General features: G+C 38.5%; 1 non-coding gene and 2 pseudogenes across 1 annotated transcript; 1 reads left to right on the plus strand and 2 right to left on the minus strand.

The window, feature by feature from the left end:
• Gm5846 (predicted gene 5846) lies at window positions 3,161-4,852 on the minus strand (annotated as a pseudogene).
• Window positions 22,826-89,443, minus strand: Gm9683 (predicted gene 9683; annotated as a pseudogene).
• On the plus strand, window positions 113,358-113,485 carry Gm22480. Its single transcript, XR_003954763.1, has one exon. It is a non-coding gene; the product is annotated as a small nucleolar RNA SNORA66 (small nucleolar RNA).
• Window positions 113,486-144,179: the final 30,694 nt, after the last annotated feature.

Here is a 144,179-nt window from a genome sequence, read left to right on the forward strand (position 1 = left end):
TCTTCCCTATCTCTTCCTGAGTTCCCATGCCATCCAAGGACATGAGTTACCCCTGAGCACAGCCTGACCCCCAAGGCTGTCAAGGAGGATCGATGTTCCAGAGATAAGATCCAGAGTGCCCACTGCCTGGCGCCTGACTTCGGCCCCCATGTCAGCAGATGCCCACTTCTTTGTTCTTTGTATAATTCTCCCTAAACCCCTCCCATATTCCCCGCGATGTATGCTTTAAAAAGAAGGCACCTCAGCCTAATAAACGAGACCTTGATAGGTTCAATCTACTTGGTCCTCCGACTCTTCTTTCTTTTTTTTTTTTTCTTTCCATTTTTTATTAGGAATTTAGTTCATTTACATTTCCAATGCTATACCAAAAGTCCCCCATACCCACCCACCCCCACTCCCCTACCCGCCCAATCCCCCTTTTTGGCCCTGGCATTCCCCTGTTCTGGGGCATATAAAGTTTGGGTGTCCAATGGGCCTCTCTTTCCAGTGATGGCCGACTAGGCCATCTTTTGATACATATGCAGCTAGAGTCAAGAGCTCCGGGGTACTGGTTAGTTCATAATGTTGATCCACCTATAGGGTTGCAGATCCCTTTAGTTCCTTGGCTACTTTCTCTAGCTCCTCCATTGGGAGCCCTGTGATCCATCCATTAGCTGACTGTGAGCATCCACTTCTGTGTTTGCTAGGCCCCGGCATAGTCTCACAAGAGACAGCTACATCTGGGTCCTTTCGATAAAATCTTGCTAGTGTATGCAATGGTGTCAGCGTTTGGATGCTGATTATGGGGTGGATCCCTGGATATGGCAGTCTCTACATGGTCCATCCTTTCATCTCAGCTCCAAACTTTGTCTCTGTAACTCCTTCCAAGGGTGTTTTGTTCCCACTTCTAAGGAGGGGCATAGTGTCCACACTTCAGTCTTCATTTTTCTTGAGTTTCATGTGTTTAGGAAATTGTATCTTATATCTTGTGTATCCTAGGTTTTGGGCTAATATCCACTTATCAGTGAGTACATATTGTGTGAGTTCCTTTGTGAATGTGTTACCTCACTCAGGATGATGCCCTCCAGGTCCATCCATTTGGCTAGGAATTTCATAAATTCATTCTTTTTAATAGCTGAGTAGTACTCCATTGTGTAGATGTACCACATTTTCTGTATCCATTCCTCTGTTGAGGGGCATCTGGGTTCTTTCCAGCTTCTGGCTATTATAAATAAGGCTGCTATGAACATAGTGGAGCATGTGTCCTTCTTACCAGTTGGGGCATCTTCTGGATATATGCCCAAGAGAGGTATTGCTGGATCCTCCGGTAGTACTATGTCCAATTTTCTGAGGAACCGCCAGACGGATTTCCAGAGTGGTTGTACAAGCCTGCAATCCCACCAACAATGGAGGAGTGTTCCTCTTTCTCCACATCCTCGCCAGCATCTGCTGTCACCTGAATTTTTGATCTTAGACATTCTGACTGGTGTGAGGTGGAATCTCAGGGTTGTTTTGATTTGCATTTCCCTGATGATTAAGGATGTTGAACATTTTTTCAGGTGCTTCTATGCCATTCGGTATTCCTCAGGTGAGAATTCTTTGTTCAGTTCTGAGCCCCATTTTTTAATGGGGTTATTTGATTTTCTGAAGTCCACCTTCTTGAGTTCTTTATATATGTTGGATATTAGTCCCCTATCTGATTTAGGATAGGTAAAGATCCTTTCCCAATCTGTTGGTGGTCTCTTTGTCTTATTGACAGTGTCTTTTGCCTTGCAGAAACTTTGGAGTTTCATTAGGTCCCATTTGTCAATTCTCGATCTTACAGCACAAGCCATTGCTGTTCTGTTCAGGAACTTTTCCCCTGTGCCCATATCTTCAAGGCTTTTCCCCACTTTCTCCTCTATAAGTTTCAGTGTCTCTGGTTTTATGTGAAGTTCTTTGATCCATTTAGATTTGACCTTAGTACAAAAAGATAAGTATGAATCGATTCGCATTCTTCTACATGATAACAACCAGTTGTGCCAGCACCAATTGTTGAAAATGCTGTCTTTCTTCCACTGGATGGTTTTAGCTCCCTTGTCCAAGATCAAGTGACCATAGGTGTGTGGGTTCATTTCTGGGTCTTCAATTCTATTCCATTGGTCTACTTGTCTGTCTCTATACCAGTACCATGCAGTTTTTACCACAATTGCTCTGTAGTAAAGCTTTAGGTCAGGCATGGTGATTCCACCAGAGGTTCTTTTATCCTTAAGAAGAGTTTTTGCTATCCTAGGTTTTTTGTTATTCCAGATGAATTTGCAAATTGCTCCTTCTAATTCGTTGAAGAATTGAGTTGGAATTTTGATGGGGATTGCATTGAATCTGTAGATTGCTTTTGGCAAGATAGCCATTTTTACAATGTTGATCCTGCCAATCCATGAGCATGGGAGATCTTTCCATCTTCTGAGATCTTCTTTAATTTCTTTCTTCAGAGACTTGAAGTTCTTATCATACAGATCTTTCACTTCCTTAGTTAGAGTCACGCCGAGATATTTTATATTATTTGTGACTATTGAGAAGGGTGTTGTTTCCCTAATTTCTTTCTCAGCCTGTTTATTCTTTGTGTACAGAAAGGCCATTGACTTGTTTGAGTTAATTTTATATCCAGCTACTTCACAGAAGCTGTTTATCAGGTTTAGGAGTTCTCTGGTTGAATTTTTAGGGTCACTTATATATACTATCATATCATCTGCAAAAAGTGATATTTTGACTTCCTCCTTTCCAATTTGTATCCCCTTGATCTCCTTTTGTTGTCGAATTGCTCTGGCTAATACTTCAAGTACTATGTTGAAAGGTAGGGAGAAAGTGGGCAGCCTTGTCTAGTCCCTGATTTTAATGGGATTGCTTCCAGCTTCTCTCCATTTACTTTGATGTTGGCTACTGGTTTGCTGTAGATTGCTTTTATCATGTTTAGGTATGGGCCTTGAATTCCTGATCTTTCCAGAACTTTTATCATGAATGGGTGTTGGATCTTGTCAAATGCTTTCTCAGCATCTAATGAGATGATCATGTGGTTTTTGTCTTTGAGTTTGTTTATATAATGGATTACATTGATGGACTCTTCTTTCTTTTACTCCCATTTCCTTCCAGGTTTGCGGTCCCCCTCGCACCCACGAATAACTGAATCCCGCGGGACGGGATATTCCTGCCCTAGCCCCCCACCCCCCACCCCCCTTAATTGCTGCCATTCCAGTTGCTGCCGGCTGTCATTCGGCTGTCACTCCTCTGCCTGTCTTCTTCAAGAGGGGGGGAAAGGAGGAGGGGACAGGTAGGGGGAAAGTCCCCAGCCAGCCCTGCCCCCACCCTCCCCCAGCCACCTCTACCAGAAGTCCCGACGGTGGTAAGAATCAGGGTCACAGTATTTTGTGACCACCACTCTGTTGGCGAACTTGCGACCGGTTAGACCCTGCAGGGCTTTCTGACAGTCAAACACAGAGGTGAACTCCACGAAGATCTTTCCACAGCCAGGCACCTCCACGCAGTCCACAGGGCGGGGAATTTCAATGGATTTGACCAACCCATACTTGCTGCACTCGTCTCGTACGTCCTCTACAATCTCCTCATACTCCTCATCGTCCAGCAGCTCCTCAGGCAGCACCATGTTCATGAGGCACAGGACCTCAGTTGGGTGACCGCCCATCTGCACCTGAGAGCTCATTAGGCCGGGCACTTGAAGGGTCACAGGTGTCTGATTGATGGTGCTCAGCGTGGCATTCTTGGCTCCCACACTCGCCCTCTGGACAAGCAGCTTCTTGTCCCCTAGCTGCATCCCATTCAGCCCCGCAATGGCCTGATCTGTGACGTTGATGTCCACATACTCACTGAAGGCATAGCCCTTGGAGAGCCCTGTGGCACTATCCTTAACCAAGTTGAAGGCCTTGAGAGGCCCAAAGGATGTCAGCAGCTCTTTTAACTGGTCATCATGTAGGTAATTGGGCAAACCCCCGATGAACAGCTTTTGGGCAGAATCTGGGACTACAGTGGATACAACTCCAGGCACATAAACAGAGGGGTTCTCTGACATGCCAGGCAATGGCTGATAGTCATGAGGCCTTCGATCTTCAATGACTGGCCCTGGAAGATGATGCCATCAAAGGCCATGGCCTGGGTCATCTCATCCACTGACCGGAACTCCAAAAAGGCAAAATTCTTGTCTTGATTTATCTGCACAGCCAAGACTGGGTTGCCAGGGGCCTGAGTCACCCCCCCCCCCAAGCACATCTGGGCGTTGAAGAAGTCCATCATAGCCTCCTCAGTAATGCCAAAAGGGATGTTGCCCACATAGAGACGTCTGGCCTGTCTTGTCATCTGGCTCCCAACCACAGGCACTGGCGTTGGGGGTCACAGCCAGACCATCAGGAGTCATGGTCGGGAGAAGGGCAGTGGCTGGAATCTGACCCGCAGCTTCCATGGCCTTGTACTGCATTGAGGTGATGTGCTCAAAGCCAGGCGGTGGTACTTCCCAGTATTTATGCACCTTCTTCTTCTTCTCATGGCGGGGAGAACGAATCAATCCACCGTGCTCCTCTTTAGCGCCTCTGGTCAAAGGTTTGCTTCATCTCTCCTATCCCTGAGAGGCACTGCGCTGTTCCAGGTTGCGCCGCTCTCGGCTCCTGCTCCTGCGCTTTAGATCTCGCTTCAAGAGCGACTGTGACTACGCTTCCTGTGCTGATTCTCCTTGTCCCGTTCTTGTTTATTCTCATTGAGCTGCCGCTTGAACTCGAAGTCCGACATGCTTAGGCTGCCGCGTAGGGCCCTGTGCAGCTCTCGCCTCGCCTTACCACACGCATGCTCTGGCTACTTCCACCGCTGGCTTTGGCTACTTCCGGCCGCCATAGTTCCTATTCTAGTCTATTATATAGTACACCTCCCCCCTAGGCCATTGTAAATTCCTGTGTATGGGTGTAACTCAGCTATCTATAGTTCGAAGTATCTACTCTGGCTCCCCCTTTGACCTCAACCTTCCTTCTTCCTAGATAATAGGAAATTCCTGCATATGGGTGTAACATGCCTTGAGATTTCTAACTCTATGTAGTAAATAGTAATGCCTGATTTCTTTCACTATCTCTCTTACAATACTAGAGTCAAATCTGAATGTCACTGATATGCAACATTCTTACTGAATTCAAAGTCCATTGTTGGCTCAAGGACTTCCTAGGACTGGTGAGGAATCTAACTTAGCTATATGTCAAAAATCAATCCTTAGAGGCACTTATAATAAAGCAATAGTAAGGGAAAGAACACAGATCTGTTTAGCAACTAAAGCAAGGTCATTGAAGCATTTATTATAGAGGATGCCACGGTTCCAGGAGACTAAGTTTCCATGAGCTTTTCGCCTCTGGACCATGCCCAGGCTTTTAGGACTGTCAGGCGGGTCACTTCTGGAGTGGATGTAGCAGGTATATCCTTTGTTTTAGGATGAAATATACTGTAGATATCTGTTAAATCCATTTTTTTCATAACTTCTGTTAGTTTCACTGTGTCTCTATTTAATTTCTGTTTCCATTATCTGTCCATTGATGAGAGTGGGGTGTTGAAGTCTCCCACTATTATTGTGTGAGGTGTAATGTGTGCTTTGAGTTTTAGCAAAGTTTCTTTAATGAACGTGGATACCCTTGAGTTTGGAGCATAGATGGTCAGAAGAGTGTTCATCTTGTTAAATTTTACCATTGATGAGTGAGAAATGACCCTCCTTATCTTTTTTGATAACTTTTGGATGAAAGTCAATTTTATTCAACATTAAAATGGCTAGTCTAGCTTGTTTACGAGGACCATTTGTTGGAAAATTGTTTTCCAGCCCTTTACTCTAAGGTAGTGTCTGTCTTTTTGTTGAGGTGTGTTTCTTGTATGCAGCAAAATGTTGGTTACTGTTTACATAATCAGTCTGTTAGTCTATGTCTTTTTATTTGGAAATTGAGTCCATTGATATTAAGAGATATTAAGGAAAAGTCCTTCTTGCTTCCAGTTATCTTTGTTGTTTGAGTAGGAATTCTGTTCATGTGGCTCATCTTCTTTAAGTTTGTTGAAAGATTACTGTCTTACTTTTTCTTTAGCTTAGTTTCCCTCAGTGTGTTGAAGTTTTCTTTTTATCATCCTTTGAAGAGCTGGATTTGTGGAAAGATATTGTGTGAATTTGGTTTTGACATGGAATATCTTAGCTTCTCCATCTTTAGTAATTGAGAGTTTCACTGGGTATAGTAGCCTGGGCTGACATTTGTGTTCTCTTAGGGTCTGTATGACATCTGCCCAGAATCTTCTGGCTTTCATAGTCTCTGGTGAGAAGTCAGGTATAATTCTGATAGGTCTATACCCAGAAAAATTATCAATTACCATAGATGGAGAAACCAAAGTATTCTATGACAAAACCAAATTCACACAATATCATTCCACGAATCCACCCCTTCAAAGGATAATAAAGGGAAAACTCCAACGCAAGGATGGAAATTATGCCTTAGAAAAGGCAAGAAAGTAATCCATCAACAAACATAAAAGAAGACAGCCACAAGAATAGAACTCCAACTCTAACAACAAATATAACAGGAAGCAATAAGCACTTTTCCTTAATATCTCTTAGCCAGACTAACACGAGGATACAGGGATAGTCTCCTAATTAACAAAATCAGAAATGAGAAAGGAGACATAACAACAGAACCTGAGGAAATCCAAAATATCATCAGATCCTACTACGAAAGGACATACTCAACAAAACTGGAAAACCTGGACGAAATGGACAAATTTCTGGACAGATACCAGGTACCAAAGTTGAATCAGGATCAAGTTGACCATCTAAACAGTCCCATATCCCCTAAAGAAATAGAAGCAGTTATTAATAGTCTCCCAGCCAATAAAAGCCCAGGACCAGACGGGTTTAGTGCAGAGTTCTATCAGACCTTCAAAGAAGATCTAATCCCAGTTCTTCACAAACTATTCCACAAAATAGAAACAGAAGGTACTCTACCCAATTCATTCTTTGAAGGCACAATTACTCTGATACCTAAACCACATAAAAACCCAACAAAGAAAGAGCACTTCAGACCAATTTCCAATATGAATACTGATGCAAAAATACTCAATAAATTCCTTGCAAACTGAATCTAAGAACACATCAAAAGGATCATCCATCATGATCAAGTAGGCTTCATACCAGGAATGCAGGGATGGTTTAATATACGGAAATACATCAACATAACCTACTACATAAACAAACACAAGGACAAAAACCACATAATCACCTCGTTAGATGCTGAGAAAGCATTTGACAAAATCCAACACCCATTCATGATAAAAGTCTTGGAAAGACCAGAAATTCAAGGCCCATACCTAAACATAATAAAAGCAATATACAGCAAACCAGTAGCCAACATCAAAGTAAATGGAGAGAAACTTGAAGCAACCCCACTAAAATCAGGGACTAGACAAGGCTGCCCACTTTCTCCAAAACCTATTCTATATAGTACTTGAAATCTTAGCCTGAGTAATTAGACAACAAAAGGAGATCAAAGGAATATAAATTGGTAAGGAAGAAGTCAAAATATCACTATTTGCAGATGATAAGATAGTATATATAAGTGACCCTAAAAATTCCCCCAGAAAACTCTTAAACCTAACAAACATTTTTAGTACAGTAGCTGGATATAAAATTAACTAAAAGAAATCAGTAGCCTTTCTCTACACAAAGGATAAACAGGCTGAGAAAGAAATAACACCCGGCAAAATAGTCATAAATAACATAAAATACCTTGGTGCGACTCTAAGTAAGTGAAATATCTGTATCACAAGAATTTCAAGTCACACACTAGCAAGATTTTGTTGAAAGGACCCTGATATAGCTGTCTCTTGTGAGGCTAGGCCGGGGCCTAGCAAACACTGAAGTAGATGCTCACAGTCATCTATAGAATGGAACACAGGGTCCCCAATGGAGGAACTAGAGAAAGTACCCAAGGAGCTAAAGGGGTCTGCAACCCTATAGGTGGAACAACGATATGAGCTAACCAGTACACCCTCTCCCCCCACCCCCGGAGCTAGTGTCTCTAGCTGCATATGTATCTGAAGATGGCCTAGTTGGCCATCAGTGTAAAGAAAGGCCCATTGGTCTTGCAAACTTTATATGCCTCAGTACAGCGGAACGCCAGGGCCAAGAAGTGGGAGTGGGTGGATAGGGCAGTGTGGGGTTTGGGGGGATGGTATGGGGGACTTTTGGGATAGCATTGGAATTGCAAATGAAGAAAATACCTAATTAAGAGAAAAGAAAAGAAATAAATGCCATTATTTTTATTGTTTAATTAATTAATAATTTTCCAATCCTTTTTGTTTAAAGCAGGCCTCAATATACATTTTCTTAAGGGACAAAATGAGAAATATTTTGGATTTTGTGAAGCTTTAAGCTGACTCTGGGAAGGAGCCAAGCCATCGTAGTAGGAAAATAAACTAGTGTGGCTGCCTTCAAGGAAACTTTATTTATAAGATGACATGCTGGCCCACAGAGACTTGCTGAAATATCTATGGCCAAAATGGTGTGATAATCAGGACTTGTTTCAACATCATGTTGGAAGTGGAGAAATGCACCGGGATAAAACTCAAACAGGAGCATCTTGGCAGTTCCGTAAGACTGGTTGTACCTAGGGCTCAAGCTCTGCTTGTGTTTCTGTACGTGCTTGAAACCTTCCATTAGAAATAGGCTTTTCTAGTGTCAGAAATATAATTCATTATCAACACAGCTCATAGTGCCATCCATAGAACTCGTCTCCCAACGTAGAGACCTCTGCTGAGTAGGAAAAGTGGAATTCCCACCAAAGCCTAAGCCACCAGTCCACCTGTTAGGTGCTCTACCTCAGTCACTCTTGAGAATGAAATGGCATAGGCTTCATGTGATTTCGTGGTGACTGCCAAGTTGTCAGCCTAGGGAAATACCACATAGATGCATTGAAATCTTTCCATTTTTACTGCCTTCCTACCCAATCCTTTCCCATTTCACTCTGTGGCCATTATATTTTATTTCTAAGTCATGTTCTGACTTTATATCACTTGGCTGGCCTTTTAGCCCAGGCTAGCCTTGAACTCATGGTAATCCTACTTCATCCTCCAAGAATGCTTACACTAGCATGCATGGTTCCATTTGAGTATATTTCAAATCTCTTAGTGTTCCATACAAGCCAAGCTAACTAACTAGATAATAGCTACGGTAAGTTCTATGGAAAGAGGACAGAGAGAGAACATAGTTCTAGAAATAACTAGCAACAATTCTCTTCTGAAGTCCTTTAAAGTATCACATGATGCAAGACTTTCTGCACTCGTCTTCCAGGAGAGGAGATAGGGAGGAGAAGCAATATGGCTGCATTCCCAGGGCTTATAAATCTGGTCTTAACATTGGGATCTCAGCCATCAGGTCCTATTTCTTTGCAAAGTATAAAAGGTAGAAATAGAATGACATGACTCAGAGTTCTCCTGGGAAGTTGCATGAACAAAAAGGAAAAAGGGGGAAAAGATACACTGAGATACAAGTTAGTAGAAACTATGGATAAAGAATTAGGGAACCTGAACAACTGGAGAGAGGACTATCCCAAAAGCTGTTGCCTGTGTGTGGGATATGTTTTTCTAGCTGGGCTCCCTTGTCTGGCCTCATTGGGAGAGTATGTGTGTCACAGAGGCTTGAAGTGCCAGGGTAGAGGAACAACCAGGGAGTCCCCACCTCCTCAGACAGGAAGGGCAGGAGGAGGGGGAAGAATTGTGGGAAGGGGTGACTGGGAGGGGGCGGGGCAGTAAATGGGATGTACAGTGTGCATAAGTAATAGTAACAACAACAAAGAATTAGGTAACCAAAAGCAGAGGAAAAAAAAAAGATGGAGAATCCAGCAGCTGCAGCTTTGATTTCTTCCTCAGCAAAACCAAATTTTTGTTCAGTTTCTCTTTTTGTGGGGTTTTTACCTCTGGGGAAATAAACATGCTGCTCATTTCCAAAAAGAAAGAAAGAAAGAAAGAAAGAAAGAAAGAAAGAAAGAAAGAAAGAAAGAAAGAAAGAAAGAAAGAAAGAAAGAAAGGAAGGAAGAAAGAAAGAAAGACAGAAAGAGAGAGAGAAAGAAAGAAAGAAAGAAAGAAAGAAAGAAAGAAAGAAAGAAAGAAAGAAAGAAAGAAAGAAAGAAAGAAAGAAAGAAGGAAAGAAAGAAAGAAAGAAAGAAAGAGAGAAAGATCTTCAAGTCTCTGAAGAAATAAATTGAAGATCTCAGAAGTTGGAAAGATCTCCCATGCTCATGGATTGGCAGGATCAATATAGTAAAATTGGTTATCTTGCAACAAGCAATCTACAGATTCCATGCAATCCCCATCAAAATTCCAGCTCAATTCTTCACAGAGAATTAGAAAGGGCAATTTGCAAATTCATCTGGAATAACAAAAACCTAGGATAGGAAAAACTGTTCTCAACAATAAAAGAACCTCTGGGGGAATGACCATGTCTGAACTCTAGCTGTACTCCAGAGCAATTGTGATAAAAACTGAATGGTAAAGGTACAGTGACAGACAGGTAGATCAATGGAATAGAATTGAAGACCTAGAAATGAACCCACACGCCTATGGTCACTTGATCTTTGACAAAGGAGCTAAAACCATCCAGTGGAAGAAAGACAGCATTTTCAACAATGGTGCTGGCACAACTGGAGTTTATCATGTAGAAAAATGCAAATTGATCCATTCTCATCTACTTGTACAAAGCTCACGTCTAAATGGATCAAAGAACTCCACATAAAACCAGAGACACTGAAACTTATAAAGGAGAAAGTGGTGGAAAGCCTCAAAGATATGTGCACAGGGGAAATATTTCTGAACAGAACATCAATGGCTTGTGCTGTAAGATAAAGACTTGACAAATGGAACCTCATAAAATTGCAAAGCTTCATAAAAAGGCAAAGGACACTGTCAAGAAGACCAAAAGGCAACCAACAGATTGGGAAAAGATCTTTACTAATCCTAAATCTGATAATGAGGTAATATCAAATATATATAAAGAACTCAAGAAGATGGACTCCAGAAAACTAAATAACTCTATTAAAAAAATTAAGTACAAAACTAAGAAAAGAATTCTCAACTGAGGAATACCCAATGGCTGAAAAGCACCTGAAAAAATGTTCAACATCCTTAATGTAGGGAAATGCAAATCAAAACAACCCTGAGATTCCATCTCACCCCAGTCAGAATGGCTAAGATCAAAAACTCAGGTGACAGCAGATGCTGGCAAGGATGTGGAGATAGAGGAAAACACCTCAATTGCTGGTGGGACTGCAAGCTGGTACAACCACTCTGGAAATTAGTTTGGCGGTTTCTTACAAAATTGGACATAGTTCTACCAGAAGATCCAGCAATACCACTCCTGGGCAAATACCCAGAAGATGCTCCAACGTGTAAGAAGGACACATGCTCTACTATGTTAATAGCAGCCTTATTTATAATAGCCAGGAGCTTGAAAGAACCCAGATGTCCCTCAACAGAGGAATTGATACAGAAAATGTGGTACATGTACACAATGGAGTACTACTCAGCTATTAAAAAGAATGAATTTATGAAATTCTTAGACAAGTGAATGGATCTGGAGGATATAATCTTGAGTGTGGTAACCCAATCACAAAAGAACACACATGATATTCACTCACTGAGAAGTGGATATTATTGCAGAAGCTCTGAATCCTTTTTTAGAAGAGGGAACAAAATATGCATGGAAGGAGTTACAGAGACAAAGTTCCAAGCAGAGCCTGAAGGAATAACCATCCAGAGAGTGCCCCACTTGGGGATCCATCCCATAAACAACTACCAAACCCGGACACTAACCCGATACCAACAAGGTCCTGCTGACAGAGCCTGATGTAGCTGTCTCCTGTGAGGTTTTGCCAGTGCCTGGCAAATACAGAAGTGGATGCTGAAAGCCATCCATTGGACAGAACACATGGTTCCCAATGAAAGAGCTAGAGAAAGTACCCAGGGAGCTATAGGGGTCTGAAGCCCCATAGGAGGAACATTAATATGAACTAACCAGTACCCCCAGAGCTTCTTGGAAGTATACCACCATTCAAAGGAAACACATGGTGGAACTTGTGACTTTAGCTGTATATGTAGCAGAGGATGGCGTAATAGGTCATCAATGGGAGGGGAGGCTCTTGGTCCTGTGAAGGCTCTATCCTCCAGTACAGGTGAATACAAGGACGATGAATGGGAGAGGGTGAGTTGGGGAGTAGGGAGAGAGAAAGGGAATAGGGGACTTTCAGAGGGGAAACTAGGAAATGGGATAACATTTAAAATGTAAATAAAGAAAATATCTAATAAAAATTTTAAAAAGAGATATTAAGGAAAAGTGATATTTGCTTCCTGTATTTTTGTTGTTACAAGTGGAATTATATTTACGTGGCTTTCTTTCTGCTTTGTTAAAAGAATACTTTCTTACTATTTCTAGGGTGTAGTTTCCCACCTTGTATTTGAGTTTTCCCTTTCTTATCCTTTGAAGGAATGGATCTGTGGAAAGATATTGTGTAAATTTGGTTTTGTCATGGAATATCTTGGTTTCTCCATCTATTGTAATTGATAGTTTTGCTGCATATAGTAGCCTGGCCTGACATTTGTGTTCTCTTATGGTCTGTATAACATCTGTCCAGTATCTTCTGGCTTTCATAGTCTCTGGCAAGAAGTCTGGTGTAATTCTGATAGGTCTGCCTTTACACTGACCTTTATCACTTACTGCTTTTAATATTCTTTCTTTGCTTTGTGCATTTGCTATTTTGATTATTATGTGACAGGGGGAATTTCTTTTCTTGTACAATTTATTTGGGGTTCTCTAGGCTTCTTGTATGTTCATGGGCATCTCTTTCTTTAGATTAGATAAGGTTTCTTCTATAACTTTGTTGAAGATATTTACTGGCCCTTTAAATTGGGAATCTTCACTCTCTTCTATACCTATTATCCTTAGGTTTGGTCTTTTCATTTTGTCCTGGATTTCCTGGACGTTTGGGGTTAGGAGCTTTTTGCATTTTGCATTTTCTTCTACTGTTTTGTTAATGTTTCTATGGTATCATCTGCACCTGAGATTCTTTCTACTATCTCTTGTATTCTGTTGTTGATGCTCACATCTACTACTTCTGACCTATTTCCTAGGCTTTCTATCTCCAAAGTTGTCTCCCTTTGTGATTTCTTTATTGTTTCTATATCCATTTTTAGATCCGGCATTTTTTTTTCAATTCCCTTACCTGTTTGGTTGTGTTTTCCTGTAATTCTTTAAGGGATTTTTCTGTTTCCAATTTAAGGGCTTCTACCTGCTTACCTATGTTCTCCTGTATTTCTTTAAGGGAGTTATTTATGTTCTTCTTAAGATCCTCTATCAGCATCATGAGATGAGATTTTAAATCCAAATCTTGCTTTTCCAGTGTGTTGGGGTTTACAGGACTTGCTATTGTAGGAGAGCTGGGTTCTGGTGATGCTATGTAGCCTTGGTTTCTGTTGATAAGTTTCTTGTGCTTGCCTTTCTCCATATGGTTATCTCTGGTGTTAACTGGTTTTGCTATCTCCGGCTGGAGCTTGTCCCTCCTGTGGGTCTGCAAATCTGTGTCAGCACTCCTGGGGACCAACTCTCCCCTGGCAGGACCCATGCACAGAGGGTTGCCGAACTGCCCCAACTCCTGGGTGCAGATGGAGGTGGGAAAGACCCTGACCCAGCTGCTCCTGTACCCTGTGGGCTCCTTACTGGTCCCACCTTAGATAGTCACCAGAAAGGAAATGGCCACCTCACCTCTGAGCCCAGGAGTTAGAACACTCCCTGCAAATCAGCTCTCCCTTGGCAGAACATGTGAGAGGAGAGAGAGAGGGAGAGCTTAACAATTTCCATCATATTTAGTATATATCATTTTAATTGCTTAATGATGACTATCTATATATACATAATTTTCATTTTTGCTTCTTTCCTTGCATTTGTTTTGTAATCCTCTAGAGTTGCCAAATGCCTATGTCTAAACCCAGAAATTTTAAAAATGAGACAGAAAATTAGAAATTGGAGGTACTCCTAAGTAACAAAGATGATATTCTATTTGAAAACAGCAAGCTGCCATGAAATTATTTGTTGCAATCTGTTAATCTGTATAGTTTAATATTTTGATTCTTTCTTATAGTGTCTTAGTCTTAGTTTTATTATTATTATTGTTGTTATCTAATTTTTTTATACTCCAGAATTTATCCCTCTCCCAGTCTACCCTCTGAGTGTTCCACATCCCATACCTCCTCCTTGTCCCCCATCGCCAAGTGGGAGATGATGCCACCTCTACTACAACAGGCATCTCCACTCCCGGAAGCCTCAAGTCTCTTGAGGGTTAGGAGCATCTTCTCTGACTGAGTCCAGACTTGGGAATCCTCTGCTGTATATGTGTTTGGGGCCTCATATCAGATAGTGTATACTGCCTGGTTGGTGGCTCAGTGTCTGAGAGATCTCTAGGGTCCAGACTTGAGACTACTGGTCTTCCTATAGAGTTGCCCTCTTCAGTTCCTTCCAGCTTTTCCCTAGTTCAACCACCAGGATTATCTGCTTCTTTCTATTGTTTGGGAGTAAATATCTGCATCTGACTCTTTCATGTTGGATCTTTCAAAGGACAGTTATGATAGGCCCATTTTTATGAGCACATCATAGCATGGGTAATAATATCAGGCCTTGTGGCCTCCCTTGGACTGGATCCCAATTTGACCCTGTCACTAGACATCCTTTTCCTCAGGCTTTTCTTCATTTTTGTCACTGCAGTTGTTTCAGACAGGAATTATTCTAGATCAAATTTTTTGACTGTGGGATGACATGCCTATCCCTCCACTTGATGCCCTGTCTTTCTACTGGAAGTGGGATCAACAAGTTCCCTTTCCCACACAGTAGAGCATTCTATCTAAGATCAAACTCTTTGTGTCCTGAAAGTGGATATTTAAAAAAGTATAGAATACCCAGGATACAATAAACAGAACTCAAGAAGGCTAACAAGCTGAAGGGCCCAAGTGAGGATCCCTCAATCCCACTTTGGAGAGAGAAGAAAGCAATCATAGGATGGGGTAGGGACCTGTTTGAGCAAGGGGACTGGGAGGGGAAGAGGTGAACATGATTAGGTATTGGGTGTGGGGAACTGGACTGAAGCTGTGAGGGCTAGCAAAAAGAATGGAAACAGGCCAACTTGAGAGTTGGAAGTTGGGGGAGACCTCCAGAATGTACCAGAAACCTGAGAGGTGAGAGACTCTCAGGACTCAAAGGGGGAGATCTTAGATTATTCTTAGTTTTTACTGACTATACTGAACACAATGAATTGACCCATTGTATATGATTTATCTGAAAACAATTTCTCCCAAATAGGAAAGAGATATCTGTTAAATTACTAAAAGCATATAGAACATCAAGTAGACACATACTAATTAAAGATTACATGTACAGAGAAATAAAAATACTAAAAGATATGAGTAAAAATGACAAAGTCACATATAAAGACTGACCCATTAGAACAACACCTGATTTTTAAATGGATATTCTTAAATACAGATGGGCCTGGACTGATGTTGTCTCTGTTGTCAAAGAACGCAGACACCAGAGTAGACTACAATAAGAAGCAAAAGTATCATTCATATCAACAAAAGAGGAGAAACATTACACAGTATAATCAACATTAAACCATTTCTTTTTACCAATCTAGGTCTACAAAAGGGAAACATCAGTCTGAAGACAAGGTACATTCTCAAGAGGATAGATATGATAAATAACCCTGTACTCATTCATCATAGGAGAGGGAAAAGTATATGGCAAAAACAAAATAACAGACCCATACATACTGCTCTTTATAACAGTAAGCATTAATAGTCTCACTTACACAAATAAAAATATACAGACTGACAGTTTAAATAAGAAAACGGGCTCCATTATTCTCCAGCATCCAAGAAACAAACTTGTTTTAGAGACACTTGCATTCAATTGTTTAGGATGCAGTTGCAATTGTTGCTTTGTGTAAGTTTCAGACCCAATTTAGTTTTTCATGTTGGTTGGTATTGTTTTGTTCACTCAGAGTTTTGGCAGTCAAGTTGGTGAGGCTTTATGGTTAAGGCTAAAGGAACATGGCAGAAGACTGGGAGGAATGGGGGTTACAAAAATATCACTTTTGTAATATTGTTTCTCCTAGCCATATCAAAAATGTTTGAAATTATATCAGGTTGAAAAATGAGAGAAACAAAATAGTATTTTAGGACAGTCTTTGTTTACTATCTTTATCTTACTTATTAATGGGCACATGAGAATCATTTTATTATCTAATATCTTCACCAATTTCTTTAAGATTTTTTTAATCATGTAAGTCTTTCACTTCTTGGTTAGAGATATGCTGAAGATATTGTATGATTTTTAAGGTCATTGTGAATGGTGGTATTTCCCTGATTTACTTCTCAGTAAATTTGTAATTTTTACACAATATGAATATTCATTATTTGTGTTAATTTTATATGCTACCACTTGTTGAGGTTACAAGCCATATGAGTTTTCTCATGGAAGTTTTAGGCTCACTTATGTGTACTAATCTTCAATAAAAGATACTTTGACTTCCTCATTTCCAATTTGTATCCCCTTGGTCTCCTTTGGTTGCAATATTGTGCCTGGTAGTTTACAAGTCCTGTATGAAACAATAGTCTCTTGAGTATGGTCAAAGATGAACACAGTCAACTGTTCTTTCCAAAATAGTTCACAGGATACTAGATGATGGGCAGCAGATACTGTAAGGAAATGCTGGGTGATTCAATGATAATTATCCTTGTAGAAACAGGACAGTAACTGGTTAACACATTCTTTACTTAACTCAGTGCAGTATGACATTTAACAGGTAAACACTTTTTTATTAATAGAAATTTCAACTCTTTACATTTCAGACTATAGTTGAACAATAGGAAGGATTCCTCTCAACAGAATTGAAATCATGGTTGGTGCATAAATCTAATCACATTTATAGACCTAGTGAGGCCATGGTTCTAAAAATTTATCACACTTCTGTCTTAGTTAGGGTTTTACTGCTGTGAATAGACACCATGACCAAGGCAAGTCTTAATAAAACAACATTTAATTGGAGCTGGCTTACAGATTCAGAGGTTCAGTCCATTATCATCAAGGTGAGTGCATGGCAGTATCCAGGCAGGCATGGCACAGGTAGAGCTGAGAGTTCTAGTCTTCATCCAAAGGCTGCTAGTAGAAGACTGACTTCCAGGCAAATAGGGTGAGGATCTTATGCCCACACCCACAGTGACACACCCATTCCAACCAGGTCACACCTATTCCAACAAGGTCACACCTCCAGATGGTGCCACTCCCTGATCCAAGGATATATAAACCATCACAACTTATTTTCTAGATCAGCTCAATTCTTTAGAGCAACATTCTAAATATTATTCTTATACCCACAAATAAGTGAAGCCTTCAACCCTCACCAAAGCAGCCTCTTTGTACAGGAAATGGAGACCATCATAGAACACCAAAACTGGACACAATGAAGAGATCAGTAGATTGTGGAAAACCCAGCACCAACAAATACATGTACATCATAGCAAGTGTCTATACCTCAGGGAACATTGCAGAAGTGGGGTTATAAAGACTAAGAGCCTGTCTACCTGAAAGGCTGTTTTGAAATCTCAGAAAAATGGATGCAAAACCATAATGATGGCAATATCAATGCAATGTTAATGCAGTGCTCATAATTAACATGCCAAAAATTATAGGCAACTAAAGATGACAGGCAGAACATTAGCCTTTTCTACAAGTAATACTCTAATGGATTGTCCAATACAAACTGTTCACCTTGAAAACCATAAACACAAAAAGGTGGGTTCTAGTTGTATTCATTTTTTTAAAGCTACAAACAAAGATATACACACACATATAAAAATCTTGAAACAATGAGTTTGAGAGTGGGATGCGTGCAATGAACCGAAGGGAGGAAAGGGAGCTCACACTGCTAGAATTCAATTTTCAATAACAATTTAATATATTAGTAAGAATAAAAACATTTAGAATCTATGTTAAAGGGAGTTTAGGCAGGTCATAGATATCAAATGGTAGTTATGAATTTCTTTACTGGGGGTTTTCTCTACAATTTCTGTATCACAAATTTGAATTGTAGACTCCCTTTTAGGAAGACAAAGTGTGAACAAAGAATGCTTGAAATTGAGATAAACTTCTCAGTTTATGAAGAGAGATACTACAACAAATATATGGTATAGCTATGTGGGTTTCTGAGTATACATGATGCATGTGCAAATGTGTATGATCTCTGTGTTGTTCACTACTGAACAACATGCCATGAATATCTGTTAATTCTGACCTGCAAATCCCATCTCCAGGTAAGAAGCTTCTAGTTTAGATAATAACCAGCTTTGTTTGATTACTAATTTAAGTTTAGATGACCCTAAGTCCTGTCAAAAAAACATGTATTTCAATGGCTTTAGACACCAATCGCTTTAGACACTGTCTTATCATTTCAGGACATTTAGTATTTATTTATTTATTTATTTATTTATTTATTTATTTATTTATTTATTTATTTATTTATTTATTTTTACACTCCAGATTTTACTCCCCTCCTGGTCCAGACTCCAACTGTTCCACTTCCCATACCTCCTCCCCAAACCCTGTCTCTACAAGGATGTCCCCACCGACCTCAACCCCCCATCCCATCAGACCTCTACACTTCCTGGGATCTCCAGTCACTTGAGGTTTAGGTTCATCTTCTCTGGTTGAACCCAGACCCAGCAGTCCTCTGCTGTATATGTGTGCAGGGCTGCGAGGCATCGGGCTATATACAGACAGTTTGGTCTCTAGTCGAGCTGAGATGTTGAACCCTGGGACCTGGTGTCAAAGCTGTGCTCCCCCTACAGGAACACCTGATTCATGCTTTTGAACCCAAAATTGTCTTGCTTCTTTATCTAAATGCTTATTTTTCTCTCTAGTATTCATGATATATGTCCAAATTTTTTTCAACTTGTTTAAGATTTACTTTAAGGTTCAAACTCATCCAATCCTTAATTAATAACCAGTTTCCTTTTACAGACAACTGTTATCTGCCTACCCCAGATACACAATTAACATATTTTCTTTCTCAGCCATCCAAAACAGACCATGATGTGCTCCTAAGCAAACCATTGCAAGCATAAATTTTGCTATCCACCCTATGGAAACATACACTGCTGGTGTTTTGCTCCTCTGTTACAATTGCTCTATAGGTTTATCTCCACATAGGACCTGCTGCTACAGATCCTCCTGAGACAGTACCATCTCCTTAGACCTACAGACATCAAAAGCTGCCTTCCTCCATTAACCTCATCTGACTGAAGAGTCCTGAGGCAAGCACTGAACCCCCACAGAAGACAGATTTGGGACCTTCCAGCTACAGATGAACTCTCTTGCCAAAGCCAAAAGGCTGCTGAACTTTGGGGAAAGTTGCATGATAGGAAAACACAATGTCCATCTAGATTAATTAATTGCTGTTCAAAACTGATGATATTACCCTCAAATTGTACTACCCATGAAACAATTAATTGATTGTACAATCTCTTACCTTCTCAACTCTTAACATTAACCCTCCTTACTACTCTGGCTTTGTTGTGCTACTTCTCAAGGCTATATGTTTTCTTCTGATACTTCCATTCCACACTAAATTTTCACCACAAATGACACAGTCACATCAGTGACTCCACCCCCCCCTTTTCTTATAGAAACAGAAGGTGAGTTGTGGGGCATTGGGCTATACATAGACAGTCTGGTCTCCAGTCGAGCTGAGATGTTGAACCCCGGGACCCTGTTGTGATAATTCACCTACATGGAATGGAAGGAGTTCTCTCATGTCCCCTAGACTCTGGCTTCTGTCGAAGTTACTGCCCCCTACAGCTTCCACGGGAGAAGCATGACTTTTAGTCACATAGCCAATGTACCGAGCTTCTGACCTTCAGGCTAAACTCCTCCCCAGTTACCTAGTAACAGTAAAGATAACAGCATACCATACAAGCGACTGCTTGGCCCCACCTCGCTCTCATACTCCTCTTACTCTCCTTATGCTTATTCTCCTATCTCTTCTCCTCTCTCTCTTCTCTCATTTTCTTACTCTCTCCTCTAGCTCTCCTCACTCTCTCTTGCTCTTACTCCCTCTTACTCTCTCTTTCTTACTCTCCATCCTTTCCTCTTTCTCTCTCTCTGCCCCTTCCCTCCTCTTGGCCATGGCCATCTCTCTCTCTCTCTCTCTCTCTCTCTCTCTCTCTCTCTCTCTCTCTCTCTCTCTCTCTCTCCCTCTCTCTCTTTCTCTCTCTCTCTTTCTACCGTCTCTCCTTTCTCTCTGACTTTCTATAATAAAGCTCTAAACCACAGATTGTGTCTGTTCACTAAGGCCTGCTGCGCTTATTCTCACCTGCATGGGAACCTCTCCCCATAACCCCAGGGCCCCAGCCTGGGGGGGGTGGCTGCCCCTTGTCCACCCCCTGTTGAGTTGCATCAGTGACTTAGATGCCCACCCAGGGTTGAGTGGAAAGCATCTGGCAGCCCTCCCACACATCAACCTACCCAGAGCATAGGAGGAAATCTGGCCAGGCATGGGTTATCCTCCCTCCCCCCTCTTTCCCCTACCACTTTTAATTCCCCCAGAAGGTCTCATATCAGCTAGTGTATGCTGCCTGGTTGGTGGTTCAGTGTTTGAGAGATCTCAGGGTACAGGTTAATTGAGACTGATGGTCCTCCTACAGGGTTACCCTTCTCCTCAGCTTCTTCCAGCTTTTCTCTGATTCAGCCACAGGATTCCTCAGCTTCTTTTCGTTGGATGGGTGAAAATATCTGTATCTGATTCTTTCAGCTACTTGTTGGGTATTCTGGAGTACAGTCATGATAGGTCCCATTTTGTGAACGATCCATAGCTTCATTGATAATGTCAGGCCTTGGGGACTCCCCTTGAGCTAGATTCCACTTTGAGCCTCTCTCTGGACCTTCTTTTCCTCAGGCTACTCTCCATTTTCGTCCCTGCAGTTGTTTCAGACAGGAACAATTATGGGTCAGCATTTTGACCATGGGATGGTAAACCCATGCCTCACCTGATGCAGTCTTTCTGCTGACAGTTTCCTCTCACCATGGTAGGAATTTTATCTGAGGTCCCTCCCTTTGAGTCATGAATGTTTGTCAACTTTCAGGTCTCTGGTACATTCTGGAGGGTCCCCCCAACCTCCTAATTCCAGAGGTTGCCTGTTTTCCCTCTTTCTTCTGGTCCTCAGGGCTTCATTCCTTTTCTGTTGCCCAATACCACATCACCTTTTGCCTCCAACACCCCACATGTCCACTTTCCCTCCCAGGTAACTCCTTCCCCCTTCTGATTGCTTTCTTTTCCCTCCCAAATTAGACTAAGCTGTCCTTACTTGGGCCCTTCAGATTGTTTATCTTCTTGAGTTCTGGGGACTGTATCTTGAGTTTTCTTTTCTTTTCTTTTTTTGGGTGCGCGCGCGTGTGTGTGTGTGTGTGTGTGTGTGTGTGTGTGTGTGTGTGTGTGTGTACTAATATCCACTTATTGAGTACATACTGTGCATGTCTTTTGGGTGTGAGTTACCTCACTCAGGATGATATTTTCTAGTTCTATCCGTTTGCCTCAAAACCTCACGATGTCCTCGTTCTTAATAGCTGTGTAGTGTTCCATTGTGCAAATGAAGCTTTTCTATATCTATTCTTCTGTCATGGGACATCTGGGTTGTTTCCAGTTTCTGGCTATCACAAACACAGCCACTATGAACATAGTGGGACATGCGCTCCTGTGGCATGGTGGGGCATAATTTGGCTTTATTCCTTAAAGTGATATTGCTGGGTCTTTAAGGATATTTATTTCCAAATTTCTGAGGAACTTCCAGAATAATTTCTAGAGTGATTGTACCAGTTTGCAATCCTACCAGCATTGGAGGAATGTTCCTCTTTTGTACATTCTCACCAATATTTGCTGTCACCTGAGGTTTTGATCTTAGTCATTCTGATGTGTGTAATGTATAATCTCAGGGTTGCTTTGATTTGTATTTCTCTGATTCATAAGGACTTTGAACATTCATATATTCTTAAAACTGTGATTCACCTCTAATTTTATCATTGTGATGACTAATGTTGATCACTAATGGGATATTATTTAGAACTATCTCTAACAAAGGATACTAGACACAACTCTGAGGGTATAATTAATGTTATTACTTTCTGTCTATGCTTAAGTAACTGACGTGTACTAATCCTTTCATGATTCTTGGAATGTATAAAAAGAAGCAGTTCACTGAATATGAACATTTGCCATCCTCTGCTTCTCACCTAAGTGAATGGTTTCAGTAGCTACAACCTCCTTCACATCAGAACTGCTGTATGATGATTTCCTGGGCTCTCAAAAAGTAAGCTGTTTTTTCCTAATGTAAATAATTTTCTAGAGCACCTTTTCACAAAAATAGGAATATCATTTTTTAAGTGTTGCTACAATGCATATGAGTGAGTCTCGTTTTATTGTACTACTAAATAGTTAACTCTTAGCCATGGGGACTATTTTATGGTGAGAACTTGGAAGAATTTGGACAATTAACCCCCTGCCCCCTAACTTTCATTTATTAAGCAGTACTTAGAATGCCATTTTAATTGAAGTTTGGAAGTAAAAAATAATAAATTGATTCTAGTGGTTCTGTTTCATGAATGCAGGTAGCTGAGTAACAGAAGTGGAGGAGAATATTGAAAATGCCACTTTCCAAAGACAATGGAGAATCATCAGTCAGACACATTGGAATCTAAGCAATAACATAATTTAATGCCATTTATTATGGTAGATAAAATGTTTAATACACAAAATAAAATAAATATAGTGAATGAAACTATTTGTAACAAATAGTATGGTTAAATATAAAACTGAAGTTGTTTCCTGTAATAATCTCTTCTGGTACGGTTAAGGGGGAGGTAGAAGGGAACACAGAAATTATATGGCCAGAACTGTTATCAGTCATGAAGAAATTTACTTGTGGAAAGTTATATGTTGAAGGTGTTCCATTGTCCTTAGCTAAATGAAATATTAAAGTGTCATTGTTACACAAATATTCTCAGATGATAGATTGACCCCACTTCAGATAAGGCTAGTTTTTCAGTATATTTTCTGAAATCTATACAAAGAATTACTTGAGTTAACAATATTTCTGATTTTTGAATAGTATTACCAGTTAAATCAGTTATATTTTATCCTCTTTATGATTCTTCACATATGTGTTCTAGTCGATCCTGTGCAACTTAATATTTCTACCAAATGATAAGCATTTGGCAAGATTATCTCTCAAATGAAATGAATCAAACATAAGTGTTTTTGTAAAAGGATAACAAAGATTGTTGGCACATGATTTAAACTTGAAATGTGTATAATGGATTTTTAAATCAAATAATTGTTTCTAAGTGATCTTTTTAAAAATAATTTCATATCCAAGATATCCTACATGATTTATGGACCATGAGAAGAAAGGTGAGAAATAAAACAAGTAATGTTCTGGAATACTTGTATACTTGTGTTGTTGTACTGGATTTCTCTCTTTTTTTAAAAATATTTTTTATTACGTATTTTCCTCTATTACATTTTCAATATTATCCCTAAAGTCCCCCATACCCTCCCCGCCCCCCACTTCCCTACCCACACATTCCCACTTTTTGGCTCTGGCATTCCCCTGTACTGGGGCATATAAAGTTTGTGCATCCAATGGGCCTCTCTTTAGAGTGATGGCCGACTAGGCCATCTTTTGATACATATGCAGCTAGAGTCAAGAGCTCTGGGGTACTGGTTAGTTCATATTGTGGTTCCACCTATAGGGTTGCAGATCCCTTTAGCTCCTTGGGTATTTTCTCTAGCTTCTCCATTGGGGGTCCTGTGATCCATCCAATAGCTGACTGTGAGCATCCACTTATGTGTTTGCTAGGCCCCAGCCTAGTCTCACAAGAGACAGCTATATCAGGGTCCTTTCAGCAAACACTTGTTAGTGTATGCAATGGTGTCATTGTTTGGAGGCTAATTATGGGATGGATCCCTGAATATGGCAGTCTCTAGATGGTCCATCCTTTTGTCTCAAACTTTGTCTCTGTAACTCCTTCCATGAGTGATTGTTTCCAATTCTAAGAAGGGGCAAAGTGTCCACAATTTTGTCTTCGTTCTTCTTCAGTTTCATGTGTTTTACAAATTGTCTTTTATATCTCAGGTATACTAAGTTTCTGGGCTAATATCCACTTTTCAGTGAGTTCAAATCATTTGAGTTCTTTTGTGATTGTGTTACCTCACTCAGGATCATGCCCTCCAGGTCTAACCATTTGCCTAGGAATTTCATAAATCCAGTCTTTTTAATAGCTGAGTAGTATTCCATTATGTAAACGTACCACATTTTTTGTATCCATTCCTCTGTTGAGGGGCATCTGGGTTCTTTCCAACTTCTGGCTATTATAAATAAGGCTGCTATGAACATAGTGGAGCATGTGTCCTACTTACCGGTTGGGACAACTTCTAGATATATGCCCAGGAGAGGTACTGCGGGATCCTCCAGTAGTACTATGTCCAATTTTCTGAGGAATTGCCAGACTGATTTCCAGAGTGGTTGTACAAGATTGCAATCCCCTCAAAAATGGAGGAGCGTTCCTCTTTCTCCACATCCTCACCAGCATCTGCTGTCACCTGAATTTTTGATCTTAGCCATTCTCACTGGTGTGAGGTGGAATCTCAGGGTTGTTTTGATTTACATTTCCCTGATGATTAAGGATGTTGAAAATTTTTTCAGGTGCTTCTCAGGCATTCGGTATTCCTCAGGTGAGAATTCTTTGTTTAGCTCTGAGCCCCAGTTTTTAATGGGGTTATTTGATTTTCTGGAGTCCACTCTCTTGAGTTCTTTATATATATTGGTTATTAGTCCCCTATCTGATTTAGGATAGGTAAAGATCCTTCCCCAATCTGTTAGTGGCCTTTTTGTCTTATTGACGGTGTCTTTTGCCTTGCAGAAGCTTTGCAGTTTCATGAGATCCCATTTGTCAATTCTCTACCTTACAGCACAAGCCATTGCTGTTCTATTCAGGAATTTTTCCCCTGTGTCCATATCTTCGAGGCTTTTCCCCACTTTCTCCTCTATAACTTTCAGTGTCTCTGGTTTTATGTGGAGTTCCTTGATCCAGTTAGATTTGACCTTAGTACAAGGAGATAGGAATGGATCGATTCACATTCTTCTACATGATAACCACCAGTTATGCCAGCTGTTCTGGATTTCTTACAGGGGCTAAATAAAGAGTGCCACTCTCATAGATACATGTATGTAAATATGTATATGTGTGTGTCTGCATATATATATATATATATATGTATATATATACATATATTCACATATAACTTAATTAAAGTGTTGTTTAAATTTTTCCCCATACTCTAATCAAGATATTTCCCCAATTTTTCTCTGATATTTACACGTTTATGAAATAAAAGAACAATATCATCCTTCCATCTGTTTGATGACTAAAACTTCTCTTACTTGTAGGACCATCCTCTTGAGGAACAGCAGATGAAATATTTAATTTTTCAATATTATCATTTGAGGTTTTCCCACTCTGGCCATCTATGGTTTTGTTCCTAGCAGGTGACTTACCAGCAGTATTTATTGAAGTCTTTATATCATCTGACCTCTTCTGATTACCATTACAAGTGGTGTGGTCATCCTCACCAAATATATCTAGACAATTGTCAGTCATGATTTGTATAATAGACATCTGCAATATCACAAGGCAAAAACAAGATCCTCTGTCATTTCACACAGTTTACAAAATTGAAGTCAATAAAAAATTGAAATCTAAAATGTTGAGGAAAATACCAGTTACTGTGATCTGATAAGAACCTGTGAAACGAAGCCTCTGTCTGAAATGGAGACTCTAAGTTCTTTGCAAATTACTTAATCTAGTTAAAGTTTCATATATATTGCAAAGAATGGAGGAACTATTAAAGCAAAGTAAGGTATCAGAGCTGATATGCTGCCAAAATAACCATGTGTGGATCAAATAAATGAATTCATAGTTTTCTTGAATTGGTGATTTTTTGTGGTGGTGTGGTGAAGAGGTAGAGTTTCATTGTGATAATTTTCATAGGATGCCTGTTTAATTCCAGGCATTGCAAAATATGTTACTGTCTTTGTGGCACCTTGTGGTGGTTTAAGTGGCTTGGTTACCTGGAGGATGTACGTCATTGGTTAGAATTTAAGATAACAGAATCCAGGTGTCATCTGCAGTATGCTCTCTGTGCTTCATGTTTGCTGTCTGAGAGCCACCAGAGCTCTGTTTCCTGTTTGGTTGTCCTTCCTTCCTGCAGCCATGCTCCTCTGTCACGCCTTTGAACGACTGTAATTCCCTACAGATCTAAGTCCCAAATAAACATTTACTTCTATATATTGCCTTAGTTCAGGAGTTTTATTTAAGCAATAGAAAAATGACAAAGAAAAGCAGTTGGTGAGTAGAGAGATCTTAGTTGAGAAAATGCCTCCACCAGATTGAACTATTGTGTAGGGAAGTCTATGGGATATTGTCTTGATTAACAATGGAATTTGTTGGGCCCAAATCTCCAAGACGGTGCGACTCTTGAGCTACTTGACAAAACAAACAAACAAACAAACAAACAAACAAACAAACAAACAAAAAACCACCAAAAAACATGAGGTGCAGGACAGGAGGCAGCACTCCTATTCAGCTTCTGCTTCAGTTCTTGCCTCCAGATTCCTGCCCTGCTTCAGTTTGGGCCCCGACATTTCTAAGTAGTTAACTGGTAACTAGAAGTGTATCATGAAGTGTGGAACCTGTCCTCCATAAGTTGCTCTTCATCAGTGTTTTATCATAGCAACAGTAGCAAATTAAGAGATGTTCCAGATTTAACAGGCTATTCCATGGGCTATCCTACTCCATTGTTGGTAACACCACTGTGAATTCCTTCCTGTGGACCTTACTTCTGAAAACTAATAGTTACATTAGACCCTTGCTTTCTTTTCATTTTTGATTTTGTCTTTTTGGTTGTCTATCTTTTTTTCCTTTTCAAAAAGTATGTTCTTCATTGATTCTCTGTGAATTTCTCATCATGCAAACCTGTAACATTCATATTCCTGTCCTTACATATCTTCCTCTTCCCTGGTAACTTCCCCCCAAAATTAAAAAAAAAATTAAAAATTAAATAAAGTTTTAAATTAAAATTAAACTAGAGAGGAGGGGTTATGAAGATGGGACTTAGAGGAGCATAGTGCAATCAGGATATGAAGTAAATAATTAAAGTATTAAAAATTATTAAGGCATACTGTTTTATAGTAAAACTAAGAGCTACAGAAAACAGAAGACTTAGGTACCTAAGACTGAAGTACCTGAAGTAATGCAAACATACACTACTCTCTCTCTCTCTCTCTCTCTCTCTCTCTCTATGTATATGTGTGTGTGTGTGTGTGTGTGTGTGTGTGTGTGTGTGTGCGTGTGTGTGTGTGTAGGAATAGCACTAAAAGAACAATTTATATTATATAACATATACTACATTTTTATTATTATTCATTATGTCACATATTTTGACATATGTGTGTGTATGTGTGTGTGTGTGTGTGTGTGTACATATAATTGTATGCAATGTGCTTTTATACGACCAGGAGTGCAGTTGGGGTGAAGACTTCATAATTATAGTAGTCACACCACTGTGAAACACAACCACCATGTGCTCCAAAGTATGGCTACAATAGGAAACAATCAAATAAAACACTAGGTAATTGGAATTTTTTTCAACTTCACTGTAGTCTTCTTGAACTACCACTGTACACACAGCATACTGTTTGCTAAAATATCAATATCTAAAATCAATATCTGAAAAGAAAGGGAAAAAAGGAATGAACGAAAGAAGAAAAAAGAAATGATTCACTTCATTCAAACTACATTAACAGTCTCCCTCCCAATCCCTCCTGACATAGATCCATGCATCTCCCACTCCAGAAGAATGCAATCCTAGGTTGTACATTAACACCAGTGACCATTCCTAGGTATTCCCAATTCCTTGATCACAATGAGTACTTTGTTCCCAAAGAGAAAACCAAATCCCCTTACCTTTTTTGAGAGGTCATTCCCAAAAACTGAGTTCCTGCAAGCTGGATTCCACAGCACAGGAGGGGCTATGGGGACAGATAACATGGAGGTGTCTAGGTGATTCTTGGTAGAAGTTTTAATTTTTGATAACACATGGATGAGTTGTTTTAGAAGGAGTTAGTTTGGTCGTGGCATCTTCAGTAGAATACTATACATAGAAAAAGAAGAATTTTGCTGTTGATTGTCTGACAAGTAATGTTACTTACAAAACTGTGAATAAAAAGAAAAATCGGGGTAAATGTTTTGTAGATCAACTGGTAGTATAATCAAAATTCAAAACAAATAAGAGTATACAGCTCAAGCATTGCTTAAAATGTTTTCTGCAAATCAATTCTCCCTACAAAATTATGAGAAACTTTTAAAAATTATGTATGAATTTCTGTGTAACAAACGTACAACTGCTACCCACAGAATCCAGAGAAATGTGTCAGGTTTCTTGGAAATAGAATGAATGAAGACTGTTGCAGGTCGTGTGTGTTCTGCATTATGAAAACATAGTGTTGTTAAACAGTGAACCATCTTTCCAGCCACCTTGGGAATACATTTAATATCTAACATAGTATGAATCCATGTAACACTCTTGTGACACTCTGGAACACAAAAAACAGAAAGCACACTAGTGACCCTATGCAATGCAGATATAAAAGCTTCTGCTATAGGTAAGGCAGAGATGCAGGAATCCTGGGTAGAAATGGGAGCTCAAAGTTCCTGTTACCCTAGAAATCATTCTATGGAGTATTGTACAGGAAAATGATTCAAAGAATACAAAGCTATCCCTGACCCAGCCTTCTCTAGGTAGTCATAGTTGAGAAAGGTGAACTCACTAAGAGCTTCATGTTCTAATCAATGACATATATTTAGCAGGTGCAATATTCACAATACCATAGAAATAATATTAGGATGCAAATAACCCATAGTTATTATGAATACATATTTCTTTTGTCTCACACAGAGACACAAACCAATACTCTAGCCTAACATGCATACAACTGTGTAGAATAGTCTACCTTCAAACTATGACAGTTATAATATAGAAGACCATAAGGTAGTTGAATTATAGACATGGTACAACACTTTTGCTTGAGAAATGCACCTGTTTATAAAGTGACTATACATGTCTGAGCAAAGGAAGCCTCTTGGCCTAGGACATAATTCCGGTTTATAATCCTGTAAATACAAGCCTATGTACCTTCAAAATGTCTTGCTTCTCTCTTTGTGCAATTCCCCAAGTATTTATTGTATCATTACCTTTGTATAGAAGAAATTTTTCTAAGCACAGATTTTTCATCAGGAACATTAATCCAATTTTCATATAAATCTGATGTAAGCAAGCTTCCTTTTATATTTGTAATAAAATCGTGTTTTTAATGAAGAAAAGAAAATTAATGGTCAATGTACATTGTAGAAAATATTATAAAATCATTTTTGTTTAGAAATAGCAGTTCAGACCAGTGATTCTCAACTTGTGTGCCACAAATCTTTTGCGGGTTCATATATCATATATCCTGCATATCTGATATTCTATACATTATGCACTATAATGCATATCAGTACCAAAATTTCAGTGATGGAATAAAAGCAAAATAATGTCTTGATTAGGGATGACCACAGCAAGATGAACTATATTAGTGTCGCAGGATTATGAAGTCTGAGAACCAGATTATGAATTCTGAGAACCTACTTCCTTAAGAGATTCCCAACCTGCCACCAACCAGAATCTTTGCTCAAATGGGGAACCTCCAGGCAGGATCTTATGCGTCCTTATCTAAGACTAGAATCTAAGAAGCAGATCTGGCTGCAGTATTAACTGAAATAACCCTACTCTCTGTTCTAATTGCCTTTCCTGGCTTCGGGTACACACTACTACCTGCAATCAGAAATCTGCCCTCCACTTCACAGCCTGAAGCACTCTCTGTCTCAAAGGAGGCCAGGTCCTCTTTGGGACATCCTATCATAACTGCTCTCTGAGAGGCTTTACCCAGCAGCTGACTAAAACAGATAAAGAGTCCCACAGCCAAACATTGGGTGGAGCTCAGGGACTCTTATGGAGGAGTCAGGGGAAAGATTCAGGGCCTTGAAGAAGAAAGGAATCCACAGGTAGACCAACAGTCAACTAACCTGGACCATTGGGAGCTATGCATGACTACCACCAACAAAAGCATACAGAAGCTGCATCATGAAAGATGGCACATATGTAGCAAATGTGCAGCACATTCTCCATGTGGGTCCCCCAACATGTGATGCAGGGAATATCAGTACACCTTTTGACTATCTGTAGAAACCCTTCAGCAACTGGCCTCAGAAGGAGAAGTTCTGCTAACCCTGAAGAGACTTAATAAGCCAAGGTTCGAGGATAACCCAAGGGGGGTCCTAACCTGCTCAGAGGAGAAGGGAAGAGACTCTGTGAAGGGTGAAGAAGTAGGGAGCAAATTTCAAGATGTAAAATGAATAAATAAATAAATGAATAAATAAATAAATAAATAAATAAATAAATAAATGGGTAATGATAACAGTAAAAAAAGAAAAAACAGTAACTACAATAAAACCAACAAAAACAAACAAACAACCCAAATGCTCTTCCTGAAAATAAGCAACCATCAAAAAAAAAAAAAATGTCAGGGCCACTGATTTGTTTGAATTAATTTTATATCCAGACACTTTACTGAAGTTGTTTATCAGGTTTAGGAGTTCTTTGGTGGAATTTTGGAGGCACTTAAGTATACTATCATATCACTCTACAGGGCATATACCCAGAAGATGCTCCAACATGTAATAAGGACACATGCTCCACTATGTTCATAGTAGTCTTATTTATAATAGCCAGGATCTGGAAAGAACCCAGATGTCCCTCAACAGAGAAATGGGTAAAGAAAATGTGGTACATTTACACAATGGAGTAATACTCAGCTATTAAAAACAATAAATTTATGGAATTTGTAGGCAAATGGATGGATCTGGAGTATATAATCCTGAGTGAGTTAACACACTCATAAAAGAACACAAATGATATGCACTCACTGATAAGTGGATATTAGCCCAGAAACTCAGAATACCCAAGATAAAATTCACAGACCACATGAAACTCAAGAAGAAGGAAGACCATAGTGTGGATACTTCTATCCATCTTGAAGGGGGGAACAAAACACCCATAAAAGGAGTTACAAAGTGTGGAGTAGAGACTGAAGAAATGACCTTCTAGAGACTGACTCACCTGGGGATCCATCCCATTTAAAATCATCAACCCCAGACATTATTGTGGATGCCAACAAGTGCTTGCTGACAGGAGCCTGATATAGCTCTCTCCTGAGAGGATCTGCCAGTGCCTCATAAATACAGAGGTGGATGCTCACAGCCATCCATTCTACTGAGAATAAGAACCCCAATGAAGGAGCTAGAGAAAGGACCCAAGGAGCTGAAGGGGTTTGCAACACCATAGGAAGAACAATATGAAGTAGCCAGTACCCCTAGAGCTCCCAGGGACTACACTATCAACTAAAGAGCACAAGCTGGGACTCATGACTCCAGCTGTGTATCCAGCAGAGGATGGCCTAGTCAGACATCAATGGGAGGAGAGGCCCTTTGTTCTATGAAGGCTGTATGTCCCAGTGTGGGGGAATGCCTGGGCCAGGAAGCAAGAGTGGGTGGGTTGGTGAGGAGGGGGAGGGGTGAAGGAATAAGGCAAGGGTGATTTTCGGAGGGGAAACCAGAAAAGGGGATGAAATATAAAATGCAAATAAAGAAAATATCCAATAAAAGATAATTTCACAGTCAAAAAAAATGGCAGGGCCAGAAAATACCTCATTCTGATTGTATAATTGAGTGAATCTGTACTTTCATTTCACAGAGAGTAATGTTGTAATATGCATGTACAACTCTGCATACAAGATTCCTGGAATCGTGTTGAACTTTCATACTTGAGCACCTTCTTTTACATGTGAGTAGGTCTCATGGTTTCTTACCCATTCCTTAAAATATGTAAATATTCGACTATTTAACTTAATTGTAAGCAGCAGCTTTTTAGAAGGACAGGAAAATGCCTTTGTTCATGAAGTACCACAATTAACTTTCATGTTGTACCAAGGATAAAAAAAGAATCAGGAAAATGGAAGATTCCCATGTGTTCCTGTACTGTGAATACACATGACCACCTTCAGTTACTGATCTTCACTCTCCTTCCCATGATGTGGTCCCAGGATTCTGGCAATGAGAGCCAGACACACTTGGCCAGCTGGAGGGCCAAGGATGGGTCATTCAGTCCCTTTGCCTACTGCTATTCAGTTTGCCTACTCTCAGACCATTATCTTTTCTCTTATGTCTGGGGCCATAACTCCACAGTCTACTGAGAGACAAACTCAGATCATGGCTCAAATAAAAAAAAAATGATGTGTGCTCCAGAGTTATTGCTTCTCACTGTTAGGTTAAGCAGAGTAGACTATTTAGAAGTAGGTTAGACTAATACTATCATTATTTGACATGGAGTTGGGATGGCAATATCTGGCAAAAATACAAGTGCTGCTCTATTTTTTGGTAGAGAAGGAAAGCAATTTCATGTATCTACTGGACAGAGAGCAACATACAAATCTCTCATAACTTCTTATACATCTGTGATGGACTAGCTCTTTTGTACTATTGTATTTATGAGGAATATTTTTGTTTGTTTTTTGGTATGATTTAAGACATGTATCTTGCAAAAACCACTTTTACCACTATTATTACTTATTCTGCTATTATTAATTCACATGATATAGTTATGGAGTTAAATTAATGGGAACATTTGTTGTGGGGAGCGGGTGTGGCAGCAGTCCCAAAGGCGCCAGGGACTGCAGCTAAGTCATATGACTTGCACCTGACTTCCTCATATAAGACACAAACATCTTGAGTGCTGCGCAGGTGTACCAGGATACAGGTGAATCCAATTTGGTGGAGATTTGCCCCTGCTGCCCTGATTAGCTGAAGCCTCGTGACTAGCGAGGGGGCGTGGCCTGCGGTGCGTGGATGAGAGAGAGTATAAAAGGAGTGAGAGGCCCAGGATACGGGGGAGATATAAACAAGAAGAATCAGGACTGAATAAACTGCTGTTAGAAGGACTGGTGGTCGCGTCGTTCTTGCTGGTCGAGAGCGGGCGCGACAATTTGTAATGCCAAAACAAAGGCCATCTTACATACTAGGAAGTTAACTTCCAACAGAAGGTGTTCACCTGTGTCTTTGTGATGAATCATTTAGCTTGTCAGACTTTCACCTACCATGCCTCTTATCCAGGGGTCATGTGTCCATAGTTCAAGAAACCTGTCACCATTAGGAAATCTCAAGGACAGAAAGCACATATGAATCTATAGAGGAATGCTGGAAATTGATGATGCCAAAACCTTCCTTACCATTAAAACAGAAGCTACTATTAGCACAGGTTCTTAATTCCAGGTAATCTGTTGTTCAGTGAAAATCTTATACTTCCGGGACCAGTGTGATTCTTCTGGTAAGAATCAGAACATTAGATCTGAATTTAGTCCCTTTTCGGCAATTATGGATAACATATCCTCGGTGGAATAAGGACAAGCTTCTATTATTACAGATCTAAACAGCTGAAGCACAAATATGTCTTTTAAGGTAAACCAACGCCATGGCAATTTTGGATTCATAGCTACAACGGAAAGGAATGAAGAAGACATTGAACTTTTTTTTCTTTTTTAGCTTCCAAAAAAATTTTCTTCACTACTTATTTTTTCCAAATTAGAAACGTCAAGGTTTCTTGGAATTAGATAATCCTCAAGATTGAATCATACTTCAGGTCACCAAATCATTACGGTAAATGGTGCTCTCTTACTTTTTTCTTTTCTTCATGAATATCTTCCTCAAGCATGCCATTCTAAATTATTATTAGGATACTCCAATTGCAGAGATCAAATCACTCTTTTACTTCCTGTCTGTCCTAGTTTCTATCGTGCATCCTGACATTTGTGAGTTTCTTTTTTTTAAATATATTTTTATTAGGTATTTTCCTCATTTACATTTCGAATGTTATCTCAAAAGTCCCGCATACCCTCCCCCCCACTCCCCTACCCACCCAAACCCACTTTTTGACCCAGGTGTTCCCCTGTACTGGGGCATATAAAGTTTGTGTGTCCAATGGGCCTCTCTTTCCAGTGATGGCCGACTAGGCCATCTTTTGATACATATGCAGCTAGAGTCAAGAGCTCTGGGGTACTGGTTAGTTCATATTGTGGTTCCACCTATAGGGTTGCAGATCCCTTTAGCTCCTTGGGTACTTTCTCTAGCTCCTCCATTGGGGGCCCTGTGATCCATCCAATAGTTGACTGTGAACATCCACTTCTGTGTTTGCTAGGCCCATTCATAGTCTCAAAAGACACAGCTCTATCTGGGTCATTTCAGCAAAAACTTCCTAGTGTGCAATGGTGTCATTGTTTGGAGGCTGATTATGGGATGGATCCCCTGATATGTCAGGCTCTAGATGGTCCATCCTGTTGTCACAGTTCCAAACTTTGTCTCTGTAACTCCTTCCATGGGTGTTTTGTTCCCAATTCTAGGAAGGGGCAAACTGTCCACACGTTGGTTTCATTTTTCTTGAGTTTCATGCGTTTAGCAAATTGTATCTTATATCTTGGGTATCCTAAGTTTCTGAGCTAGAATACACTTATCAATGAGTACATATTGTGTTAGTTCCTTTGTGATTGGGTTACCTCACTCAGGATGATGCCCTCCAGCTCCATCCATTTGCCTAGGAATTTGATAAATTCATTCTTTTTAATAACTGAGTAGTACTCCATTGTGTAAATGTACCACATTTTCTGTATCCATTCCTCAGTTGAGGGACATCTGGGTTCTTTCCAGCTTCTGACTATTATAAATAAGGCTGCTATGAACATAGTAGAGCATGTGTCCTTCTTACCAGTTGGGGCATCTTCTGGATATATGCCCAGGAGAGGTATTGCGGGATCCTCTGGTAGTACTATATCCAATTTTCAGAGGAACTGCCAGAATGATTTCCAGAGTGATTGTACAAGCTTGCAATCCCACCAACAATGGAGGAGTATTCCTCTTTCTCCACATCCTCGCCAGCATCTGCTGTCACCTGAATTTTTGATCTTAGCCATTATGACTGGTGTAAGGTGAAATCTCAGGGTTGTTTTGATTTGCATTTCCCTGATGATTAAGGATGTTGAACATTTTTTCAGGTGCTTCTCTGCCATTTGGTATTCCTCAGGTGAGAATTTTTTGTTGAGCTCTGAGCCCCATTTTTTTAATGGGGTTATTTGATTTTCTGGAGTCCACCTTCTTGAGTTCTTTATATATATATATATTGGATATTAGTCCCTTTCTGATTTAGGATAGGTAAAGATCCTTTCCCAATCTGTTGGTGGTCTTTTTGTCGTATTGATGGTGTCTTTTGCCCTAGAGAAGCTTTGCAACTTTATGAGGTCCCATTTATCAATTCTCGATCTTACAGCACAAGCCATTGATGTTCTATTCAGGAATTTTCCCCCTGTACCCATATCTTCAAGGATTTTCCTTACTTTCTCCTCTATAAGTTTCAGTGTCTCTGGTTTTATGTGGAGTTCCTTAATCCACTTAGATTTGACCTTAGTACAAGGAGATAGGAATGGATCAATTCACATTCTTCTACATGATAACTGCCAGTTGTGCCAGGACCATTTGTTGAAAATGCTGTCTTTTTTCCAATGGATGGTTTTACCTCCCTTGTCAAAGAGCAAGTGACCATAGGTGTGTAGGTTCATCTCTGGGTCTTCAATTCTATTCCATGCGTCTCCTTGTCTGTTGCTATACCAGTACCATGCAGTTTTGTTTTGTTTTTAATCAAAATTGCTCTGTAGTACAGCTTTAGATCAGGCATGGTGATTCCACCAGAGGTTCATTTATCCTTGAGAAGAGTTTTGGCTATCCTAGGTTTTTTGTTATTCCAGATGAATCTGCCAGTTGCCCTTTCTAATTCGTTAAAGAATTGAGTTGGAATTTTGATGGGGATTGCATTGAATCTGTAGATTGCTTTTTATTATATTGATCCTGCCAATCCATGAGCATGGGAGATCTTTCCATCTCCTGAGATCTTCTTTAATTTCTTTCTTCAGAGACTTGAAGTTCTTATCATACAGATCTTTCACCTCCTTAGTTAGAGTCACGCCAATGTATTTTATATTATTTGTGACTATTGAGAAGGGTGTTGTTTCCCTAATTTCTTTCTCAGCTTGTTTATTCTTTGTGTACAGAAAGGCCATTCACTTGTTTGAGTTAATTTTATATCCAGCTACTTCATTGAAGCTGTTTATCAGATTTAGGAGTTCTCTGGTAGACTTTTTAGGGTCACTTATATATACTATCATATCATCTGCAAAAAGTGATATTTTGACTTCTTCCTTTCCAATTTGTATCCCCTTGATCTCCTTTTGTTGTGGAATTGCTCTGGCTAGGACTTCAAGTATAATGTTGAATAGGTAGGGAGAGAGTGGACAGCCTTGTCTAGTCCCTGATTTTAGTGGGATTGCTTCCAGCTTCTCACCATTTACTTTAATGTTGGCTACTGGTTTGCTGTAGATTGCTTTTATCATGGTTAGGTATGGGCATTGAATTCTTGATCGTTCCAAGAATTTTATCATGAATGGGTGTTGGATTTTGTCGAATGCATTTTCCTCATCTAAAGAGATGATCTTGTGGTTTTTGTCTTTGAGTGTGTTTATATGCTGGATTACGTTGATGGATTTCCATATATTGAACCATCACTGCATCCCTGGGATGAAACCTACTTCGTCAGGATGGATGATTATTTTGATGTGTTCTTGGATTCGTTTAGCGAGAACTTTATTGAGGATTTTTGCATCTATATTTATAAGAGAAATTAGTCTGAAGTTCTCCATCTTTGTTGGGTCTTTTTGTGGTTTAGGTATCAGAGTAATTGTGGCTTCATAGAATGAGTTGTATAGAGTACCTTCTGTTTCTATTTTGTTGGAATAGTTTGTGAAGAAGTGGGATTAGATCTATTTTGAAAGTCTGATAGAACTCTGCAATAAACCCATCTGGTCCTGAGCTTTTTTTGGTTGGGAGGCTATTAATGACTGCTTCTATTTCTTTAGGGGATATAGGACTGTTTAGATCATTAATCTGATCTTGTTGTAACTTTGGTGCCTGGTATCTGTCTAGAAACTTGTTCATTTCATCCAGGTTCTCCAGTGTTGTTGAGTATAGCCTTTCATAGAAGGATCTTATGGTCTTATGGATTTCTTCAGGATCTCTTGTTATGTCTCCCTTCTCATTTCTGATTTTGTTAATTAGGATACTTTCCCTGTGCCTTCTAGTGAATCTGGCTAAGGGTTTATCTATCTTGTTGATTTTCTCAAAGAACCAGCTCCTCGTTTGGTTGATTCTTTGAATAGTTCTACTTCTTTCCACTTGGTTGATTTCACCCCTGAGTTTGATTATTTCCTGCCTTCTACCCCTCTTGGGTGAAGTTCCTTCCTTTTGTTCTAGAGCTTTTAGGTGTGTTGTCAAGCTGCTAATGTGTACTCTCTCTAGTTTGTTTTTGGAGACACTCAGAGCTATAAGTTTTCCTATTAGGAATGCTTTCATTGTGTCCCATAAGTTTGGGTAAGGTGTGGCTTCATTTTCATGAAACTCCAAAAACTCCTTAATTTCTTTCTTTATTCCTTCCTTGAACAAGGTATCACTGAGGAGATTGTTGTTCAGTTTCCACATGAATGTTGACTTTCTATTAGTTATTTTGTTATTGAAGATCAGCTTTAGTCCATGGTGATCTGATAGGATGCATGGGACAATTTCAATATTTTTGTATATGTTGAGGATTGTTTTGAGACCAATTATGTAGTCAGTTTTGGAGAAGGTACCATGAGGTGCTGAGAATAAGGTACATCCTTTTGTTTTAGGGTAAAATCTTCTGCAGATATCTGTTAGCTCCATTTGCTGCATAACTTCTGTTAGTTTCACTGTGTCCCTGTTTAGTTTCTGTTTCCATGATCTGTCCATTGGTAAAAGTGGTGTGTTGAAGTCTCCCACTATTATTGTGTGAGGTGAAATGTGTGCTTTGAGCTTTACTAAATTTCTTTAATGAATGTGGCTGCCCTTGTATCTAGAGCATAGATATTCAGAATTGAGAGTTCCTCTTGGAGGATTTTACCTTTTATGAGTATGAAGTGCCCTTCCTTGTCTTTTTTGTTCACTTTAGGTTGGAAGTTGATTTTATTAGATATTAGAATGACTACTCCAGCTTGTTTCTTCAGAAAATTGTTTTCCAGCCTTTCATTCCTAGGTAGTGTCTATCTTTTTCTCTGAGATGAGTTTCCTGTAAGCAGCAAAATGCTGGGTCCTGTTTGTGTAGCCAGTCTGTTAGTCTATGTCTTTTTATTGGGGAGTTGAGTCCATTGCTATTAAGATATATTAAGGAAAAGTAATTGTTGCTTCCTATTATTTTTGTTGTTAGAGTTGGCATTCTGTTCTTTTGGCTGTCTTCTTTTAGGTTTTTTGAGGGATTTCCTTCTTGCTTTTTCTAGGAAGTGGTTTCCATCCTTGTATTGTTTTTTTTCCTGCTATTATGCTACGAAGGGTTGTATTCATGGAAAGATAATATATGAGTTTGGTTTTGTCATGGAATACTTTGGTTTCTACATCTATGGTAATTGAGAGTTTGGCTGGGTATAGTAGCCTGGGCTGGCATTTGTGTTCTCTTAGTGTCTGTATAACATCTGTCCAGGCTTTTCTGGCTTTCATAGTTTGTGGTGAAAAATCTGGTATAATTCTGATAGGCTTGCCTTTATATGTTACTTGACCTTTTTCCCTTACTGCTTTTAATATTCTATCTTTATTTAGTGCACTTGTTGTTCTGATTATTATGTGTCGGGAGGAATTTATTTTCTGGTCCAGTCTATTTGGAGTTCTATAGGCTTCTTTATGTTAATGGGCACCTCTTTCTTTAGGTTTGGGAAGTTTTCTTCTATAATTTTGTTGAAGATATTTGCCGGTCCTTTGAGTTGAAAATCTTCATTCTCATCTACTCCTATTATCTGTAGGTTTTGTCTTCTCATTGTGTCCTGGATTTCCTGGATGTTTTGAGTTAGGATCTTTTTGCATTTTCCATTTTCTTTGATTTTTGTGCCCATGTTCTCTATGAAATTTTCTGCACCTGAGATTCTCTCTTCCATCTCTTGTATTCAGTTGCTGATGCTCGCATCTATGGTTCCAGATTTCTTTCCTAGGTTTTCCTATTTCCAGCGATGCCTCACTTTGGGTTTTCTTTATTGTGTCTACTTCCCTTTTTAGGTCTTGGATGCTTTTATTCAATTCCATCACCTGTTTGGTTGTGTTTTTCTACAATTCTTTAAGGGATTTTTGTGCTTCCTCTTTAATGTCTTCTACATGTTTAGCAGTGTTCTCCTGTATTTCTTTAAGTGAGTTATTAAGGTCCTTCTTGATGTCCTCTACCATCATCATGAGATATGTTTTAAATCCGGGTCTAGCTTTTCTTGTTTGTTGGTGTGCCTTGGACTGGGTGAAGTGGGAGTGCTGTGTTCTGATGATGGTGAGTGGTCTTGGTTTCTTTCAGTAATCTTCTTACGTTTACCTTTTGCCATCTGGTAATCTCTGGAGTTGTTATAGTTGTCTCTGTTTAGAGATTGCTCCTTGGGTGATTCTGTTAGCCTCTATCAGCAGACCTGGGAGACTTGCTCTCTCCTCTGAGTTTCAGGTGTCAGAGCACTTTCTGCAGGCAAGCTCTCCTCTTACTGGGAAGGTGCACAGATATCTGGCATTCGGACCTCCCTCCTGGCCGAAGATGAAGGCTCAAAACAGGACCTTTCACAGAAGCTGTGTTGCTTTGGCCTGTCACAGAAGCTGTTAGCTTCTGTAGTCCACACTCTCACCTATGCAGACTACTTTTGGTGGAATTTCGGAACCAAGATATCTTCCATTGATGCTGAGGCAAAGCCCTCCAGGGCCGGGCAGACCCCTATTTTCTGGCCAGGAAGGTGGCTGGATGTCTGGAGCCCAAAAAGGGGGCTGCCTCAGAAACACTGTGGCTCCTGCCTCTCCCAGAAGCTGTCAGCTTCTGTAGTGTACATTCTCACCTATGCAGACTACTTTCAGCAGAGTCCCGGATCTAAGAAGGCTCCTGCCAATGCTGAGGCAAAGCCCTCCGGGCTGACACCTAACTTACATTTGTGTTTTTAAGGAAGCTTTTTGGACAATTGTGTTAAAAACTGCATGGGACTAGTACAGTGACAGACAGGTAGAAAAATGGAATAGAATTGAAGACCCAGAAATGAATCCATATACCTATGGTCACTTGATCTTTGATAAGGGGGCTAAAACCATCCAGTGGAAAAATGACAGCATTTTCAACAAATGGTGCTGGCACAAGAGGCAGTTATCATGTAGAAGAGTGCAAATTGATCCATACTTATCTCCTTGTGCAAACCTCAAGTCTAAGTGGATCAAAGATCTCCACATAAGACCAGAGACACTAAAATTAATAGAGGAGAAAGTAGAGAAAAGCCTCGAAGATATGGGCACAGGGGAAATTTTCCTAAACAAAAGAGCAATGGCTTGTGCTGTAAGATCAAGGATTCACAAACGGGACCTCATAAAATTGCAAAGTTTCTGTAAGGCAAAAGACACTGTCAATAAGACAAAAAGGCCACCAACAGATTAGGAAAGTATTTTTACCAATCCTAAATCTGATAGGGGACTAATGTCCAATACATACAAAGAGCTCAAGAAGCTGGAGTCCAGAAAATCAAATAACCCCTTTAAAAAATGGGTTTCAGAGTTAAACAAAGAATTCTCAACTGAGGAATACCGAATGGCTGAGAAGCACCTGAAAAAAAATATTCAACATCCTTAATCATCAGGGAAATGCAAATCAAAACAACCTTGAGATTCCATCTCACACCAGTCAGAATGACTAAGATCAAAAATTCAGGTGACAGCAGATTCTGGCAAGGATGTGAAGAAAGAGAAACACTCCTCCATTGTTGGTGGGATTGCAAGCTTGTACAACCACTCTGGAAATCAGTTTGGAGGTTCCTCAGAAAATTGGATATAATACTACCAGAAGATCCAGCAATACCTCTCCTGGGCATATAGCCAGAAGAATTTCCAACTGGTAATAAGAACACATGATTCACTATGCTCATAGCAGCCTTATTTATAATAGCCAGAAGCTGTAAAGAACCCAGATGTCCCTCAATAGAAGATCGGTTACAGAAAATGTGGTACTTTTATACAATGGAGTACTACTCAGCTATTAAAAACAAATTGTTGGACAAATGGATGTATCTGGAGGATATCATCCTTAGTGAGGTAACCTAATCACAAAAGAAGTCATTAAATATGCACTCACTGATAAGTGCATATTAGCCCAGAGACATAGAACTCCCAAGGTACAATTTGTAAAACACAAGAAAATCAAGAAGAGGGAAGACCAATGGGTGGATACTTCATTCCTTCTTAAAATAGGGAACAAAATACCCATGAAAGGAGTTACAGAGACAAAGTGTAGAGCTAAGATGAAAGGATGGACTAACCAGAAACTACCCTACCCGGGGATCCATCTCATAATCAGCCACCAAACCCAGACACTATTGCATATGCCAGAAAGATTTTGCTGAAGGGACCCTGTTATAGCTGTCTCATATGAGGCTATGCCAGTGCCTGGAAAATACAGAAGTGGATGCTCACAGTCAGCTATTTTATGGATCACAGGGCCCCCAATGGAGAAGTTAGAGAAAGCACCCAAGGAGCTGAAGGGGTCTGCAACCATATAGGAGGAACAACAATATGAACTAACCAGTACTCCCAGAACTCATATCTCTAGCTGCATATGTAGCAGAAGATGGCCCAGTCGGCCATCACAGGGAAGAAAGGCACCTTGGTATTGAAAACTTTATATGCCCCAATACAGGGGAATGCCAGGGCCAAGAAGTGGGAGTGGGTGGGTATGGGAGCAGGGTGGAGGGAGGGTATAGGGAACTTTTAGGATAGCATTTGAAATGTATATAAAGAAAATATCTAATAAAAATAAATAAATAAATTAATTAAATTAAATTAAAAAAAGAGAAAGCTTTCTTTTTTCAATATAATTCTGAGACTTTTATTTCCTTCATCTGTGACTTCTTATTTTCCACTATCTACATCTAAAGATGCTGTCACATTCAAGAACCCAAGCAAATTTCAATTGTTCTTCCAGGTTTTCACTCTGTAAAAATGACAACCATACACAGATTTACTCCATATTTTCTCCTTTCAGTTGGTTACATGATTACAGTCATTGATGACAAAAATTCTGCTCTAAAATACCTAATGAATGGGCAGTAATGCTCATGTGTCTAACATGATAAACTTGTTCACATGCAGCATAAATGCACAAGCATAGTGCTAAAATAGATACTGGATATTAAATGCACATTTCCAACACAAATCTAGTAACATATTTAAAATAGACTAAGCCATATTAGGTGGCAATTTCATGTAGTTCAGTAGTATAAAACGTCAATATATAGCAAAGAACAATGTGCATATCTAATACACTGATAATATCAAATAAAGGTGTGTAGATATTTTCATTATAAGATTGAGTAATCTCAGAGGCAATGATATTAAGGTGGACTCTAGAGTACTATGGAGTCATAACACAGGTCAAAGTATTGATAGCTGGAGAATCAGCAGAACACTTCAAAATATCCATTTCGTCAAACAAGCTTGTGAGTTTGGGTCTTTGCTGAAATCAGTGAAAAACATGGGAATACTATTTCTTTTCTCTGTCTCTCTCTTTTTCATTTTTCTTTAAACTAGAAGACTCAAACTTCAGTGGGATTTTTTTTTTCTATTTTAAAAGGATCTTACCCTCATGAATAGATTATTTATACATTCACCAGGTTGATGAAATAATTTACTTAGAACAAAGGTTCCCAGAAATTACGTGAAATAGGACAGCTGTAGAAAACCAAAATGCAACTCACAAGCATCGGAAAAGGCAGCATTCTGCCCAAGCAAACAATGTGTGGACATTTATGAAATAATTGTTTGTTCATTGGTGCTGGAGGAGATGGTGAATGTGCTTGTTGGTTTGTATACACACTGCTTTCTTGTTTCTCTGAGTCCAATAAAAAGGGAAAAATCATTATTTGGGTTTTGTTTTGTTTTGTTTTATACATCTGAATTTCTTTTTCTTTTTTTCATTTTTCTTTTTTTAATTAGATATTTTATTCATTTATATTTCAAATGCTATCCCCAAACTCCCCTATACCCTCCCCTCCCTTGCATGTCCTTCACATCTTATAACCTGCATGCCTTATGTATCACCACAAATACACTGAAAAATAACTAATGAGTATTATAACATTTATATTAATGGCAGTGCTTCATAAGGTATTGGATATCTAGCTGTATATGGCCCATAATGCTGGTATACAAACTAAATTCTGTGTTTTCCTTGTAAGCTACACATATAGATATTAGAGGCAAGTAATAAAACAATACCAATCTTTTAGTCCACCTGTGTGAATTTCTGACTGAACAGTCACGGGCAAATATAAATTAACAACAGTATCTGCCCTTCACAACACGACTTGCCTGGCTGCACTTCTATTACAGCCCTTTGCTTCCCACCACCTGAACTAGTGCTCAAATCTGAGATCATAGTGTCTATGTCTCCCATGTGGGTATATTTTGCTATATTTTAAGGCGTGCATAAGTGAAAAGCATGGTGGCACATGCCTTTATTCCCACATCTCAGAAGCAGAGCCGGGAGGATCTCTGTCTGAGGTTAGCCTCATCTACAAAGGATAGCAGAGCTTTTATGTAGGGAAAACCCATTTTGGTATTGAATTGCTATTCTATGTATTATACAAATCTAAATTAATGCTCAATATATCAAAGTGAGTGACAAATCTTAATTAATTCCTTAATTTCATTTCTTGGATTTACTTCTTAAATAAATTCAGGACCAGTGGAAAGAGATACCAAAATTTGAAAGCAATTTCTTACAATAGGAAATTATAACACAGAGGTGAAGTTTCCCTTCACATGGTTTAGTAAATTCTTCACTGCTGTTTGTTATAATTCATAGTTTTACTGCTAAATGATTCAACTTCTAAGTTATGGTAGTAGGATATCTATACACACCTATAATGCCCTCATAGAGGAGAGGAGCAGCTAGACTTTTCAGCAGTGCATGATGGCCAGCGATGGATGTCCTCCCTCCGAGGAAGCTGCTGAGTTCCTGTTCTGTTTCCTTTATGCCCCCAGCGTTAGATGGAGGATTCTGGGAACATAAGGTTTTTGTTCCTTGTGGATAAAAAAGTGACATTTTGTAACAAACTAAAATCAAGTCTTCTCTGAAAGGTTTTGGAGACTTTTTGGTCATAAATATTACCAGAAAAATCTGTGACAAAACAGAGCAAACTCAGAGGGTCTCTGTCATTTTGCATGGTTGCAAATCACATTGTACTTATGAGTATTGGAATCTAAAAATATGTAGTTCAAAACTCTGAAAAGAATTCAGGGGTTATAAACTTAGAGGGCGATTTTCTTGTTAGATGGTTGTGAGATCTGATTTTCTTTTCTTTTTTTTTCATAACACTCTTAATGTATTTAAATTACTATTTTGTCACCCTTCTTTCTACAAGCCAGGAAAACAAAATCATTGTTTTAGCAGAAAGGAGAATTCACAAGCTATAACATCGATGACAGAATTCAATATTTGAATGTAGCAAAGCAGATTTTTCAAGTGTGATCATCACAGTACAAAACAATAAAAGAGGATGATTTCCAGTTTTCACGTCATGATGACCAGTATGTGACACATACTGTCCACTTGAGTAACTTTGGTTACCTTTGACATAGTCATAGCTGTGCATATTTGTAAGAATGTTTAAAGAAAGGCAGAACTAAGGATGTTCAATTAATAATGAATCAAAAACTCAAATACTGAGAGTCAAAATAACCATTTGATGCCAATACTGTAGACGATTTGGTATTTTATTATAGTACTTGAAAGGAGGATCCCATAGAAAAGCATACCGTATAATTTCTCTAAACCAATCATAACCAGCATCAAAAGGCCAAAAGTATATTTAGTCACACATATCATGGGTCATAGTAACCATATCTGATAAAGCAATACAAGTTATATTGCCTTTGTTTTGTTTAGGAAACCACATTGAATACAAGTAGAATTTCATATATTCTACACTGATTACATCAGAATTTATTTTGGTTGTTGAACCCAGTACACAGGGTTTGTTTGTTTGTTTGTTTGTTTTGCTTTTGTGTTTTTTAATCATTTCACAACATTTTTTCTCAGTGGGTTAGTTGAAGGATATGCTAATTCACAGCTGATAAAAGACTGAGTAACTTATTTAATCTAGGTGACTTTCTCTGGCAAATATTCACATACATACATATATCCATATATGTATCTCTTGAGTCTCTGGTTATTTTCTAGTTATAAAAAGACAAGATATATGAATTATGTGAAATTTTACTTTTATCCATCAAATTGGAGAAGCTATGTAAAAATTATAAAATAAAAACTTAAGACACATGAAAAAAAAAGACTGAGTCATTTAGCTCAAATACCCATTTACTTTTTACTTACTTAAGATGCACCAATGACTCTTCCTCTTCAGAAGAACATCATTTCACGATGTTCTTCTTTTACAAAGTGAAAGAAAACCAAAACCATTAACAACAACAGCAGCAGCAGCAGCAGCAGCAGCAAAATAACCCAGACTTTCAGGATAATCCTGTATTCCTGCCTCATTGTAAAGGTTTATCAAAGATAGTCTTAAAATTCATGTCTAATTACCTTTGCAGCAACATCATTTGCCAGTATTTTATTGCAGTAGCTAGGAAGGCATAAGGTATATGGTGCTATCCCAGCAGATAGTTTGTAAGATGGCATTTGGTTAACAGAAGGCTTTCTTGCAATTTTATGTAAGATTCTAAAAATTTGTCCCAGAAGAGCACCATTTTGTTGTGGGAGTTTTTCTAAGAGACTGAACAACGAGACAATTATTTAAAAAAAAAGTTTACTCAATTTGTAAATATGAAGAATGGGGACTGAGTAATTATATGTTATGTATAAACCTTCATGAATAAAATGGAAGTAAGAATGTATACTCAAAATATTGCTTGAAATGTTTCCCCAGATTCAGGGGAAGATGACAAACTTAACTGGAATTCAAAGCTGATGACCATAAGCATGGTCCACTGTGAATCTCCAAGCCACACCTCTGTTTACAAATGTCTTCCATGTCATAAAAATTTTGCTGTCAGTCAGTATTTTTAGTGAATATTTCTGGGATATATAATCTCTAATGTGTGTAAGCAAATATTACTTCTATTTTGTTGATGTTGTTCACACAATGTGCCAGCCCTTAACTCTGCACTTCTGCTAACTTCTCTTTGTCATTGACTTTTTGGCCACAGCAAGCCACTGGTCATATAATTGAGAAGTCAGCAAACTTACATTGAGAGTTCGAAGAAACTCCTTATAGAGAAAAAAAAAATAATTGGCAGGAAATATAAATCATGGAGATTCCTTAAAACATAGCCAACTCTAAAAATTAGTTTATTTACAACTCTCTTCACAGTTCCCATCTTTCCCCTAGTAAGAGTGTTGGCTGATATGTAGTCCCAGTAAGTTTTGCTCATTAAAATTGGAAAACTAAAAGTAGATTTTCAGATGTGCTTGAATCACAGAAAAAAATCTCTTCTTAGATCAATGTACCTCTAGTGGACAACTGAGCAAACTAGCACACCTAAGAGATCAATACCTCAGATCAAATACTACTTTTAAATGACAGAAATATTCAGTTATGGTAACTACAACAAATACAACCATGTTAAGTTTTTATCTCCTTCCTGAGGTGTAGAAGTTCATGTCTATTACCTGAAGCTTGGGGTCACATGAGGTCATGATTCTTACAGAAGGTCCTATCATCATCTCACTAAACATGCATAGTTCCCAACTCTGTTCTAAGTATTTATACTAATATTTATAGATAATGTAGCCTTTACCAATACATCAAAGAACATTCTTTTGGCAATGAATAGGGACTAATACAAAAATCCACAGCTGTTTAAAGTATAGAGAACAAAACATCCTATGGCTTCAAACCCCACTGTGTAATAACTCCTGAAACATGGGCTCCAAACATTGGTTAAAAGAGTGAGAAAGATTGTGCATAAGAGGAACAGAAAATCTGCTCTGAGACTGGGTCTCCTAGAAATGTGGGAGGAGTCTTCACTTTTGATAGTTCAACAATATAATAGGCTTGTCAAAACAATTTCTAAACAAAACATCCATGTTAGTAACACTAACTGGGAAGGGGTAAATCTTGTGAAGATAAACTTTAAGAAATAGTCCATATACTGCCAAGGATAATGGACTTATCAGGTTGTCTGAACATATTTATGGACCCATTTTAATCTATATAGTAAATGAAAATAGGCCATGCATTTTAGAAGAAGTGGGAGATTGACAGGAAACAAACTTAGAGCAAGGAAATAGAAGGAGTGAAATGATGTAATTAAATTTTAATTTTAATAATAAAATAAAAATTATCCTTTAATGCTGCTGATATTATGACAGAGTAACTGAGGATACTTGTTTCACAGCCAGGAGTACTTGTATTTGAGTACCAATATTTTGTGAGTTACAGACAAGTAGATAACGAGATCCTACTTGGTATGTGTAGCAAAGAGATCCATGAAGGAGTCACATCCTCTATACTGAGGAAGAGAAATCTGCCTCTCAGAAAAAAGGGGAGCATGACAGAGAATGAAGAACCCTGGAAGTGAAATGCATCTAACTAGGCATGTACACCAGGTAAAACTCATATGCATGTATGAAGTGACCCTGCACATGTCCACATGAAAAAAAAATCAAATGAAAGATTCTTAGTTACATTACTGCTCATTCTGACTGGAAATTTGTTTGAGTCCTTATTCCTTATGTTGTGAATAGCAGAGGAACCTTTGAGCCTACCAGATTTCTCTCATTCTTATCTACTACCACTCAAGGGAATGCATGATGAAGCAAACTACTCATGTACACTTAGAGGAATCCTGAGGGTGGATGATGCAAGGAATTTCCCTACCTTTAAGATCCAGGCTGCTTCATACACTGAGTGCTTTTTTATATCCACCTCTTCCCTAGAATCAAATTTGTTCCTTAGGATTTTGCATGAGGTTTCATTGGGATATATCATGAATATTCCCTCTGTTATGGGGCCTTTTTCTCTTATGAGGGACAGAATGTCCTGAGAGGAAGGAAGGGAAATACCTGTCACTAGTCATGCAGCACAGAACCCTATGTGATTGTGAGAACCAGACAAATGGTGCAAGGGCTGACAAGGTCAAAGAGGACCTCAAACTGGTTTTGTGCATAGGTCTTTTCATGTACACCTCCCACCCAAATGTTAACCATGTGATATCAGTCAACACTTATTGTTTTTACCAGATTTTCCTTAGGAGAGCCAGAAATGAACCATGTGAGACCTACCAGAACTACTGTGGGCCATTTTCCCTCATGACAAATGGAACTCATCTCTTTGCCAAAGAGTTTTCCTCTATTAACTGTTGGGGCAGTGCACATTTGGTCCTGGTGGGGCACAGAGCCCCTGTGGAAGCAGGATGTGAAAAAAGGTTGTTGTTTCTTATGAAGTCTTTCCTCCGCATCTAAAGAGGAGATGAGATCATTACCTGGAATAGTGTAATTTACACAGCTCTTTAAAAAAAACCCAAATTTCATTTTTATATTATCCCTGTTGTAATTGGATAGGTATCCTGTAGTGTCTATATATTCTTCTTCCCTATACTCTGCACTTCTATTAATCTGTGAGATGTCTCTAAAAACATGATCTAGTGTTCTCTAAGACAGGATCCAGTGAGAATTCTCACAAAAGATGCTTTATAAGTTGCACTACATCATAAGATAATTGATATCCAATTGAACAAACTCCCTAAACTATGTACAGGCATTTGCTTCACTAGTCACATCCGTTTTCATAGCTACCCTCACTTCAAGTCACATCACTCAGTTTTCTATTGTCTTCAAATGTCATAGTGAAGCTCTTCTCATTCTTAAGTTTCTTGCTGAGCTTTTAGAAGAACCATTGTTAAACTTCTCTTATCCGCACTAGGTTTCCTTCATGAGAATGTATCCATTCTATTTGTCTGGCGCACCTGGAATATTCTTCCTATAATCAAGCTTGTGTGCATATAGTGTCTTGGCATACCAGCTTATGTTGACTACCTTTCTGGAACAAATGGAATGTTCTCCCTATAACCAACCTTAGTCTTTGTATCAGAATATAGAGATCTCAAGCTGGACATTAGGCAGATTGTTTTGGTTTTGGTGTGTTTTCTACAGTGCCCTTCCCCCAAGCAAGAAAATGATAAAATGCATTGATAGTTTATGCCAAATTGAAATGGGAACTGAGATGGTATTTGAAGGAAGGTGGAGGATTCACAATGCTGTTGGCTTCTAGGTGAGTCTCGTGGCTTTAAGATAAATTGCTCCTGTGCATCCAAGTTTAGGTCTTTCACAAACATCCCAGGTAAAGCAGGAAAGGCTGTGAAAAATTTTGAGTTCAATCTATTGCAAATATTTTGAAGGTTGCTCATTATGATGTCATGTGGACACTCACAGATTATAAGAAGAAAATAAGAATATGTGTTGAAACTAATAATAATGTGTGTGAGCAGCCTTTCCTATGGGATTTAGCATGCACTGCTCTATTTTATATCTCATTCTCCTTCTCAATAATGTAGACAGTACATGCTAAGCATTCGGAGACTTACAAGGATAATATGATAAAGTAAGGATGTGTAAGATGAGGACTCTAAAATCGAGGAGAAAAAATTTCAATTTATCTCTTTATTTAGATATATCAGAGCACTTTGCATTTCCGGGTTTTTCTGTGCTATGCTTTGACAGTATTAATACTTGCCTGTTTGAGTCTTACTATCAATAAGATTTTTACCTCATAAGAAGTTTACAATACTTGTCTAGCTTGGCCACATTTATAAAGATTCCATTTCCATTCCCAGTATAAGGACAGAGTTTCTTGGAATCAGTGAAGTGGAATGGCCTCAGCTTCCTGCCATTTCTGTTCTCTTTGACACTGGTCAGGCTGATGCTGTATGCTGTAGAAAACACATTAGGCCTTCTGAACATATAACAGATTTTAGTACCCTAGTTGGGGCCATGAACCTGGGAGAATTTTGTCTTATAATGAAGCAAGATGAGGTTGTATGCAGTTGACAACTTTTGTCAGCACTTCAGGTAATTTATAATCTGAGGGCTAAGAAGAGTCACCAGAGGAAAGTGTACAATCCCAAAGTTGGGTGAGATAAAATATGTTTCTCCATAGAGGCATATGAACAACAGCAGTTGAACTCTATAAGCTACTCTTAAGGAGGGCACCAAATGACATTCAATAAACAACTCATTGTCTTTAATGATACTGTGGTCTCAAGATTTTTTTGTTTGTTTGTTTTTGTGTGTGAAGATTTCTCACAGTAAAAGAAAAATTCCTTTCTCACAACACCATTTTTAGACTGTTCCAATAAACATTGACTCTAGCCTAGAACAACAAATACAAACTTGGAATTAAATCCAGGGGCTTGATGTGCTATCCCCTCCCTGTTTTAAGTTACTTCTTCTCAAAAGAAAAATTAGAGAGTATGTTCTGTGTTGTGGATATGGTTTTTTTAAGAGGTAGGAAACCTTGGTTTTGCATATTTTTGATGAATCACCTATATGATTAAAGTCATGATTTGCCTTTGCTTCTGACACAGATAGAATGTCAGTGCTACAATCAGAGGAGGGTTTACAGCAATACTGAGATGAAATGACACCAGATCCTTCCAAAGGATCAATTTGGAAAAATCTAGACATGAGAGATACATACTAGCATATGGCCTGTGGGTTGAAATACACATTCAAAATAATGTTGAGAAACTAACAGGAGCATTAAGTTCTTGGGATTTCTGAAACATCTAACATCTCTTTAAAATATTAAAATTAAAATATTATCAAGTTGACACATTTCACTCTACAAACTTATTTTAGAACGTGCCACTCCACATTTGTCTTTTCACTGACTGAGTATTGCTATTGTGCCCACCTTATAAGAAGCAAAAAGAGTACATGGTTTTGGCATATGCCTATATTTTTAGCACTCATTTGACTGAAACAGTGAGGCTTGAGAGTTCCTTACCTGCCTGGACTCAATAGCAATACTCTGTTGCATGAAGAAAAATAAAGTCAAATGTGTGGGTTAAGTTTGGGCTGGTTATTAGCTAGTGTATTAAAATCCTGAAAATATATATTGAAGAAAAATAAAAGCAGTCCAGTTTCAGTTTCCTTCAAATAATCAAAATATCCCCACAGATTCTTTTCATGATACATGAGAAAGTTTGGAATAACAATGTTCTCTGATATGCAAAAGACATTGTTACTGTCAGTTGTCTGAAGGTAACTTTATGCATTAGAACTTCACCTCTCCATTAGCTTTAAAAAAATCACCCTTCCAAGCATACTTGTTGATCTTCTAATTTTAAATCTTATCCAAATGATTCTGATCATTTATTTCATTACTATTATTTACTTACCAATAAAGTGTTTTTTTTGTTTGTTTGGTTGGTTTTGTTTTTTTTGTTTTTGTTTTTTGTTTTTTTGTTTTTTGTTTGTTTGTTTGTTTTTTTGTTTTTTTGGTTTTTTTTTGTTTTTTTTTTTGTTTGTTTGTTTTGTTTTTTGTAAAAGGCAATAGAAGGAATAGCAGGTGATTCAGTTGGGAAGTCTCCAATAATCTGAATATGATTTCTCATTCAGTGGGGTAGTTGCTGGTCATTGTGAGATGTGAACTGAATATTTCACATGGACTCGGAGACTGGGTTGCATTTACACTTTTCTTTACATAACAGAATCTACATAGTTTGGAATAAACAGAATAATTTTGTTTGTTTGTAAGGTGTGCCCTTTTATTAAAATAGTCTTAAGTCAGTAAATATACAGTTCAGTCCTGGCTGCCTTAACACCTCAACCCACACCCATGGAGACCAAAGCATTCAAACATCATTTTGGGGGTCAAAAAACGGGGCACGATGGCTGACCATTCAGAAGTTAAAAACAAAAATGAAGAAGTATTAAGGCAGAAGACTTAAAAAAAATTGCAGTACATAATTTACTCACTAGATTATTGGCAAGTAAATAATAGTAATGAAATGATCAGAAGCATTTGGAGAAAATTTAAAATTAGATCATCAAGTATGATTGGAAGGGTGATTTTTTTACAAAGAAGCAATGTTGTCACTTTCCCTGGTGTGGACACAGGGCACCAACTTTGCCATCCTTCTCTTAGGAGTGGAGGTGGATTTTGGGAGGGTGAGGGACTTCCTGCAACCATATATTATCCTGAGCTTTTGTCCCCACCGGCAAAAACACACTCAGGACAACCGGAATCTTCTGCGGCAAAAGCTTTATTGCTTACTTCTTCAGGAGCAAGAGGAGAAGAGGAGCGAATGGCAAAACCCTGTCCCTTTTATGGAGGATTGTCTTCTGCCTCGGACGTGTCGCTCCCTGATTGGCTGCAGCCCATCGACTGAGTTGTCTTCACGGGGAAGGCAGAGCACATGGAGTGGAAAGCTACCCCGGCACATGCGCAGATTATTTGTTTACTACTTAGAACACAGGATGTCGGTGCCATCTTGTAATGGCGAATGTGAGGGTGGCTCCTCACATCTCCCCCTTTTCTTTTATTTAAGAGCAATAGGCCACCCATTCTAATGAGAGTGGAGATAGAGGTCAAATCCCCAGTGTGCAGGTAAAGGAGCCATACACAAAACCTCCTCCCAGGCTCATCACCCGGAGGGGTCCTGGACTGGTCGTGTCGTTTTTCCTGGGGGAAGAACACTTGGACACTCAACCTTCTTGAAAGATGACATGTCTCCCTAGAATAGGCTCATATATGCCGCAGAGCCCTTCTACTGCAATGCTTAGCCGTGCAACTCTCTCAGGCTGCTGAAGCACACTCACTCTATCCCGTGCAATGAGACCAGTCTCGTGGGAAGCAAGAGCTGAGCAGCCAGCGACCTATTGCTTATATCAGGGGAAGCACCATGTTCTAGTGCTGCAAGCACCTGGGCAATAACCACCTTGTCTCTCCTAGTTTGGGCCTCAAGCTTACAGACCAACCAGAGAACCAACACTAATCCACAGCAAAGTGTAGCTCCAAATAATCCCACCCCCACCCATGCTTTAAAGAAGGAAAATGTTGAGGAGATAATCCTTTTGTCAGGGACAGGTCCAAGTGCGTGGAATTGACCTGAATGATGGCAAGTCTCAATTTTCGAAGGGTCTGTTCAAATTTAACCGTCCAATTCTGTATCTCCCAACGCTGCTCTCCCTTTGTTGTTGTCGCCCTGGACATCACCAAGATGAGGGACATCAGTATTTCCTTGGTCAATCTGGATTTTTTGGGCGAGTCTTTCTGATATCCAAAATGGGTTGCCTTCATTCTGTAGAAAAACACAAACAGCTCCCCTGGATCTTATTAAAATAGGATCCGGTCCTTTCCATTTGTTACTTAAAACATCTTTCCATTTAACCATCTCTTTGGGCCTATCTGGCTCTGAACAATGACGTTCAGCCGCAGTATGGCCATGAGCATCAAGATTTAAAAAATTGAGTGTGAAGAGTGCCATAGACACAGACACTCTTGGTACTCGGGGTAGAGCCTCCTCGACTCCGCCTTTCTGTTTTATTAGATAGGATTTGAGGGTGCGATGCACACGCTCAACAATACCCTGTCCTGAGGGTTGTATGGAAGTCCAGTCAGGTGGGTCACGTCCATCTGACGGCAGAACTGCTAGGCTTTTTGAGATGTATAAGCTGGTCCATTATCAGTCTTAAGGAGTTTGGGTTTCCTCCAAGCACTCCATGCCTCAAGGCAATGTTGAATCACATGTGAGGCCTTTTCTTCGGTTAAAGGAGAGGCAAACATGATGCCAGAGCATGTGTCAATGGACACATGGAGATATTGAAGTTTTCCAAAGGAAGAAACATGTGTAACATCCATTTGCCAGACCTGTAGAGGTCGAATTCCACGTGGGTTAATTCCCACATGAGGAACTGGCAAGAACTCACAGCAGCTTTGACATTGAGTAACAATGTCACGGGCTTCTTTTCTGGTCAAGGAGAAACGACGGCGTAATGTTTCAGCCATCACATGAAAATTGTTATGAAAATTTCTTGCAGCCTCTACCGGGGATGATAGGGCAGCAGGCACCACTTTAGTGGCCTTATCTGCCAAATCATTTCCCAGAGCCATAGGGCCAGGTAGGCCTGAATGGGCTCTAACATGAGTAATATAAACAGGAAATCTTCTAGATAACAAAACTAATTGTATCTGCTGAAAAATATTGGCAACTTTACTGGAAGGCTTAATCACTCCAGCCACTTCTAAAAGATTTACTGCATTAACCACATAACAGGAATATGACATAATATTAAGGGGTTCTAAAAAGGTTTTTAAAACTTCTAAAACCACTAAACATTCTACCACTTGAGGTGAATTTTCATTATATTGTTTGGATACTACTTTACCATTAGCCACATAGGCACCTATGCCAGTTTTTGATCAATCAGTATATACCACAATCCCATTTTTAAGTGGGTTTCTTACTGTTATTTGTGGAAACACAACAGATTGATTTTGCGCAAACTGTAAAATTGGATGTTTTGGATAATGGTTATCTATTTTTCCTGAAAAGGAGGTAACTAAAACTGCCCAATCATTAGATATTAGGTGAGATGGGCTCTGTCCTTCCTTGCTCTTGACATCCTAACCCCTTTCCTTCTTTATAACCCATCTTTGCCATGATATTTTTTGCTTTAGCTGAATACCCTCTTGATGGGGCATTCTCATTGGACAAAATAAGGCCCAAATGGTGCATAATATCCCTTCCCCAGAGGTCAACTGGGAGTGGGAGCACATAAGGTATGAATTTCCTTTGCTGCCCCTCAGAGGATTCCCATGTCAAGGCAATGGAGCTTATAGTGGGACATGATTGATATCCTAGGCCCTGTAATGAATGAGATGACTCTGTGGTGGGCCATGCTTTGGGCCACCAATGTGTAGAGATTATACTTTTATCTGCTCCGGTATCAAGGATGCCTTTAAACTCTTTTCTGTTGATCTTAAGGTGGAGCTTAGGTCTATCATTCAAAGATACAACCAAATAAGCAGAATCATTTCCGGAAGAGCCCATTTTCTTTATCTCAGGTCCTGCAGATTTCTCCCTGGTATTATCAGGGAGAAGCAGCAGCTGAGCTATCCTATCTCCTTTGCTAATAGAAAAAACGCCCTTAGGGCTTGAGCACAGGACCTGTATTTCAGGGGAATGTTGACAATCCATAACTCCAGGGTGGACTACTAAGCCCTGCAAGGTGAGTGAACCCTGGCCGAGAATAAGGCCCATGGTTCCAGGGGGCAAGGATGGTGTAGGCTCCACCGGCACTGGCTGAATACTCATTTGAGGCATTAGTAGGAAGTCGGAGGCGGCATGCAGGTCCACCCTTGTGGGTCTTCCTGGGTCACCACTCTGACTGCTTCCTGGGTCCTGACAAACCGGTTCCCATATCTTTGAGGGCCCTGGGACCGAGGGCCCGATGGCCCTTTTTTTGACACATCACCTGGTTGGTTATCAGGCGGGGGAAGGAGTCTGCCCTTTATATCCCTCACAGAGCGACACTGGTCGGCTCTATGATAACCCTTGCCACACTTAGAGCAAAGAGTGAGGGTCCCCCCCCTTTTTATCTGGAGCTCTGCAATCTTTCTTAAGATGCCCAGGCTTCCCGCAGTTAAAACATGTCCTCCGATCATTTCTGCCCATGGCGCGTTTTTGGGATTGGAGGATGGCGGCCACTAAGCCTGCATTGGTGAGAGGTCCCCCAAGCTCCCTACAAACCCTGAGCCAGTCTTGTAAGCTTTTATTCTTTCTTGGGGCTATGGCTGCTAGGCACTCCTGTGTGGCTTGCTCATAAATGAGCTGTTCTACCAGAGGTGCGGCTTGCTCCGAATCTCCAAAAATACGCCCTCCTGCCTCTGTCATTCTGGCCACAAAATCTGAGAAGGACTCCTGTGCACCTTGAGTAATCTTGGTCAAATGCCCACTTGACTCTCCCTTCTTAGAGAGTGCCTTCCATGCCTTAACAGCGGCAGCTGAGATCTGAGTGTACACTCCCCAATGATAATCTGTCTGGTTAGCAGCATGCTGTCCCTGACCTGTAAGTAATTCAAACGTCCACGTTCTTTGGTCCCCTTCCATGGTGGCATTGGCCCTTGCCTGCGTCTGGCAGGAGTCCTGCCACAAGGCTTTCCACTCAAGATACATTCCCATACTGGGGGCTACAGCTTTTACTACAGTCTGCCAATCACCAGGAGTCATAGCATGATTCGCAAGCCTTTCGACTTGTGCTATAGTGAAATTAGCACTGACTCCATAGTTAAGGACCAACTCGGCAAGCTCTTTAATCTGTATATAATCTACCAGAGCGTGGACACGCCCTCCCTTGGCTCCTTCAAAAACCGGAAATGCCTGTTGTATTTTCCTTTGTTCCTCCTTTGGAATGAACAAGTCTGCGCATTGCCTCTCTGCCCATTGCCCCTCTGCGCAGGGCTGAAGCACTACGCAGGGCGGGGGCTATGCATAGGGCGGAGGTGCACTATGACCTTGAAGCCGACTGCCCGGAGGCTGAGCAGCAAGCTGGCTGCTTTTGGCTTTTTTCTTGACCGATTAGCTCGCATTTTATCTGGCTGGCACTTTTCTCTCTCATAACAAGCTGCTTCCTCCTCCAAGTCTGTTTCTTCAGAGGAGCTAAATTTTTCATCTGATTCAGAACTACTAAGAGCTAGCTCCTTAAACTCATCTAGTGATAGGTATAGGCTCCTTCTCCTAGAAACCTAGTTATTTGGTGCACCATGTTTCCTCTTTGCTCCTACTCTCTCTCTCCCCGCTTTACTTCTGATAGACTGTGTTGAATTTCGTCCAGAATCCGCCCTGCCTTAACCACTTATTGACATGTGAAAAGGAACAAAAGGGCTTCTAACACTAGAGAAAGTTCAAGGCCAGACATACCTCATAAAGCTATAATGTGTCCCGCAGTTCTGGTTCCGCCTCGAGAAGGAGGGATCTCCCTTGCACAGGTGTGATGGTAGTTCCCGGATTTCGGCACCACTTATCCAGAGCTTTTGTCCCCACCGGCAAAAACACGCTCAGGACAACCAGAATCTTCTGCGGCAAAAGCTTTATTGCTTACTTCTTCAGGAGCAAGAGGAGAAGAGGAGCGAATGGCAAAATCCTGTCCCTTTTATGGAGGATTGTCCTCCGCCTCGGACGTGTCACTCCCTGATTGGCTGCAGCCCATCGACTGAGTTGTCTTCAAGGGGAAGGCAGAGCACATGGAGTGGAAAGCTACCCCGGCACATGCGCAGATTATTTGTTTACTACTTAGAACACAGGATGTCAGGATGTCGGCGCCATCTTGTAATGGCAAATGTGAGGGCGGCTCCTCACAATATATTTCATGGATACTTGGAATGACTATATATATATAAAAAGAACAAAAATATAAAACAACAATGTACACTCAAAGTCCTCAGCCACTTTGTAGAACTTTGAGGATGTTTGCTCCAACCAACTAATGTTGCCTTCACCATTCCAGTTTTTAATACTGAGTCAAAAGCACCAAAACAAAACACATAGAATATTTTTTAAAGTTGCCAAATTTTTTACTGCTTATGAGAAATCTTCACACAAATACAAAAGAAAAAATTCTTGTGTCAACAGTTTCCTTAAAGACACTGAATTGAAGTTTGAATGTGTTATCGTTTTAATTTCAGACTTGTTTCTGTTTGTAACTGATTTGTTCTGATGTATATCTTTGTACCATATTGAGACTAATAATGGAGCAGGCTTAAACTGGAGTTATGCATGCCTATGAGCAACCACCTGAGTTTTGGGAATAAATGAAAAATTTCTTTTGCAAGTAGGATTTCTGTAATGATTACCTAAAGATTTTTTTCAAGTTATTTTCTCCAGAAACAATATATCCAGAGTTTTGCTCTGTTTTTCTTTTTAGGAAAATTATGTTTCTCAAGTGGAAAACACAGAAGTTTCTGTTATTTTATTTGTCAGATTGTACTCTTTTATAATGAGATGTTATCATTTGCCCTGAAGGCTATAATAATGTTATTAATTATTAATTTAATAAATGAAATACTGTTTAGTTATGTTGTTTTTAGTGCGTATTTATATTTAAGATTAAATTATGAAAACATTGTAAATTCAGGTGTAGACCACTGAACTCACCTAGTCCTTCCTTGGATTTCCCTGTTATTTTCCTTGGAGTGCTCTTGGAGCTTCCTCATGGCCAGGACAGAACCACAGTTGGTAATCTTTACTGTTCTGAGAGCCAAAAAGAACCAACCATCACAAATGATCTGACAGAAGAGTCTTGAAGAGTCTAGTGATTTTCTTACTTACAATTTCCAGTGCTCTAGCAGTGAAATTATTAGGACCAGTATTAATGGCATGTCTTCTGACCACAGATTTGAGTCATCAGGACAGATTTCAAGAGAAAACTCTGAGGTACTTTCCTTTCCTCTCTGAGGGAACCTTGGTCTATTGATCCTCAGTAGAATAAGAAATTGCATTCAGCCATTAATACTAACCAAGACCAATATTATAGCAAAATGACTCACATAGCTCTCTTCAGTCTGTCAGTGTAATATTGAAAGTTGATTTGACCTGAGCACACAACTTAGTACCCATAGAGTAATATACTCACAGTGGTTATGATGACTTGAAAAGGACATTGAAATATATGGTTACTTCAGTAACAGTTAGAAAAATATACATAAAGCAGAGAGGCTTTGAGAGTGCCTAGGAGTACACACAACCATTGGCTTTCATTCAAAGATAGCCAGTCTGTGGAGAGGATGAAGGAGTGTCAAACCTGAAAAATAGGCCAGATACTGGAAAGAAGGTCCACATCATAATTATTGCACACAGAGCTATGAATCCATTTGAAAAAATATATAAATAGAACATTCTGTTGAAATAGCAATGTCCAGGAGTGAATAAAATGATAATATGCCCTATTCGGAATTTTTGTTGATTGTACTTTCTTGTTGATTCATGATTAAAACCAAGGAATTGTCCCATAGAGTTCATAAGTATTACACTAGGGGACAAAAATCCATTCAAGCAGGCACTCAAACTTCCACCCACCCAAATATAGAAGAGGAAGACTAAGACAGACAGAAACTGAAAGAGTGATAGAGACAGGGAAAAAGACTGACACTCAGAGAGTGTCATACAAACACTCAGAATGCACAGGAATTGATTGAGAGGGACATACACACATACAGAGAAGCACATACATACAGAGGAACACACAGAGAATGATTATTTATATACATACATACATATATATATATGTATATATACATATATATATACATATATATATATGTATATATACATAGAGAGAGAGGGAGAGAGAGAGTTATACAGAGATACACATTTAAAAACAAAGACTCTATATAGTGATATGTATGAAGAGAGAAAGAACATTAAAAGAAATAAACAAACATATTTATTAAAGTTTTTTTTTAAAAAAAAACAACACAAACACACCAGACCATGCACACTTACACCTCCACAAGCAGGGAATGAAAACAAGAAGGAAGTGGTGGGGGAAGAGGAATCACATACCTTACAGGAAGTACAGTAAAATATTAATGTAAAGAAAGAGAAAGGAACATTGTGTTGCCTGGTAGATTGGCATCTTTAAGTCAGGTGTGTGCATATGACCAATTAATCTCCCTTTATTACAATGCATCTTTATTGTCTAGTGATAGTAAAAGCATAGCTCAGTATCATTGGGCTATTAGTTTCATATCTCTGGAAATGTAGACAAGAAATTCAAGAAAAAGTCTCTCTCAAGATAATCATTATGTCTTAAATGCCTTTAGTTCCAAAAAGAGAAGATTTTAAATTATGATTTGTAAATTTATCATGATTCAGTTTCACCTGTATTATTTATATGCATACACATTTGCACATATGTAGATCAAAAAAAAACAACAAAATTCAGTTTTATTGAAAGTAACTTGAAAATAACTTAGAGGCATTCTTATCATTGGTAGTAACTTCTCAATGATATCATTCCCCTTATCGATGTTTGTTGCTGTTACACATAAAGGCTATGAAAAGTACAGAGAAGAATTGTATAAAATAACTTTGAAGCTCATGATTAGAAAAGTAGTTTTGTTTAATCATTACTTACAATCTACAGTCTGTAATGACAACTCAAATACAGAATAAACATTTTGTTTTCTTCCCTTAAGATAACTCTGAAAGACTTCCAGTCTACCATATTTACCACACAATTTATTACTACATGGACAATTGGAATTCAAAAATAATTTTAAAAGGTTGTGTGTGATAGCGGAAGACTGGGTAGCCATGGGTACAGGAGCTCAGCATCCTGACTTTCTTTCATGATAGCAGCAGACAGGCAGGGAGGGTGGCTAAAATTGAGCACAACCCTTTGCTTCCTCCCCATCTAGACTTACATCGTTTCACACCCTTATTTTCATGCACAGCATGTGCACAGTTCTAAAGTCGGGATAAATACCGGCTGCAATTAAAAGAAAAAAAAAACACAAAACAAAAGAAAATTAAAAAACAAAACAAACAAAAATGAGTCTGTACTCTATATATGTTGCTCCATACAATATGAATGTTATAAGTTTCTAGGAAACAATCCCGAAAAATAAGAAATACAATAGTAGCACCCCCTCACTATCCAGAAACAACCTTGATCCAAGACTAAAGGAAACCACTTAATAAGCCATCTCTTTCACAGAGTTTTTATTCATTGTCTTCTAACCACTGGACATAACCTATTACCCTGAAAATGTGTGTGTTCGTGTGTGTGTGTGTGTGTGTGTGTCTATGTGTCCATGTGTTTGTGTGTTTTGATGAAGATTCATCCAAGACCCTATTAGAACATGACAGGTTACTTGAATTTTATGAATAAGAACAGCTTACAATGACTGATTTTACACCTTGCTATATAGACTAAATGCAAAAACATCTTAGAATGTGTAGGAATATCTCTGTTGTGGTTGTCATGTAAGTAGGAAGGAACCGATGTATACTTTTTCTAAGAATGTAGCATTAGGAACCTCTGGATGAAACTGTAATTCATGTCTCAGAAATCATATATTCAAGAAGGACACATTTGTGTACCACATACACAAACACACATACACATGTACAGAAGCGTGCACACACACACACACTAATCATAATAAATTTAAGAAAATTAAATCTTCTAATATGTTGTTTAATATCTGAAAACTTCTGTATAATTTAAAAACAAATTATTATAGAAAATCACAAGGAGATAGAGTAATAATTCACATAGAAATTTAATTGACATTATTACAAAACATTGTATTCTTAGAGCATTTCAAATATATTAAAATCTAACTAATGATTGCAAAGATGTGTACATTTCTTCCTGATTGTGGTGTTGTTTATAAAACACACACATTTTAAGAAACAGAGTCTTTTTAAACAAAATAGTTTTAAAATTAATGTTTTTAATGCATGAAAATGAAAAGACAACCGGGATTTTTTTGTAAATGTTAAAATATTTGTTGATTTATGGTGAACCAGGGATATTTAAGTAATTCTCAGGAGAGACAATTAACCTTATAATAAATTACATGTTCATACTTTGAGGAAAAATAAGTTTTTAATAATTGTTCAATAATATATAAAATATGTTTAATCTAGGAAAATGAACTATACCCTCAGATAAAAGTGAAAACCCTGTAAATATTGAAACTACATATTAATAAACTAAATGTGAAACAGAGAGGTATTGCTATCACTAACAATGCTTGAATTTAAAAACTTAAAGCCATGTAGCAAAATGCTGTCCTCCAGCCGTGGCATAGGCATTGACTCATGAGGACAGTGCAGTTAACTGTTATCTCTACAATATTAAGTCAAAAAGTCAATATTATATATATTTGTATTTGAAGTCAAGAGTAGGAGAAGACATGTGCAAGCAAGGGAGAGGTTTGGGTATATCTTGAGATTCATGCAGGTCATTTGGTAGTGAATTTCTATACGTATATGAAATTATCAAATAAAGATTCTAAAATCATCTGCATCTATGTATATTAAAATATAAAACAGAGCCTGAGCGAACTAACTACATTCAATCCTAAGAATAAGAAAAAAATGGAAAATCTGGAGGAAAAGAAATCCTTAAGTTAGAATAGTACAAACATTTTCCTAATTAATCTATAGAAAAACTACAGTTTTATCTTAAGTAGAATAAACACAGACACACACACACACACACACACACACACACCAATCATAAGTTAATAAAAATGATTTCTAAACAGAAGTTACATGAAAAGAAATCCCTATGCCTAGAACATTCAAATAAGCACGAGGCTAAAGAGCCAAGATTATGTAGCTGTCCTTCCAAAGCAGGTGTGAGGATGCACAGAGACACACTGAAAGAGCAGAGGACAGAGGTAAAGAGATAAAGTGTTATGAAACATGTGGATGTGGAGAGCAAATTAATTCTTGACATTTCTTTATGGTTATCTCATATAATAATAATTATTTTTGATGAGACAGAAATATTTTAAAATAAACAGTAGTTAAACAACACATAAGTTAATATGTAAGCAATAAGATCTCAGGGGAAAAAGCAGTTTAATTCTAATAATATAATACTTGGCATGGAAATGTATGCTCATGAACATACCTGATATAATTTTCAGTCATTTAAGAGAAAAAAATTTTTTGCTTTAGCATGTGAGTCAATCTCTCTTTAAATTGCTTTCTAAATATCACATGTAAAAAACACCTGTGGGGGCTGGTGAGATGGCTCAGTGGGTAAGAGCACCCGACTGCTCTTCCGAAGGTCCAGAGTTCAGGTCCCGGCAACCACATGGTGGCTCACAACCATCTGTGGCAAGATCTGACTCCCTCTTCTGGTGTGTCTGAAGATAGCTACAGTGTACTTACTATAATAATAAATAAAAAATCTTAAAAAAAAAAAACACCTGTGTGCATACCATATCCATATAACTCTTCCATATGAATAAGTTCTTACTATCTCTGCAAATGGATGGAACTAGAAAACATCATCCTGAGTGAGGTAACCCAATCACAAAAGAACACACATGCTATGCCCTCACTGATAAGTGGATATTAGCCCAGAAGTTCAGAATACCCAAGTTACAATTCAGAGACCACATGAAGCTCAAGAAGAAGAAAGTCCAAAGTGTGGATACTTTGATTCTTCTTAGAAGAAAGATCAAATTACCCATAGGAGGAGATACAGAGACAAAGTTTGGAGCAGAAACTGAAGGAAAGGTCGTCCAGTCACTGTCACAACTGGGAATCCATCCCATATACAGTTACCAAACCCAGACATGGATACCAATAAGTGCTTGCTGACAGGAGACTGATATATCTGTCTCCTAAGAGGCTCTGCCATTGTCTGACAAATACAGAAGTGAGTGCTCACAGACATCCATTGGACTGAGCACAGGCTCCCCGATGGAGGATCTAGAGAATGGATCCAAGGAATTGAAGGGATTTGCAACCCCATATGAAGAACAATATGAACCAACCTGTACCCCCGGAGCTCCTAGGGGACTAAACCACCAACCAAATAATACACGAGGAGGGACTCAAGGCTTCAGCTGTATATGTAGTAGAGAATGGCCTTGTGGGACATCAATGAGAGGAGAGGCCCTTGGCCTTGTGAAGGTGGAATGCCCCAGTGTATAGGGCAGGTCAGGGAAGCAGAAGTGGGAGGGTTAGTGAGCAGGAGGCACGGGAAGAGATTGGGGAGTGGGTTGGAGGGGAAATGAGGAAAGGGAATAAAATTTGAAATGCATAAAAGAAAATATCTAATAAGAACAAGAAAAAAATTCTTATTATCTCTCCCCTCCACCCTCTTATGTCTCCATCTTCAATTACTCTACAATCTGCCTGCCTCTCTGCTATTCATAACCTTGTAATATTAGTTTTGGTTTTGTATTCACATACACTGTCATGGGTTGGGATATCCTCAGTGAATATCTGCAATGAGAAATTTTTCTTGATACCCTTCTTGGCTTCATTAATGGATCTGCGCAAATGCAATAAAAACACAGAACATAGTAAAATTGATTTGCTAGTAGCTTATTTTAAGCTAATCACTGTTAATAGCTTATAAGTAACACCATAGTGTTAAATACAAGACAATCAGTTTAACAATATGCATTATTGGATTAGAGAATATTTAGAAATGTTTCAGAACAAAAGACATGGTCAAGTAATAGCACATTGACCTAGGAAGCACAGACAGTCCTCAGAAATGTATGTTTGCAAGGTGGTTGTCAACTTGACTACATCTGGAATGAATGACAATCCAGAAATGGAGGGTATACCTGTGATCCAGATCCTGAGGCTGGAAGGCTTCTGACTAGGACCTTGACATGGAGATCTTGAGACACAGTGGCCATGAAAAGCTTAGGCCTATGAAAGGTAGAACACAGCTATCATTAATCCCTAGAGACTGAGGGAAGTAGATCTGAGTTCAAGATCAGCCTGAGACAAAGCAAGGTCCTGATCTAGGCAAGGTGGTATACACCTTTAATCTTAGCAACACCTTTGGCTGAGGGCTACATAAGGACATTGGAAGAAGGAGGACTCACTCTTCTTTGCCTCCTTGCACTTTCTGCCAGCACATTTGTTGATATCTACTTGTTCAGGATTCCAGTTTATACAGTAAACCAGATGAAACAAACTAGCCTCATAGACTGAAGAACTACTGGATATTTTGACTTCCTATTCAGAGATGCCAATTATTGGTTCATTTAAACTACAGACCACAAGTTATTACAGTACATTCCCTTTATACAGACAGACGATAAGTTCTATGGCTCTAGAGAAAGTTCTGTGACTAAAACATAAGGAAAAGGCAAAAATCTGCTTGACCTTAAAGGAAGAAGTAGCAGATTCTTTGAATGGACATGGTAAAGTAACATCTATGTAGTGGAATTTAAAATAAGACTAAAGAGTACTGTTTACTCCAATATAAAAAGGACACAATAAACAAACTTCCTCAAAGTTAAATAAAATATACAATAGACAAGAGAATCTAAAGAAGTATCCAGTAACCATCTAATCAACAACATATTTGGAAACAGTCTACCAAATATATTTTTAAGAAAGAAATGAATCAAAAATGGCAAGTCTCGGTCGCCATCTTGGTTCCGGGACTCAGCAGAACTTAGGAAATTAGTCTGAACAGGTCAGAGGGTGCGCCAGAGAACCGGACAGCTTCTGGGACGGGCAGAAGCACAGAGCCGCTGAGGCAGCAGCCTGGGCGGGCCACAGACAACCGGCCACCATACGGACCAGAGGACAGGTGTCCGCCTGGCTCGGGAGACGGCCTCAGCCTCAGGAGCAGCGGTCACCATCTTGGTTCCAGGACTCCCTGGAACTTAGGATTTTAGTCTGCACAGGTGAGAGTCTGCACCACAGAAGCTGACAGCTTCTGGGAACTGCCAAAGCAACACAGCTTCTGAGAGAGGCCCTGTTTTGAGCCTTCTTCTTCGACCAGGAGGAGGTCCAAAAACAAGATATCTGCGCACCTTCCCTGTAAGAGAGCTTGCCAGCAGAGAGTGCTCTGAGCACTGAAACTCAGAGGAGAGAATCTGTCTCCCAGGTCTGCTGAGAGATGGTAACAGAATCACCAGAAGAACAATCTCTAAACAGAGTCAACTATAACTACTAACTCCAGAGATTACCAGATGGCGAAAGGTAAACGTAGGAATCCTACTAACAGGAACCAAGACCACTCACCATCATCAGAACCCAGCACTCCCACTTCGCCCAGTCCAGGGCACCCCAACACACCCGAAAACCTAGACCTAGATTTAAAAGCATATCTCATGATGATGGTAGAGGACATCAAGAAGGACTTTAATAAATCACTTAAAGAAATACAGGAGAACACTGCTAAAGAGTTACAAGTCCTTAAAGAAAAACAGGCAAACACAATCAAACAGGTAGAAGTCCTTACAGAAAAAGAGGAAAAAACATACAAACAGGTGATGGAAATGAACAAAACCATACTAGACCTAAAAAGGGAAGTAGACACAATAAAGAAAACTCAAAGTGAGGCAACACTGGAGATAGAAACCCTAGGAAAGAAATCTGGAACCATAGATTTGAGCATCAGCAACAGAATACAAGAGATGGAAGAGAGAATCTCAGGTGCAGAAGATTCCATAGAGAACATCTGCACAACAATCAAAGAAAATGGAAAATGTAAAAAGATCCTAACTCAAAATATCCAGGAAATCCAGGACACAATGAGAAGACCAAACCTACGGATAATAGGAGTGGATGAGAATGAAGATTTTCAACTCAAAGGACCAGCAAACATCTTCAACAAAATTATTGAAGAAAACTTCCCAAATATAAAGAAAGAGATACCTATGAACATACAAGAAGCCTACAGAACTCCAAATAGACTGGACCAGAAAAGAAATTCCTCCCGACACATAATAATCAGAACAACAAATGCACTAAATAAAGATAGAATACTAAAAGCGGTAAGGGAAAAAGGTCAAGTAACATACAAAGGCAAGCCTATCAGAATTACACCAGATTTTTCACCGGAGACTATGAAAGCCAGAAGAGCCTGGACAGATGTTATACAGACACTAAGAGAACACAAATTCCAGCCCAGGCTACTATACCCAGCCAAACTCTCAATTACCATAGATGGAGAAACCAAAGTATTCCAAGACAAAACCAAATTCACACATTATCTCTCCACGAATCCAGCCCTTCAAAGGTTAATAACAGAAAAAAAACAATACAAGAACGGGAACAATGCCCTAGAAAAAACAAGAAGGTAATCCCTCAACAAACCTAAAAGAAGACAGCCACAAGAACAGAATGCCAACTTTAACAACAAAAATAACAGGAAGCAACAATTACTTTTCCTTAATAGCTCTTAAAATCAATGGTCTCAACTCCCCAATAAAAAGACATAGACTAACAAACTGGCTACACAAACAAGACCCAACATTTTGCTGTTTACAGGAGACACATCTCAGAGAAAAAGATAGACACTACCTCAGAATAAAAGGCTGGAAAACAATTTTCCAAGCAAATGGTATGAAGAAACAAGCTGGAGTAGCCATCCTAATATCTGATAAGATTGACTTCCAACCCAAAGTCATCAAAAAAGACAAGGAGGGGGACTTTGTTCTCATCAAAGGTAAAATCCTCCAAGAGGAACTCTCAATTCTGAATATCTATGCGCCAAATACAAGGGCAGCCACATTCATTAAAGAAACTTTAGTAAAGCTCAAAGCACACATTGCACCTCACACAATAATAGTGGGAGACTTCAACACACCACTTTCACCAATGGACAGATCATGGAAACAGAAACTAAACAGGGACACACTGAAACTAACAGAAGTGATGAAACAAATGGATCTGACAGATATCTACAGAACATTTTATCCTAAAACAAAAGGATATACCTTCTTCTCAGCACCTCATGGTACCTTCTCGAAAATTGACCACATAATAGGTCACAAAACAGGCCTCAACAGATTCAAAAATATTGAAATTGTCCCATGTATCCTATCAGATCACCATGCACTAAGGCTGATCTTCAATAACAAAAAAAATAACAGAAAGCCAACACTCACGTGGAAACTGAACAACACTCTTCTCAATGATACCTTGGTCAAGGAAGGAATAAAGAAAGAAATTAAAGACTTTTTAGAGTTTAATGAAAATGAAGCCACAACGTACCCAAACCTTTGGGACACAATGAAAGCATTTCTAAGAGGGAAACTCATAGCTCTGAGTGCCTCCATGAAGAAACGGGAGAGAGCACATACTAGCAGCTTGACAACACATCTAAAAGCTCTAGAAAAAAAGGAAGCAAATTCACCCAAGAGGAGTAGATGCCAGGAAATAATCAAACTCAGGGGTGAAATCAACCAAGTGGAAACAAGAAGAACTATTCAAAGAATTAACCAAACGAGGAGTTGGTTCTTTGAGAAAATCAACAAGATAGATAAACCCTTAGCTAGACTCACTAGAGGGCACAGAGACAAAACCCTAATTAACAAAATCAGAACTGAAAAGGGAGACATAACAACAGATCCTGAAGAAATCAAAAACACCATCAGATCCTTCTACAAAAGGCTATACTCAACAAAACTGGAAAACCTGGACGAAATGGACAAATTTCTGGACAGATACCAGGTACCAAAGTTGAATCATGATCAAGTTGACCTTCTAAACAGTCCCATATCCCCTAAAGAAATAGAAGCAGTTATAAATAGTCTCCCAGCCAAAAAAGCCCAGGACCAGACGGGTTTAGTGCAGAGTTCTATCAGACCTTCAAAGAAGATCTAATTCCAGTTCTGCACAAACTTTTTCACAAGATAGAAGTAGAAAGTACTCTACCCAACTCATTTTATGAAGCCACTATTACTCTGATACCTAAACCACAGAAAGATCCAACAAAGATAGGGAACTTCAGACCAATTTCTCTTATGAATATCGATGCAAAAATCCTCAATATAATTCTCGCTAACCGAATCCAAGAACACATTAAAGCAATCATCCATCCTGACCAAGTAGGTTTTATTCCAGGAATGCAGGGATGGTTTAATATACGAAAATCCATCAATGTAATCCACTATATAAACAAACTCAAAGACAAAAACCACATGATCATCTCGTTGGATGCAGAAAAAGCATTTGACAAGATCCAACACCCATTCATGATAAAAGTTCTGGAAAGATCAGGAATTCAAGGCCCATACCTAAACATGATAAAAGCAATCTACAGCAAACCAGTAGCCAACATTAAAGTAAATGGAGAGAAGCTGGAAGCAATCCCACTAAAATCAGGGACTAGACAAGGCTGCCCACTTTCTCCCTACCTTTTCAACATAGTACTTGAAGTATTAGCCAGAGCAATTCGACAACAAAAGGAGATCAAGGGGATACCAATTGGAAAGGAGGAAGTCAAAATATCACTTTTTGCAGATGATATGATAGTATATATAAGTGACCCTAAAAATTCCACCAGAGAACTCCTAAACCTGATAAACAGCTTCGGTGAAGTAGCTGGATATAAAATTAATTCAAACAAGTCAATGGCCTTTCTCTACACAAAGAATAAACAGGCTGAGAAAGAAATTAGGGAAACAACACCCTTCTCAATAGTCACAAATAATATAAAATATCTCGGCGTGACTCTAACTAAGGAAGTGAAAGATCTGTATGATAAAAACTTCAAGTCTCTGAAGAAAGAAATTAAAGAAGATCTCAGAAGATGGAAAGATCTCCCATGCTCATGGATTGGCAGGATCAATATTGTAAAAATGGCTATCTTGCCAAAAGCAATCTACAGATTCAATGCAATCCCCATCAAAATTCCAACTCAATTCTTCAACGAATTAGAAGGAGCAATTTGCAAATTCATCTGGAATAACAAAAAACCTAGGATAGCAAAAACTCTTCTCAAGGATAAAAGAACCTCTGGTGGAATCACCATGCCTGACCTAAAGCTTTACTACAGAGCAATTGTGGTAAAAACTGCATGGTACTGGTATAGAGACAGACAAGTAGACCAATGGAATAGAATTGAAGACCCAGAAATGAACCCACACACCTATGGTCACTTGATCTTCGACAAGGGAGCTAAAACCATCCAGTGGAAGAAAGACAGCATTTTCAACAAATGGTGCTGGCACAACTAGTTGTTATCATGTAGAAGAATGCGAATCGATCCATACTTATCTCCTTGTACTAAGGTCAAATCTAAATGGATCAAAGAACTTCACATAAAACCAGAGACACTGAAACTTATAGAGGAGAAAGTGGGGAAAAGCCTTGAAGATATGGGCACAGGGGAAAAATTCCTGAACAGAACAGCAATGGCTTGTGCTGTAAGATCGAGAATTGACAAATGGGACCTAATGAAACTCCAAAGTTTCTGCAAGGCAAAAGACACTGTCAATAAGACAAAGAGACCACCAACAGATTGGGAAAGGATCTTTACCTATCCTAAATCAGATAGGGGACTAATATCCAATGTATATAAAGAACTCAAGAAGGTGGACTTCAGAAAATCAAACAACCCCATTAAAAAATGGGGCTCAGAACTGAACAAAGAATTCTCACCTGAGGAATACCGAATGGCAGGGAAGCACCTGAAAAAATGTTCAACATCCTTAATCATCAGGGAAATGCAAATCAAAACAACCCTGAGATTCCACCTCACACCAGTCAGAATGGCTAAGATCAAAAATTCAGGTGACAGCAGATGCTGGCGAGGATGTGGAGAAAGAGGAACACTCCTCCATTGTTGGTGGGATTGCAGGCTTGTACAACCACTCTGGAAATCAGTCTGGCGGTTCCTCAGAAAATTCGACATAGTACTACCGGAGGATCCAGCAATACCTCTCCTGGGCATATATCCAGAAGATGCCCCAACTGGTAAGAAGGACACATGCTCCACTATGTTCATAGCAGCCTTATTTATAATAGCCAGAAGCTGGAAAGAACCCAGATGCCCCTCAACAGAGGAATGGATACAGAAAATGTGGTACATCTACACAATGGAGTACTACTCAGCTATTAAAAAGAATGAATTTATGAAATTCCTAGCCAAATGGATGGACCTGGAGGGCATCATCCTGAGTGAGGTAACACATTCACAAAGGAACTCACACAATATGTACTCACTGATAAGTGGATATTAGCCCAAAACCTAGGATACCCAAGATATAAGATACAATTTCCTAAACACATGAAACTCAAGAAAAATGAAGACTGAAGTGTGGACACTATGCCCCTCCTTAGAAGTGGGAACAAAACACCCTTGGAAGGAGTTACAGAGACAAAGTTTGGAGCTGAGATGAAAGGATGGACCATGTAGAGACTGCCTTATCCAGGGATCCACCCCATAATCAGCATCCAAACGCTGCCACCATTGCATACACTAGCAAGATTTTATCGAAAGGACCCAGATGTAGCTGTCTCTTGTGAGACTATGCCGGGGCCTAGCAAACACAGAAGTGGATGCCCACAGTCAGCTAATGGATGGATCACAGGGCTCCCAATGGAGGAGCTAGAGAAAGTACCCAAGGAGCTAAAGGGATCTGCAACCCTATAGGTGGATCAACATTATGAATTAACCAGTACCCTGGAGCTCTTGACTCTAGCTGCTTATGTATCAAAAGATGGCCTAGTCTGCCATCACTGGAAAGAGAGGCCCATTGGACACACAAACTTTATATGCCCCAGAACAGGGGAATGCCAGGGCCAAAAAGGGGGAGTGGGCGGGTAGGGGAGTGGGGGTGGGTGGGTATGGGGGACTTTTGGTATAGCATTGGAAATGTAAATGAGCTAAATACCTAATAAAAAATGGAAAGAAAAAAAAAAGAAAACAGAGACTTTACTTATAATAAACACCTACTGGAAAAACAAACAAAAAAAATGGCAAGTCTCATATCAATACACAATTAATGTACAATCACAAGTAAAATACCTTTTGAGAAAATAGTACCACCGATCTTTCTGTTCAATCAAACTGTAATCTTAAAAGGAAACAAGATTAGAGTCTTGACATTGCTAAGAATTTTAAGATGATTGCTCATAAAAATAATTATGTCAATGGCCATCATGAGGGTGTAGGTGTAGATGGTATTCTCCACATGACCACCCTTCTAAATAACATTTTTCATTGGAACAATTGTATGATAGGAAGTTGAATATGGTGTGGAAGCTAGTTGGGAATGTCAAGGCTTGACTATGCTCCAAGAGCTGTGTGACTATGGCTGGGCCAACAGTTACTCCTAGCTTTAGTTTCATATATATATATATAAGGATAGTTAAGACAATGTCTGCTTAGCATGAGATCATGTTCAAATAGAAAGATAAAATTATTTACACTAAACCACAGGTAATTTTTTTGAGCACACTTAATGCAGGGAGAACATCACTTAAGAAAAAAAAAAATATATATGGTTTATTTCCTCCTGTGACCTTCAGAATTGGCATACAAGACTGGAGTCCTAGAACTAGTGCTTCATCTCTATGAGTCATCACATCAACTTTCCCGGTACAAATTAATAATAAGTCCACCACTACTCCACTGTACCATGAAATACTCTAATTTAAGATGGATTAAATATGAATACACAGTGCTAAATTTTGATAACTGCTAATTACATGTAGATTGAGTTAGAGTTAATTGATATTTGACACATCCACAGTGTCTTACAGTCATCAACATTATCTTGATGATCAATGATTTTCTTTTCCAAACAGCAACCCCTTCGCAATTCACTATTCATCTTCCTCATGCTCACAACCCTATGTCAGGTATAGTTTTTCCATCTGTAAGCTAATGTATATATTGTTTCCTCTTTCTGAAAATAATTAACCATGCTGCAAAGATCTTACATTCACAGAATACTCTTCTCCATTTTCTTATGGTTCTAACATATACAACTCAAGCTTTCTTCGTATGGAACTGATTCTCGCCCAAAAACTGGCACATTCCTGTCTCTACCATTAACTGCTCACCCACTCTATTCTCTGCCTACAACCATTTTTATCAGAAGGGTGGATTTTGCCTGTGCACCTCAACCTACACACACACACACACACACACACACACACACACACACACACATACACATATAGATATAGATATAGATATAGATAGATGATATAGATAGAGATAGAGATAGATATGCAACACATCTCATATCATTAAAGTAAAAAGATATATAGCAGGAAACCTCATAGTTACATGGCAATATGTAGTGGTTGGTTCTGACACTTTGATCAGGAATCTGCATGTGAACAATGAAGTTCCTGTTACCCAATTATTTCTTGGTAGATTGATAAAGATCCTAGTGGCCAATGAGTTGAGTGGAATAAGTAAAATACCCAATTTTACCACAAAAAGTCTAGCAGATGCAGGAGAGTAGAAAATAATTCACCATGCTACAGAGGGAGAGTCACCAGCCATGTGAGATCTAAGGTGTATTGGCCATTGGCTGCTCCTCCAAGTGGTCTGGGGTGGCAGGCAGGAGATTAGAAACATAAATAAGCTGAGGGTATTTAGGGTGCTGAGCTAGGACTAAGGTGACTGAGCAAACAAAGTTGAGGGCAGATTCATAGGTGTTAAGCTGGAAGTGAAAAGAAAGGCATGAGAGCTGAGGAAGACTTACAAGAGCTTGACCATTGAGCTAAAGTATATGAAAATGAGCTAATGTGTGTGTCTATCATCTACAGATCCAATGGAAACTTATCCAATGGCCTTTATCCTTATCTGTTGACCATTAGACACCAGTGATATTCTGCTACACAGACATTCAAATACTTGAACATTTTGTGAATAACTATTTTTATCTGCTCAATTTAATACTACTTTAATGGAAATTAACTGAGGAGTACTGGAGGTATTGGTCAAATTTAAGTATATTATACAGTATTATTGGAGAGAAATCAATTTGTGTATTTTCACAACCTAGATAATACCAGTCATTATGGGGAAAAGAATGTGGATGATATAAGTCTTTGTTTAGTCCATATCTTTCTTAGAAGACAATGTACCTCTGTTCTTCCCCAAGAATCTTGTGGAGACTGGATGAACATAACAGATCAAAAACTAAGGAATATACTTACATATGAAATATATGTTGTGAAAAGTATAGACAAACTGGGGTCATTATGGAAGGGAAAAATTTGAGTTGGCCTCCTGTATTCAATCAGACTAAACTGGCTTCTTATTTCGCAAATATTTTGGTTAATTGGTTTAACCTGTGAATTACAAACCATTAAGTTGCCCAACAATTTCTATAGCTATACAACTGTGAATACATGTCCAAACTGTAGGTCTTACAGAAAAGTGGCCCAAAACTTTCCAGAGGGCCAAAACAGGAAAAGAGTCTTGCAAGTACAGATTTTATTTTTTTCTGAATGGGGCCATATTATCCAAGGCCCAAAGGAAACTCAGTGGGATGATACAGTTTATCTTAAACTCTTTCTTATTCCTACGAAGAGAATAAAGTATCTCCGTTAGTTTGATTTGCATTGTAGTTTGTATTGCTTGTAGAAATACACAATTCCTCCTACCCCAGAGCACAGGAGGATTCTTCCATTTTATCACTAAGGCACAGTTAAAGCCAGGGAACATGAAATTCAACAAAGCATATATTGAAAGAAGTTACTGGATACAAGCTTCTCACTGCTCAAAAATAGACATAGCCTGATGGTTATCTGATTGGAAAATGTTTAGAATGATGATACAATGAAGATATGCATATATAAATATAGGCCATTTTTAGAAAGCCCTGTGTTCCAAGATTTCTTCCCTTAATTTTGTTAAGTAGTAACGATTTTGCTTTATTTTCACAATATCCATACCAAAAAAAGTTAAAATTTTGTATTTTATTTAATTATATTTAATAATCTTTCCAAAATAAATGATGTATACATGTTGTCTGACTGATTACAATTCACTTTTCACTGGCCTTCTTTGTATACTTAGAAATCAATATCAGCTCACTACAATGGCTCCTTTAGGAAATATACAAAGCACATCTCATACAAGTATCCAAAAAAGATGATTATTCTTTCCAATAATCGAAACAAATAGTTTGAAATGTCTTCCTCTCAAGCATTCTGATCTTATCAAAAGTGTTTGTAGGAAATGTTAACCTTGGAAGCATTATTCTCCTTCTATCATCGTCCTTTCATATGCAGCTGCTTCTTTTTGAAATTCACAGACATATAAAATGTGTTCTGATTATTATTTTTTGGTTGCTCTCTCCTTTCCCTTCTCTCTTTTGACAGAATCTTTCCCAGATTTGTGAATTTTCTATTATTTTATGATAGACTAAATATTACCTCTTTGTGTGTGCATTTGTGCGTGTGTGTGTGTGTGTGTGTGTGTGTGTGTGTGTGTGTGTGTGTGTGTGTGTGTGAGACAAGTAAGGACTTTGAACTTTAAGTGCCATTCATTTAGGCCATTCATGATTTATCTATTGTGAATTTTCTGTTTCATTATGTACTCCATTTTAAAATTCAGTTATTTGGGTTTTTGGAGGTTAGTTTCTTGTGCTTCTAATATATTTAAGATATTAGCCCTCTATTAGATGTGGGATTACTGAAGATTTTTTCCCAAACTGTAGGTTCCAGCTGTGAATAAGTCCAACTGCTTTGGTTCCTGCCGGATCACAAGCTGCACTCACCTAAGAGTTTTCTGGGTTCTCAAGTGAAAGACACACAGGCCAGCTAATTTTGATATGCCTTGATTAGGTCAACTTGATTAGGGCACTTCCAAACCTACCCTTGCAAACCCTCCTTACAGTATTCTCGGTTAACATCTTTTAAAATCTTCATGTTACCTCTGCTACCACAGACAAAATCATCTTTCTGCTTCCCTGACATGATGATTCTCCTCTTCTTTCCCTCTTTCTTAGTTCCTTTCTCACACAATCTAAAATTCCTGTCCTGTCTCCCTGCCCAGCCATTGGTTATACGGCAATTCTTTATTATCAATCAAAGTCAACTGGGTGCAGCAAACCTCAGGGCTGGAAGCATGGCTCTTGGCAGCTGACATAAGACAAAGCTTTAGAACCAATTCCCACAGTAGGTTGCTGTAGTGGCTATTCCTGGTTGTCAACTTGACTATATTTGGAATGAACTACAATCCAGAATTGGAAGGCTCACCAGTGACCCTAATCTGGAGGCTTGGAGATAGAAGTTTCTGATCTGGATCTTGGTATGGAGATCTTGAGGCATAGTGACTATGAATTCCAGAAGATTAAATCTCTGAGTTCAAGGTCATCTGAGATTAAAGGTATGGTGGAACACACCTTTAATCTGGGATACACCTTCTGCTGAAGACCATATAAGGACATTGGAAAAAGGGAGTCTTGCTCTTGCTTCCTCGCCTGCTTGCCCTGTGGGACTGAGTAACTGCTTGATCCTTGGACTTCCATTCACAGCTACTACTGAACCATTGTTGGGAATTAGACTGCAGACTGTAAGTCATCAATAAATTCCTTTACTATATAGAGACTATCCATAAGTTCTGTGACTCTAGATAAGATACAACTTGCCAAACGCATGAAATTCAAGGAGAACGAAGACTAAAGTGTGGACACTTTACCCTTTCTTAGAAATGGGAACAAAACACCCATGGAAGGAGTTACAGAGACAAAATTTGGAGCTGTGACGAAAGGATGGACCATCTAGTGATTTCCATATGCAGGGATCCATCCCATAATCAGCTTCCAAATGCTGACACCATTGCATACACTAGCAAGATTTTGCTGAAAGGACCCAGATATAGCTATCTCTTGTGAGACTATGCCGGGGCCTAGCAAACACAGAAGTGGATGATCACAGTCAGCTATTGGGTGGATCACACGGCCCCCAATGGAAGAGCTAGAGAAATTACCCAAGGAGCTAAAGGGAACTGCAACCCTATAGGTGGAACAACAATATGAACTAACCAGTACCCCGGAGCTCTTGTCTCTAGCTGCATATGTATCAAAAGATGGCCTAGTCGGCCATCACTGTAAAGAGAGGCCCATTGGACTTGCAAACTTTATATGCCCCAGTACAGGGGAACGCCAGAGCCAAAAAGGGGGAGTGGGTGGGTAGGGGGTTGGGGGGGTGGGTATGGGGGACCTTTGGGATAGCATTGGAAATGTAAACAAGGAAAATACCTAATTAAAAAAAACTCTGAAAAAAATAATACAGTTGCTTATTTGTCCTATTGAAAGTATCCTTTGGGGAGTTACAGAGACAAAGTTTGGAGCTGAGACAAAAGGATGGACCATTTAGAGTCTGCCATATCCAGGGATCCATCCCATAATTAGCCTCCAAACGATGACACCATTGCATACACTAGCAAGCGATGGCTGAAAGGACCCTGATATAGCTGTCTCTTGTGAGACTATGCCGGGGCCTAGCAAACACATAAGTAGATGCTAACAGTCAGCTATTGGATGGAGCACAGGGCCCCTAATGGAGGAACTAGAGAAAGTATCCAAGGAGCTAAAGAGATCTGCAACCCTGTAGGTGCAACAACATTATGAACTAACCAGTACCCCGGAGCTCTTGACTCTAGCTGCATATGTATCAAAAGATGGCCTAGTTGGCCCTCAGTGGAAAGAGAGGCCCATTGGTCAGGCAAACTTCATATGCCCCAGTACAGGGGAACGCCAGAGCCAAAAAATGGGAATGGGTGGGTGGGGAAGTGGGGGTGAGGGTATGGGGGACTTTTGGGATAGCATTCTAAATGTAATTGAGGAAAATATGTTATAATAAAAAATATTTTAAAAAAAGAAAGAAAGTATCCTTTGCCTTACAGAAGCTTTTCAGGTTCATGAGGTCCCATTTATGAATTGTTGATCTCAGAGCATGAGCTATTGGAGTCTAATGGGCTCCTTGGGGGCCCCAGCTGCTGCAGTTATTTGGGTGGGAATCTTACCGGCTGCCCTGGCTGCAGTGGATCTCTTGGAAAACTTGACAACTGTGCAGTGGTGAGAGGGGCTGACATGCAGATCTGCCCCAGGAGGAGGTGCAGACTGGAAAGGAGATCAAATTTCTCATTTTAATTTCTTAACATCTAATTAATCTTTAAGGAGTTAGGTCATTGTAATATAAGAATTTATTGATTTCCCTCTGAATGCTACTAATATTTTAAAAACATGAATCATTTAAAAATATGCTCTCTAATTTCTGAATGTTTGAAGTATTTTTCCAATGGCATTTTTATACATCTAGATTGTTTCTGCTTTCATCAGAGTTCATACTTGGTAGTTTTTAGCTTGTTTTCAATGTACCAAAGCATGTTTTCCTGCTCAGCATAATGTCTAACATTGTGAGCATTCCATGTGCATATAGTGCTATTCTTCTATCCCTAGATCATGTTCTGAACAGCAGCAATTCTGCCACCGGGAAATGGATCTTGACATTCCCAAACCTCATAGCTGGTTTGATTTCTTTTGGTTTTAGTTGTGACTTTTGTGCTTCATAAATTTTCCAAGTCTTTGTTAATCATAATGATGATATCTTTCTGGCAAACTGATCATTTTAGCATTATGTGGAATTCAACTTTATACCCAGTAATTTACTTTTATCTGAATTCAACTGTACATGATATAGTTACCATAGACAACTTAGTTCAATTTTGACTAATAAGCTGAACTTGTAGATGGCATAAAATCAGTTGTAATTTTACATGTCCTGTCTCAGTCTTTTAACTAGTGTGTTTATATAATTTTCATTCAATGAAGTTTTTGATATATTTTATTATGGTTGCTCTTTATTTTGTTTATTTTTATATTATTGGCTCAGTTGATTATTATATTTAGTTTGATCTACTCTATTGTTTTGTTATAGTCTAAAGACTGTGACATATGTACCTTATTTTATATATTGTTTTGAATAAATAGTTTAGCATTTTAGCTTGCAAGTTAGACCAAATCCTATAAAGACATCTTTAAAACTCTATCTCCTGACAACACTGACATGTATGATACCCTGACAATTCATGAGAGATATAATTTCTTGCTTTTATACATCAAACATGTGTTAAGAACTCAAATAGACATGAATATCTTCTAAAAGCCTTTTTAGAAAACCTTTTCAAGTTTGTTTTTCTCTTTAAATTATATATTCTTTTCCTTTGCCAACATTCAGGAAGTTCTCATTTAGAAGTTAGAATTTTCATGTTCTGAATAGACATCTTTTCTTTTTTGGAGAGGGGTGGTTATGTCTGCTTTTGGCAGCTATAGCTTTTTTTTCTTAATTTTTTATTTAAATGCATTTTATACATCAAACATATTAATAACATTGAGTATTTTGACAATCAAATAATACATAAAAAATTGTTCAACTTTTATATTTATATCCTTTCATACCTTAAAATATCATTAATGAATATTTAATACTATCCATAACTGAGGATCCTATATCTAATGTGGAATACTAAGTTGTTTCAAACATAAAAAAGTTTCTTTGGGAATTAAGCGTAGTAAAAGAGCATAAAATATTAAAATTTAATCATTCAGAAATATATTCAAAAGCCCTAAAAGGATATCACCTGACATAATGAGAGAGTATTTAAAAGGCATTACATATTTATGTACATTGTCTAACAATCAGTTTACTTAAAAAAGATTATCAGTGTTTCTAGGAGAGATATTATTTTTATCAGTATGTATATTTTTAAAATTTCAAAATAGCAAAAACTCTTGGAAGGTAAACATTAAGAAAATGGTAATTTCAAGCACATTGAGAAAAATTATCAATATTTCCATTATGTTTATAGAACATAATTTTAATATTTTCAACTGTTAATATTCAACAAAAGAATCATTATTTTAAGATATATTTCGTTGTTATGGATCCCTTTTAATTTCTGATTTTATTAATTTGGATACTGTCTCTGTGCCTTCTGCTTAGTCTGGCTAAGGATTTATCTATTTTGTTGATTTTCTCAAAGAACCAGCTCCTGGTTTGGTTGATTCTTTGTATAGTTCTTTATAATTCTATTTGGTTGATTTCAGCCCTGCGTTTGAATATTTCCTGCCGTCTACTCCTCTTGGGTATATTTGCTTCTTTTTATTCTAGAGCTCTCAGGTGTGCTGTCAAGCTGCTAGTGTAAGCTCTCTTCACTATCTTTTTGGAAGCTATAAGTTTTGGAGGCTTAGAGCTATGAGTTTTCCTCTTACCACTGCTTTCATTGTGCCACATAAGTTTTGTTACGATGTGTCTTCATTTTCATTAAATTCTAAAAAGCCTTTAATTTCTTTCTTTATTTCTTCCATGATCAAGTTATCATTGAGTAGAGCGTTGATCAGTTTCTGTGTATATGTGTGCTTTCCTTTTTTTTTTATTTCTTTTGTATTTATTTATTTTTTTTCCATTTTTTATTAGGTATTTAGCTCATTTACATTTCCAATGCTATACCAAAAGTCCCCCATATCCACCCACCCCCACTCCCCTGCCCACCCACTCCCCCTTTTTGGCCCTGGTGTTCCCCTGTACTGGGGCATATATAGTTTGCAAGTCCAATGGGCCTCTCTTTCCAGTGATGGCCGACTAGGCCATCTTTTGATATATATGCAGCTAGAGTCAAGAGCTTCGGGGTACTGGTTAGTTCATAATGTTGTTCCACCTATAGGGTTGCAGATCCCTTTAGCTCCTTGGCTACTTTCTCTAGCTCCTCCATTGGGAGCCCTATGATCCATCCATTAGCTGACTGTGAGCATCCACTTCTGTGTTTGCTAGGCCCCGGCATAGTCTCACAAGAGACAGCTACATCTGTGTCCTTTCAATAAAATCTTGCTAGTGTATGCAATGGTGGCAGCGTTTGGATGCTGATTATGGGGTGGATCCCTGGATATGGCAGAATCTACATGGTCCATCCTTTCATCTCAGCTCCAAACTTTGTCTCTGTAACTCCTTCCATGGGTGTTTTGTTCCCAAATCTAAGGAGGGGCATAGTGTCCACACTTCAGTCTTCGTTCTTCTTGAGTTTCATGTGTTTAGCAAATTATATCTTATATCTTGGGTATTCTAGGTTTGGGGCTAATATCCACTTATCAGTGAGTATATATTGTGTGAGTTCCTTTGTGAATGTGTTACCTCACTCAGGATGATGCCCTCCAGGTCCATCCATTTGGCTAGGAATTTCATAAATTCATTCTTTTTAATAGCTGAGTAGTACTCCATTGTGTAGATGTACCACATTTTCTGTATCCATTCCTCTGTTGAGGGGCATCTAGGTTCTTTCCAGCTTCTGGCTATTATAAATAAGGCTGCTATGAACATAGTGGAGCATGTGTCCTTCTTACCAGTTGGGGCATCTTCTGGATATATGCCCAGGAGAGGTATTGCTGGATCCTCCGGTAGTACTATGTCGAATTTTCTGAGGAACCGCCAGACTGATTTCCAGAGTGGTTGTACAAGCCTGCACTCCCACCAACAATGGAGGAGTGTTCCTCTTTCTCCACATCCTTGCCAGCATCTGCTGTCACCTGAGTTTTTGATCTTAGCCATTCTGACTGGTGTGAGGTGGAATCTCAGGGTTGTTTTGATTTGCATTTCCCTAATGATTAAGGATGTTGAACATTTTTTCAGGTGTTTCTCTGCCATTCGGTATTCCTCAGGTGAGAATTCTTTGTTCAGTTCTGAGCCCCATTTTTTAATGGGGTTATTTGATTTTCTGAAGTCCACCTTCTTGAGTTCTTTATATATGTTGGATATTAGTCCCCTATCTGATTTAGGATAGGTAAAGATCCTTTCCCAATCTGTTGGTGGTCTCTTTGTCTTATTGACGGTGTCTTTTGCCTTGCAGAAACTTTGGAGTTTCATTAGGTCCCATTTGTCAATTCTCGATCTTAGAGCACAAGCCATTGCTGTTCTGTTCAGGAATTTTTCCCCTGTGCCCATATCTTCAAGGCTTTTCCCCACTTTCTCCTCTATAAGTTTCAGTGTCTCTGGTTTTATGTGAAGTTCCTTGATCCACTTAGATTTGACCTTAGTACAAGGAGATAAGTATGGAATGATTCGCATTCTTCTACATGATAACAACCAGTTGTGCCAGCACCAATTGTTGAAAATGCTGTCTTTCTTCCACTGGATGGTTTTAGCTCCCTTGTTGAAGATCAAGTGACCATAGGTGTGTGGGTTCATTTCTGGGTCTTCAATTCTATTCCATTGGTCTACTTGTCTGTCTCTATACCAGTACCATGCAGTTTTTATCACAATTGCTCTGTAGTAAAGCTTTAGGTCTGGCATGGTGATTCCGCCAGAAGTTCTTTTATCCTTGAGAAGACTTTTTGCTATCCTAGGTTTTTTGTTATTCCAGACAAATTTGCAAATTGCTCCTTCCAATTCGGTGAAGAATTGAGTTGGAATTTTGATGGGGATTGCATTGAATCTGTAGATTGCTTTTGGCAAGATAGCCATTTTTACAATGTTGATCCTGCCAATCCATGAGCATGGGAGATTTTTCCATCTTCTGAGATCTTCCTTAATTTCTTTCTTCAGAGATTTGAAGTTTTTATCATACAGATCTTTCACTTCCTTAGTTAGAGTCATGCCAAGATATTTTATATTATTTGTGACTATTGAGAAGGGTGTTGTTTCCCTAATTTCTTTCTCAGCCTGTTTATTCTTTGTATAGAGAAAGGCCATTGACATGTTTGAGTTTATTTTATATCCAGCTACTTCACCGAAGCTGTTTATCAGGTTTAGGAGTTCTCTGGTAGAATTTTTAGGGTCACTTATATATACTATCATATCATCTGCAAAAAGTGATATTTTGACTTCCTCTTTTCCAATTTGTATCCCCTTGATCTCCTTTTGTTGTCGAATTGCTCTGGCTAATACTTCAAGTACTATGTTGAAAAGGTAGGGAGAAAGTGGGCAGCCTTGTCTAGTCCCTGATTTTAGTGGGATTGCTTTCAGCTTCTCTCCATTTACTTTGATGTTGGCTACTGGTTTGCTGTAGATTGCTTTTATCATGTTTAGGTATGGGCCTTGAATTCCTGATCTTTCCAGAACTTTTATCATGAATGGGTGTTGTATCTTGTCAAATGCTTTTTCTGCATGTAACGAGATGATCATGTGGTTTTCGTCTTTGAGTTTGTTTATATAATGGATTACATTGATGGATTTTCGTATATTAAACCATCCCTGCATCCCTGGAATAAAACCTACTTGGTCAGGATGGATGATTGCTTTAATGTGTTCTTGGATTCGGTTAGCGAGAATTTTATTGAGGATTTTTGCATCGATATTCATAAGAGAAATTGGTCTGAAGTTCTCTATCTTTGTTGGGTCTTTCTGTGGTTTAGGTATCAGAGTAATAGTGGCTTCATAAAATGAGTTGGGTAGAGTACCTTCTACTTCTATTTTGTGAAATAGTTTGTGCAGAACTGGAATTAGATCTTCTTTGAAGGTCTGATAGAAGTCTGCACTAAACCCATCTGGTCCTGGGCTTTTTTTGGTTGGGAGACTATTAATAACTGCTTCTATTTCTTTAGGTGATATTGGACTGTTTAGATGGTCAACTTGATCCTGATTCAACTTTGGTACCTGGTATCTGTCCAGAAATTTGTCCATTTCGTCCAGGTTTTCCAGTTTTGTTGATTATAGCCTTTTGTAGAAGGATCTGATGGTGTTTTGGATTTCTTCAGGATCTGTTGTTATGTCTCCCTTTTCATTTCTGATTTTGTTAATTAGGATTTTGTCCCTGTGCCCTTTAGTGAGTCTAGCTAAGGGTTTATCTATCTTGTTGATTTTCTCAAAGAACCAACTCCTCGTTTGGTTAATTCTTTGAATAGTTCTTCTTGTTTCCACTTGGTTGATTTCACCCCTGAGTTTGATTATTTCCTGCCGTCTACTCCTCTTGGGTGAATTTGCTTCCTTTTTTTCTAGGGCTTTTAGATGTGTTGTCAAGCTGCTAGTATGTGCTGTCTCCAGTTTCTTCTGGGAGGCACTCAGAGCTATGAGTTTCCCTCTTAGAAATGCTTTCATTGTGTCCCATAGGTTTGGGTACGTTGTGGCTTCATTTTCATTAAACTCTAAAAAGTCTTTAATTTCTTTCTTTATTCCTTCCTTGACCAAGGTATCATTGAGAAGAGTGTTATTCAGTTTCCACGTGAATGTTGGCTTTCCATTATTTATGTTGTTATTGAAGATCAGTCTTAGGCCATGGTGGTCTGATAGGATACATGGGACAATTTCAATATTTTTGTATCTATTGAGGCCTGTTTTGTGACCAATTATATGGTCAATTTTGGAGAAAGTCCCGTGAGGTGCTGAGAAGAAGGTATATCCTTTTGTTTTAGGATAAAATGTTCTGTAGATATCTGTCAGGTCCATTTGTTTCATAACTTCTGTTAGTTTCACTGTGTCCCTGTTTAGTTTCTGTTTCCACGATCTGTCCTTTGAAGAAAGTGGTGTGTTGAAGTCTCCCACTATTATTGTGTGAGGTGCAATGTATGCTTTGAGCTTTACTAAAGTGTCTCTAATGAATGTGGCTGCCCTTGCATTTGGTGCGTAGATATTCAGAATTGAGAGTTCCTCTTGGAGGATTTTACCTTTGATGAGTATGAAGTGTCCCTCCTTGTCTTTTTTGATAACTTTGGGTTGGAAGTCGATTTTATCCGATATTAAAATGGCTACTCCAGCTTGTTTCTTCAGTCCATTTGCTTGGAAAATTGTTTTCCAGCCTTTCACTCTGAGGTGGTGTCTGTCTTTTTCCCTGAGATGGGTTTCCTGTAAGCAGCAGAATGTTGGGTCCTGTTTGTGTAGCCAGTCTGTTAGTCTATGTCTTTTTATTGGGGAATTGAGTCCATTGATATTAAGAGATATTAAGGAAAAGTAATTGTTGCTCCCTTTTATTTTTGTTGTTAGAGTTGGCATTCTGTTCTTGTGGCTGTCTTCTTTTTGGTTTGTTGAATGATTATTTTCTTGGTTGTTCTAGGGCGTGATTTCTGTCCTTGTATTGCTTCTTTTCTGTTATTAACCTTTGAAGGGCTGGATTCGTGGAAAGATAATGTGTGAATTTGGTTTTGTCGTGGAATACTTTGGTTTCTCCATCTATGGTAATTGAGAGTTTGGCCGGGTTTAGTAGCCTGGGCTGGCATTTGTGTTCTCTTAGTGTCTGTATAACATCTGTCCAGGCTCTTCTGGCTTTCATAGTCTCTGGTGAAAAGTCTGGTGTAATTCTGATAGGCCTTCCTTTATATGTTACTTGACCTTTCTCCCTTACTGCTTTTAATATTCTATCTTTATTTAGTGCATTTGTTGTTCTGATTATTATGTGTCGGGAGGAATTTCTTTTCTGGTCCAGTCTATTTGGAGTTCTGTAGGCTTCTTGTATGATCATGGGCATCTCTTTTTTTATGTTTGGGAAGTTTTCTTCTATTATTTTGTTGAAGATATTAGCTGGCCCTTTAAGTTGAAAATCTTCATTCTCATCAATTCCTATTATCCGTAGGTTTGGTCTTCTCATTGTGTCCTGGATTACCTGGATGTTTTGAGTTAGGATCCTTTTGCATTTTGTATTTTCTTTGACTGTTGTGTCGATGTTCTCTATGGAATCTTCTGCACCTGAGATTCTCTCTTCCATTTCTTGTATTCTGTTGCTGATGCTCGCATCTATGGTTCCAGATCTCTTTCCTAGGGTTTCTATCTCCAGCGTTGCCTCGCTTTGGGTTTTCTTTATTGTGTCTACTTCCCCTTTTAGTTCTAGTATGGTTTTGTTCATTTCCATCACCTGTTTGGATGTGTTTTCCTGTTTTTCTTTAATGATTTCTACCTGTTTGGCTGTGTTTTCCTGCTTTTCTTTAAGGGCCTGTAACTCTTTAGCAGTGCTCTCCTGTAATTCTTTAAGTGACTTATGAAAGTCCTTCTTGATGTCCTCTATCATCATCATGAGAAATGTTTTTAAATCTGGGTCTAGATTTTCGGTTGTGTTGGGGTGCCCAGGACTAGGTGGGGTGGGAGTGCTGCGTTCTGATGATGGTGAGTGGTCTTGATTTCTGTTAGTAGGATTCTTACGTTTGCCTTTCGCCATCTGGTAATCTCTGAAGCTAGCTGTTTTAGTTGTCACTGTTAAGAGCTTGTTCTTCAGGTGACTCTGTTAGCCTCTATGAGCAGACCTGGAGGGTAGCACTCTCCTTAGTTTCAGTGGGCAGAGTATTCTCTGCAGGCAAGCTCTCTTCTTGCAAGGCAGGTACCCAGATATCTGGTGTTCGAACCAGACTCCTGGCAGAAGTTGTGTTCCACTCACTAGAGGTCTTAGGATCACGTGTGAAATCCTGTGTGGGCCCTTGCGGGTGTCAGGCGACTCAGCTGGCAAGGTAGCCCGGGGCTCGAGTGGAGTGGAAGGGGTTTGTGCCCCAGATCAAGCCCGGGTAGCCTGCTTCCCTATGTACCGCAGTCTCAAGTTCCGCGCGATTGGATTGGGGCAGGCACTGTGGTCCACTCACTAGAGGTCTTAGGGTCCCGTGGGGAGTCCCGTGTGGGCCCTTGCGGGTGTTGGGCAAGACTCTGCTGGCAAGGTAGCCCGGGGCTCGAGTCTCGAGTTGAGCGGAAGGGACTTGTGCCCCAGATCAGGCCCGGGTAGCCTGCTTCCCTATGTACTGCAGTCTCAAGTTCCGCGCGATTGGATTGGGGCAGGCACTGTGGTCCACTCACCAGAGGTCTTAGGGTCCCGTGGGGAGTCCCGTGTGGGCCCTTGCGGGTGTTGGGCAAGACTCTGCTGGCAAGGTAGCCCGGGGCTCCTTCTTTTGTATTTAAAACCAGTCTTAGTCCATGGTGATTTGATAGGGTGCATGGAATTATTTCAATCTTCTTGTATTTGTTGAAATCTGTTTTGTGGGTAATTTTGTGGTCAGTTTTGGAGAAGGTACCATAAGCTGATAAAATGAAGGTATATTCTTTTGCTTTAGGATGAAATGTTCTATAAATATCTGTTAGATCCATTTGGTTCATAACTTCTGCTTGTTTCAGTGTTTTGTTTCCATGATCTGTCCATTGCCTAAAGTGGGGTTTTGAAATTCCCCCACTATTATTGTGTGGGGTGTGATGTGTGCTTTGAGCTTTAGTAGTTTCTTTTATGAATGTAGGTGCCCTTGCATTTGGAGCATAGATGATCAGAATTGAGAGTTCATCTTGGTAGATTTTTCCTTTGACCATTATGAAGTGTCCTCCCTTATCTTTTTTTATATTTTTGGTTAAAAGGTGATTTTATTCCATATTAGAATGACTACTCCAGCTTGTTTCTTGAGATCATTTGCTTGGAAAATTGTTTTCCAACCTTTTACTCTGAGGTAATATCTTTGTCACTGAGGTGTGTTTTCTGTATGCAGCAAAATGTTGGATCCTGTTTACATATCCAGTCTGTTACTCTGTGTCTTTTTCTTGGAGAATTGAGGCCATTGATATTAAGAGATACTAAAGAAAAGTAATTATTGCTTCCTGTTATTTTTGTTGTTAGAGGTGGAATTATGTTTATGTGGCTGTCTTCTTTTGGAGTTGTTGAAAGATTACTTTCTTGCTTTTTCTAGGGTGTAATTTCCCTCCTTGTGTTGGTGTTTTCAATCTATTATCCTTTGTAGGGAAGGATTTATGGAAAGATATTGTGTAAATTTGTTTTTGTCATGGAATATCTTGGTTTCTCTGTCTATGGTAAATGAGAGTATTTCTGGTTATAGTAGTCTTGTTTGCTTAGGATCCGTATGACACCTCTTTCTTTTTCTCCCTTCTTTCTTTCTTTCTGTCTTTCTTTCTTTCTTTCTTTCTTTCTTTCTTTCTTTCTCTCTCTCTCTCTCTCTCTCTCTCTCTCTCTCTCTCTCTTTCCTTCCTTCCTTCCTTCCTTCCTTCCTTCCTTCCTTCCTACCTTCCTACCTTTCTGCCTTCCTGCCTTTCTGCCTTCTATCCTTTAACTCCCTCCCTTTCTTTCCCTCCTTCCCTCCTTTCTTTCTACCCTCCTTCCCTCCTTTCTTTCTTCCCTCCTTTCTTCCCTCCTTTCTTCCTTCCTTCCTTCCTTCCTTCCTTCCTTCCTTCCTTCCTTCCTTCCTTTCTTTCTTTCTTTCTTTCTTTCTTTCTTTCTTTCTTTCTTTCTTTCTTTCTTTCTTTTCCTTTTTTTTTTCAATACCAGTCCTGTTTGGATCCACCCTAGGTGTTTGTCCTATCCACTGTCCTAATCATTGTGAGGCATGGGCTCTCTCTCATGGCATCTGCATCAACAACAAGTTACATCAGACATTGATTGACTACACCTACAAGTTATGCACTGTCATTTCCCTAGTACATCTTGCAGACAGGACAGATTTTAAGTCAAATAGATTGTGGCTAGGTTGGTGTCCAAGCTATCCTTTTAATAGCATAAAGAGTACCTTCCTGTACCAAAGAGTCTAGAACATAGAGGTGAAGGCTACATGCAGACACCAGATGGACCTTTCTATGTTCAATGAACTATGTGGATGATGTCCACAGCAATGGAGACCAGCTATCTATTTGAAGAGAACAGCTTTCTCTCTTATTATCAGCGTGGGTTGTTTGGGGAATCTCCACAGGACTTTGCTCAGGCAACAACCCAATCTAATGCAATCCAATTCCAACACTGGGAGACTTTTCAGTCTACAAAATATGGCCAGGTCAAAATCTATGTCCTCCATTACTGGAAGATCTTATTAATATCACCCTTATATATTCTAGGAAAATTTCCACTGCTCTAGGTTTCCATAATGGCCTCCCAAATGCTCCCAAATTTAGCAGTCTCTCCCTGCATTCATTTCCTCTAGCCGATCCCTGGACTAATTCATCCTTCCTGTTCCTGTCCCCACCAGCCCTATTCTTGAAATCTATTCTATTTCACCTTCCCAGGTAGATTCAGGCATTCTCTCCCTAGACTTCTCCTCCTTAACTAACCCCTTTGGATCTACAGATTGTAGTTTTATATTATTTACTTAATAGCTAATATACATTTATAAGGAAACACAAACTATATTTGTCTTTCTAGGTCTGGGTTATCTCACTCAGAATCATATGTTTTCTTTTTACAGTTCTATGCATTTGCCTGCAAATTTAATGATGTCATTTTTTAAACGCCCAGTGAGTAAATGTTGAATTTTAAAAGAAAAACCTATTCTTTGGCTGAGAGACATTTATGTTGTTACCAGTTTCTGGCTATTATAAATAAAGCCACTTTGAATATAGTTGAGCAAGGTGTGTGTGTGTGTGTGTGTGTGTGTGTGTGTGTGTGTGTGTGTGTTAAGAAGGTGTGTCCTGGCGTTTCAGGTGAATGTGATAACCACTACACTATGGAAACATTTTTTTTCCTGCTCCAGTTGATGGAAGGGGACTTTACTTGGTCCAGGGGCCACAGGCCAGGTATGACCCCAGGTTTATTTGACCTTCTTCTTGGGACACAGGTTGTTGGTATGGCCACACCCTTGTGGCAGTTGACTGCACGAGGGTGCAAGCATGCATAACACTTGCAGCAGATCATCTTTTTACAGGGCCAGGGCCAAGAAGTGGGAGTGGGTGGGTAGGGGAATGGGGGTGGGTGGGGGAGTGGGGGACTTTTGGGATAGCATTGGAAATGTAAATGAAGAAAATACCTAATTAAAAAAAACAAAACAAAAACAACAACAAAAACAAACAAACAAAAAGATGGTGTGTCCTTTGGGGATATGACCAAGGATGGTATATTGATTCCCATTTTTCTGAGGAATGGCCATCTTGATGACCATAGTGGCTGTACAAGTTTTCACCCATGCCAGCAATGGAAGAATGGTTCTTTTGCCCCACGTCCTCGTCAGTGTGAGCCGTCAGTTGTGTCATTGATTTTCACCATTCTGATAGATATAAGATGAATTTTCAAAGTAGTTTTGATTTGCATTTCCCTGATGGGTAAGGATGTTGAACATTTCAATGAATGTTTCACAGCTATTTGAGATTCCTCTATTGAAAGTTCTGTTTAGACCTCTACTCAATTTTTACAATGAATTTTTTGATATCTAGATTCTTCTGTTCTTTATACATTTTGAAAATTGGATGTGGAATTGGTATAAATCTTTTCCATTCTGTAGAGTGGCATTTTGACCCATTCAAGTTATCCTTTGTATTACAAATGATTTACAGTCTCATGACATCGCATTTACTAATTGTTATTCTTATTGCCTGCACTACAGGTGTTCTCTTCAGTAAGCTCTCTGCATGCCAATGAATTCAAGTTTACTCTGCATTATCTCTTCTGTCAGGTTTAATGAGTCTGGTTCTATGATTAGGTCTTTGATCCACTTGGTCTTTGGTTAAGTGCATCGTGGAAAGTATGGATTTATTTACATATTTTACTACTTTTAATTTTACAGTCCAATCATTGCCCCCATCCTGGTCTGCTTTCCACAGTTAGTCATCTCATTCCTTCTCCCCTCTGTCTTCAAGAGGATGCCCATCATGCTAGCCCTCCCTACTCCCTGGGGCCTCAAGTCTCACAAGGGTTAGGCATGTCTTTTCCCATTGAGGCCAGACCAGTCAGTCCTCTGCTGTATATGTGCCCGGGGCCTCATATCACTTACTGTATGCTATATGGTTGGTGGCTCAGTGTCTGAGATATCTCAGGAGTCTGAGTTAGTTGAGACTTCTGGTCTTCCTATGGGGTTGCCCTCCTCCTCAGCATCTTCCAGCTTTTCAACCACAGATGTCCCCAACTGTAGTCTATTGGTTGGGTGTAAGTATCTGCTTCTGTCTCAGTCAGCTGCATGTTGGACCTGTCTCAGAGTATACCCATGTTAGGATCTTGTCTATAAGCACATCACAGCATCAGTAATAGTGTCAGGCCTTGGAGATTTCCCTTGAGATGGATCCCAAGTTGGGCTGACCACTGGATCTCCTTTCCCTTAGTCTCCTCTCCATTTTTGTCCCATATGTCTTTAAACAGGAGCAATTCTGGGTCAGAGTTTATGAGTGTGGGATGGCAACCTTATCCCTTCACTTGAAGCCCTGTCTTTCTACTGGTGGTGGACTCAGCAACTTTCCTCTCCCCACTGTTGGACATTTCATCTAAGGTTCCCCATCTTTGAGTCCTAAAAGTCTCTCATCTCCCAACTCTCTGGTACATTCTATAGGGCCCCTTACCTCCCACCAACACCACCAAGGTTGCATATTTTTATTCATTCTGCTGGACCTCAGGGCTTCTCTCCTATCTCCCCCAATACCGGATCATTTTCCCCTTCTTCTGTCCCTCTACCCTACCCACACAGATCCTTCTGCCTCCTGTGATTGCTTTTTTCTGAAGGGGAATTGAAGCATCCTCACTTGGCCCCTTCTGCTTGTTAAACTTCTTTAACTCTGTGGACTATATCATAAGATATATATTAAGGCCACTATGAACATAATAGAGTACATGTCCCTGCTGTCTTGATTGTTTTGGTTAAAATTTCAATTTTATTTGAATAAATATGAAAAGGATGAATGCCATCTTTTGTTCCCAATTTTAGTGGAATTTCTTGAGTTTCTCTCCATTTAATTTAATATTACCTATATGCATCATGAAATATTAAATATTTAATCATCTATCTAACATATCTCCAAACTTATGGCTCCTCAGGACTGTGTGGTTCTGTCTCCTCTTCCTCTCCTATAGGTTCCATCTTATCTCTTCCTCTCCTTCCCGTCTCTCCCTCTCTGTACTGTCTGTCTCATCTCTAAAAATCTCAGCCCACCTTCCTTTTCCACTGCCCAATCACAGGCTCTCACCTTATCTTGTGACTGCCCTCACCTGCATATAGACAGCAATCTACACCTGTAGGCTTGCTGGAAAATGCCTTTATCTTCAGGTATGTCCCTTGACCTCTCCAAGACTTTTTAATCATGAAATAGGGTTGGATTTTGTCAAAGGCTTTTTCAGCATCTACTAAGATGGACATGTGATTGGTTTTTCTTTCAGTTTTTTATTTGGTGGATTACAGTCCCTCATTTTCCTATGTTGAACCATCCCCAAATCTCTAAGTTGACACCTGCTTGATCATGGTGGATGATCTTTTTTAACATGTCTTTAGATTTGGTTTTCAAATATTTTATTGACTATTTCTGTGCTTTATTTATAAGGGAAACTGGCCTAATTCTGTTTCTTTGTGGAGTCTTCATAAAGTTTAGGTATCAGTGTAAATGTGGCAATGTTTCTACAGTTTCTACTTAGTGGAATAATTCTAGGTGTATTTGCATTAATTATACTTTTAAAATCTAGTACAATTCTTCTCTAAAACCCTAGGTTTTTGTGATTGGGGGACTTTTAATGACTGCTTCTATTTCACTAGGGATTATAAGTCATTTATCTAACATTGATTTAATTTTGGTAAGTGGTACCTATGGGAAAAAATTATCCATTTCTTTTAGAATTTACAATTTGAGAGAGTACACGTTTTTAAAGCATGTCCTTGAGTTTCCCTCTATTTTCTTGGTGTCTTTTGTTATGTCCCACCCAATTTTTGGTTTCTGTCTGTCTGTCTGTCTGTCTGTCTATTTATTTTAGTTTGCATATTCTTGTTCCATCTTTTCATTTGTTTAGATGTTTTCTTTTTTAATTTTAGTGATTTTTCTCAAGGATCCAACTCTTTTTTTTATTGTTTCTTTGTATTTTTATCTTTGTTTCTATTTTATTGATTTCAGTCCTTGGTTTTATTATTTCCTGTTGCCTACTCCCCTTTAGTGTGCTAACTTTTTTTAGTCTCAAGATTGCAGCTGTGTTAAGTTGATATTATGAGATATCTTGAAAATATTTATTTTATTTACTCAGTGCTATGCAGTTTCCTCTTAGCACTGCTTTCATTATATGCCATAAGTTTGTTCATGCTGTTATTCATTTTCATTGAACTCTAGAAAATTAATATCATTCTGATTTCCTTTTACCTCTTCTCTGCCTCTTTCTTTGGATTTTCCTTTTTTTTTCTTTTTGTCTTAACCCCTTTTGTTATTCTGTAGAGAGTTGTCCAGTTTCTCTTATTTTGACAGCTTTAATTCTTACAGGGATTAAAGATGTATATCCTTGATAGCATGCAGGGATTTATTTCATTTTTCGTGAATCTATTGAGACATGATTCATGTCTGAATATGTGGTCAATTTTGGAGAAAGTCCCATGAGGTACTGGGAAGAAGATGCATTCTTTTTTGTTTGGTTGAAACAGTTTCTTAGGTCCACTTAGTTTATAATGTCTGCTAGTTCTGGAATTTATCAGTTTACTTTTTGCCTGGAAGGTATGCCTAAAGTATAAACATCTAGTTACCTTAGAAAGTTAGTTATGTCAAATGACATTTGCTGGGGCAAACAGAAGAAAGGATGTCTTGCTAAAGCAGACACAGGTGAAATGATGTTTTGATACAGCAAAAACCTGAAAGGACCCATGGTGAAGTAGTATAAATATGACCCCACAGACAGTGGGAGACAAGCACTGAGTATTGGTTTGGTTTGTTCAGCCTGGCTATTCTTCACTAATGACAAACATGCTTTGCTCTGCCTTACCTATCATTGTTGAGGTTCACTTGTGTTAACCCTTCCATTGAGAGAAGAAACTTGCCAGAAAGTACTCATGAGCTTTCTGTGGCAACTTGCCACTTCAGAAGCCTCACCTCAGGCTGGTTGGGAGTCTTCCAGTTTCTTTAGGATTAAACTACAGCTTCTGGTGCATGCTTGGTGTCTGCCTGAGTAAAGGACTAGACTGAAGCTACTGGTTCCTGTGTGGCGTCTGCTTGCCTAACGACTGCTATGTAGCTGCTGAGTTGTATTTGGTGTTTGCTATGGGACTGAACTTCTGCCAAAGAAGATAGAGCTAGCCCCCAAAGAACTATTGTTTAACTAGTCCACTTCTCCCATATCCTAATAATTTTTCTCTTCCACTACCTCTGATGTATAGTGGTCTAGAGAAGAGATTGAACCCTTATTAAAAGTAGGTTGCAAAAGAATGTATGCCTACATATATCTATTGGTGAGAATGGATTATTGATTTCTCCCACTGTCAATGTGTGAGAATCAATATGTGATTTCAGCAGTACTATGTTTCCTTTACAAAAATGGGTACCCTTGTATTTAGGTCATAATATTAAGAATTGAAATATGGAATAAAGGGAAAACTTGAACACAGGGAGGGAAACTACACACTAGAAAAAGCAAGAAAATAATCTTCTTTTAACAAACTGGATAACCACAAAAAAAATTAATTCCACCTGTAAAAACAAATACAACAGAAAGCAACCATCTTTTTTCCTTAATATCTCTTAATATCAATAGACTCAATTCCCCAATAAAAAAATAAAGACTAACAGACTAGATACATTAAAAAGACCAAACATTTTGCTGCATACAGGAAACCCACATCACTGACAAATAAAGACACTACCTCAGAGTAAAAGGTTGCAAAACAAATCTCCAAGCACATGGTCCCAAGAAACAAGCTTGAGGACCATTCTAATATCAGACAAAATTGACTTTGCAACCTAAAGTTATCAAAAAAGATAAGGAAGAGACCTCATACTCATCAAAGGAAAAATGTATCAAGGAAAAAAATCTCTATTCTGAATATTTATGCTCCTAAGGCAAGATCACCCACATTTACAAAAGAAACTTTAGTAAATGTCAAGGTAGACATTGCACCACACACAATAATAATGGGAGACTTCAAAACCCTACTCTTAGCAATGGACAGATCATGGAAACAAAACTAAACAGTGAATTTAACAGAAATTATGAACCAAATGGATTTAACAGATATCCATGGAACATTTTATCCTAAGAAAAAAAAATATATGTCTTCTTCTCAGGACCTCATGGTACCTTCTGCAAAATTGACCATATAATTGGTCACTAAACAGGCCTCTCAAGAGATACAAGAAGATTGAAATAATCCCATTCATCCTATCAGTTCATCATGGTGTCAGGCTGGTATTCAATAAAGCATAAACAATAGAAAGCCCATATACACATGGAAGCTAAAAAAACACTCTAATCACGGATAACTTGGTCTAGGAATAAAGAAAGAAAGAAATTAAGACTTTTTAGAGTTTAATGAAAATGAAGTCATAACATACCCAAACTTATGGGACACAATGAAAGCAGCCCTAAGAGGAAAACTCATAGCTCTGAGTGCCTCCAAAAAGAAACTAGAGAGAGCATAGACTAGCAGCTTGACAGCACACCACTAGCAGTTTGACAGCACACCTAAAATCTCTAGGAAAAGAAAGCAAATTCACGCAAGAGATATAGATGGTAGGAAATAATCAAACTCAGGGCTGAAATCAACCAAGTGGAAACAAAAGAAATTATACAAAGAATCAACCGAACCAGGAGCTGGTTCTTTAAAATAATAAACTAGATAGATAAACCCTTAGCCAGACTAACTAGAAGGAACAGGGACAGTATCCTAATTAACAAAATCTGAAATGAAAAAGGAGACACACCAACAGAAACAGAGAAAATCCAAAAAATCATCAGAAACCACTACAAAAGCCCATACTCAACAAAACTGGAAAACCTGGGTGAAATGGACAATTTTCTAGACAGATACCAGGTATCAAAATTAAACCAGGATCAGATAAACAATCTCAACAGTCCCATATCCCCTAAAGAAATAGAAGCAGTAATTAATAGTCTCCAACCAAAAAAAGCCCAGGACCAGATGAGTTTAGTGCAGTTCTATCAGACCTTCAAAGAAGATCTAATTCCATCTCTCCTCAAACTATTCCAAAAAATAGAAACATAAGATACTCTACCTTATTCAACTATGAAGCTACAATTACTCTGATACCTAAGCCACACAATTCCCCATCAAAGAAAGAGAACTTCAGACCAACTTCCCTTATGGATATCGATATAAAAATACTCAATAAAATTCCCACAAACCGAATGCAAGAACACATCTGTCTTAGGGTTTTACTGCTGTGAACAGACACCATGACCAAGACAAGTCTTATAAAAAAACATTTAATTGGGGCTGGCTTAAAGGTTCAGAGGTTCAGTCCATTACCATCAAGGTGGGAGCATGGCAGCATCCAGGCAGGCATGGCGCAGGCAGAACTGAGAGTTCTACATCTTCATCCAAAGGCTGCTACTGGGAGACCGACTTCCAGGCAACTAGGGTGAGGATCTTATGCCCACACCCACAGTGATACACCCATTCCAACCAGGTCACACCTATTCCAACAAGGCCAGATGATGCCACTCCCTGGTCCAAGGATATACAAACCATCACAACATCAAAATGATCATCTATCATGATCATGTAGGCTTCATCTCAGGGATGCAGGGATGTTTCAATATATGGAAATCCATCAACATAATCCACTATATAAACATAATCTCAAAGAATAAAAGCATATGATCATCTCATTAGATGCTGAGAAAGCATTTGTCAAAATCTAACACCCCTTCATGATAAAAGTTTTGGCAAGATCAGGAATTCAAGACCCATACCTAAACATAGTAAAAGCTATATACAGCAAACTAGTAACCAAAATCAAACTAAATGGAGAGAAACTTGAAATAATCCAGCTAAAATCTGGGACTAGACAAGACTGTCCACTCTCTCCAAACTTACTTAATATAGTAATCAAAGTCCTAGTCAGAGCAATTAGACAATGAAAGGAGATCAAAGGGATACATATTGGAAAGGAAGAAGTCAAATTATCACTATTTTTAGATGCTATGATATTACACTTAAATGACCCCAAAATTCCACCAGAGAACTCCAACACCTGGTAAACAACTTCACCAAAGTAGCTGATAGTCAAATTAATTCAAACAAATCAATGGTCTTCCTCTACACAAAGGATAAACAGGCTGAGAAAGAAATTAGGGAAAAAACACCCTTCAGAAAAGACACAAATGATATAAATCACCTTGGTGTGACTCTAACTAAGCAAATGAAATATCTTTATGTTAAGAACTTCAAGTCTCTGAAGAAAGAAATCAAAGAAGATCCCAGAAGCTGGAAAGATCTCCCACGCTCATGGCTTAGCAGGATTAATATAGTAAAAATGGACATCTTACCAAAAGCAATCTACAGATTCAATGAAATCCCCATTAAAATTTCAACTTAATTCTTCACAGAGTGAGAAAGAGCAATTTGCAAATTCATCTGCAATAACAGAAAACCTAGGATATCAAAACTATTCGCAACAATAAAAGAACTTCTGGTGGAATCACCATCCCTGACCTCAAGCTTTACTACATGGCAATAGTGATAAAAAAAAACTGCATAGTATTGGTACAGTGACAGACAGGTAGATCAATGGAATAGAATTGAAGACCCAGAAATGAACCCACATACCTATGAACACTTAATCTTTGACAAAGGAGCTAAAACCACCCAGTGGAAAAAAGACAGCATTTTCAACAAATGGTGCTGGTACAACTGGCGGTTATCATGTAGAAGAAAGAGAATTGATCCAATATCTCCTTGTACAAAGCTCAAGTCTAAGTGGATCCAGGAACTCCACATAAAACCAGAGACATTAAATCTTGTAGAGTAGAAAGAGGGGAAAATCCTCGAAGATATGAGCACAGAAGAAAAATTCCTGAATAGAACACTAATGGCTTGTGCTGTAAGATCAAGAATCTACAAAAAGGCCCTCATAATACTGCAAAGCTTCTGTAAGGCCAAAGACACTGTCAATAAGAAAAAAAAAGCCATCAGCAGATTGGGAAAGGATTTTTACCAATCCTAAATCCAATAGGGGATTAATATCCAATATATACAAAGAACTTGATAAGCTGGACTACAGAAAATCAAATAATCCCATTAAAAATGAGGTACAGAGCTAAACAAAGAATTCTCAACTGAGGAATACTGAATGGCTGAGAAGCACCTGAAAAAATGTTCAACATCCTTAATCATCAGGGAAATGCAAATCAAGACAAACCTGAGATTCTACCTCACACCAGTCAGAATGGCTAAGATCAAAAATTCAGGTGACAGCAGATGCTGGAGAGGATGTGGAGAAAGAGGAACACTCCTCCATTGCTGGTGGGATTGCAAGCTTGTACAACCACTCTGGAAATCAGTCTGGGGGTTCCTCAGAAAATTTGACATAGTACTACCCAAGGATCCAGCAATACCTCTCCTGGGCATATACTCAGATGTTCGAACTGGTAATAAGAACACATGCTCCGACTCGAGCCCTGGGCTACCTTGCCAGCAGAGTCTTGCCCAACACCCGCAAGGGCCCACACGGGACTCCCCACGGGACCCTAAGACCTCTGGTGAGTGGACCACAGTGCCTGCCCCAATCCAATCGCGCGGAACTTGAGACTGCGGTACATAGGGAAGCAGGCTACCCGGGCCTGATCTGGGGCACAAGTCCCTTCCGCTCGACTTGAGACTCGAGCCCCGGGCTACCTTGCCAGCAGAGTCTTGCCCAACACCCGCAAGGGCCCACACGGGACTCCCCACGGGACCCTAAGACCTCTGGTGAGTGGACCACAGTGCCTGCCCCAATCCAATCACGCGGAACTTGAGACTGCAGTACATAGGAAGGCAGGCTACCCGGGCCTGATCTGGGGCACAAGTCCCTTCCACTCGACTCAAGACTTGAGCCCCGGGCTACCTTGCCAGCAGAGTCTTGCCCAACACCCGCAAGGGCCCAAACGGGACTCCCCATGGGACCCTAAGACCTCTAGTGAGTGGACCACAGTGCCTGCCCCAATCCAATCGCGCGGAACTTGAGACTGCAGTACATAGGGAAGCAGGCTACCCGGGCCTGATCTGGGGCACAAGTCCCTTCCGCTCGACTCGAGACTCGAGCCCCGGGCTACCTTGCCAGCAGAGTCTTGCCCAACACCCGCAAGGGCCCACACGGGACTCCCCACGGGACCCTAAGACCTCTGGTGAGTGGATCACAGTGCCTGCCCCAATCCAATCGCGCGGAACTTGAGACTGCGGTACATAGGGAAGCAGGCTACCCGGGCTTGATCTGGGGCACAAACCCCTTCCACTCCACTCGAGCCCCGGGCTACCTTGCCAGCTGAGTCGCCTGACACCCGCAAGGGCCCACACAGGATTCCACACGTGATCCTAAGACCTCTAGTGAGTGGAACACAATTTCTGCCAGGAGTCTGGTTCGAACACCAGATATCTGGGTACCTGCCTTGCAAGAAGAGAGCTTGCCTGCAGAGAATACTCTGCCCACTGAAACTAAGGAGAGTGCTACCCTCCAGGTCTGCTCATAGAGGCTAACAGAGTCACCTGAAGAACAAGCTCTTAACAGTGACAACTAAAACAGCTAGCTTCAGAGATTACCAGATGGCGAAAGGCAAACGTAAGAATCCTACTAACAGAAATCAAGACCACTCACCATCATCAGAACGCAGCACTCCCACCCCACCTAGTCCTGGGCACCCCAACACAACCGAAAATCTAGACACAGATTTAAAAACATTTCTCATGATGATGATAGAGGACATCAAGAAGGACTTTCATAAGTCACTTAAAGATTTACAGGAGAGCACTGCTAAAGAGTTACAGGCTCTTAAAGAAAAGCAGGAAAACACAGCCAAACAGGTGATGGAAATGAACAAAACCATACTAGAACTAAAAGGGGAAGTAGACACAATAAAGAAAACCCAAAGTGAGGCAACGCTGGAGATAGAAACCCTAGGAAAGAGATCTGGAACCATAGATGCGAGCATCAGCAACAGAATACAAGAAATGGAAGAGAGAATCTCAGGTGCAGAAGATTCCATAGAGAACATCGACACAACAGTCAAAGAAAATACAAAATGCAAAAGGATCCTAACTCAAAACATCCAGGTAATCCAGGACACAATGAGAAGACCAAACCTACGGATAATAGGAATTGATGAGAATGAAGATTTTCAACTTAAAGGGCCAGCTAATATCTTCAACAAAATAATAGAAGAAAACTTCCCAAACATAAAAAAAGAGATGCCCATGATCATACAAGAAGCATACAGAACTCCAAATAGACTGGACCAGAAAAGAAACTCCTCCCGACACATAATAATCAGAACAACAAATGCACTAAATAAAGATAGAATATTAAAAGCAGTAAGGGAGAAAGGTCAAGTAACATATAAAGGAAGGCCTATCAGAATTACACCAGACTTTTCACCAGAGACTATGAAAGCTAGAAGAGCCTGGACAGATGTTATACAGACACTAAGAGAACACAAATGCCAGCCCAGGCTACTATACCCGGCCAAACTCTCAATTACCATAGATGGAGAAACCAAAGTATTCCACGATAAAACCAAGTTCACACAATATCTTTCCACGAATCCAGCCCTTCAAAGGATAATAACAGAAAAGAAGCAATAGAAGGACGGAAATCACGCCCTAGAACAACCAAGAAAGTAATCATTCAACAAACCAAAAAGAAGACAGCCATAAGAACAGAATGCCAACTCTAACAACAAAAATAAAAGGGAGCAACAATTACTTTTCCTTAATATCTCTTAATATCAATGGACTCAATTCCCCAATAAAAAGACATAGACTAACAGACTGGCTACACAAACAGGACCCAACATTCTGCTGCTTACAGGAAACCCATCTCAGGGAAAAAGACAGACACTACCTCAGAGTGAAAGGCTGGAAAACAATTTTCCAAGCAAATGGACTGAAGAAACAAGCTGGAGTAGCCATTTTAATATCGGATAAAATCGACTTCCAACCCAAAGTTATCAAAAAAGACAAGGAGGGACACTTCATACTCATCAAAGGTAAAATCCTCCAAGAGGAACTCTCAATTCTGAATATCTACGCACCAAATGCAAGGGCAGCCACATTCATTAGAGACACTTTAGTAAAGCTCAAAGCATACATTGCACCTCACACAATAATAGTGGGAGACTTCAACACACCACTTTCTTCAAAGGACAGATCGTGGAAACAGAAACTAAACAGGGACACAGTGAAGCTAACAGAAGTTATGAAACAAATGGACCTGACAGATATCTACAGAACATTTTATCCTAAAACAAAAGGATATACCTTCTTCTCAGCACCTCACGGGACCTTCTCCAAAATTGACCATATAATTGGTCACAAAACAGGCCTCAATAGATACAAAAATATTGAAATTGTCCCATGTATCCTATCAGACCACCATGGCCTAAGACTGATCTTCAATAACAACATAAATAATGGAAAGCCAACATTCACGTAGAAACTGAATAACACTCTTCTCAATGATACCTTGGTCAAGGAAGGAATAAAGAAAGAAATTAAAGACTTTTTAGAGTTTAATGAAAATGAAGCCACAACGTACCCAAACCTATGGGACACAATGAAAGCATTTCTAAGAGGGAAACTCATAGCGCTGAGTGCCTCCAAGAAGAAACGGGAGACAGCACATACTAGCAGCTTGACAACACATCTAAAAGCCCTAGAAAAAAAGGAAGCAAATTCACCCAGGAGGAGTAGACGGCAGGAAATAATCAAACTCAGGGGTGAAATCAACCAAGTGGAAACAAGAAGAACTATTCAAAGAATTAACCAAACGAGGAGTTGGTTCTTTGAGAAAATCAACAAGATAGATAAACCCTTAGCTAGACTCACTAAAGCGCACAGGGACAAAATCCTAATTAACAAAATCAGAACTGAAAAGGGAGACATAACAACAGATCCTGAAGAAATCCAAAACACCATCAGATCCTTCTACAAAAGGCTATACTCAACAAAACTGGAAAACCTGGACGAAATGGACAAATTTCTGGACAGATACCAGGTACCAAAGTTGAATCAGGATCAAGTTGACCATCTAAACAGTCCCATATCACCTAAAGAAATAGAAGCAGTTATTAATAGTCTCCCAACCAAAAAAAGCCCAGGACCAGATGGGTTTAGTGCAGAGTTCTACCAGAACTTCAAAGAAGATCTAATTTCAATTCTGCACAAACTATTTCACAAAATAGAAGTAGAAGGTACTCTACCCAACTCATTTTATGAAGCCACTATTACTCTGATACCTAAACCACAGAAAGACCTAACAAAAATAGAGAACTTCAGACCAATTTCTCTTATGAATATCGATGCAAAAATCCTCAATAAAATTCTCGCTAACCGAATCCAAGAACACATTAAAGCAATCATCCATCCTGACCAAGTAGGTTTTATTCCAGGGATGCAGGGATGGTTTAATATACGAAAATCCATCAATGTAATCCATTATATAAACAAACTCAAAGACAAAAACCACATGATCATCTCGTTAGATGCAGAAAAAGCATTTGACAAGATCCAACACCCATTCATGATAAAAGTTTTGGAAAGATCAGGAATTCAAGGCCCATACCTAAACATGATAAAAGCAATCTACAGCAAACCAGTAGCCAACATCAAAGTAAATGGAGAGAAGCTGGAAGCAATCCCACTAAAATCAGGGACTAGACAAGGCTGCCCACTTTCTCCCTACCTTTTCAACATAGTACTTGAAGTATTAGCCAGAGCAATTCGACAACAAAAGGAGATCAAGGGGATACCAATTGGAAAGGAGGAAGTCAAAATATCACTTTTTGCAGATGATATGATAGTATATATAAGTGACCCTAAAAATTCCACCAGAGAACTCCTAAACCTGATAAACAGCTTCGGTGAAGTAGCTGGATATAAAATTAATTCAAACAAGTCAATGGCCTTTCTCTACACAAAGAATAAACAGGCTGAGAAAGAAATTAGGGAAACAACACCCTTCTCAATAGTCACAAATAATATAAAATATCTTGGCGTGACTCTAACTAAGGAAGTGAAAGATCTGTATGATAAAAACTTCAAATCTCTGAAGAAAGAAATTAAGGAAGATCTCAGAAGATGGAAAGATCTCCCATGCTCATGGATTGGCAGGATCAACATTGTAAAAATGGCTATCTTGCCAAAAGCAATCTACAGATTCAATGCAATCCCCATCAAAATTCCAACTCAATTCTTCAACGAATTGGAAGGAGCAATTTGCAAATTTGTCTGGAATAACAAAAAACCTAGGATAGCAAAAAGTCTTCTCAAGGATAAAAGAACTTCTGGCGGAATCACCATGCCAGACCTAAAGCTTTACTACAGAGCAATTGTGATAAAAACTGCATGGTACTGGTATAGAGACAGACAAGTAGACCAATGGAATAGAATTGAAGACCCAGAAATGAACCCACACACCTATGGTCACTTGATCTTCGACAAGGGAGCTAAAACCATCCAGTGGAAGAAAGACAGCATTTTCAACAATTGGTGCTGGCACAACTGGTTGTTATCGTGTAGAAGAATGTGAATCGATCCATACTTATCTCCTTGTACTAAGGTCAAATCTAAGTGGATCAAGGAACTTCACATAAAACCAGAGACACTGAAACTTATAGAGGAGAAAGTGGGGGAAAGCCTTGAAGATATGGGCACAGGGGAAAAATTCCTGAACAGAACAGCAATGGCTTGTGCTGTAAGATCGAGAATTGACAAATGGGACCTAATGAAACTCCAAAGTTTCTGCAAGGCAAAAGACACCGTCAATAAGACAAAAAGACCACCAACAGATTGGGAAAGGATCTTTACCTATCCTAAATCAGATAGGGGACTAATATCCAGCATATATAAAGAACTCAAGAAGGTGGACTTCAGAAAATCAAATAACCCCATTAAAAAATGGGGCTCATAACTGAACAAAGAATTCTCACCTGAGGAATACCGAATGGCTGAGAAGCACTTGAAAAAATGTTCAACATCCTTAATCATCAGGGAAATGCAAATCAAAACAACCCTGAGATTCCACCTCACACCAGTCAGAATGGCTAAGATCAAAAATTCAGGTGACAGCAGATGCTGGCGAGGATGTGGAGAAAGAGGAACACTCCTCCATTGTTGGTGGGAGTGCAGGCTTGTACAACCACTCTGGAAATCAGTCTGGCGGTTCCTCAGAAAACTGGACATAGTACTACCGGAGGATCCAGCAATACCTCTCCTGGGCATATATCCAGAAGATGCCCCAACAGGTAAGAAGGACACATGCTCCACTATGTTCATAGCAGCCTTATTTATAATAGCCAGAAGCTGGAAAGAACCTAGATGCCCCTCAACAGAGGAATGGATACAGAAAATGTGGTACATCTACACAATGGAGTACTACTCAGCTATTAAAAAGAATGAATTTATGAAATTCCTAGCCAAATGGATGGACCTGGAGGGCATCATCCTGAGTGAGGTAACACATTCACAAAGGAACTCACACAATATGTACTCACTGATAAGTGGATATTAGCCCCAAACCTAGGATACCCAAGATATAAGATATAATTTGCTAAACACATGAAACTCAAGAAGAATGAAGACTGAAGTGTGGACACTATGCCCCTCCTTAGATTTGGGAACAAAACACCCATGGAAGGAGTTACAGAGACGGAGTTTGAAGCTGAGATGAAAGGATGGACCATGTAGAGACTGCCATATCCAGGGATCCACCCCATAATCAGCATCCAAACGCTGACACCATTGCATACACTAGCAAGATTTTATTGAAAGGACGCAGATGTAGCTGTCTCTTGTGAGACTATGCCGGGGCCCAGCAAACACAGAAGTGGATGCTCACAGTCAGCTAATGGATGGATCATAGGGCTCCCAATGGAGGAGCTAGAGAAAGTAGCCAAGGAGCTAAAGGGATCTGCAACCCTATAGGTGGAACAACATTATGAGCTAACCAGTACCCCGGAGCTCTTGACTCTAGCTGCATATATATCAAAAGATGGCCTAGTCGGCCATCACTGGAAAGAGAGGCCCATTGGACTTGCAAACTTTATATGCCCCAGTACAGGGGAACACCAGGGCCAAAAAGGGGGAGTGGGTGGGCAGGGGAGTGGGGGTGGGTGGATATGGGGGACTTTTGGTATAGCATTGGAAATGTAAATGAGTTAAATATCTAATAAAAAATGGAAAAAAAAAAAAAAGAACACATGCTCCAATATGTTCATAGCAGCCTTATTTATAATAGCCAGAAGCTGGAAAGAACCCAGATGTCCCTCAACAGAGGAATTGATACAGAAAATGTAGTACATTTACACAATGGAGTACTAATCAGCAATTTAAAACAATGAGTTTTTTTAAAATGAATGGATCTGGAGGGTATCATCCTGAGTGAGGTAACCCAAACACAAAAGAACTCACAGGACATGCACTCACTGATAAGTGAATATTAGCCCAGAAACTTAGAATATCCAAGATACAATTTGCAAAACACATGAAACTGAAGAAGAAGGAAGACCAAACTGTGGATACTTCATCCCTCCTTAGAAGTGGGAACAAAATACCCATGTAAGGAGTTACAGAGACAAAGTTTGGAGCTGAGATGGAAGGAAGGACTATGCAGAGACTGCCAAACTCGAGGATCCATACCATGATCAGCCACCAAACGCAGACACTATTGCATATGCTAACAAGATTTTGCTGACATGACCCTGATATAGCTGTCTCTTTTGAGTCTATTCCAGTGCCTGGCAGAGACAGAAGTGGATGCTCACAGTCCTTGATGAAACACAGGTCCCCTAATGAAGGAGCTAGAGAAAGTACCCAAGGAGCTGAAGGGTCTGTATCCGTATAGGAGGACCAGCAATATGAACTAACCTGTACCCCCTAAGCTCGTGTCTCTAGCTGCATATGGCCTAATCGGCCATCATTGTGAAGAGAGGCCCCTTGGTCTTGCAAAGATTTTATGCCCTAGTAGAGGGAAATCCCAGGGCCAAGAAGTGGGAGTGGGTGGTTTGGGGAGCAGGGTGGGTTGGAGGGTATAGGGGACTTTTGGAACAGCACTTCAATTGTAAATGAAGAAAATATCTAATAAAAATTGTTTAAATAAAACAAAACTATTTAAACAGTCCTATAACCCATAAAGGAATAGAAGTATTCATCAAAATCTCTTGAGCCAAATGGTTTTAGGGCAGAATTGTATCAGACTTTCAAAGAAGAGATAATAACAATACTCCCCAAACGATTCCATGAAATAGAAACAGAAGGAACACTGTCAAAATCATTTCATGAGCCCACAGTCATCAGGAAAATTCAAATGAAACCAACCCTGATATTCAATCTTACACCCTTCAGAATGGCTAAGATAAAAATCTCAAGTGACAGCAGATGCTGTTGAGGATGCTGAGAAAGGGGAACACTCTTCCATTGCTGGTGAGGTTGCAAACTTGTTCAGCTACTCTGGAAATCAATCTGGTGGTTTATCAGAAAGTTGGAAATAGTTCTACCTGAAGACCCACCTATACTGCTCCTAGGCACACACCCAAAGATGCTCCACCATATCTCAAGGGCAGGTGCTCTACTATGTTTATAGCGGCTATATTAATATCCAGAGGTTGGAAGCACCCCAAATGCCCCTCAACTGAAGAATGGACAAAAAAAAAAATGTGCTTTGTTTACACAACGGAATAGTATTCAGCTAAGAGAAGTAAGGGCGTAATGTATTTTGCAGGCAAATGTATGGAACTAGATAATATCATCCTGAGTTTGGTATCAGAGACCTAAATGCTATGCATTTTATGTAATCACTGGTAAGTGGATATTTGACATAAAGTACATGATACCATGCTACACTCAGCATACCCAACAAAGCTAAACAAGAAGGAAGGCCCACGTGAAGATAATTGAATCTCACTTAGAAGGGGGAATAAAATAGCCAGAGTTGCAGAGGGATGGAGGGACTAGGTGGGAGGGGACAGGAGAGGGGAATGAAGGGGTATGACAAGAATCCCTAGGGCAGATGCTGATGGTTCTCCACTTCTGATATTCATGACTGTCTGAAATCATTTCCTTGTGTGCATGTGGGACATGAAGTAGACACCTCCCCAATTCCCATGCTCATGAAAACAAATAAATATGGTCATGGCAATTGTTGCCAATCCTGGGATTAGGCCATCTCAGAAAAGAGATGATTTCAACAGAGTAGAAATGGAGTCTCCCATCCTGGATTAGAGAAGTTTGTCAGCTTCAGGAAAAGAATGTGGCAGAATCCTATAGAAGTTCTGTAGGAGCAGAAAGTATATTCTATGCCCAGTACTCAACAGTAACCTTAGGAGACCCTGAATAAAGATCCAGCTAACTCATGTTCATAAAACAGACACTGGATTAATTTGGTAAAATTGTGGTGATAAGTTTGTTGTACAGAGATCAGAAATTCGCTCAGTGCCTAGGATTTGGCTCTGTGAATTTATCCATCCCAAATGCTTGGTGCTTCCTGGAAGCCTGCGTTCCTGGGACAGCTGTGAATGATCCTCAGCTGTGACGGACCACTGCATCACACAGGCTTCCTGACACTGAAAGATGCGTGAAGTCCATCCATTCTTCACTTGCTTCTTCAGTTGTCGTTTTGTTTTTTGAATGGGAAAATTAACTCAGAAAATCTGAAAGTATTTTGTAGAGCTTTCATGGACTGTGGAAAATAAATAGTGTAGATGACTCTAGAGGGGCTGACTCAGCAACAGATGGTTACACTTAACCGCTTGCTTTTGTCAACACACACTCACCGAGGATTAAGCAACCGGTTTAGTTACTGGCGCTTTACACATATTATTGTTTCAAAATGTTTTTCAGTTCAAGTCAGGAAAAACTAAGATATTTCAAGGTGTTGGAGAGACATACTATAGGGCTTATTTTCTTAACTTGGCGCAGGTTTGGGCAGTACAATAGAAGTGGAAATACTTATACTCAAAGGATCGGATATGAAAAGTAGGTCAATGTTAAGAGGAATATTTCAAATGGCGCTTGCTTTGTGAATGAATAAACTTAACATTTCTATGAAAACCATGATCTAATCACAAACTCTGGCTGAGAATCTAAGCACTTCTTCCAGAACACACACAATAAAGAGATGGGATTACAAATATCTTAGCCAAGTTTTCATTGAAAACAATCATGTTTTCTGGTCATGGAATACAAAATATTTTAACTAATATGAAAAACGACATTGGTATTGATAGTACAATAGTTGTCAGATGTTGTCTAAGTTGAGTTCATAGCTATGCTCTGTAGGAGGGTTCTCCAGGCAAATAAACAGTGATATACATCCACCTTTTTCTGTTATTTCAATATTTGTGTTAGATGAAAATTTGCTCCTATGTATTAGACCCACATAAACCTCAGGCTAACAAGGAAACACCCAACAGGCCTGAGGGTAGGCAGAAAAGTTACAGGGACCATACATTAAGGACAAGATACAGCATTTCCATGGTAAAATTGCCTTTGTTCCAAACCCTTCAATAAGTGGGTTTACAGTTACCCACATTACTTAGGTTTATACGTTATATGTAAAATCCAGTAACTGGATGGCACACACAATAAAATACCTTCACTACAAACACTAGGTTAGTGTATATGATTCTTCTGTTTATTTGTGAACTCACTGCAGTCAAGAATCTCCTGAAAAGGCTGTCACAATGGGGGATTGTCTAGATCAGACTGACCTGTGGGCACATCTGTAGAGGATTGTCATTGTCTAGACCAGTGGTTCTCAACCTTCTTAAGTCTGTGATCCTTTAATATACTTCCTTTTGTTGTGGTGATGCCCAGCCATAAAATTATTTTCATTGCTATTTCATGACTGTACTTTTGCTACTAGTGTGAATTATAAAATAGATATCTAATGTGCAGGGTATCAGAGATGCGACCCATGTTAAAGGGTCTTTTGACTTCTAAAGTGATGCTGACCGTCAGGTTGAAAACTGACATGGAAGGATGGAGACTGAAAGTGAGTGCCATTATTCTGGTACTTGGACTGTGTCAGGGTAGAGAATGCTAGCTGAACACTAATCATGCATACATTTGTTCTCAATCTGCTCTTGACAAAGAATGAGAGATGACTGAGTGTCTTAAGCCCTTGCTTCTCTGACCTCCACACAGCGATAGATTATAACCTGGAAGTTAAGATAAAGTTGCCCAAGCAAGATATGAATTTGTTACTGTTTCCTGGAAAGTTGACTTTAATAGATAAGAATTGTATATGTTGACTTATATACATGAATAGATTATCCTTACTTTTTATTAAACAGAAGGTTCTAAAACAGATATATTTATACATATGTTCTGAAATAGTTATATTGCTATACTATGCATTCAGTATAATATTAAAGGTATAAAACTTTTCATTTCCAAAAACGTTGTCAGTCTCTACAAAATCATTCAGTCTTAGACCCCGTCATTATGTGTTGAATGACAAATTACTGTAATGTGAAAACTGGTTTTCTTGCCTATGCAAATGGAATTGCACAGAATTGCAGTAGATAATATTTCGGTAAGATACTTCTGATTCTAAATCATTACCATTCCAAGGCTAAATGCATATAGACATATTTCTCAAGCTGGTAGAAATGGATAAATTAGTTACAATGATTTGGTTTCAAGTAAGAACTTAGACATTGATTGCTAGCATATAAGAATGAAATTCTAAATATTTCCCTTAGCCAGAGTTATAGTTAAATTGTCTTCAGAAAGTAATAAAAAAAAACACAAGAGTGGTAGAAAATGTATTAATAAAAGGAAGTACAGTAGCTAACAACAACATATATACCTGTAGTTTATGTAACTGTTAAATCAAATTGAAAGCCTGGAACAGTCAACTTCTTAGAAACAATATATGGAGGAAGTGAAATCTGAGGGTTTTAAGTGCTACATTATACTTTAAATATTTTTCATAGAAGTGGTAATATGTTTTGTCTTCTTAGTCAATCTTATTTTGCAACCTTATCTATCTTAAAATCAGGAAATCTGATATTTAAATAGCATATTTAAAGACATACAACTATTTTTTAAAGTTATGAAGTGTTTGAATCTAAGTTGTTTATTCTTTATTAAAACTTGTACAGGTAATGCTATCACTAAAATATTTTATATAATTTGAGAAAAAAATATCATCTTGCACACCCCATCTTTATGAAGGTTTGTTTACTCTGTTTATAATGATGGACCTGAATTGGAATCTCTGTCCTCAGTCTTTACCACACCCTTTTAGCTGTAGTCTTATACATATACCTGAGTTTTCTATAACATATTTTCCCAATGATGAGATATAGCCAGCAGAACTTCCGCTCATTTCTAAACACAAATCCTGCTCATTCTCTCTCTCTCTCTCTCTCTCTCTCTCTCTCTCTCTCTCTCTCTCTCTCTCTCTCTCTCTCTCTCTCTCTCCTCTCTCCCTCTATCTCCCTCTCTTGTGTGTGTTTGTGTGTGTGTGTGTGTGTGTGTGTGTGTGTGTGTGTGTGCGTGCATCTCAAGCTTCAGTTTGAAACCTTTAAGTTAAATGGCAACTATGTAAAAGACTGAGCCAATAAGGTGGTGTTTGTCTGGTTTTCCAGTTCCCTATATCTGTTTTGACTGTTTAGCTCACAGAACCCTGTACTTTGCAGACTTATTAATATTCTTTATACTGGCAGTATTCAGTCAAGTTTTTGCTTTAGAGAACCTTATTTTGAATATGGTAAAAATGAATGCTTTCATCTGCAGCACTGTAGAGAGGATACCAGGCTGTTAATCCCTAGGACTCCCCTGCTTGGTGTCCTATGGCTGGACCTCTGACTCTCCAAGCCTCAGCGAATACTGCAAAGTTTGGGATCAAAGTCACTTATTTTTTACTGTTAATGCCTTTATTTTGTCTTTGCTCTGCTGGCTGCCATTTTCTTATGCGATGTTTTATGATCTTTACTGTGCATGTTCCAACACAAAGAGAGTTCATAGGTCTCATCTTGGTAGGGTATCTCTTTTCTAGGCTTCTCTCAGTTATTACTTTCACCAGGATACTACTGGTTTATGAATTAGTACATGATCATTTTCATGTCTAAGAAAGTTAAGCACCCCCACCATGAGGCAGCCACATTACTGCTTCTAAGACTCAGGGAATATCCTGGCAGTGATGGTGGAAAGAGTGTAAGAGCTAGAAGATGGAGAGAAGAGTTGTGGCACTTTGTCCTCTTGGTAAGACAAGCCTATTGCTTTCCTGGACTTGAAGCAGCTGTCATTACCAACACAGACCTGCGCAAGGTTAGGCTTGTGATCCTTCAGTCATGGATGTGGAAGGGGCTTGTGGGTACCTAACCTCTCTTTGGGAACCCACTGGCATTTGACCGAATGTCTTTGTTTTCAGTGGTGTAGCACTGGCCATTTGTCCATGTAACAGAACATCTCCACACTGTGCCTTTCTGTAGCCCTGGATAAACTCACTGGGTCATAAAATACAATAAATGAACAAAAAAAAAAAAGGAGGGGAGGGAATTGTTAAGAAGAGATAGGAAGGGAAGTGGGACATTTGTTAGTGACCAAAAATATGTTACATACATATATGAAATAGTTAAAAATAAAATAATGATAGAAATTAGTTCATTTTTTCCAATTATAGCTCACTTAAGTATACACAAGATCACAAGAGGAAGGAAGGAAGGAAGGAAGGAAGGAAGGAAGGAAGGAAGGAAGGAAGGAAGGAAGGAAGGAAAGAAAAGAAGAAAAGGAAGGAAGGAGAGAACGAGAGAAAGGAAGGAAGGAGGGGAGAGAGACAGAGAGAGACAGAGAGAGAGAGAGAAGAAGAAGAAGAAGAAGAAGAAGAAGAAGAAGAAGAAGAAGAAGAAGAAGAAGAAGAAGAAGAAGAAGAAGAAGAAGAAGAAGAAGAAGAAGAAGAAGAAAATTAAAAAGTTTAAAGCTCATTAGACATTGAGGCTCCACTATACATGTGTTCTTTTGGAGCCTCTAGAGGTGAGCAATGAATTTACATATCCAGCTTAATCCTTCATAATGCCACTGCTTCAAGAGAATAAAACTTTAAGATTGCCATCATATGCAATGAAAGAAAGAAAAGATTCTAGATATTTAATTCAAATAAAATACCGAGCTGCCATTTGCTGAAGGGGGCTCACTTGGAATTATGATTAAGAAATAGCTGTGACCTTCTCTACCTAAAACAGTGCATTTTTTTAAAGCTTAACACTTGCATTCTGTAAACAAAACTCAAATTGAAGAATTGGCTGTATTCCTGACAATTCAGGAGGCTTACCAAGGTCAATTTCGTTTGCCGTATCACTTAAAATACAATTCTATTTACAATTGCCTGGCACAGATGACTGCACTTTTTTATGTACGTAATACATTTTGACAGTGCGAAATAAGAAGCTATGAAAATAAGGTTGATAAACCAGTAAAGAAGTTTTTCCTTAAATGGTCACAACCTGCCACATGCTGATAAGGAAAAATGCTATGGGACAATGACAAAACCTTGAAACCATCAACTTCATGTCAGTGCTGAGCAAGGAAACAAATAGAATTTCTGACAATTCAGAACAAATACTACAACCAGAGACCATATGAGAAACCCCTTTTAGTCTTATAACTCTGAAAGACAATTTATGACTACAAATTACTAAGGATTTTGGGTCTTTGGGTAACTCCACTGCTGTTAGGTGGTAGCTTTATTTGACTTTTTTTTTTTTTTTTTTTTTTTTTTGGTGAGGTGAAATTAAATTATTAAATTTGTCTTCAGTGAATTTTTCTTTAATTTTCTATGGTATATGACATATTTTCTCCAATACTAAAGGATCTACAAGAAGAAGAAGACAAGAACAAGCACAGAAATGTTAATAATTAAGTAGTGATGCAGAGGGAGAAACTGAAGCAAAGTTTAGCAGAAAACGACATTTCTGTTGTACCTTCATGTCTGTCTTGGAGAGTGCAGTTAAAAGTAAACAGACTAATAGAGTAGCAGGTGTTTCATAATAGTTAATTATTCTCATTTTTTATATATTATGTCATGAAAGGTATGTCTTAGTATGCAAACTTTTATTTATATATTAAAATGGATTAGGTCACAGACTTTGATCCTTTTTTAGAGTTTCTAACAAATGGCAGAAGAAATAGATCAACTGATTTTATTGTCTACAAAATAACCACAATGTAAAATACTTTAAAAGTAATGGAGAGCTGTGACAATTCATAATGCCTTTGAATATACTCTCAATAGCTTATACAATCCAGATGGACTTTAGGTAGTCATGAAGCATTGCATCAATGATTTCTGCTGTTAGAGAAAACCTACAAAAATAAAACATGTAGCACCTTCTCAAGGAATAAATTTCTTTACATGCTGCTGCTGCTGCTGCTGCTGCTGCTGCTGCTGCTGCTGCTGCTGCTGCTGCTGTGTGTGTGTGTGTGTGTGTGTGTGTGTGTGTGTGTGTGTGTGTGTGTGTGTGTGTGTTTCTCACGGGATGTGAAATTCACAATTGAGCTGAAATAGAACAGTCTATTTTGTGTCCAGGAGAATTTTCTTTAACCTTGAGTTATGCTAGGAACACCTGTATCATTTCTTCTACATTACAGGGAGTGATTTAGAAAGGGACAACTGACCAATGCACTTAGTTAGAAAGAAAAGAGAAAGATAAGAAAAATACAAGAAAATGTTGGTTTTTCAAAATGAAAATCTGGATTATGTTTAGGTTAAAAAAGCCTAAAAATGTTTGTTAGAGTAATTGGGGTGACAGCAGTGTACCAACCTCAGAAGCTACTGAGGTGCCCATTCTGTCACAGTACAGCCTTTTTTTTTTTTTTTTTTTTTTGGCTGCTTTATAAGAGACTTAACTTTTTGATTTGTGTGATAAGGTTTTGCTGAGTAGCCTTGGCTATCCTGGAACTCATGTTGTAGACCAGGCTGGCTTGGAAATCAGAGATCCGTCTGCTTCTGCTGGGATTAAGGTTGTGCGCCACGGCCACCACCCAGCTTTGGGGGTTGAGGTTGAGGAGACCAAGCCTCACTTCTCCTGGATTTGTCTAGGGACCTGATATTCAACCAGGGCCACCATCGAATTTAAGACAGTCCTGACTTAAAGGCATGGAGGAGATGTGTAAGAAAGCTCATGCTTCTATCCGAGAGAATCCAGTCTATGAGAAGAAGCCCAAGAGAGAAGTGAAGAAGAAGAGGTGGAATCGTCCCAATATATCTCTTGCCCAGAAGAAAGACTTGCTCAAAAGAAGGCAAGTTCCTCAGAGCTCAGGAAAGGGCTGCTGAAAGCTAAAGCAGTTTTCTATAAAGGTTATTTTTTTTCATAAAGACAATAAACATATTGATAAAGATAAAAGACGCATGCCCATAGTTAGTGGAGAAGGAAAAGTAGCAGTGAACAGATTTAAATCTGTGATAATCTTTAAACAGACTGCCTCCATACATGTGGGTATTGATGGTTTAACAGAATCCTCTTGTTGGTAAAGATAACTTAAAAGAAATAAGTTGAAAGTGTGTAATTTCATTAATGTTGATCAATAAGGTAAAACTTGCTGAAACCACAGTCTGTACAGAATGTGCCCAGTTAATGTGCTGCTGTAGGGTAGACACATCTGGCTTAATGTACATACAAAAGTGATCAGGAAAAGAAGGAAAGCTTTACACAACTCTACTCGTGTGGACCATCCAAGGTGAGATAAGTGAGTTACTATTTTTTTTCAAACTACTGTGAAATGAGGGTTAATATTGACTTTCTGAAATGTAAAAAAAATGGGTTTTCATGCATTTTTATTTTTTAAAATGTAGTTTTACACTTGTTCCAAATTTCAAACGAGTGTATTTTTTTTCACCTAAATAGTAATTGTCTTGAATTGTTTCAGTGGTAAGGTGAGCTTCATCAGTCCCTTGGGTAGGGAAGTTGTAAGTTTGAAGAAAAGAATTACTGGCAAAAATTTTATTTTGCTGTTGCCTTCATATCTTTTTTATGCATGTCTTGCACAAGCCCCGCCCTAAAATATGAGTCTGTAGTCAATGAATATTTGAAAAGGTGATGAGCATATTTATCTTTTTAAAAATAATTTCATTAGCCTATGAGATGAAAGTCAGTAAGGATGAGAAATATATAGGTAAGCATGTAGCTAAAAGTAGTAAATTCATAAAAGCAGACTCTTAACTAACAGGAGAGAAGAATCATTCTTGAACCAGCAGGAAAGAAACAGAAAAATAGCAGAAGGTTAAATAAAACGACAAGAGTATTAGTATACTAAGAGTTTACTGTGCTTTAAGAAGAAAATGGAATTTTGCAACAACAACAACAAAAAATAATGTGCTCCAAACACAGATATTACACACACGAATAAGGAATGAGATAGTTATAGTGTCCCCATCTTGATGCTCTGTAGGGATGGTTAGCCATGATGTGGAGAGGGTCATTTAGACAGGACATTTTTGAAGTATTTGGTTTTACCTATTGCTGAATTAACAGAAATCTCATTCGACTATTTTATAATTATAAACTTGGGATATCTGGCTGAAATGGGATGCATTACAATCATCTCATAAGGCTGTCAAGCATATTTTAATACACTCAAATGAAAAATTCGCAGGTACAAATGATTTTCTTTCTAAGGAACACTGTTATTGCACACTATTTATTTTAATCCTCAGTGATGATTACAGTAGTTCTTTTTTGTCAACCGTAGATTTAATAGGTATAATTTTACTTAAAAGGAAATAATGTTAAAGTACAAGAAAATAAAACATTGACATTGGTCTTAAGGGACTTTTGTGGAGGTAATTGTGAGCACTAATTAAACCATGCTGCAGTTTAGGTTTTCCGAAAGAAGCATAGAAAATAAATGGATTACTTTTCAAAATAAAGTTTAATTACTACATCCATGAATCATTAAACATATATAATTATTTCTCTACCATTGTATAGGGGATATAAAATAAGCAATGTTTGTGGTGTACTAAATTTAAATATACATAGAAAAGATGGACTACAGTACAGATTTGTATTTACTAAGATAATGTAGGTGTGTAAATGGTAATGTTTTTCTCATGAAATTTACCTTAATTGAATCTTCTTAAAGAGAATGCTTAAAGACTTGATATAAGAGAAACAGAAAATATAGATAGAGCCCTGATGATATTGAGTGATTTAATCTGGCCTTGGTAAAGAATACATAAAATTTACTGTATTCATTTGAGGATTAGCAAAACAGGTATCCTTAAAAGGTTTGAGTAGACTTATTTTAGGAAAATCCTATAAAAAAATTCTCAGAGAAGTCTGGTGACTAAATCATGACATTTCAACATCTAAAGAATAGGTAGAAAATTACCCCTAGAATATATAGTCAGAAAAATAAGAGGATAGACAAGGCTTTAATACAAACAAAATCTCAGAGTTGTTCAAAAAGATTGTCACCTCCATTACACATGTTATAGAATTCTTAAGGTAAAAAAATATCCTTCAGAAGCCCTAACAGCGGAACTGCCATCCCTCGAACAATAGAGGTGAAGCCGAATGGAGAGGTGTGAAAGTCTAGAAAGCCCAGGACACAGAAATGCATGGGAAGAATGAGAGACCCAGGCAGATCCTTTGAATTCAGTAGATGCCCCCACATCCAAACAGCATGGAGTAGAGTAGAAACAGGAAGAGACATTGGGATGGATCTTTGGATGAATCTACAACTTTCAAGAGAAAGAGAGGGCCAATGGTGTCCTTGCTGGACAAGCAGGTGTTGCTCTACCTTATCCCACGCTGGGGGATGCTTCTCAACATTTGTTGTCGTTATGGTTCTCTCTCTCTGTCTCTCTCTGTCTCTGTCTCTGTCTCTGTCTCTGTCTCTGTCTCTCTCTCTCTGTCTCTCTCTGTCTCTCTGTCTTTTCAGTTCTTGGAACTAAAATTATATATATATATATATATTGGATATTTTCTTTATTTACATTTCATATGTTTTCCCCTTTCCAAGTCTCCCCTTCAGAAGCCCCCTATCCCATCCTCCCTTCCCATGCCTCTGTGAGGGTGCCCCCCCCCACTCCCATCTTCCCTCCCTGGCATTCCCCTACACTGGGGCATCGAACATCCTCAGACCCAAGGGCCGCTTCTCCTACTGATGTTCAACAAGGCCATCCTCTGCCACATATGTTGCCAGACTCATAGGTCCATCCATGTGTACTCTTTGGTTGGTGGTACAGTCCCCAGGAGCTCCGGTAGGTGGTGCTAAGATTCATGCAACATCAAACTAACCATTCTAAAAGGTACAATTAGGCTTTTTTTTTTCAGTTGTAGTATTGCACAACAAAATATTTCACTATTACTGTGTGTGTGGAAACACAATCAAATTATAAATCCCAAAGTTACAGAATCAAAGCCAGTCCTAGCCAACTACTGGCTTTAATGTGAATCAGGATATCTAACAAGTAGCATCGCTATCTGGTGGTAAACACCCAACTTTTCAGGAAACATAAAAATTGATGCTTTAGCTAAGAAGAGTATGGTGAAGAAGGGTATTTTATAGCAGTATTGTATACTTGTATTTGTGAGAGATGACAATCATCTTTCTTCCCCTCTTTTCCAACCATGAACCTTTCCTTTCCCTTCCTCTTTACTCTAATAAAGCAAGCCTTTCTTCCAAAGGACACTGCAAATAATCTTTATTGACATAAACAATTTTGATATAGGTATATTGACATATACCTCTAATTGCAGAACTCTGCACATAGAGGCAGGGCCAGTTTGCAAGACATATATAATACCCGGTCAAGCAAGGCTATTAGCAAACTCTTACTCAACAAACAAAACAGTGGGCAGAGATTTTTCTATCTCTTCAATTAAAGTTGTTAATATCATTTTATAATAGCAACATATTTATTGTTGTGGACATGTGTTTATCTAGGTGATTTTATGTGTCCAACATATGTACAGGAACCAGAAGAAGGTGTCAGATAAAATACAGTTACAAACGGTTGTAAGCAACCATGCAGGTACTGAGAATCAAACCTCAAGAACAGTTAGTATTTTGATACACTGAGCCTACTCATGAGATATGGGGGAAATTACTTTGCTTTTAAAGAACTATAAGTTTAAGAAAGTATATAGTGATTACAGGCAAATCCTTCATTTATGAATGAAAAGATGATCCCTGTTTGAATGTTTTGGGAGAGAAAACCAAAGCCAAAAGAAAATATGGAAAAGACAGCAAGGTGGAAGGATGACTGTGGATCATAACACACCCAGATGCAAAGAGTGCAGCTGCTGCTCTTCTTTTTAATGGGCAGACCAGCTTGAGTATGCCCACTGCTTTCTTTTATTCAAACCACCAGAACTTAGCTCAGAAAGTGCTTAGGAAGAGTGCAGCACAGGTGAAATAGAACTATAAAGCTGATGCCCAATCAAAGCCAAAGAATGAAAGGAAACAGTCTAAGAGACCAAAGGCTGATGATGCTGCCATGCTGCTGTCAAACAATTTGCTGCTGGAGTGATTTTTACCTGTATCCAGGCTTCAAAGCCTGAGGATTTACTTTCTAAAGGGAGGTATGCAGATGAGGGCCCCTGCAGGTAAGCAACAGGGCTATCTAATCCTGTCTGAAAAAAACGTATACATGAATATCTTCTCATGGAGATTCTTCCATTCATCCAAGAACAGAGAATTCTACACACAAAGCGAAGCAAACTTTTAATACCCATTTTGTATATGAAGGTATGACAAGAGGAGACAAGCAAGCTGTGAAGAGACAGAGCTACGTGAATACATATAGATTTCACATTTACAGTGTCTGCCTAACTGACCTATCACATCCATGCCACCTACCTGACCATGTCACAAAGAAGGAAATGAAAGAATAACCACAGAGACTTTAAAAGCTCTACCACAAAACATTATAGTGATGATTCCAAGAATATTGGATAGATGCAAATAAACATAATTGACATTAAAATTATAAGATAAGGATCAGTGTTTGTAGTGTAATGGTAGAGAGTTTACATGATGCCATGGGTTCAATTCCTTGAACCAGAGTATATATATGTGTATGTCGGTGAGGGAGGGGTTTAAGATGGCTGAGTGATTGGGAGAACTTCCCCTTCTTCTAGAGAACTTTATCAGCCTACTCACCAATATCAGCCTACTCACAACTTGTATCTGCAGGGCACTCTTCTAGCTGATACAACTCTGTAGACACATGCATGGCATACAGTCACAAAACACACATATGCACATACTCAAAATATTAAAGGTGAATCTTTTAAAAAGCATAAAACAAGAGGGATAATCAAAAGAACTCTATGCTGAATACTTTAGCTAAAGTCTATAAACTGATAAGTACACTTATATGTGCCATACGGGTTAAAGATAGTGATAATTTGTAAAGAGCATTATGAGCATACTCTCATGAGATCAAAGAGCCTGGGAGTTCTGTTGGTTAGCCATCTGTTGGTGAGGCAGGATGGCCAGAATCTCAGTATAATATCTGTCTGGAGACCCAGAGAATCAGGGAAGTCAGTATATATCACAGTTCAAGAACAGAAGAAAATGAAACAAGAAACTCCTCAAGAATAGAAAAAAAAATGATGATAATAATAATAATATTAAAATAAAATAAATTCTTCTTTCCAACATTTTGGGTCCACATGTGTCTTAATTGCTTGAACAATAGCCAATCACATGGAAAAGGACAGTGGAGCCCCCTCAGCTTTATGAGTTCCAATGAAAATTTTCTCCCCCATTCACAGCTCACCCAGAAATCTTGGGAAATAGTAGAACCTTTTGATACACTCATAATGAAACTTGGTATTAAAATTCATACCAAAGGTATAACCATGGCAGATAAGAAAGGCCGGAGCACAGAATCAATGAATAGAGAGATGTATCCAGGGAAAGTGTTTAGCATAGCACTCAGAGTAAGATACGGGATGGGAGGGGCTCAGAGATATGCTTGTCATCTATTGTGCTTGGAACTTTTGAGACACTCATATGCTCAAGTTCCTACCAAATACAAATGGATCAAGTTTTGTGATTAAGAGAGTTTATGTCCATAGGAAGGTAAAAGCTATTAAATATAAACATAGAATATTAGAAGATATAATATTCAGAATCACAAACAGGGAAATAACATGGACATTACTATTTACTGTAATGAAGAAACAGATGGATGTATAGCATAAAGTAAAATGATCAGAAATTGAGAAGTCAAATGGCATGGTTAAATTAAGCCCAGATACAAACTTACATATTAATATAGATTTATTTTTGATAAAACTAATCATTTTATTGAAAGGAATAATCTACATAACTTCTCCCTGTGCCAATGAGTTCAAGGCTCTTTCCCACTTTCTCTTCTATTAGATTCAGTGTATCTGGTTTTATGTTGAGATCCTTGATCCACTTGGAATTGAGCGTTGTGCAAGGTGACAAACATGGGTCTATTTTCATTCTTCTACATACAGTCAGCCAGTTAGACCAGCACCATTTATTGAAAATGCTTTCTTTTTTTCATTGTATATTTTTGGCATCTTTGTCAAAGATCAAGTGTCTGTAAGTTTGTGGTTTTATTTTTGGGTCTTCAATTCTATTTCATTGATCAACGTGTCTATCTCTGCACATAAACAGAACTCCAATGGCTCTTGAACTCTAAGTTCAAGAGTTGATAAATGGGACCTCATGAAACTGGAAAGCTTCTGTAAGGAAAAGGACATAGTCAATAAGGCAAATCGGCAACCTTCAGATTGGGAAAATATCTTCACTAACCCCACATTCGATAGAGATCTAATATCCAAAATATATAAAGAACTCAAGAAGCTAACCACCAAAAAGCCAAACAACCTAAACAAAAAATGGGGTATAGAACTAAACCAAGAATTCATAACAGAAGAATCTCAAAGTCTGAGAAGCACCTAAATACATGTTCAAAGTCCTTAGTGATCAGAGAAATGCAAATCAAAACAACCCTGAGATTCCACCTTACAAAATGAGAATGACTGAGATCAAAACCTCAGGTGATAGCACATGCAGGCAAGGATGTGAAGAAAGAGGAACATTCCTCCATTGTTGGTGGAATTGCAAACTGGTACAACCACTCTGGAAATAGATCTGGATGTTCCTCACAAAATTGGAAATAGATCTAGCTGAAGACCCAGTTATAATGCTCTTGGGATTATACCCAAAAGATGTCCCATCATGCCACAGGGGAACATGTTCAACTATGTTCAAGTGGCCTTATTTGTGATAGCTGGAAAGTGGAAACATCCCAGATATCCCAAGACAGAAGAATGGATACAGAAAATGGTTCATTTTACACACTTACTCAGCTATTAAGAATGAGGACATCCTGAGTTTTTCAGCAAAATGGGTGGAACAAGAAAATATCATCCTTAGTGAGGTAACTCAGACCCAAAAGGACATGCATGGTATGTACTCACTATTAAATTGATGTTAGCCAAAAAAAAAAAAAGTACAGAATACCCAAGATGCTGTCCACCGAGTTCAAAAAGGTCAACAAGCTGAAGTGCCCAAGTGAGGACGCCTCAGTCCAACTTGGGAGGGAGAAGAAAGACATCACAAGATGGGAGGGAGGGAGGGAGGGAGGGAGAGAGGGAGGGAGGGAGGAAGGAAGGAAGGAAGGAAGGAAGGAAGGAAGGAAGGAAGGAAGGAAGGAAGGAAGGAAGGAAGGAAGGAAGGAAGGGAAGGGACCTGGGAGGGAAAGTGGACAGGGCGGGTGGGAGTGGAGGGGAGAGGGGAACCTGATCTGGTATTGGGTGAGGGAAGAGGACTGAAGCCCTGAGGGCCAGCAGAAAGAATAGAAACAGGCAACCTCAGGAGATAGGAGGTTGGGGGGCTCCCTCTGGAATGCACCAGAGACATAGGAGGTGAGAGACACTCAGGACTCAACAGGAGAGACCTTAGATCCAATGTGTGACAGTAAAGAGAGGGAACTTATAGAGCCCACCTCCAGCAGGATGACAGGGCATCAAATGAGGGAGCTGGGGACCATCCCACAGTCAAACTCTGACCCATAATTGTTCCTGTTTGAGAAAATTACAGGGATGGAAATGGAGAGAAGCCTGAGAAAAAGAAGGTCCAAAACTCAAGGGGATTTCAGCTCAGCGGGAGTCCTCAAGGCCTGACACTATTACTGAGGCTATGGAGCACTCACAGAAAGGAACCTAGCATGACCACATTCCAGAAGACCCAACAAGTAGCTGAAAGAATCAGGTACAGATATTTGTACTCAACCAATGGACAGAAGCTGCTGACCCTATTGTTGAATTAGGGAAGGCTGAAAGAAGCTGAGGAGAAGGGCAATACTGTAGGAGGAGCAGCAGACTCAATTAATCTGGATCCCTGAGATCTCTCAAACACTGCACCACCAACCAGGCAGCATACAGCAGGTGCTATGAGGGCTCCAACCCACATACAGTAGAGGACTTCTGGGTCTGTCTGTGTTCATTCAGATATTATGCACCGGCACCTCAAGAGACTGGAGGTCCCAAGGTGTTTAGAGGTCAGGTAGGGTGGGGGGTGGGAACATCCACATGGAAACAGGGGGATGGCCAGGAGGTATGGGATGTGAAACAGTCGGAAGGTGGATTTGGGGAGGGAAATAAAATATGGAGTGTAAGATTTCTATTGCTGATATAAACACCATGATCAATAGCAATTTAAAGAGGAACTGGTTTATTTGACTTCTATGCCCCGATTAGAGACCATCATTGTCAACAGTCAGGACAAGAACTTAGAGGCAAGAACTGAAGTAGAAGCCATAGAGGAGTTTTGCTTACTGGCTTACTCCAAAGGCTTGCTCAGGGTTCTTTATTACACAGCCCAGAACCACTTGTCCATGGCTGATGCTGCCCACAGTGGACTGGGCACTCATACATTGTCAATCAAGAAATGCCTAGTGACTTTTCCAGGCCAATCTGATGGAGATATTTTCTTAATTGAGGTTTCCTCTCCTCAGATGACTCTAGCTTGTGTCAAATTGACACAGTGAATCAGCATGCTGAGAAACCAAGGAAAAGATCAGAAGCTAGGCATTGTACCCTCATGCACAATTACCTGCAATTCAGAGATAATAACAAATTATCTTTAAACAAGAAAAAAGTTTTTATGTTGCTCAAAGAAGATGACTTTTAACAAGGAAGATATAAACTACAGAGGAAATAGATGCAAGAAGCTAAGCAAATCGTATAATGGAAAATGATCATAGTATTCACTAAGTGTTAAGTTAAAATGGAGTTTACAAAATATAAATTACTGAATGGGAAAAGGTTTAAATCAAAGCTTGTGACTTGTATCAAAAATCACAGAATTATTTAAATGATATGATAAAAGAAAAATTTAATTACAGGTAAGGTTCTCTAGAACAAAAGAAAAACCACCAGCTTGAAAAGAAATGAATGCTTATTAAAGATAACTGCTTTCCAAGGAAAACTTAGTTTTTCCCAACTTATTCTCATTGAGTCCACACTTAAGGGTAAGGCCCCTTGCCCAGTTGTAGATGGCCAAATCCAAAATAAACTTAGTGGTATACTTGGAGGCTTTATGTCTCATGGGCTTCCCCCTCCACAGACCTTGCCTTATATAATATGGTTTCCAATTTCATTTTAATCAGTTTTCTGTGTGTGTGAGTCTCAGCACCCATATGTGTTTCTTGTGACTTTTCTTTGCCACTTTTTGTTTGTTTGATTCTTTGTTTTATCCTATTCTGGTTGATTTGTTTTTATTTTGTAGTAGTAGTAGTAGTAGTAGTAGTAGTAGTAGTAGTAGTAGTAGTAGTAGTAGTAATAGTAGTAGTAGTAGTAGTAGTAGTAGTAGTAGTAGTAGTAATAGTAGTAGTAGTACCTATTTATATTTTAATAAGAGAGAGAAATATAGGTGTGGATTTGAGTGGTTGTAGAAATGAGGAAAAGAGGAAAATTTGAGAAGAGTAGGGGGAGGGAAAATCACAATCAGAATACAGTGTATAAAAAAATCAAATTTTAATATAAATGATAAAAAACTAAAAATACAACATTGTCTAGCAGGAATTATCAACAACAAGAACCACCACAATCACCGAAAATATGCAACTCTCCATCCTAGGAGAATGTAATTATAGATACAGTTAGCTAAAAATCAGAATTCATTGGAAGGTGACTACTCAGAATATCAAGTTGAGGAACTGGCTCAGTGCAACACATTACACAGTGTTAATCATTCCACATCCTATAGAGTCAAGATCTGCTTAATAGTTTATCTGCCAAATGAATGAGTTCTGTTCCAGCCTTTGAAGCTGCTTCTGCCAATTCTTCCCTTTCTTCTCAAGTTATTCCTTGAAAAGTATCAACTGCTCAGTACTTTCCTGGACAAAACGGTGGGGCTATTTATAGGGAGTCAGACTTGTATGCAGAATTCTCTCTACTCTAGGAATAGAGCCTGCAAATCAGCTCTTGGTTCTTCCTAGAGCATCTACTCAGCCTTCTTGACTTGGTGAGTTCTCCAAGTCTGTGCCAAAGTCTAAACCCTTTTATCAAGGCAGAAACTGGCACTGGGTTTCCTTGATGCGCTTTCCTTTGCTTCCCTCCTAATGAGTGTCATGATTCTTGTTGGCTTGTTTTTTGGTGTGAGAAAGAATCTATTTTCATTCTCTACTTTGTGTTGTTAGGGTATTTCTAGTGAGTTTATAAACTTGTTTCCTATTAATACATCCATTAGAGGTTTTATTAGATTGTGCATAGATTGTGCATCTCTTTTACACACACACACACACACACACACACACACCCTATCTTTTGATTTTCCTGAAGTCTTTTCCGTATAGTGTTTGTTATTCCTCTCTATACTGCCCACCCCCAGGTACTACCACATCTGATAACAATTTCCCATAGCACAAAGGACTTGATTTATGTGTTGCAGTGGCCCGGGCACATATTTCTTTCTTCGAGTCTCTGCTTCTAAATTTAGCTTGTGATTCACCTTCTTGCAAACTTTTTGTTTCCCGATTTGCATTCATTAAACTGATGGATCACTTTTTTTTTAATTTTTCAGATGTGTGTTTACAGTATTTTATTTATAATTATTTGAATGTCTGGACTCATTTGGGTGTTTTTCTTGGAATAAGGTTGTAATTGATATTTATATTTTCTTTTCCTATGCCATGCTCCATATTTTAAAAGATGCTTCATAAATATTTTCACACTTTCTGCATTTTACAATATTTTATGTCAGGTGCAGCTGTTCATTGTGCCTATTCATTATGACTTCAGCAATGAGGTTTAATCTCAAGGATTAAACTTTTTTTGTAAAAGAATAAATGTGGTATTCAATATTTTCTGAAATAGTAATTCTTTGTGGAGGAATTCTACTCAAAGTTGACTGTAATATAATTAATTCAGCACTTGTGAAGAAATTGTCCAATGTCACTGGTCATTCCCAACCTTATAGTGTTAGCTTTTCTCTCAGTGACACACATCATTTTCATTAGGGGATTGTTGCCTTTTGGACAGATAAAGGTATGTGTTTTGATTGTTGATGATGGAAAACATTATTCAGTACTAATTGCTTTTTGTGGGGCCCTTGGTGGTCTCTTCAAATGCATCCTTATTCTGAGATTCATTATGATCAATTTCTGATTTAAAAAACCCACCTGTACCACCTACAACAATAAGAACAGCAAATAACTATAAACAGCATATTGTTGTATTTTCAATGCCATGTTGATTTGCTTGGTCTTTAGAATTTGTTTCAGTATAATTTTAAAGATACTCAACTTTTGCTTTAATTTAATAAACTTATTTTAAATAGAAATGTACTAGAATAAAGCAAACCTTAAGTGTTAAGACAAAAAGACATTGATAATCATAAGGTGAATACAAATGAAACATGAATAAGTCTAATGAAGGAAGCATACTATACAACAGAAGAAAGGAGCTGTCTACCTATTGGAGGAAATAGAAGAATGTTAAATTGTTAAAGTCACATGCTGTGGATAATGAAACTTAGCATTACAGAGCTGCCAACTCTGGCTCAGAACAGCTATTCATATACTACATTTAATATAGTGCACAACAGTTTCCAAAGTCCACAAAAGCCAAAAGAAATATTAGAAAAGAAGAAAAATAAAGAAATCTTCATATACACAGAAGTGGTAACATTTATATAATTCTAACAAATAAATTAAAAGTAAGACACTGTCGATGCAAGAACTGTATTCAAATAAGAACATTAATAGCACATGTTCTAAGAACATTACCTCCACTGAAACAAAAGTGATTTTCATTATAAATACCTCCAACAGATTTCTCTTCTATTTAAGAATAGCTTTATTAGTAGTATTCCATTTTAAAACACAGATAATGTAAATACTGTGTTTGAATAACATTAAAGATGAGTATTTTCTTAAATACTCGTTACACTTTCTTCCTCGTCTTTGATTCTTTTTTCTTCTATTTTAGCCATGTCCTTTTACTTCTTATCCATCCTTGGCTCAGAATCTCCCTGCCTGTCTTTCTTGCTCCACTCTGACATTTCTCTCCTCCTCACTTACTTATTCTCTCTTTCTCTCTTTTTCTGAAATCATTATACACATTTCTTTCACATATAGCAGAATTAAGTGCTTTGTTTTACTTGTTCATTATGAACTGATTCGGACTTAATAAGGAGAAGAAGATGTTTATACTGCAGGCTTCTAACGTCCTGCTTTTATTTTGGTTGATGGTTTGGACAGAGCCTATGAAGAGTATTTATAAAGAGAAACAGATGCTCCTGGTAAATGAGAGTCCATTTGTGGTCCTTACACTGTGCCTCCTTCATAACTGCACAGTTCAAGTTTTAATTTAGTTTTTAAGTCTTTCAAAAATATAACAGTAACTACCAGACAACCAGGCATGGAAATGCCTGGCAAGTAATTAATTATGAATTTTATTATAAACACTGCAAAGCTACTAGCTACTCTAAAAGAGGAAGATTGAGAAGGGTCGCTTAAAACATTGCAGAGAGAAAATAGCCAATTGGCATTTCTCTAGACGTTTTTTTCAGAAATTATATTTCAGGAAGGGTAATGTGAATATGAGTAACACGTGGGCAGAGAATTCCTGTGAGAAATCAAGAGCGACTGACTGCATGGTGCTGGGAGAGGCGTTCCATATTCAGACACTTGGCAGGAAACTGAGTCTCTGAAGAGGGGGTGTGGCTGCTCTGTATCCAATGAGATGCAGTACGATAATTCACTATCTAAGGCACAGGATCATATGACCAGAATAATAAATGGTGTTAGTCTGATTGTTCTTTCAGTGGATGAGATCTTCCTATAAAAATCAATGTGAAAAGAGACATGGTAAGTATTTTCTGGAGTTTCCCTACATTTGGCCCAAGGATCTGTAGAAGAGAGATTTCTTCGTGGAGCTCTATGGAGCTCTTATGAACAAAAATATGAGCCACAATGGATCACGTAATGCTTTCTGATATTTGTGACTGCTGAGTACAGAGAGCATGGCAAAAGGTTTGATATGTCTCCCTCAAGACTTGTCTGAGAGGCTCTTATGCCATGCTGGGTTCTACTGCTGAGTCAAGATTTTGAGAGCTGCATACAAGATGAGAGAAGGAGAAGGAGGGGGAGGGGGGAGAGGGAGAAGGAGAAGGAGAAGGAAGGAGAGGAGGAGAAGAAATGAGAAAAGGAGAAGGAGGAGAGAAGGAGAAAAGGGGAAAGGGGAAGTAGAAAGGAGAAGTAGAAGAGGAAGAGGAGGAGGAAGAGAAGAAGAGGAAGACGATGATCAACAACAACAACAACACTACCAGCCTGAAAATTAAGAACTATCAGAGGCAGAACATCTATGACAACACAAACAAGAAAAGATGGAATGAGATAGGCGAACTTTCTTTAGAATGATCTGGTCCTATTATATCAGCCCTATATTCTTGTATACACAAGAGAATTACATATTGTGGATGTTCCCACTTATGCTTGATTATACAAAGTGAATGTAAACAAAAGCAAAGTACAACCCAATGTAAAAAAAAAAAAAAAAAAAACAATATGGCCTGAGGTGAGGTGGGGATGTTGCCATTACTTTAGAAAGGCCCTGGTCTTGTTTTCTTCTTGTGTATAAATGGCATTCTCAAAGTAGTTTACATGGCTTGACATTTAATTTTCTTTTGGTTATTTAACCAGTGGATTCCCAGTAACACTGTTAAATATTAGATCTGACTGTCTTGGAGAGAATGTTTTAAAATTGAATTTGTAAAGATGTTTACTTTATGAATATAAAAGGTGCCATCAAATCCACCCAAGTCTTGAGTATAACAAGATGACAGATATGGAGAAGAAGATGATGCCCTCTTTCTGAACTAAGATATCCACTGGTGTCTCTCCTTGCATGAAAATGCTTGAACTTCTGTCCTCAAGTAAGAACATAATTGTGCATATTAAACATCCAATATGTATACAATAAGCAATGATTTTCTTTTAAAACTCATCCTATTATCTACTCAAACTATAAACCTTTTACATGTATACATGTGCTCCTCAACAATTAGAATATGAGTTGATATGTCTGAGTGCAACGATTTAATTTCCAAAATGAAAATAAAGCTTAATAGGAAAATAGATGTGCTTATAGGACACATGTGAAAATGATTAAAAAGAATTTCCTGAACCAAAACACTCAACTATCAAATTCAAATCTAAACCTCAGCAGCAAGTTTTAATATGTTGTTTGGTATGAAGAATTAGTTTTGCTTCTAAATTGTCCATGTATATTTAGTGGTAAATTTTTAAGGTGTGTTAAAAACTAGTTGGAAGGAAAGAGAGTGATTAAAAGTAAAAATCAAGCACCTCAAATGAAAATAATAACGCTAAAATTTATGACATTTCAGAAACTGACAGGCATTGATCTTCAAATATTAGGTGTAATAGTTTCTTTTAGGAGAAGTACATGTGGGTGAAATCATCTTACAAAGAAACAAAGAAATCTATAGAGGGAAACCTGTAATCATAAGACATTGGATGTTTTCCTTTAAATTTTAGCTTGCACAGGTCATATACACATATAAAAGGATTGTTTAATTCTGTCAGTCCTTACATTTGCCATTTTTATTAAACCAGAGTTTTATAAATTTGAGTGTGTGTGTGTGTGTGTGTGTGTGTGTGTGTGTGTGTATTTATGCAAACACAGATGAATATTGGAATAAATGTGATTGGTATTGATGGTGTACTATGTAAATAATTTTATAACATATTTCTTTAAAAATCAAATCACAGCTGGGTGGTGGCACACAGCATTAATCCCAGCACTTTTAAGGCACAAGCAAGCAGATCTTTTGAGTTCTAGGCTAGGCTGGTCTATATAATGAGTTCCAGGACATCCAGGACTACATAGTGAGACTCAATCTCAGAAAACCAAAAAGCAAAACTCAAAAACCCAAACAACCAACCAACCAAACAAACAACAAAAACAAAACCAAAGAAAAACAAAACTAAATCCAAGGTCTAATAAATCTTATTATTGCTATCTTTAAATAGTCAGCCCTAGATTTTTTTTCTTTTCTGTGTACCACCAGCACCTGAGCATATGATTAAGAATTAAAAGGAAAAAAGAGAGTGAGGGCACTACTGGTTATTTTGGCAAATGGCTGTCTGCTCTTGGATTGATTGGATTTGATTCCCACTCAAGGTTGAGACAACAGGACACACTGATTGGATGAAACTAAGAGCGACCTCTGCTGACTACCTTTTAATAACTTTTAGAAAATTTCCATTTGTATTAGTAGTGTACTTTCAGGAGAAAAAAAGATATGCATACATATCAGAAACAATTTCTAGAGTTAGCACAATAAAAATCTTGATAATAATATTAGTATATCAAAGTTAAAAGAGACCAAAAAGACATGCACATTACATTGCTTTAGAATGCTCATTCCTCAGCAATGTTTCTATTTTACATGACATTTGGCATAAATGAATATAATACTAACAAATCTAAAGAATGTGAAGTAACAGAAAATAGCGTTATCTTTAAATATCCCTAATAAAATTATTATAATGACCATTTTTGCATAATATTTTTACAACATTCAATTCATATATAATGGCAATGTGGTCATAATCTTCATTATATAATCCATTTTGTTATAGCAACTGTTTCCAAAGATAGCAAGAATAAAGGACAATTTATTTGTTCCATTCATTTTTTTCACACATTGCACTACAGATTCATAGCTTTGAAAACTATATATAAGGAGAAAATACAACCTCAATCGATAAAAAAATATGAAGTTTAAAAAAATCATTAAATCCAAAAGTAATATCTGTACACAAGGTTGGAAAGTGATTTTAGCCACTTGAAACTTCTTTCCTTCCATAACTTATATAAAAATAGTGATCATATTTTTTGAAGTGGTTGATTCTTTCAAACAAGTGTGTAGAAGATAAAAGAATAGGTCTGCTACAGCAGATCTTTTTGGTTCAAGAAAGGGGTTTATCTGGCCATTCTAAGATCCTCTCCTGTTGCCAAAATTGCTTTGTTGTTTCTTCTGTCCTTGTCCTTTGGAGATGAGTTTCTTCACTGGTGACCTTTATTTTGTTTTAAAGAATTTTGTCTATGTTGCGTCTGAGAGTAGAAGATGTGTGTCCACGAAACCCACACTTTCACATATCAGAATCAGCTTGTGCCACAGGGCTTAGGGTTCTTCAGCTTTGCAAGTAAAGGATTCCTCACTTTTTCTGTCCCACATTTCTATCCCAGAGTCTTTCTTTGTGCATAGACAGTCACTCATAAAATATTCTCAAACTGAGTAATGAACCCAACCAGCTGAGAGAGGATAATGAAGACTATTCCATATATTTACTGTTAATATTTTTCTATCTACTTTCTTTCACTAAAATTAAGCTTTTTTAAAATATTTTTTATTCTTTATTTTTTTTTACAGTCCAGACTTTATCCCCCACCTGCTCCACATTCCCACTGTTTCACATCCTACAACTCCTCACCACCCTGTCTCTAAGAGAATGTCTCCACTCCCTCGCTCCAGCAGACCTCCTTACTCTCTGGGTCCCCAAGTCTCTTGAGGGTTAGGTGTATCATCTCTGACTGAGTGAATTATTTTAAAAATATTTTTATTTTATTTTTAATTGGGATTGCTCAAGCAACCCATTCAAAGCATAAATACACACTAGTCATTTTCATCTACATAAGTGATTTAGATTCTGAAAATGTACATGATTTAAGACTCATTTTAAATTGTGTTTTATATTTATTTGCATGTTTGCTTAATATACTGTTGATTCTTTTGTGGTTATTGTTACTGCCACTTAAAACTTCCTTTGAAAGATACTGTCTATACAATCTAGTAGCATCAGTCACCATAGTATAAATATGTCAAATTAAATTTAATCACAGTGTTAATTCCTAGTAACTAACCTTTATCTACCAATCAATTCTGAACTAATATGAATCAGGTTATTGATTTTTAATTATTGCCTGTTGACATCTGACTTTTTATCCTCTTAGAGAATAACAATAAACGTTCCTGAAAGCTCAGGCAATGTTTAACAATCCCATGCCATGTTTTCAATATAACTATAGTTACTTCACTCTGTGTCTGCTGATTTTATGCTTTTCTTACCTTTATACTTGTTCGCATTGTGCTGTTTCAACTTCAATTTGCCTGCATATTTCTCCAGTTTTAATCTCCAATTATAGAGAAATGATTATAAGTACTGCTCTTCAGATTCAGTGAAAATTTCAGCATTTCCCCAATGAGTATGTTCATTGTGCTTAATTGTTGTTGGTAGTAAAGCTTAGTGCCTTATTTAAACTCATTTATGTTCTGTTTTTCTCCAAGCACAATTAATTCATTATGTTTAAAACCCTCAATAGTCTGTCTTTTAATTTTCTGTAGAATGAGAACAGGCTTCCACATAGTATATACAGTTTTCCAACCCTGGACTCCAGGCCTTGTGAAAAGATATGTACATAAAACACCTGCAGACTTCATGGAATGCTAGGAGAACTAAATAATTAGTTAACAGAAATATACACTATCAGCATATACTAAGTAGTAACTTTTCTTTTTTTCTTTTTTTTTTTTTTTTGGTTTTGCTTTTTTTTTTTTTTTTTTTTTGGTTGGTTGGTTTTTTAAGACAGGGTTTCTCTGGCTGTCTTGGAACTCACTTTGTAGACCAGCCTGGCCTCGAACTCAGAAATCTACCTGCTTCTGCCTCCCAGGTGCTGGGACTAAAGGCATGTGCCACCACTGCCCGGCTAATAGTATCTTTTCTACACACCTGAATTTGCTCATGAACTGGGAAGGTGATTTTATTCACAGCAGGCGCAAAATATTAAATACCTAGAAAAATTAATAACAGAAGTGAAATCCCTGTATAAAAATATTAAATATCTGAGAACCTCCCAAATTGAGAACTCCCCAAGTTCATATATAAGAAGAAGTAAAATTGGGAAAAGCCTGACTACACAAAGCTATTTAAGATTTAATGAAATTTCCATCAAAGCAACACCAATACAGATCTTCAGAGACATAACAGGAAGTACAGAGAAAACACTGCAAAGGCCTGCTTTCTGGCTAAGAGAGCAAAGGCAATCCTAAGTAAAGGCAGCAGAACTGAAGTCTTCAAAATACCAGATTGGAAGATGGTTGACAGCACAATATTGACATAAAATCAGAGACATAAACAAATTAAACACAATAGAGAGCCTAAGGATGAATCCATAATACTGGAGCCAATAGTTTCCCGAAAAAAAAAAAAAAAGTCAAACTGTAAGACAACCACATATAAAATAAATGATGTCCTGAGAATTAGAATTTTTTGAGAACAAAAACTCATACTTGATGCCTATCTCTCACCTTTTATAAAAACTGACATAAAACACATCAAAGTCCTAAATGTAGCCCTAGAAAATTTAAAAGTCACAGAGGAAAAGATGAAATCATTCCAAGATATAGTGAAGGAAATTGATCTCCAGAGAGGAACACAAGCAGAACACGAACAAACACAATATTGAGGAGCTGGACTAAATCCAATTAGAAAGCTTATCCACTACTAAGAATACAATCAATAACGAGGAAATAGCTTACAGGATGTGAGAAACTGTCAGTATTCATCTAAAAGAGTGCTAACACATACAGTATTTTTTTAAAAACTAAAATAATAAAAATAGTCAAGCCAATTAAAAAGGGGCAAATGACATGTACTTCTCAAATGAAGAAATGTAAATGATCAGCAAATGTAAAAGAATAAGGATTATCATTTGGCCCAAGCTCCTTTCAATCCACTGAACCATGACTGATTATCAAATACAAAGTAGTTAACCCTAAAAATAATAGATACACAAAAAAACAAAGATATACTCAGCAGGTTGAACACACACACACACACACACACACACACACACACACACACACACACAGAGCTATGAAGACCTTTCTAGAAAGCAAGAGAGTATTACAAGCAGAAAACTGCTTATAGAAAAGACCATGTTCATTGAGCCTGTGTACATGAAGTATATATGCTCCACTTCTTAAATGTTCCATAACCACCCTAAACAGTGCTACCAACCAGGACTGATTATTCATGATAATGAACCTGTGGAGCACATCAAACCACCACTGCCATCCTTATTTCCTATGATTTGATTTATTTTATTAAATTAAATTAAATAAGAATTGACTTAAGTGTGGTCTCTTTTCAACACTGTATATGTATATGTGTATATACATATACATATATATATATGCACACACACACACACACACACACACATATATGGAATGGGAGAAGTACTTGAGGTAAGGATTCTATTGTGATGAACACAAACAACTACAACAGGTAACCATTGGCCATCTAAAATATTGAAGGCAGAAACTCAAGCAGGGCTGGATCTTGGAAGCAGGAACTAATGCAGAGGGCATGGAAGGATGCTGCTTACTGGCTTGCCTCCTCCTATGGCTTGCTCAACCTGTTTCTTATAGATCTCAGAACCAACAAATCACCCACAATCAGCTGGGCCCTCCTGCATCAGTCACTAATTAAACAAAAGATCCCTATAGCTGGACCTTATGGAACAATTTTCAATTGAAGTTTCCTCATCTCTGGTGACTCTATTTGTGTCTCGTTGATAGAAAACTATAAAAAGTTACTATAAAAATTCTAGCTAAAATATGTATGGAGAGGAACTCATGCATAGACAATTGAACTTCATGTACACAGGCTCAATGAACATGGTCTTTTCTATAAGCAGTCTTCTGCTTGTAATACTCTCTTGCTTTCTAGGAAGGTCTTCATAGCCACATTTCTTTACCCATTAAATCCATTCTCATGACTGAATATTCAACAATATTTAAAGTATTAATTTCTATTTACCTGTAAATTTCCACATATTTGTAAGAGATAACAAAAAAAAAAGTAATGAAAACCTTTGACTCGGTATCTTCTATTGAGAAAATTTTGCATGGTTAGAGCACCTTTGTATTTGGCAAATTTCCATCAATGTGAAACAACACCTGAGGAAAAAAAACAAGTTAATAGATGAAAGTGTATTTCAGTTAGCATATCAGACCATGTTGCAGTGACTCTATTGTTTGGGGCCTCAGGTGAGTCCACTCAATTTTTTTGCCAGGAGAGAGGGGATGGGAGTGGCTGAGGAAGAGAAAGAGGGAGGGACTAGATGGGGGAGAAGGAGGAGAAGAAGGAGAGACAGAGAGGGGTAGTGGCTAATGGAGAGAGGGAAAGGGAAAGAACTAAAAAAGAACTCTGGACTGTCTTTCCCCTAGCATGCCTAAAATGATCTACTTCATACACCTGGCCCTATCTACTAGTTTTAATATCTGATAATAATGTCATCAAATCATATATCTACAGTGGATTACAGGAATGAACTTAGGGCCCTTATGACACAGTTGGCTGCATCACTGTGGTTCTCATATGGAACCAAACATTAGGGTTTGAGGAGATTTCCTCCAAGGAAAATAAGTATTCCATAGCAGAACATTATCTAATAATCTATCATTCATTTTTCATAAGATTTATTCTCATCCGTTTTATTTGACTTCATCTGTGCATGCAGAATATCAACAGTTATGTCTGACTCAATTTTACCAGATGTATAGAGTCATGTGGGTCTACCACAAAGAACATACAGAAGAATACTTCCATAACAAAGACTGAATGTGTGTTGCTATTATAGCCTCAACTCCTGTCTTCATTATTTCTGAATTTCATGCAACCACTAATAATCTTTCTTTCTTCAATACTGTTATTTAAAGAGATTTTTTTAAATGATGTGCACTAAAACTCTGTAAAAATTGTTCATTTTATGAAAAATAAAAATATTTATTTTACAGATATTTATTTTTAACTACTTTAGCATTACTTTCTTCTACCTTTACAATAATATCTTGTATTGCACTATAGCTATATGATTAATGAAGCTATAAATGCACCTTCCTTAGAAAAGCAAATGCATGGTTATTCTGTCTGTGTAGCCATCTTTAATTACAGAACTCCATCTTGGCTGCAATAATATCAGCAATATTTTACATTTTGGTGTAGATCACTAAAATAGAAATGACTTACAGTTGGAAAGTTTATTTTACCTTCTTCTTCCAGAAGAAGTGCTCATAAGGGTGGAGGACATATGGTAGCAGAATGCCATAATAGGAAGCTGAGAGACTTATATTTTCCAGCAAGGCTCCATTTCTTAAATGTTTCATAACCACCCCAAACTGTGCTACCATCCAGGACTGATTATTCACATTAATGAGCCTGTGAGGCACATCAAACCACCACTGTGGTCCTATTTCCTATGATTTGATTTATATTATTAAATTATATTAAATAAGGATTGTAGTCTTAAGTAAAGTGTGGTCTCTTTTCAACACTATACTTAGTAGCAAAGAACGCATAAGCTCTATCAAAGGCTGATATCAACACAACTTTCTTGAGGAAACTAGTAAATAAAAAATAGAAACTAAAACTGTGGATCTTAAATTTTGTGCACATATATTTGAGGTATTCATATTAGAAATGCTTATCAATCATATATGCCATTAAACGCTGAGATCTTCTGAGAGGGGGTGCTGCATTGAATAGAGTTTCAGGGAGGTTAGAATCTCTCTTACAAAATTTAAGCTCTCATTAAAGAAAAGGGAACAATGAAGCAGAATTGAGAATGAAGAGTGCAGATATGTGGTCTGAAATTGATGCTAACTTCATTAAATATACATGGGCTACTAATCTCTTTTTAAATGAGGTGTGAGCATACATGCATCTGAGTGACATAAAACTAATTTACACGGAATGCAAGCTCTTACAATTGATTTCATACTTGAAGTGAATTCTACCTCTGAGTCAAGATATGTGAATGACCCACAGAACTTCACTGAATATATATTATATATATATAATATATAATATATATATTAATTTATCTGAATATATTTTTTCAGAGAAATTTACTCTTTGAAATACGATGTGTGCATACATGTCAGTGAGACAATGGCTATGATTCTGAGTGGGAACATCTGTTTAACATGTCAAACAGTTTAGGAATTTCCAATGTCTTTTCTTCTTTCAAGGAACTTGTCTAAACCTGATGATTGAAGGGTTAAAAGCCTTTCTTCCAGGCATGGCTATGTTTAATGGAAGATATTCTACTGTGTCAAGGCCAAAAGAGATAAACAGAGGGACTGCAAAGAGACAAACTGTTCATTTGCCAAGGATGCTTTCCAGTTTTCCCATTTTAAAGACTTGGTGGAATTATTTGTATTTTTTTTCCTGTTTTTCTTTCCTTTTTCTTTCTTTCTTTCTAAGCATGCTGCACACTAAGCTTTGTTAGAAAGGGAAACAATCACTCAAGGCACTGGATATCTGTTCTGTCCAACTGTCTCCCACTCACCACCATAGATTTACCTTTTCTCATCACACTTTTGGTAGAAAGTGAACTAAAATTGACTGAACAGAATACATGAAAAAAAATTGTATGTTGGAGGTAAAGTAACCAAGGTAGCTAAATAAATCTAAAATGTTAGGAGTTGTGAAATCATAAGGACTGCTGACTCTAAGTAGTGGCAAGGACAGACTCACATAGATGGGAAAAGAAACAGAGGAAATACTTCCATCAATTATTAAAATGAATTGCATAGGATCAATCATAACAAAGCAATGTGTTAATCTAAAGATAAAGAAGCTATAAGGAGGTGAACTAAAGGCTCACATGGATATCCAAACCCTGGATTTAGTGTGATGTCTTCTATTGAAGACATGGTATTGAAACTGCTTATGAGACAACCATGATCATAGAGATAGATGTGAAGCCTGGATGTCTTCTTAAATATACCTTACAGCAGTATATGCATCAGGACTCCATTAGAAAGTACAAAAAAAATCACTTTTATAAATTTGATCAAGATTTTAAAAAATCAAATTATGATGTGTGGGTGTTTTGCCTGTATATATGTATGTACACTAGGTATCCACTTGGAATCTGTGGACCAGAAGAGAGAATCAAATTCCATGGAACTGGGGTTACAGACAGTTGTAAATGACCATGTGAGTTCTGGGATTTTAAGCTGAACCACTGAAGAACAGCCAGTGCTTCTGGCTGCTGAGTCATCACTCTATCCCTTGAAAGGTTTAATATATGTATGTATGTATGTATGTATGTATGTATGTATGTATGTATGTATGTATGTATGTATGTATTCATGTTTGTGTATGTATGTATATGGAAGTGTGTGTGTGTGTGTGTGTGTGTGGTCTGTAAAGGCCACAAGAGGGCCTCAGATTTGGTGGAACTGGAGTTACTGCCTCCTGAAAGCTGCCACATGTGAGTGCTGAGAATTTGGAATCAAACCCGTGTCCTCTACAAGAACAGCTTGTAACCGTAACCACAGAGCCATATCTCCAGTCCCTCAAAGAGTAGTAGCAATATTCTGAAACAAGTGTCAATGCATGATGGGAAAAAAAAATCTTAACTTCTAAGAGCTTCATATCTTTCTACAGAGATTGGATTTGATAGATTTGATGAAAGTAACTGTCACATCAGTAAGAGAATAGAAACATCAAATGGCCATTATCAGGTACTGTAAAATAAATTATGCTACTGTTGTTGTGAAGCACAAACAGAGAGAAAGAATTTCCCATACTGAGATTTTTAGGAGTCTGATGAAATAAAAGCAAGTGACCAGAATATTGTGTTTAAGCATGGTAACGGTTTTGGAAGAAATGGAAAAAAGTAAGTGCATATATTTATAACCGTATAAATCAAGCCAAGAGAGAAGCACTAAGATGTACTAACCATGGAAACAACCTAGTTACAAGGTGAAGCAAAGTAACTGGACAGTAATGAAGTGTTCTGAAGACTTTCCAGTGTTTATAATCTGACTTTTAAATGTTGACATCTGTGAATGTGTTACATATTCTTATTGGATGGAAACATTGAGAAATTTCAAGATACTTATGAGTCAAACATAAATTATGTATTTGCTACAGAAATATTAACAGAAGCCTGAGTTGGGGGTGGGGAAAGTTTGGGGCTTAACCTATCATTAAATTTGCAAAGAAATATTGTAGCAAAGTTTTACTGAGAGGTACAGTAATGTGCCTTGATGATGTGGAACATCTTTTTTTTTATTAGATATTTTATTTGTTTACATTTCAAATGCATTTCTTTTCTCAGTTTTCCCTCCACACACCTCTTATCCTATCCCTCATCTTTCAACTCTTAGATATTACCACACATTTGGAGCCCATAAAGGAAGCTGCAGTGTCACAGAAACACTTAATCTCACTGCAGGATCCACATGGAAACACATTCAAATGCTATCGTAAAATATACTGTTATGAATATTATGGATCAAAAAAATGAATATTATGGATCAAAATAAAACAGATGGGTTGTATCTTGGGTATTTGGCACTATTTGGGGGCAGGGGCTAATATCATACCATGCATGTCCTTTTGGGTCTGGGTTACTTCAATCAGGATAATCTTTTAGTTCCATCCATTGCCTGAAAAACTCAGGATGTCCTCATTCTTAAGAGCTGAGTAGTATCCATTGCATAAATGAACCACATTTTTTGAATCCATTCGTCTGTCATGGAACATCTGGGTTGTTTCCAGCTTCTGGCTATCACAAATAAGGCTGCTGTGAACATAGTTGAACATGTGACCCTGTGGCAGGGTGGGACAACTTTTGGGTATATTTCCAAGAGTGATATAGCTGGATCTTTAGGTAGATCTATCTCCAATTAAGTGAGGAACCTCCAGAATGATTTCCAGAGTGGTTGTACCAGTTTGCAATCCCACCAGCAATGGAGGAGTGTTCCTATTTCTCCACATCCTTGCCAACATGTGCTGTCACCTGAGGTTTTGATCTTAGCCATTCTGATTGGTGCAAGGTGAAATCTCAAAAGCATTTTAATTTGCATTTTTCTTTCTGATCACTAGGACTTTGAACATGTTTTTAGGTGCTTCTCGGCCATTCATGATTCCTCAGTTGTGAATTCTTAGTTTAATTCTATACCCCATTTTTTGACTGGTTTTGGTTTTTTGGTGATTAATTTCTTGAGTTCTTTTGTATTTTGGATATTAGCCCTCTATCGGATGTGGGGTTAGTGAAGACTTTTCCCCCCCAATCTGTAGGTTGCTGATTGGTCTTATTGGCTGTCTTTTGCCTTACAAAAGCTTTTCACTTTCATGAGGTCCCTTTTATCAATTCTTGATCTTCGAGGATATGCCATTGGGGTTCTGTTTAGGAAAATTTTTCCTGTGCCAATGAGTTCAAGGCTCTTCCCCACTTTTTCTTCTATTTGATTCAGTGTATCAGGTTTTATGTTGAGGTCCTTGACCCACTTGGACTTGAGGTTTGTGCAAGGTGACAAATATGGGTCTATTTTCATTTTTCTACATACTGATAGCCAGTTAGACCAGCACCATTTGATGAAGATGCTTTCTTTTTTCCACTGTATATGTTTGGCTTCTTTGTCAAAGATCAAGAGCCCATAGTGTGTGATTTTATTTTTGGGTGGATCTTGAATTCTATTCCATTGATCAACATTTCTGTCTCTGTACCAATACCATGCAGTTTTTATCACTATTGCTCTATAGTAAAGCTTGAAGTCAGGGATGGTGATTCCTTCAGCTATTCTTTTATTGTTAAGTATTTTTATTTCTATTCTGGGGTTTTCGGCTTTCCAGATGAATTTGAGACTTGCTCTTCCCATATCTTTGAAGAATTGTGTTGGGATTTTGATGGGCATGGGGGGGTGGAAGGGGAACATGACCCAGTAGTGGGTTGGGAAAAAGTACGGAAGTCCCTGAGTGCCAGCACCAAGAATGGAAAATGAACCTCAGGAGTTAGGAGGTTGGGGGAACGCTCCAGAAAGTACCAGACACATGGGAGGTGAGAAACTCTCAGCACTCAAAGAAAGGGACCTTATATGAAATGCCCTACATTGGGGAGAGGGAACTTGTAGAGCCCACATTCAGCAGAAATGGAGGGCATCAAGTGAGAGAGGGGGTTGCCATCCCATAGTCAAAACTCTGACCCATAATTGTTCCTGTCTGAAGGAACTACAGGGCTGAAAAATGAAAGGGAGGTCCAGCAACAGACCCAAAGTGGGATCCATCTCAAGCAGAGGTCCCAAGGTTTGACACTAGGTCTAAGGCTAGGAGTGCCCACAAAAAGGGACCTATCATGACTGCCCTCCAAAAGACCCAACAAGCAGCTGAAAGAGTCATTCAAATATTTGCACTCAACCAATGGACAGAAGCTGCTGACCTCTGTGGTTGAATTATGAGAAAGCTGGAAGAAGCTAAGGAGGATGATGACCCTATAGGAGAACCAGCAGTCTCAATTAACCTAGACCCTCAAGATCTTTCAGATACTGGAATAACACCAACCAGGCAGCAAACACCAGCTGATATGAAGACCCAACACATATACAACAGAGGACTGCCTTGTCTGGGTTTAGTCAGAGAAGATGCACCTGATCCTCAAGTGACTGGAGGCCCTAGGGTGTTTAGAGTTCTCATGGTTTTTTTTTTTGGGGGGGGGGGGGGTAGGGACATCCTCATACAGATAGGGCTAGGGCGGGAGGCTCTATAGGATGTGGAACAGTCAGAAGGTGGACCAGGGGGGAGAATTAAATCTGAAGTTTAAAATAAAAATAAGTAGTCAGGCGGTGGTGGCGCACATCTTTATTCCTAGCACTTGGGAGGCAGAGACAGGCAGATTTCTGAGTTCGAGGCCAGCCTGGTCTACAAAGTGAATTTCCGGACAGCCAGGACTATACAGAGAAACCCTGTCTCAAAAAAAAAAAAAAACAAAAACAAATAAACAAATAAATAAAAATAAAAATAAGTAAAAAATAAAAATACAACAAATGGAGTTACTGTATGTGAAAAGATTTCAAATGGATTAAAGGAAGTTAGCTTATAGCTCAGGGTCTGTTCTTATCTGTGATATCTGATTCAGTTCAAAGTACTACAAATGCCATTACTACTACTCATAATAATAGATAGATAAATAAATGACTTAACAGGAAATCACTTACTTGTGGTAGCTTTGGTGTGTTAAAGAGCATGTTGTGTCTGGAGATGTCACTCCTAAATATTCTTTAGATCTGTAAGCAGATGTGAAAATACATGCTTTCAACACGTCCATTGGATACTGTGTGAAATCTGTGTTTAATAGAAAAATAACTTATAAATGAACAAAGGAAAATTAAGATACTTCTGTTAAGTAGCAGTGATATCTAAGTAACTAGAGAGCATGGTCATAATCTATACATACAAACAAATAATATGTCAAATTTTGAAAGAGAAGTTATGTTTTTATTTGTCTGGGTTATTACATCCTGCTCCTCATGTTTCAAAAAATGATAAACATAACACACACACACTAATTAATCAGAATTATTTATAGACATTCAGCTTTTTACAAATATCACCTCTGCTGACATCTATGCTGTTCATTTTAGTCAAAGGTGGGAGCAGAAATCAAAGGCAGTCTCTAAGCTACTGCATTCGCGAGTGAGAGAAAACGAGAGGGAGGCAGCTGGTTTGTTTTCTTTTGCTATCAACTCTCTGGGGTAGAAACCACAATATTAATTTCTACCTGCAGGGGAAAGAACAAATGGAAGAAAATGAATCTGAACACTGTCATAAGCAGGAACAACCACCTGTCAATCTTTCTTTATTTATACTTGTTTATAGCTTATATTTGTTTGTAATTTTCTAATACAGTGGAGTTTCTGTGGTGAGCTTGTGGGGCTTCTTGGAGTCTTGTTTTCATTTCTCTAGGTTTTTCAGTCACTTTTGGAAAATACTTGCTTTGGAAATAATTACTGTTTGGAACTATCAAAAGAAACAGAGTGGGGATTGTGTATGACATGTAAAGCAGAACCATGAATAAGGATGAAAGATTTCATTTCTTTCCTAAGTCAATCAACCACTTTTACTGGAACAAAACAAATGGATTTTTTTTTTTCTGAATGAATTGAAAAACATTTCTGTTGAGTAGTAAATGCAATTGGTTTCTCTGAAGTATTTTTTTCCTTCATCTACATAGATGTCAATCATGGCTTGGCATAAAACGATGAAGCATGTTGGGAATCAAAATGGAGTCAACATTGTGTTCAAATGGAAACTGTAAGTAATTAGTCCTCATAAAACCAAATGCAGTATGGCATCAATCTGAGCAGAAGCATTCCTGTCCAGACACTGCCTTCACACGTCTTGACAGGAAAATCAAATCTTCTGCCATACACTTTTGTTGGAAGACTACTGCATCAAACTGAATTGTTTATCTTTCCTTGCTTTTAACCTTCTCTGGGGAGTATTCTTGCTGTTTTTTTGTTTTTTGTTTTTTGTTTTTTCTTTTCTTTAATGCTGTGTTTTCCAAATATTTAAAGCAGAGCAAGCATATCTTAGTCGCAGCTGACAAATCAAAATCAGTATCAAATTATATTTAATTAAAGATATTTATATATTGTGCACGTGAGTGGGCAGACACGTGCCACGGCAAACATGAGATCAGGGACAACTTGTCGAGTCAATTCTCCCTGGTGGTTGTAACTCAAGACTACAGTGTGTTTCTATTCAACTAAGCCATCTCATTTGCAAAGTACAAATTAAACTAACTCCTTCAGTTACTCTAGCTCAGCCTCCTACTTGGCCATTTCCCTTATACTGTTTAACTGATTTCAGTGTTACTATCTTCTAAAGCTCTAGTCTTTCACAATGTTTCTCTATCTCAATTGCAGCATAGGCTCCTCTAATGAAAGACATTTGTTTATTTTGTTCTCAGATGTATTTCAAGAGTCTAAAACAATTCCCTGGTAGACAGATAGTCAACAGACTTGTTTAAGCGAATAAGTCATTTGGATTTATTGCTGCTGATAAAGTATACATGCAAGTGCACTATTTAATTCTAAGAAGAAGAACATATTCCAGGCAAGAAGGTTTACCAACACTATTGGCTTCAAAGCATATATTGATTTGGATGAGAAGTAAAATATTGATGATTTGTAAAATATGCAAATCTGTTGAGAATTTTCAGATTGGTAAAACTTAGCAGGTGTGTGATAAAAATAGAGACAGCGAATTCTGTAAAACCAATCATTAAAAATGAAGGTCATTATTTTTTTCTGATTCATCAGTCTTTTCAATATGAGAAAAAGTAAAAGGCTGCAATGGGCAGGGTATTATGTTTAATATTCCAGGCAAAAAGAAAGCCTGGTGCAACATGTTGTCCCTTGTATGTTTAAACTGGCAACCAGGACAGTGGGTAGGAATGCATCAGGGGCAGTCAGAGCAGACACAAGTACAAGCCTGTAGACCAGAGTCTTATATTGTAGGTTAGACCATGCATGTTGAATATGGTTTCTTGTAAATATTTAGCAACAATGGACGGTTAGTGAAAATACTGACCTAGACTAATTCATGCACAGTTAATGGAGTGTGTGGCAGTGCTAACATGTGTGTATCACCACGTCTTCCCTGCAGCCCTAGTTCTGAACATACAGCATGCACACTTGCATTGGATACTCCACACAGTGGATGCAACATTAGCGAATACCCGGAACACTTCAGCTCAGAGCAGAGTCATTTGTGCAGTATGAGCTGCAGTTTCACTGTGCAGACAGGGGTTGCTACTTTTATAGAAAATCGATAGTTATGGAAAATGAGAACTTCTAATATTTTCTTCTTGACATTTTTGCATACAAGAATCAAATTAATATATCTATGGGTGGTTTGTATCATGTTAGAATGTTTGATTTAAAATTCTTATGTTCCGGTTACTGATTTGACATTCATGGGGAATTTTTAAGTGAGCTGTGGTTTGGATGAGGATAGGATGTCGTGCATATGCTGGAATGGTCCTAAAGGTCGTCCTTTTGCAGTTCTGTAACAATTATGTATGTTAATGGTTATTCTCAACACTGACAATCATAGAAACAAAATATTCAGCACTGAATATTGCTAGAGAATATATTTTGCACCATCAATT

Source organism: Mus musculus, chromosome 3 (genome assembly GCF_000001635.26).
Source record: "Mus musculus strain C57BL/6J chromosome 3, GRCm38.p6 C57BL/6J".
In the NCBI taxonomy this organism is placed as follows: Eukaryota; Metazoa; Chordata; class Mammalia; order Rodentia; family Muridae; genus Mus; species Mus musculus.